Source organism: Vigna unguiculata, chromosome 3 (assembly GCF_037176805.1).
Source record: "Vigna unguiculata cultivar grain cowpea cultivar isolate G323 ecotype 2 chromosome 3, ASM3717680v1, whole genome shotgun sequence".
Lineage (NCBI taxonomy): Eukaryota > Viridiplantae > Streptophyta > Magnoliopsida > Fabales > Fabaceae > Vigna > Vigna unguiculata.
In genome coordinates, this window is record NC_140794.1 from 16001556 (window position 1) to 16145734 (window position 144179).

General features: G+C 31.4%; 12 protein-coding genes, 1 long non-coding RNA gene, 3 other non-coding genes and 2 pseudogenes across 21 annotated transcripts in view; 5 read left to right on the forward strand and 13 right to left on the reverse strand.

The window, feature by feature from the left end:
* The first annotated feature begins 1863 nt into the window (after window positions 1-1863).
* FIO1 (methyltransferase) lies at window positions 1864-10335 on the forward strand. 4 transcript variants are annotated; one of them, XM_028063209.2, is made up of 8 exons: window positions 1864-6312; window positions 6385-6590; window positions 7243-7654; window positions 7761-7965; window positions 9199-9306; window positions 9387-9533; window positions 9606-9695; window positions 10096-10335. In XM_028063209.2, the coding sequence occupies exons 1-7, from the start codon at window positions 6077-6079 to the stop codon at window positions 9657-9659; spliced, it is 1368 nt and encodes a 455-aa protein (XP_027919010.2). In that variant the 5' UTR covers window positions 1864-6076; the 3' UTR covers window positions 9660-9695; window positions 10096-10335. The 4 variants fall into 4 exon arrangements, with proteins under 4 accessions (XP_027919010.2, XP_027919012.2, XP_085527325.1 ...); XM_085671199.1 differs by having other exon boundaries at window positions 1865-6312; window positions 9626-9695; XM_028063208.2 differs by having other exon boundaries at window positions 1865-6306; window positions 9626-9695.
* A 495-nt stretch (window positions 10336-10830) lies between these two features.
* Window positions 10831-11782, reverse strand: LOC146887521 (secreted RxLR effector protein 161 pseudogene; annotated as a pseudogene).
* Window positions 11783-13492: 1710 nt separating this feature from the next.
* Window positions 13493-15151, reverse strand: LOC114194148 (uncharacterized). 2 transcript variants are annotated; one of them, XM_028084229.2, is made up of 2 exons: window positions 14074-15151; window positions 13493-13816 (listed from the first exon to the last, which is right to left on the reverse strand). In XM_028084229.2, the coding sequence occupies exons 1-2, from the start codon at window positions 15035-15037 to the stop codon at window positions 13779-13781; spliced, it is 1002 nt and encodes a 333-aa protein (XP_027940030.2). In that variant the 5' UTR covers window positions 15038-15151; the 3' UTR covers window positions 13493-13778. The 2 variants fall into 2 exon arrangements, with proteins under 2 accessions (XP_027940030.2, XP_027940029.2); XM_028084228.2 differs by having other exon boundaries at window positions 14053-15150.
* Window positions 15152-16964: 1813 nt separating this feature from the next.
* On the forward strand, window positions 16965-22665 carry LOC114176217 (RNA-binding (RRM/RBD/RNP motifs) family protein). The gene is made up of 4 exons (XM_028061174.2): window positions 16965-17173; window positions 21711-21779; window positions 21894-22000; window positions 22270-22665. The coding sequence occupies exons 1-4, from the start codon at window positions 17038-17040 to the stop codon at window positions 22405-22407; spliced, it is 450 nt and encodes a 149-aa protein (XP_027916975.1). The 5' UTR covers window positions 16965-17037; the 3' UTR covers window positions 22408-22665.
* Window positions 22666-25263: 2598 nt separating this feature from the next.
* On the forward strand, window positions 25264-29943 carry LOC114179825 (polygalacturonase At1g48100-like). Its single transcript, XM_028066291.2, has 7 exons — window positions 25264-25415; window positions 27490-27994; window positions 28236-28403; window positions 28533-28577; window positions 28660-28867; window positions 28957-29038; window positions 29147-29943. The coding sequence occupies exons 1-7, from the start codon at window positions 25408-25410 to the stop codon at window positions 29649-29651; spliced, it is 1521 nt and encodes a 506-aa protein (XP_027922092.1). The 5' UTR covers window positions 25264-25407; the 3' UTR covers window positions 29652-29943.
* Window positions 29944-37981: 8038 nt separating this feature from the next.
* PER1 (1-cysteine peroxiredoxin 1) lies at window positions 37982-39249 on the reverse strand. Its single transcript, XM_028062721.2, has 4 exons — window positions 38990-39249; window positions 38738-38886; window positions 38502-38645; window positions 37982-38430 (listed from the first exon to the last, which is right to left on the reverse strand). The coding sequence occupies exons 1-4, from the start codon at window positions 39105-39107 to the stop codon at window positions 38185-38187; spliced, it is 657 nt and encodes a 218-aa protein (XP_027918522.1). The 5' UTR covers window positions 39108-39249; the 3' UTR covers window positions 37982-38184.
* A 7570-nt stretch (window positions 39250-46819) lies between these two features.
* On the reverse strand, window positions 46820-46892 carry TRNAE-CUC (transfer RNA glutamic acid (anticodon CUC)). The gene has a single exon. It is a non-coding gene; the product is annotated as a tRNA-Glu (tRNA).
* An 824-nt stretch (window positions 46893-47716) lies between these two features.
* Window positions 47717-48335, reverse strand: LOC146887522 (putative E3 ubiquitin-protein ligase ATL44 pseudogene; annotated as a pseudogene).
* A 10975-nt stretch (window positions 48336-59310) lies between these two features.
* LOC114178709 (uncharacterized) lies at window positions 59311-60488 on the reverse strand. Its single transcript, XR_003603366.2, has 2 exons — window positions 60260-60488; window positions 59311-59566 (listed from the first exon to the last, which is right to left on the reverse strand). It is a non-coding gene; the product is annotated as an uncharacterized LOC114178709 (long non-coding RNA).
* LYM2 (lysm domain GPI-anchored protein 2 precursor) lies at window positions 59860-63254 on the forward strand. The gene is made up of 4 exons (XM_028064763.2): window positions 59860-60972; window positions 62370-62490; window positions 62584-62774; window positions 62913-63254. Exons 1-4 carry the CDS (start codon window positions 60312-60314, stop codon window positions 63047-63049), a joined length of 1110 nt encoding a protein of 369 aa, XP_027920564.1. The 5' UTR covers window positions 59860-60311; the 3' UTR covers window positions 63050-63254.
* Window positions 63255-71961: 8707 nt separating this feature from the next.
* On the reverse strand, window positions 71962-74787 carry LOC114177424 (Pectin lyase-like superfamily protein). The gene is made up of 3 exons (XM_028062756.2): window positions 74480-74787; window positions 74139-74363; window positions 71962-73133 (listed from the first exon to the last, which is right to left on the reverse strand). Exons 1-3 carry the CDS (start codon window positions 74660-74662, stop codon window positions 72132-72134), a joined length of 1410 nt encoding a protein of 469 aa, XP_027918557.1. The 5' UTR covers window positions 74663-74787; the 3' UTR covers window positions 71962-72131.
* Window positions 74788-79425: 4638 nt separating this feature from the next.
* LOC114177281 (cellulose synthase A catalytic subunit 4 [UDP-forming]-like) lies at window positions 79426-84794 on the reverse strand. Its single transcript, XM_028062559.2, has 12 exons — window positions 84705-84794; window positions 84379-84577; window positions 84138-84232; window positions 83712-83778; window positions 83457-83604; window positions 82584-83196; window positions 82271-82408; window positions 82009-82134; window positions 81705-81917; window positions 81090-81608; window positions 80663-81013; window positions 79426-80293 (listed from the first exon to the last, which is right to left on the reverse strand). Exons 1-12 carry the CDS (start codon window positions 84765-84767, stop codon window positions 79712-79714), a joined length of 3114 nt encoding a protein of 1037 aa, XP_027918360.2. The 5' UTR covers window positions 84768-84794; the 3' UTR covers window positions 79426-79711.
* Window positions 84795-88844: 4050 nt separating this feature from the next.
* Window positions 88845-93479, forward strand: LOC114174958 (UDP-D-xylose:L-fucose alpha-1,3-D-xylosyltransferase MGP4-like). Its single transcript, XM_028059693.2, has 4 exons — window positions 88845-89494; window positions 90698-90859; window positions 91807-92022; window positions 92937-93479. The coding sequence occupies exons 1-4, from the start codon at window positions 89009-89011 to the stop codon at window positions 93144-93146; spliced, it is 1074 nt and encodes a 357-aa protein (XP_027915494.1). The 5' UTR covers window positions 88845-89008; the 3' UTR covers window positions 93147-93479.
* A 156-nt stretch (window positions 93480-93635) lies between these two features.
* Window positions 93636-93707, reverse strand: TRNAG-UCC (transfer RNA glycine (anticodon UCC)). Its single transcript has one exon. It is a non-coding gene; the product is annotated as a tRNA-Gly (tRNA).
* A 10838-nt stretch (window positions 93708-104545) lies between these two features.
* On the reverse strand, window positions 104546-109160 carry LOC114175369 (uncharacterized). Its single transcript, XM_085670228.1, has 8 exons — window positions 108684-109160; window positions 108240-108412; window positions 106615-106708; window positions 106230-106341; window positions 106037-106125; window positions 105213-105298; window positions 105068-105132; window positions 104546-104849 (listed from the first exon to the last, which is right to left on the reverse strand). The coding sequence occupies exons 1-8, from the start codon at window positions 109017-109019 to the stop codon at window positions 104740-104742; spliced, it is 1065 nt and encodes a 354-aa protein (XP_085526354.1). The 5' UTR covers window positions 109020-109160; the 3' UTR covers window positions 104546-104739.
* Window positions 109161-113753: 4593 nt separating this feature from the next.
* TRNAG-UCC (transfer RNA glycine (anticodon UCC)) lies at window positions 113754-113825 on the reverse strand. Its single transcript has one exon. It is a non-coding gene; the product is annotated as a tRNA-Gly (tRNA).
* Window positions 113826-117441: 3616 nt separating this feature from the next.
* On the reverse strand, window positions 117442-119525 carry UFO (F-box family protein). Its single transcript, XM_028066324.2, has one exon. The coding sequence runs from the start codon at window positions 119006-119008 to the stop codon at window positions 117683-117685; it is 1326 nt and encodes a 441-aa protein (XP_027922125.1). The 5' UTR covers window positions 119009-119525; the 3' UTR covers window positions 117442-117682.
* Window positions 119526-136665: 17140 nt separating this feature from the next.
* Window positions 136666-144179, reverse strand: part of LOC114178849 (uncharacterized) — a 9807-nt gene continuing 2293 nt past the window's right edge. The window contains exons 2-5 of one of the 2 annotated variants that reach the window (XM_028064971.2): window positions 139540-139603; window positions 137711-137769; window positions 137204-137384; window positions 136666-137062 (exon numbers count right to left, since the gene is read on the reverse strand). In XM_028064971.2, the coding sequence (XP_027920772.1) occupies window positions 136991-137062; window positions 137204-137374 (243 nt within the window). In that variant the 5' untranslated portion in view covers window positions 137375-137384; window positions 137711-137769; window positions 139540-139603 and the 3' untranslated portion in view covers window positions 136666-136990. The remainder of the gene's footprint in view (window positions 137063-137203; window positions 137385-137710; window positions 137770-139539; window positions 139604-144179) is intronic. The other variant, XM_028064970.2, reaches the window with a different exon arrangement.

The following is a 144179-nucleotide window of genomic DNA, read 5'->3' on the forward strand; positions in this document are numbered from 1 at the left end:
GTAAATTGAAATACACAAACAAATAAACTTGGTTGACAATGTCACGTGATAGTATCTTACGTAATGACACTGTGAGTGTCATGTGTCATACCAAGAATTTGATACGTGACAAAAAAATATAAAAATTGAAAAAAAAATAAAAAAAATAAAAAAACCAGAAATTAACGGAATAATTTTTTTTTCTGAAAGAACCTAATTAAAATCATTCCTATCAATTAATATTAGGCTTAAATATATATTTGGTCCCTATTTTTGTTGATTTTATTCAATTTGGTCCCTATTTTCGTTTTATGTTCAATTAGATCCTCATTTTTGTCAAATTGTGGTCAATTTGGTTCTTTTCACTAACGGTGTTTAAATAGTTAACGTTTTTGAACAGTACATGCCACATGTCAGCTCCTGGTTTTTTTTATTTGTTTTTAAATTTTTTTAATTTCAAAAAAATGGTCCACGTGTCAAGTCACAGTTGTGCCACGTGTCAATGCTAGTGCCACGTGTCAGTTTGTGGTAGTATTATTTTTTCTGTTCAATTTAGTCCTTATATTCGTTATTTTTGTTCAATTTAGTCCCAATTTTTGTTAAAATAAATCAATTTTGTCCCTTTCAAATTGACACTAAATTTAATATCTTTGATACAAATTATATTAATATCTTTTCTAAAATTTACCTTTGAATTTATTATTTTTTAAATTCAATTATAAATTATTAAATTTAATTATAAATTGAATAAATTCTTATATTTAATTGCTAAATAGAATATAATTATTTAAAATATTATAAGAATATAATTATTAATTTTTTTTCTAATATTTATATTCTAAAATATTTTTAAAATTGATATATAAAAATATTTTATAAAAATAAACTAATATTTGTAAAATTAACATTTACATATAAAATATTTTAGATTTTAATATCTAAAATGCAATAAAAATATTAAATATTTATATTTAAATGTGAATTTTACAAATGTTAATATATATTTTTGAAATTTTAATAATTATATTTTAATAATATTTAAATAATTATATTCTATTTAACAATTAAATCTAAGAATTATATTCGATTAATAATTAAATATTATAATTTATAATTAAATTTAAAAAATAACTAATGTTAATTTTAAAAATTAAATGGTTTCATTTTAACAAAATTTGGGAGTAAATTAAACAAAAATAACGAATATAGGGACTGAATTGAACAAAAATAACGAATATTGAAACTAAATTGAACAAAAATAAATAATACAACTACAAACTAACACGTGACACTAGCATTGACACGTGACACAATATTGACTTGACACGTAGATACTTGTTTTGAAATTAAAAAAATAAAATTAAAAAATTAAAAAAATTAAAAAAAAAGTTAAAAAACAATCCGGAGCTGACACGTGACATGTACTGTTCAAAAACATTAACTATTTAAACACCGTTAGTGAAAATGACCAAATTGACCATAATTTGACGAAAATGAAAAACTAATTGAATATAAAACAAAAATAGAGACCAAATTGAATAAAATCAACAAAAATAGGAACCAAAATAATTTTAAGCCTTAATACTATTATAAAAACAGTACTAAACTTACATCCGAATTAAAATAATATCATACTATTAATTAAACCTAGACTCGTATCAAATACAACAATGATCCTCACCGGCACATAAATCATTAGGGATGACAAAAGGGACCGGACCCAACGGACTGACCTGCAAGCCCAACAAAAAAGACATGGACCGGAACAAAATATTCAACCCGCCAACCCAAAATAATCCGGCCCGTTAAACCCGCTAACCCGCCGGCCAAAACGGGCCGGCCCGTATTACTTCTTAAAACAAAGACCACGTGCACAATTTTTTTAATATTCCTCTCTCACACACTACGCCCAGACTCACACACTCTGCGACTGCGAGACTGCAACTCTTCTTCTCCGCTCTCTTCACTGCGCCACACACATACTCGCTTCTCCTCCACCCACGTCGCCGCTGGCCACCACGTCTCCGCTGGCCACCACGTCTCCGCTGGCCATACCCGCTTCTCCTCCACCGTGACATCCACCACGTCGCTGGCAGCAGCGAGAAATCAGCGCAGTGCACGGAGAACGCAGAGCCACCATTGGACTGCGATTGGCGAACGATTCCGACCGCCACGACCACCGCAAAGACAGGTTTGTTCGTAATTTGCATTCTAGTTCCCTTTTTCCCGATTTGTAACCTAAATTCCTGATTTTCGTAACCCTAAATTTCTGATTTTGTGATTTCCGACCACCACGACCCATTCTGTGAATCGTAATTGCTGTAGCTGCTGCCGTTAATCGCTGTTCATCCTTAAATTTTTTCCCAATTTCAATTTCGTAGCTTTGGAGGATATGCTATCCTCGGCCATTGCACTTTTTTCTCTCCCTCTTATCCAAGAATATTTTTTCTATTTCTATTGTATTAATACCGAGTAATGTAAATGAAATTTTTGGTTGTTCCATTGCTAGACATTCAGGGGTTTAAAGCAACAATCATATTGATGATGTCCGTTGAACTTGGAAGGAGGGCATTTAGAAAGATAGGGAACCTAATCTGATAGAAGGGAAAGCTTTTATTCTTGTAGAATGTAATGTATAGATCTTGCATATAGTCCATGTACATAGCTTTTTATGACCCATTATATGTGCTCTTCGTATAAAATAAAACTCTGCTGCTAGTCTTCTGAACCTGCTTGAACTGAATCAGTTATGTTATTATATATTGCAGGGTTATTTGTGTTGCGATAATTTTCTTGTTTAATAGATAATTGTTGTTGTATTCTTCATTGAAGGAGAATTTCTTTTGGTAATATAACATTGGGACAACTAAATTTGAAATGAAAAAAATTAAAATCTGATTTTGGGCCATAAATTAAACATTTGAGAAAAAGCTGGCGGGCCAGCCTAAATAGTCATTGGCCACTAATGCCGACTAGGTTCAGCTCCAATTCTCCCCTCTTTCTCTGTTTTGCTTAAAATCTGTGTTTAATTTTGATTGACATTTAGTTTTGGTTGGAAGTGATTAGTTGTATACTGTTGAATTTGATGTTTCCGGATTATGAATCTGTGTGTATTTTTTTTGTGGAGTGTTGGGTCATCTGATGATGCGATTCAGTCTTTGAATTCATTCGTAAGTTGGTGATTTAGGTTGCTGGTTCATGATGACGGAAAAATGTGTTTAAATGGAGTGATGTGGCTTAATTTGGATAGGCTATGAAGGTTTTTTCTGTTGGATGTTTTTTTCAGAGGAGTGGCAATGCATATGTTTCTGTTGAAATAATTATTAAATTTATGTTAGAGTAATTATTAAGTCTAAAATAGGGAGTGGTGTGTTGGGAACTACTTCCAACTGTATTTATAAGTCTAGGGCACTCTATGAGTTGTACCTAGGTATTTAGGATAGTCTTTTGATCTTTCATCTTCCATTGTATCAGTTTTTATCATTATAAATAGAAGGTTATGAGAGGGATCTAATAAGACCCTCCAATTGTGTATTATCCTTTTATTTTCACATGGTATCAGAGCGACGATTTGGGCCCATGACTGCTTTGTGATTGTAGGCACATTTGGATGTTTGTTTCTTCTAATATTGAGGTTGCATTTGATTGAACCAGTTTAATGGTTATGTTTGTTCTCTTTACTCTTCCGTTGGGGCCTTGATGGAGTTGAATGTATGAAGTGAGTTTTCGGATGGTTATTGGTTATGTTTCTAATGCAATTCTTGTGTGATCTTTTTTAAGGCAATTCCATCAACCCTATTTTTGTTCTGTGGCTTCGTATGATTCAGGTTTATACTTGATTGAATAAGGAAACTGTTTTCTTTTCCAAGTCACTTGCAATTATAATTGATGATATGATTATTTGAATATGTTCTGTTCTTATAATTTTGGTCTCAAGAAGTTTGCCCAAAGTTTGATTTGGTTATGTGCAAGTGAATGGCAGGTGCAGGAGGATTTAACAATGAGCCATGGTTTATATTGGCAATTGAATTATATGACATATTGTCGGATTCATGTTCATTTTTATTCTGTGTTCACTTTGATTTGAGAAAAGAAAACTGAATGAAAAAGGGGATATGGATTGATACATAGGGTGATTATATTTGTTGTTTAATATGTTACAGGGGCTATATTTAGATGCAAGCAATTAGCTGTGGAGTTCCTGTTTTAATTATTGATTGCATAGAGTAATAATTGGAATGTGCAGGAAATGGGTTTTAGCGTTAAATATTAATTATGCTTTGGTTATTTTATTTAAAGTTCGCCTATGAAAACTTACTAGCATTCTAAATCTAGCATTTCTTTTCATTTTTAAATTCATACTTATACATTTTAAAAGGTTGGATACTTGTATGATCGTCCGAATTGTTTGGTATCCAATCTTGGTATTCAAATATTTTTAAAAGATAAGTTTTTGGGATGTTTATATGACCATTTGTCATCTAACACTTCCATAATAAAAGTCTAAGTATTTGTACGGTCATCCACATCATCATTTGATATCCCCAATGAATGTTTTGGATATTTGTATGGTCGTTTACATCGTTTGGTATCCAATTTTGTTATCCAAATATATTTTAAAGATAAGTTTTTGGGATGTTTGTATGGCTGTCTGTCATCTAACATCCTCATAATAAAAGTCTGAGTACTTGTATGCTCGTCTGCATCGTCCTCGTACTCGGTACCTTTTCTTCTATTCAAAATTCTAAAAAATACAAAATTTTCAAAATTAAAAAAATCAATACTCATTCATTAAAGCCCGGTTCACATTGGCCCTCTCTTTTGTTCAAGCCCAGCTCCCGCCGGCACATTTTCACAAAAAGCTTTTTAAAAGAAACTACATAACCCTGACTCTATTATGAATAGAGATACGTAAGAGTGAAAAATTATCCTTGTCGGGCCCACAAAATTAAGAACTATTTTTGTTTCTTTTCTATATTATTTTCTTACTATTTTTGAGGAAAATTAAACATCTTGAAAACCACATCATCTTTGTATATTTAATTAGAGGTACTGCTTTCGAGTGGGCGATGTAAGGTGCTAATACCTTCCCTACATCGTAACCAACTCCCGGACTACAAATCCGGTTTTTGCAAACCACATGTTTTATTTTACGGTTTTTAATAGTTTTCTAGAATAAATTATGGTGGCAACTCCCAATTTTTTAAATGTATTTCTTTTGATTGGAGTTAGCCATTTCCAGTCGCGATTGAGGTTGCGACATGTACCATTGCATTTCCTTTGGTATGTGACAAAAAGCTAATTAAAATAACCTAACCACATTCAGTGGCGTCTTTTATTTACAAATATGTAGAGAGTACTGATTAATTTTGTGTGCACTGTACACTACTTAACACACTACTTAACGTGTGGTCTTTAGTGGATGAACAAAATGTGAATAGTGAAGGTTATAACCTATGTATAAATTAATTTGAAATTAACAAGTTAAAATAATGTTAGATCAGTAGAAAGATAAACGAATTCTGGCAGTTTGCTAGGTTCCAATGAAGAAGGAGTTCTATAGACAAAGAGAAACTTGGTTCACACATAGCACAGACAAGAATAGTTTTGAAAGAAAGAGTGAAAAACTAAAATAATTTAGTTTTAAGTGGTCATTCCCATCCTAGCCCTGTCCCAACCCACTTCACATAGGACTTTGGGGGTTAGGGCTTTGATAAAGTCCCCAACTGAGGGGGTCAAAAAAATAGGGCTTATTTTTAGAGGGGGACAGGGCACCAGCCCATGGGTTAGGGGCTAAAATGACAGCTCTAATGTTCAGGAATTTAACTTTTTCCCATAACCATAGAGTCAAATTCGCAGATGGGAAATTGAAGTTTATCTGATATTTGTTAAAATTAACAGACGATTTTTAAAATCTTGCACACCACACCACTGATGGAGAAAAATGTGCACATGGCCCTTGACTTTACACAAAGACGTTAGGAATGCACTCTCATTTCCAATCCACAACCTTGAACTGCAAACATATGAACTTTGTTTGAGTGGGAAAACAAACAAAAAATTACGTTTGAATGTTGAAAGGGTTTGATTAAGAGACATGGGTGGGAACAAGAAAAGGAAGAGAAACAAAGAGCAACAAGGAAGCAATGACATTGTATATTCAGAAAGCCAACCGGACTTTGCTCTTTTGGCAACTCTCTACCCTTCTTTCCAGTCATTCGTCCAACCCTCACCTCCTCACATGCGCCTCACCATCGATTGGACCGACTTCAACGCCACACGTGAACTCACACGGGTCTTGCTCCATCATCGTCACAGTTTGACTTGGTTTGTGTGTGTGTCTCTCTCTCTCTCTCACTGTTGACACATTTATTGACATTGTTGCTGATGGAATCTATTTGGTAGGTGGATTCCTGATGGGCAACTCTGCCCCACTGTGCCCAACCGCAGCAATTACATTCACTGGCTTCAACATCTTCTTTCATCAGACGTCATTCCTGGCACCATTTCAAGTGATGCCATGGTCAGGGGATTTGACATAGGAACTGGAGCTAGTTGCATTTACCCTCTTCTTGGTGCTTCTCTCCATGGATGGAGTTTTGTAGGATCAGGTATATTCTTTTGTCAACAAAATTATGTTTGATGTAGCTCTTTAATTGATTTTGATGTTATTTTCCAATGAAAATTTAAATCTTTGTCTCGCAATGTGCCCAGTGACGGATTGTAATGATTACTAGAAGTTTGAATTTTGATTAGAAAATATCATCAAAAGCACTCTAGGAACACCAATTTGGTGTGACATGGTTAGTAGATAACAAATCTGTCTCTTAGGCACGGGGGCCAGGGATTCAATCTCTAGTCTATTTGTGTGAAAAGATATCTATTGGAATAGGTCAATCTCTAGAATGAATTTTAGTACACGAAGGATTAATTCTTGACCTTCTATTGTTGATACCCTGTTATGGAAAGACATTGCCAAAACATGTAAGCAACACCAACATGGTGTGACAATGACAATGCCCCTTGAGAATGCGGTTGGAGGTTTAATCCTCAAGCTTGTATAAAACATTAGGAGAGGTTAGTGTAATAAATGGATTTTAGTATCTCGAGGGATTAGTCCTCACCTCTTGTCTTGGGATACTTGGGTTCACAAAAATAAAATAAGAAACCTTGTCCAAGTTTTATTCATTGTTTTTGGAAGTCTAGTTTCTGTATCTGTTATCAAAATTGGTATTTAAATTCACTTACAATGATTGACTGCAGATGTGACTGATGTTGCAATTGAGTGGGCAGAAAAAAATGTTAGTAGCAATGCACATATTTCTCATCTGATTGAAATCAGAGAGGTTCAAGACAATGGAAATGCTCCCTGTGTGGAAGTTGAAGAGTCGGAGAACAATGGCGAGATAATTTTGTGCAAGAAAACTGATATGGAGGTAGCTCCTCTGCCTCTTGATTATCATGGACCTCCCATACTTGTTGATGTGGTCAAGGATGATGAGAAGTTTGATTTCTGTATGTGCAATCCACCATTTTTTGAAAGTTTGGAGGAAGCTGGACTCAATCCCAAAACTTCTTGTGGTGGGACTTCTCATGAAATGGTTTGTCCTGGTGGTGAGAGGGCCTTCATTACTCGTATCATTGAAGATAGTACACAATTGAAGCAACATTTTCGGTAATTACTATTTGTTTATCAAAATAATTCCTGTTTTTTCATATTTGTCCAATTACATCCTCATGCTTGTAATAAATTTGGACTCCTTCATTTTAATTGTTCACAGGTGGTTCACTTCAATGGTCGGTAAAAAATCAAATCTTAAGTACCTTGTATCAAAACTTTGGGGGTTTGGTGTTTCCATAGTGAAGACAACTGAATTTGTTCAAGGCAGGACATACCGGTGGGGGCTTGCTTGGTCTTTCTTGCCGCCTGTGCAGAAGTCATCAATTTCTTTATCCACGAAGAACAAGACATCCTTCACGCTTGAGGTATAGTATACTACCAGTATCTATAATTCAGTTTGTAATAATGCCATTGTTTTATCTTGATACAATCTCACACATGCATGTACATAGATAACACAACACTATATGGTGTGGTTAAAAACCAAAACTTTAGGAATCACCATTTGAAACGTGAATTTCTGTGTTAATTTTTGAACTGTGAATCATAATTCACGGTGAATAGTAAGATTTATAAGGCAATGAAAAATCACTCCAAATATCACAGACAGGGAGTGTTCATTGTAAACTGTTTGAACTAGAAATAGATAAAACAACTTAACTAGAAGTCTCATTAAAAAATTTATTAGTTATTATGAGTTTGTGAACCCTTTATTTTAGAATAGTGGAAGTGAAGCAATTAAATAGCTATATGGTGCTTTGAATGTGTGAATGACAAATAAAGTTGTGCAATAATAAAATAGGATTAGTTCAAAAAATCAAGCTTTATATGCATTTAAATGTTTTCGTGAGAATTGATGAAAGAGAAGTAGAAAATAACGTATCATTGAATCATGCAATTCGTATTGATAATATGAAGTTGCACAGATCCATTTATCTATTGTAAAATAGAGTCATTTAAGTTTCGTTGTAGGGTATGTATTGGAAGGTGGCAATTGTATAAGATTGTAAGATTGTAAGATTTAACAGCAATATGTCTGCTTACTAGAAGGCTCGGAATCTATATCATCAACTTGTGAAGGGTGTGTGTGCATATTCTGAGATTATACGTATGGTGTCTAACTTGAGGAGACTTCCTTCTAGATGGAAGTACTGCCAGTTAAATTCAAACTTCAGAAGATGGTCAACTATTGGGACAGGAAAGCAATTGTTCTTGCTCATTATGGTTAGGTTTGGTGATTTGTGACACCTTGTAATGGGAACACTTCCCTTCAGTGAACAAATGTGATGGTTATCCTTTATCCTTCCATTCTTTTAAGCATACAAGAAATATGTTATTTGATGCGTACCTCTAGTTGGTTGAGAATTCAGTTGTTGCTAGTGCATTCATCCTTTGCATACAAGGTTGTCAGGTAGGAACCCCAATATCTGTGTTGCCAGTAGGGGTGAAAGTTTGTTTTGATTTCCGGTATGAAAGAGATCTTCAACGAAATACATGTCAAATTAGCTTGAGATAGTGATTAATTACACCTATAACATTTTCACGTATCTGGTCACTTTTGTTTTCCTCGAATGTGATGAAAGAGATTTATTTTTCAGGGTCTTCAACGCCAACATGGTGCCATTAATGTGTTGGAAAGTGTTAAGTCTCACGTCTCTTCACATGGCCTATCCTGTTCAATGAACACTTCTTCTTTCACAGTGGATGTAAGATCAGTCACTCTTAAGACTCAGATTCTGATTTAATTTCCTTACGATAGCTATTAATAACGATCTCATTATGATAGGTTGCAATATCAAAAGATGATTGTGATTCAATATTGAGGAATGAATTAAAATTTGTCAATGATTCCACTGATTGTCAACCTAGAAGAAAGACATCTAATGAATCGAGTTTAAATTTTTCTCCCGAGAGATTATGCTTCCGCATATCAGTATGCTTGCTATCTTTTCTTACTAGACTTTCAAAATTGACTTTGGTTAGCAGAATTTACATTGATCTTAAGTTATGTATATTATCCTACAGGTTTTTCAGCAAATCCCTGGGACACTGTTGGTGAAAGGTTCATTACAAGACAAGGATAGCCCGTTATCAGGTTTTTCTCTAACAACCTGCTTTTTCCAATTTCAATTTTTCTAAATGTCTTTTCCACTAGTTTAGTGCAGCACTTTTGTCTAGGAACTACAAATAGCTTTGGTGGAATAACTTATTTTTCTTGGCTTCAGATACTTTTTGGCTTAGTGAAATGATTGACATTATTAATAGGGGTTTGATGTGAATCATAAAATAAATACGATCAGTCTGATAATTTGTTGACCACATTACTGAAAATTTTTGTGTTTTTTACTGTCATTGGCTTCTTACATGTCACAAGTTTGTACCTTAGACATTGGTTCCTACATTTGATATGTTGCTAATTCATATGGTTAAGATCAAGAAACAACACCTGTGCTATCTAGTAATAACTGTCTAGTTTTTGGTTGTTCTCTATGCAGGAGCATTCTCTGTGATTTTCCAAAAATTAGAGGAAGCTTTGCGGAGTAAATTTTGTACTAAATCACTGTAGGTTTTTTATTATTTGATGTAGTTTGGCAAAGTGAATGTATATGATATGGGATGTTGAGATGTTCTTGAATGCTACTTTGCGTACTAATGATTTATACAAACTAAATTGGTGATGGTTTTGTTTTGTTCACCAAACCAACAGTTGAAAATTGTTAACTATTTTGTCACAACTTCTACTCTAAATGGAATTGATAATAGTGATAAAGGAATCAAAAGACTTGTGTAATGACTATCATAATAAGCAATGCTTTTGTAGAATCGACATAAGGATTATTCGATAGCACAGTAACACCAGATTGTTGTGTGAACATATGTTCTGGGAAATCTCAAGTTTTCCTCTTTAAGTTCGTTTTAAATTCATAAATGGTCCTAAAGGAAAGAAAAAAGTTTAACAATTCTGAATTTCAGTTGTTTTATAGAAAACGTCTTCTCTTTAACTTGATTTGTATTAGATTTTATTTTCCTCAATGTTTTAAACACAAAAGCTCCCAATTCTTATTTTATATGCAATTTTTTTCTAGGCTGATAGATTCGAAACGAGATTATAACTTGACAGTTCAATAAATTTGATGGTTTTGTAAGAGTCGAGTAAGATTTATCTTGAAGAGATTTCAGATAAATGAAACAGTGAAAAACTACACTGTTACTGTTTTACTACTGTTTATATATGAAGATAGTAAGCAGAATACAAAGAGTCAAGGCCCAGTCCTAACCCTAACCCTAAAGAAAGGATCCCATACATGATAAATAAAATATTACATCTCAACACTCCCCCTCAAGCTGGAGCATATAGATCATATGCTCCAAGCTTGGAACATATAAATTGAATTCTAGGCCCTCTTAAAGATTTAGTCAGAATGTCTGCAAGTTGTTCATTAGAGCCGACAAACTCTGTAACAAGATCCTTGGATAGTAATTTCTCTCTAACAAAATGACAATCAATTTCTATATGCTTTGTTCTCTCATGAAACACCGGATTGGAGGCAATGTGAAGGGCTGCTTGGTTGTCACAATATAACTTCATCTGCTCATTTTCACAAAATTTCAACTCTTGAAGGAGTTGTTTAATCCATACTAGTTCACATGTAGCTAGAGCCATAGATCGATATTCCGCCTCTGCACTAGATCGAGCAACAACACTTTGTTTCTTACTTTTCCAAGATACAAGGTTCCCTCCAAGGAATACACAATACCCTGTGGTAGATCTTCTATCAATTGGACAACCAGCCCAATCTGCATCACAATACGCTTCAACTTGAGTACTTCCCTTGTTCTCATACAACAATCCTTGTCCTGGGTTACCTTTTACATATCTGAGAATGCGAATCACAGCATTCCAATGATCAATGTGGGGATTTTGCATAAATTGACTAACAACTCCCACTGGATAAGAAAGATCAGGTCTTGTTATAGTAAGGTAGATGAGTTTTCCAACCAACCTTCTATATCTCTCTGGATCTGAGAAAAGTTCACCTTGATCTCTTGTTAATTTTTGATTTGAGTCCATAGGGCTATCAATGGGCTTGCAATTTGTCAGACCTGTTTCTTCCAAAATATCAAGAGCATATTTTCTCTGTGCAATGATGACACCTTCTTTTGATTGCACCACTTCAATACCAAGAAAATATTTAAGACGACCCAAATCTTTGGTCTGAAAGTGGGTAAACAAATGGTTCTTCAATTGAGCAATTCTAGTGATATCATTTCCTGTGATAACAATATCATCAACATAAACCATAAGATAAACACATTTGTCAGGAGAAGTATAACCATAAAATACTGAATGATCCGCTTCACAACGTTTCAATCCAAAATTCTGCACAACACGACTAAATTTACCAAACCAAGCTCGAGGAGATTGCTTCAAGCCATAGAGAGAACGATGCAACTTACAAACTAACCCAGACTCCCCCTGAGCAACAAACCCAGGAGGTTGCTCCATGTATATCTCCTCTTCCAGATCACCATGAAGAAAGGCATTTTTAATGTCCAACTGATACAGAGACCATTGGCGAATGGCAGCCATAGCAAGGAAAAGACGAACAGAACTTATTTTAGCCACAGGAGAAAAAGTATCACAATAGTCAAGACCGTAAACCTGAGTATACCCCTTAGCGACGAGACGGGCTTTGAGTCGGTCTACAGCGCCAGTCGGACCAACCTTAATAGCATAGACCCATCTACAGCCCACAGACTTCTTACCAGGAGGAAGAGAGACAAGTTCCCAAGTCCCACTGTGTTCAAGTGCTTGCATTTCATCAATCATGGCTTGTCTCCATCCAGGATGACCAAGTGCCTCATCAACATTCTTAGGAACCTTAATGGTAGACAAGGAGGAAACAAAAGAGAAATATGGAGGAGACAAACGATGATAACTCAAAAAGTTATAAATAGGATGTGGATTACGAGTAGAGCGAGTACCTTTCCGAAGGGCAATAGGCCAAGTGTGATCGGAGTCAAGAGAAGATGAAGAGGATGAAGGATCCATGATTCGAGAATCTGGTGGAGAAGGATTTGAGTCACAGGGGTCTTCAGGCAAGGAAGGAGTCACTGGAGTGCGACGCTGATATGTGAGAAGAGGTGGTTGAACAATGTCATTGGCATTTTGAGGTTGAGTTTCAGGAAGAACCAAGGGATCACAGGATGGTAAAGGAAGGACTTGTTGAATAGATGAACTCTCCTCCATGGAGGACAAGAAAAAAGGTGTGTCCTCAAAGAATGTAACATCAGCAGACATATAATACCTTTTGGTTGAGGGAGAATAACATTTATACCCTTTCTGAAGGCGAGAATATCCCAAAAAGACACACTTAATAGCCTTTGCATAAAGTTTATCAAGACCTGGAGAGACATTATGAACAAAACAAGTACATCCAAACACACGTGGAGAAACACGATACAAAGGATCATTTGGAAAAATTATCGAGTGAGGAATTTTATTTTCAATAGAAGAAGAAGGCATCCTATTGATTAGAAAACAAGCAGTGAGGACTGCATCTCCCCAATGATGAATAGGAACATTGGTATTCAACATGAGAGAGCGTGCAGTTTCGATAAGGTGTCTATTCTTTCTTTCGGCTATGCCATTTTGTTGTGGAGTATGAGGACATGTTGACTGATGTAAAATTCCTTGGGAAGATAAAAATGAGGAAAACGCAGCAGAAAAATATTCCTTAGCATTATCACTTCTGAGAATTTTAATTGTCTTCTCAAATTGGTTCTTAATTTCATTAAAGAAGGACACAAATATGGATAAAAGTTTCGATCTTTCTTTCATTAGATAAACCCAAGTACATCGAGAGAATTCATCAATGAACGTTACAAAATAGTTAAAACCAAAAGAAGTGACACGACTTGGTCCCCAAACATCAGAATGAACAGTAGAAAAAGCAAAATTACATCGTGTCTCAGACTTTTTAGGGAAGGAAGATCTAACATGCTTTCCTAACTGACACGATTCACAATCTAAGGTTGAATGTGTTTGAGACTCGGAACCATCATCTTCAACTTAGACAAATTTGGGTGACCTAAACGATCATGCAAAAGTTTTGGGGATGAAGTTGCAAAACAAGATACTGAGGAGCTTGGTTTTAGGAAATAAAGTCCCCGTGACTCATGTCCTTCTCCAATCAGACGACCCGTACCATGTTCCTATATAGCAAAGGAATTAGCAGTAAAGGTTACAGAACAATTTAAGGAACGAGTCAATTGACTCAAAGAGATTAAATTATAAGGACAATGAGGAATGTACAAAACAGAGTTTAAATTTAGTGAAGGTGATAAAGAAACTTTGCCAATTCCTTGAGATGCCACTTTGGATCCACTTGCAACAGTAATAAAATGAGGACTTTTGGGAGAGGAAATGGAGGAAAATGAGGAAATGTTACCAGAGACATGATCTGAGGCACCTGAGTCAAGAATCCATGGACTAAGACCTTCCACAGATTGAGAGATGCATGCAGTTGACATTGAAGAGGATGGGTCAGGATTGTTGGATTTCTCAGATTTGTACCTCAAGAATTCTTGGTACTCTTCATCAGAAATTCTAGATTCTGAATGATCAGACTTGGACACATGAGCAGCTTTATCGGGAAAACCATGTAAGGAATAACACTTGTCTTGGGTATGGCCCATTCTATTACAATATGAGCATTGAGGACGCCCACTTCGACCACCACGTCCTCCACGGTTGCTCCGACCTCCTCCTCTTCCTCGTGGTGCTACCATTGCTGATGTTTCAAAAACATCAGTTGAACTTTCATCTTTGACCAATGTAGGTACACGAAGAAGTCTAGTAACTAAGTTGTCCATCGAAGGGATTTGATCACCGGCTAAAACTTGATCACGCACATGATCAAAAGTCGAGTGTAGGCTCCTCAGAATTAAGACCATGTAAAACTTATCAAGTTTTTTGTTGATATCTTCTAATGAATCAGCCACAAAAAAACTCTTCAATTCTTCTACTGCAGCCCTAGCCTTTCCGATATGAGAAACCATATCATGATTGATTTGTTTGAGTGAGGCTACTCTTTGAGTTGCATCAAAGAGGCGTTGAATGTCGTTAGCAAAAATATCTTGTGCCCTTTTCCAAAAAGAGAAGCATGTCTTGTAAGGTCTCAAAATGTCTAAGACCCCTTGCTCAACTGATTGCCATAAAACAGCACACAACTGAAAATCCAATTTCTGCCACTTAGCTTTCTCTTCCTCTGAAATATTAGAGACCTCTTTTTCAAGATGATCATGATAACCTTGACCAAGAAACCACAACTCCACCGAAGCTGACCAAGAGGAGTAATTTTTCCAGTTCAGTTTCGCAGAGGTAATAATAGGAGTAGCTGATAGAGAGGGAGACATTCCACCCGTAGAAGCCATTAAAAAAAAAACTTAACTTTTGAGAAGAAACCCTAGGTTCAAGATATGGTCACCGAAACAGAGAACCAAGAGCAGATATAAGACCAGGAGGCTCCGGCGAGACGAACGACGGTGGCGTGGCGCGATTCCAGCGCCGGGAAGGCGGCGCGTGGTGTACACGCGCTTGAAGGTCGTTGGAGAGAAGCGGAGCGTGGCGGCGCGTGCGGAGGTTTCTGGGGACGTGACTTGCGGGGATGGGTTGCGCTCCTCGAGGCGCACCTAACCCTGACTTCGCCGGAGTAAACACGCCGGCGGCGACGGCGACGACGGCGGACGGCGCGGCGGACGGCGGCGGACAGTGGCGGAAGACAGCGGACGATGATAGTCACTGTGACAAACAGTGAAGATGAACCAGACTCATGTTCTGGCTCTTGATACCATCTTGAAGAGATTTCAGATAAATGAAACAGTGAAAAACTACATTGTTACTGTTTTACTACTGTTTATATAAGAAGATAGTAAGCAGAATACAAAGAGTCAAGGCCCAGTCCTAACCCTAACCCTAAAGAAAGGATCCCATACATGATAAATAAAATATTACATCTCAACAATTTATTTTGTTCTCAGCTTAGATAGTAGTTAGGAACAAAACTTTAGAATATTGGTGGATCTTGTACTTGGGAAAATACATTCAATTGTCCAAGCATTTGCTTTTTCTCACAAGTACCTGATACGGGTTCATCTAGATAACACTCTTTGATCCTTAACACATGTATCTAAGTAGTTGCTATTCAATTTTTGTTGTTGCCTACTATCTTTGATAGCTTATTCATGAGATATTTAAATTTTAATTGTTTTGTGAGATACTTTTGATAAGAGAGATTCAATTCTAACTCAAAATTTTATGGTTCTCAATTTGTGAATCTTATTCCTTATATGTTGTTCACAGGAAATGATTTAACAATTGTGAATCATGAGTCAATCATATAAAACATTATATAATTATCTACAATATAAAACCTTTCAGATAAAAAGTTTGGTAATCTTATGTCATTCAACAATTGTTTTCATGAAATTAGTTACACTTTATATATGCCATTTCATTTTTATTTCTAAACATATTTAATTATAAAGTTCACTTATAATTAACATTGAAATAATATGTTATAAAGATAAATTAAAAATAAAACTAAAAAAATCTTATATTAATCGAATTAGAGTTTAATTATAATGTTTAATTGTTTTCTGGTGTCATATAAGTATAAATGACGGTATAAATTATTTGTTAGTTGTTTTTGAAATTACAGTTTGTAAATAAATATCATAGCACACGAAAAACCTAAATTTCCATCAATTTTTATAATTACATTTTTTTAATGCTTTAAATGGTAGACATGCAATAAACACATTCGACAAGAATAAATTGATATGATAAAAACGGATAAAAAAAAGAAACTAAGAGTGTTTAATTGAAAATATGACTGAAGAACTAAAATAAAAAAAAGATTAAACAATAAAATTAGTATTTTTTTTAAATTATTTATTTTATCTTCTCTTTTATCAAAGTCATTATATTTTTTTTTTCTTTTTTGGTCTTGTTAACAAAATATTATAATATCATTTTAAATTTAGAACTGATATTATTAAAATAGTAAAAATTAAATCTAAGACAATTCCACAATATCATATATTTGTTCTTTCTTATATATTATATTTATAAGAGAAATCCATGAATTATTATTTATAATGTTATATTTATTAAAGAACAATTCAATACATAATTACTTAAAACAATAGAAATAAAATAAAACCAAGTAACCGGAGGTAAAAAAGAAACAAGGAACATGTAATATACTCTAAAAGTAAAATATATTTAAAACTAAGTGATAAAAGATTAATAGTTGAAATTGTGATGAAAATATAAGGAAATTTAAAATTATAAAATCAAAAGTTGTTTAGTTTAGAACAACCACATTCGCTGTGTTCATAAAAAAAATCTTTGGCCGTGTTTGGTTTCGGTGATGGAGATGAGTATGTTGGCTCCTTCCTTCTCTGGCTTCGCTAAACCCTCTGCATCTGTAAAACCTTCTCGTCTTACGCTCAGGGCATCTTCTCTGCGCCATGACTACCCTCTTGCCAGCAAAATTGTTGTTAAAAGTAATATTCGTTCTCACCCTCTTACCCTTCAATTCCATTTAGTTGAAGCATGTAGTTGTGTGTTTGATTCATGCATGCCCATCTCATTTCCAATTGTTCTCGTGTTGTTTGAGCCTTATGGATACATACTCAATTTAGAATTATCTCCTTTTATACGCCACCCAATTTGGTGATGTAGGTAGCGCGAAGGAGAAAATATAATGGCATTTTTTTATTTTTTGGTCTTGCAAGCCTTGTCAGATATCATCCTTTAGGATGCTTGTTTTGTTTATGGTGTAGCACTCAGGTTAGATGTCATTGTCAACTGTTATCTACCATTACCAGCTCTAGGTGGTTTATGTTACAAAAAGGTGCAGCTTAATGTCAGTTCCTTGGTGGGGATATATATGGTTAAGGGTATGAGAAAAATTAAGTGCTGAGTAAAACACCATTTTGGGTTCTGAAGATTTCGGTTGGTTGGTTAGTCCAAAGAGATGAAAATTATCCTTTTCATTCATGGAAGATGATTTTTACAAGGCTTTTAATATAGCCTTGATACATTTGTGGTTATATGGTAACTTTGGAACATTATTGAGGCAAATAGATGGAACAGGCTATGCAATTGTTTGATGAATGCTTGTATTTGTTGAATAAAGTTAAATGAGAGTTAATGTTGTTGAATAAACTTAAATGAAAGTTAATCTGTTAGCAATTTTAGAATGGAAAGGTCAGGAGGTAGTGGTTACTTTTTGTGTCTTGATTTGAAATAATTAACCGAATTTAAAGCTTGGAGATGGAAATCCATTCCAATGTATAAGTTCACAATTTTATTTTTTCATTAATGAATGAATGAAAAGTGAATCAGGGTATTCACACAAAAGAAAGACGTGTTGTCTTCAAATTGGCATTAGAGCTTGAGAGTGTGGCTCTTTACATGTTGTACCCAATTGTTGGTGCTAAAAATTAAAAAGTGTGAGATATTTTGGAGAAAGTGTACAAGGGAGATGACTGAGTGAAACAAGTCTGATTTCAAACAATTTGGTGCTAGTTGGAGAGTATGAGGTTGAAGGAGACAAAAGGATTTTCCCAGTTCATCACTCAAGTTGAAACCCTAGTGAACCGATTTAGCTGAAATGGAGAGATGTTGCTCGCTAGCTATGTTATGGAGAAGATCTTGAGGTTGCTGAGAATGTCGTATGTGCAATAGAATAGTAGAAGAGCTTGTCAATTCTCTTGAAGCACATGAGCAACAAAAGAAGAAGAAGGTAGTTGCTTGAATAAACACTCCAAAAGAAAGCAACAGTGAAAGTGGATAAAACGTTATATACTCAGAACACTCAAGGTAGAGGAAGAGGTCGTGGAGGTAGAGGAAACAATCATGGTGGTAGAGGTCATGGTCGAGAAGGGTATTATGGGGAGAAAGAGCATTCAAATAAAAATTGGTGTGGAAGAGGAGGTTGGTCGCAAAGCCATTCAAAGGTGGTAAATATGGCCACTATTCAAAGGAGTGTAACTCAGACAAATGTTACGGCTGTGGTCAGTTTGAAATTATGCTAAAGATTGCCTATCCGAGAATAGGAGGGAAGAGACGACCAACTTACTGACAAAGCTTGGAATTGGAAAGCCAAATTCCAGTCTACAAGTTCTCAGTTGTATTTTTTGATTAATGAATGAAAAGTGAATCAGAATATTCACAAAAGAAAGACTTGTTATCATTATTTGTTTTCTGGTTGTTATGAGGTGTATATAGTTTTGCAATTAGTCTCTAGTGAATGATGCATTATAATACGAACTAAATTGGAACAATGAGGAGTATCAAATCAAGTTTCCAAGATAACGTTGCAAATGAAGCTCCCGTGCGTGCATCGTGGAATTGAAGTTTGAGCATGATCATATGAATCTATGATGTCTATGAATAAAGTCTGAATTGGATCATGTGAATGTTGAGTCTGGTTCGTGTTTGCTTCACTAAAATTGTTGTATTCCTGTTATTTTCCTCTTAACCACTGTGATGGAAAGCAATAATTACTCTGTGAATACGGAATGAAATGAAAGTAGCCATAGCAAAGCAGTGCTATAATTTTAGTAGCACTGAATATCCCTATATTGTTCTTAAGTCTGTTATTGTTATTGTGTATGCTTTATCAAAATAGGAAAAATACATTATTGTCTTGTAGGAAAGGAGTATAGTGCTGGTTTCTAGACATCTTGGTGCTTCTTCTCACTATTTAATTTTGGGATGATCAGGGATTTTAAGGATTTTCTTATAATTGTTTTTCAGGATTATGGTGTGGCATATTTTGATGGTGCAAACTGTTATATGTTTAAATGTATATTTATGGTTTCTTCATAGTCTCTTCATGAGAATCCGTGATTGATCTTTGGATATGCCAAGGGAGTTCATATGTACACATTAGAGGTGAGTGATATTTTCAGGGTGACATGCCCTGTTCAGAATAACCGAATTCCCTAATCAAGAGTGGAATGACTCCAAAAGAGAAAAATCTGATATCAAATAATTATTTTCTGAGATTCTCATTGCGTTCCCTCAATGACACTGAAGGTTGTTATCTTAAAAGTGGATAACCATTCACCTGCCACTTTAAGATTTTTTGCATGATAAAAATGAATTAGTCTAAAATACAATTTTGGTCTCCCTAATTCAAATAGAAACATTTAGTCACCTAATTTTTCAAACTTAGTGATTTTAGTCCAATTGTCCAAATTAAGACACTTGATGGTTAAGATATTAATGTTGACTTTCATGTGATACTCTAACTAACATCATACTCAGATTATTTGTTTATTTGAAGGTGATTAGGATTATCTTGAAATGAACTTTCATTCATTTGCATAATTTATTTGATTTTTTTGTGACAGTAAATTAAACAGAATGATCAAAGAATACCAGTTATAGTGTGCCACCACGTCTGAGTTATTGTCAATATCTTAGATATCAGGCTTTTATCACGCAATGTTCTTTGTCCTACTTGGTTTCAGACATTCAGTATGAGCCTTTTGGGCCTTGTGCTCCATTATGGCAACTGGGGTTACTGTCAATGTTTGGGTTATATGAAAGGGGCTAAGGCCAGGGTACTGGAGATTTTTTTCAGCTCTGACTATATTTTCTTTCTGCCTTTTTCTACATTTTACTCTTCCTCTTCCCTTAATGGAGGTTTCCTCCTCAAGTACCATTTTTTATAGTTAAGTGCTTAATGTGCTTTATGCTGAAAATTTATTTTCTAGAAAGTTTTATTTGAACATCTTTGGGATAGACAAATGACAGTACAGTGACCCATAAGAATGATACCAGGGACCTCAATAGATTGAAAAAGACTACATCAGATATTAAAGGGGACACATCAGGATTTTGTTGCCACTGTCTTATTATATATCTTTATATTCCATTCTGTTAACACATCGAGCATATAACCAATGATTGGCTCAGTGTATTGCTCTAATAAGGTTAAATATGTTTTTGGTCCTCCAACTTTCAGTGAAAATTGGAATTAGTCCCTTTTTAAAACTTTAATCCAATTTAGTCGTCTAACTTTATAAATGTTTAGATTTAGTCCTTTCAACCAAATTTTGTTAAATTTATTTGACGTTTCAAATGATTTTCTATATAGTAGTTGAGTTGTTAACACCGTTTGACATATTTTCGCTTCAATGTTAACTAATAAACTATTATGAAACGCTTTTGAAACATCAAATAAACTTAACAAAATTTGGTTAGAAGAACTAAATCCACACATATCTAAAGTTGGGGGACTAAATTGGACTAAAGTTTCAAAGATGGACAAATTTCAATTTTAACTGAAAGTTAAGGGATCAAAAACATATTTAACCCTTATAAAGTTTATGAATGAAAAAGGAGGGGTATGATGAATTGTTGGCTATAGTTAGTGTAGAGGTAGTACCTTATCAACATGCTTTTCTAAACTCTATCTATATAGACTCTCTATCTATAGTTGTGACTGTTTCTTTGTTTAGGAGGATTCTTGATCTTTCGTCCTTGTTACAGTGACAATAAAAATGTTCTTTTACAATAATAACAAATCACTGTTGCCAGTTATCAACTTGATAAATAGAAGTACAAAGGTGTCTGTTACACAATCATCTGGTTGACAACACTGCTCTTTATTGTTAATTTGATATCTAGCAAGTTAATGTATCTGCATGTGCAGACTAATGTCTAATCTAATTAGACAATATTTGACTTAGCTTTAGCTAGTATATTATCATTTCAGTAACTTATGAGAAACATTTTAGCTTCAAAACACTTAGCATCTATCACATCTATCTGTCTGTCTTAGTTCTCATCTACAGTATCTTCTACTGATATAGTTCTGATGTATTGTTGTTTGGTGGAGATTTGATTTACTTTGCGCAGTTCTGAAATTTCATCAGTGATCAATCTGCATGCTTGTGTGCCCTTTTCTTATTTTTCACTTATGTTGTTTCCATGCCATGGTGGCAGATTTATATTAATTTCAGATATTGCATCGTATAGTTTACTTTTTTACATCAATTTCTACTTGTTTTCATATGGAAGCAGATTTACCATATTCTACTGGTGAGACTACTTTGCAAAAGGAATTTTCTGATTTTGGCAAGATAGCTGAAGGTAAATGTACAAGTTTTCTCATTATTCACAATGGTATGAGTCTTGGGATGGTTTACATCATGATTTTTAGTACTCTAACTCACACCTCTTGGGTCATGCATTTTATGTTTGCAGTTAAAATGGTTAAAGATATGAAAACAAAAAGATCTAAGGGTATTGCTTTCATTCAATATACATGCCAAGATGATGCCATGCTTGCACTAGAAACCATGGATCAGAAGGTTCAAATTTTCATCACATGCCTCACCTTCTTCTGCCAATGATTTTTTAACCCAAATACTACACTGGGAATTAAAATTTACCCAGATAACATATTGTCACAGATAGCATTTTTTTTTTTCAGATCAGAATTCGGTTTTCTGAAAAAAAAAATGTTATCTGTGTAAATATTTGGCATACATGCTAACTAGGTAATTTTTTAGTCCATATTTGCTATTTTAGATGATAAAATCCATTGACAATGGATGTGTTTATTGTCCATTTTGTACAGGATTTTTATGGTAGAAGAATCTATGTGGAAATTGCTAGATTGGGTTGGGATTATTTTGGTGCAACCCCAAGGGCCTCAGGACCCCCAAAGAAGTGGGATTTGCCACAGCAAGAAGAAGTGGTAGATTGTTGGTACTGATCAAAATTCATAATTGAGTGAAGCTGTAGAACAGAAAATGATGAAGCAACAAATATCAAGTTATACAAATATGGCTATACAAGTTAGAGTTTGATGGAACATTATGTTTTTGTAATAATACTGATGCAATACTGTAGTTGATGTAATCTTTCATGGCACTCTTGATTTTGGCACAATAAAATGTACTCCATCCTGAAAATTAACTTCATCTGTCTGTAGGGCTCCAACAGTTATAAAGATTCAGGTGAGTTTCATTCATGAGTTTGAGGTGCTATTCTACATAATACATTTGATGTTGTATGTTTTCATTTGTACAGAACCTTAAATTATATTTGCTTCTTAATTATACAAAATTATAATGTTCGATGAACTTAAATATAAGCACATTTTAATATATCAAAAATAAAGGATCGAGTGTGAACGAAGAAAAAAGCAAAACTCAGTTACATGATAAGGGGATTATGGTTGATTAAAAAAGCTGAATTTTTTATATGCTTAACTTTCTTTATAAAATTTATGATATTTTTTTATGATGAACCCATCCTTCAATAATGTTAAGATATAAGTCTTATTTGACTCAGCAGTAGTTGCATCAAATCAAATCTCTCACGAATCAACAATTTTTTTAATGAAGTCTTGTAAGAAAACTTTATTTAGTATTTTCTGTTAATTTTGTTTAGATTAATAACAAATGAAACCGATGAATACTCTACAATAACAATATAATATAAAAAAAATTGTAATTAATTTTTCTGCACCCGTCAATTATGTTTTTTTGAATTAAATTTTTATTTAAAATTAAAATTTCCTGTTCTATTTACAGGTTAACTTTTTTTATTTATTTAAGTATTCCCTGTTTCTATACCTTTTTATTAATACGATGATATGATTGTTATTTTCATTTTTTTCATCTTTGACTTGTTATTATTTTTTTTTTCAAACTCGTCGATCAACTCGTTTTAAAAAATGAAAGATGAATTAAAAAAATTAAAAAGGAAATAACCAAAATTTCTCAAAAGATAAAAAGGTAAAAATTAGGTGAAGTGAAATTTGAGAAAGAAATTAGAGTAAGATCGAGAAGTGTTAGATTCCAATATAGATTTTCTGTTGGGTTTTTTTTTATTGTGTTTTTAAAATATATTGATTGATACTGATTTTTGGGTTTTAAAATAATTATAATATACTAATAATAATGGTTTTTTAATGAAAAACACCAAAAAGAATCTTAATAGAAAATTTAGATTTAGTAAGATGGAGGGTGTGAAAGGTGGAACAGGTAGCAACTTTCCTTAAACACGTGTGAGCCAAATCCGGTTGAATGCCTATGTTTGATTGGAAGTATGATTAAGACAAATGCAGAAAATTATTAAAAGAAGTTAAAATAATGGGTTATGAAGAAGGTGACGAAACCTTACATGTGTTTTATTCCTCGCAATTCGATTCATACATTTTCTGTCTTCGTCACTGTCTCACTCCGATGGAAAACAAATCTATTTAAAACCCATTTTCAGCTTCCACTGAGTCCGTGACACACACACACACCAACACGTGAAAAGGGTGAAAGCCATTTTCAGCTTCATTAGCCATTCCCATTCACCTAATTAATTAAATAAAACATAAAATATATAATAATTAAGTTTTAATTGTTTTCAACCTTTCTAGTTCTCCAGTGCATAATTTCTCCATTTAACAATAATCACTACATATTTTAAATTTTCTCTTTTTTGTAAAATCATATATTTCTTGGAACTACTTTATTTTATTTTGATACAATACTTAGATGAGATATGTATTCTATATAAAAGGAATAATGCATCTAGTATTATTTTTATATAAAAGTAATACAAGAAAATGAACCACTAGTGTCAAATAAACTTTCACTATAAATATAAAGAATTACCTATCTAAAACATCTTTAAGTAAACCACTATCTATAATACTTCAATGGTTTTGCAACACTCTGTTTATCTAAAACATCTTAGTCTTGCTTATCTCACTAACTTTGTTTTGTTTTTGGTGGCATCTCTCAATCAATAATTTCACCTTCAATACGTTAAATGATCAATACAACACACATTACAAACCTACCGGAACAAGATTCTTGGCTACACAGTATAAGACTTTTCAACAAGTATAAAATACACACAAGAATGAAATTACATTTTTATAAGTTCAAACAGTTTATTTATAAACTAATTCATAGAAACTCTTTCATATGATTTCTTCAAAATTTTATTTTTAATATGCATAGATTAATTTTAATTTATTAAGTTAATTTTTTTTTTTAAATTTGGTTGAAAATATTTGTTCAAATATACTTTCTGTGATGAGATATAAATAGACAGATACATATAAAATGAAGATTTATATTTGTCATTCTTATTTTTATAATTTCCTTATTACCCACTTCATTTATTTTATCACACTTTTTTTCTTATTCTTCGAAAACAAGACAGGAACTAATATTTTAGTATAGAGTTCAACTTGTCTATATCTTCTTCTTCTTAAGTTCAGTTTTTTATTCCTTTTCTTTGTATATAACATTGTGTTGCAGCTTCCATTCATGAGTCTTATTGTGCATATCTGTCATGAAGCAAGCACATAACCTACGAGTATGTGCATGCCACGTGTCTAATCTAGAGCCACAAACTGGCAACTAAAAGAAAAAGTGTTCACCTTTATGTTACAGAATCTCTTTGATCACAAACTTTTGTTCCGTTAAGCTCACAATTTGTGTTTATATTTGATTTTGGAATCTCCCTTTTCTCTTTATCTCACCCGTGAGACTGCACACGTGACAGGTTATGACAAAGTTGTAAGCAATGCATGCATGCTAAACAATTCCACTATCTGTCAAAATCTTACCCTCTATAAAACCCTCTTCACACTCAACTTTAACTTGGCTAACTCATTCTTTTTGCACCACAATTTCTTTACATGCACCATCATGCTTAGAGAAAAACTTCCTGAACCAAGAAAATTCAGAGGAAACAAACACTCATGTTCAGGTGAAGTCACAAAGTCCGTTGCTCTTTCACTGTTTGTTAATATGTTTTCTTGAGTGGTCATGTTGATAGATAGAACCATGTATATAATTGAGTGATCATGGTTTCTAAAAGGGTTATGGAATCTTTTTGCAGTAAAAAAGATTACATACCACAAATGAGACTAATGTATAGTTGCAATTTTTAACCTTTAATTAAACCTTGGATATTATTAGGACTGTGTAGTTACATGCCACTACTTTGTATCATTCTTTTCTTTTACTCTTTTTCTCTTTTTCTTTTGGTGACATTTAATCAAACATGAGTTGTGCCACCCGTGAATGGGTTAAGTTAAATCGATGGTCACCCACCTATTATATGCTGCCTACAATTTCTTGGCCACAAGGAGCTAAACAACAACAAAGAGTCACGGGATGGATTGCTTTTACATCAATACCATATTCACCCAATTTGATGCTTATTTTAAATTCTTTTCTGTGCCAAACTATTAATGAATTATCCTTCTCTCATACCCTTCTACGTCTTCTCTTGTGACTGCAAGTTGGTCATGCCAGAACACAACAACCAAATATTATTTAGTATAACAATGTGAACCAGGGTTTCATAGGATAATTAATTCAATGTGACGTGTGTGATGCTTCAATTGCCTTAACATTTCGAAAATTCCCCTCAAGATAGGTCATGTGTCATGTCTTAATTGTAAGAGTCGGGTTTTATAAGGTTTAAAACACAGTTATTATTAATGTTATCAATCAAATAGGTGCACTATAGTTGAAGAGAAGAAGTATAATTGAAATTAGAATGGAGGATTTGTGCGACACCATGAAAGTTTTGTTGTATTATTTCTTCATGATGTTGTTTTGTTTTCTTGAACTGCTTACAATCTGATAGTGTGTGCTTAATTGACAGATCTGGTTTTATTAACTTTTAGCCAGAATAAACGTGCTGTCTTATAGGGTTTTCAGAATCAGAAGCTATGCAATGCAAGCACTGATTTGGCCTCTTCTCAGGGAAAACACACAGAAAAACATGTTACATATGACAGGACATGTAGATTGAAGACAACTGTGTTTAGAATGGTTTTGCATATTTTCTTGGAAAATACACACACATGGCTTGTTTATTCTTTTCAACTAAAAAATTCACCGTCTTTCAAAGGTCAAATTAATATACTTGTTGTCTCTCTATTACAAAAGGAACTATTTTCTTTTAGTTTCTCCTGTTAATTCTGTAATCATCATACATAAGAATCATAACTTATATATATATATATATATACATGACACAAATAAACCAAGAAAATATATGTTAAGAATTCAAAACGAATTCTTCTATTAGAGATGGCTTAAAGTAAAAAAAAATTACTTCACAATAGCCGAACAACTGAAAATTGTTCAATATTGAGAAAGAAAACATAAAATTCACATAGAGAATAATGTAAGTGAAAAGGACGTAGCATGGGGGACCACAAAAAAGATGAACTTTTTCCTCCACAAAAGATTCATAACGGATTGGTAAAAGAAGGAAAATGGCAAATCTTTGGAAATAATATTTAATTATCTTAATTATATACATAAAAAAGTATCCTCATTTCTAGCTCCCAAAACCACTTTTAAGCCTAAGATGAAGGTTAAATATAGAGATAAAATTCAATTTCAATTGATGAAGAACATGAAAAAGAAACATGTAAAATGTTTTCCCTAACTTTATCAAACAAATAAACTTTTTGAATGTAAATATATGGCAGTAAAGCTTTAATGTGGCAGTTGAATTCAATTTTTGTGAATAGAGTTAAAAAGAATTCTTACCTCTAAAAGTACCTTTTGAAGTTTCCTTGACACTCTGGCACTTTCAACCAACATGAACTCTACACGTTGCATCCTTATGGTTTGAGCATTCTTTGTGTTCCATATCATACAAGTTCTCCAATATAAATAAGAGTGCTCTTTGCTAAACTTATTTGCTAAGCTTCCTTTGGATATGCATCAACCTTTTTCCATTCTTGCTTCTATTTCATTCTCATCCATTTATTTCAAGAACTACAGATTCTGAGTTTGAAGTTTTGGTCTATTTACAGAAACAACTTAGCAGCATTTTGTGGTCCTTCCCACATTGCCACATACATTCATAGACTAGAACCTCTCATGGATCTCACAATTCATGTGTTTTTTACTCTATGGATCATTGTGACACTTTTGAACCATAATTTTGGAAATGTGGAGGGAAGATACCACCATCACAGCAAGCAGAGGAGAGTTTCTTCTGTTCCTACTGCTCCTTCTGATTCTTCCACTGAGCCAGAGAATCCAAACCCTTCAGTTCCACCCCCTGCTGATTCTCCCACTGTTCCTTCTGACCCTTATCCAAATGATAACCAAACCTCCTCTTCTGACTGTGTCTTTGATGTGAGATCCTTTGGTGCTGTTGGAGATGCTTGTGCGGATGACACACCTGCATTCAGAGCAGCATGGAAAGCAGCATGTGCTGTGGATTCTGGGATTCTTCTTGCTCCAGAAAACTACATCTTTAAGATCACTTCCACTATTTTCTCAGGTCCATGCAAGCCAGGATTGGTATTCCAAGTAAGAATGCTTGTTAAATGCTCACATCACATAGTATTTTTGTTTCATGCGTGAAACATGAGAGAAGCTAATATTAGCCCTTCAATTCAACCTTGTACACAAGGTTAAGATCGGTTTAACTTTGACTATGTATGATTGAATGGTGAATATTAAGTTCTCTCAGTTGTGGCGTGGTCCCTTGTATAATAGGTATGGATAATAAAAGTATTTCAATTTGCTAATAAGTTACACAAATAACCAGGTGGATGGAACACTGATGGCACCAGATGGACCGAATTCATGGCCAGAAAAGGATAGCAGAAACCAATGGCTTGTATTTTACCGACTTGACCAAATGACTCTTAATGGCACAGGAACAATAGAAGGAAATGGAGACAAATGGTGGGATCTCCCTTGCAAACCTCACAGGGTAACCATCTTGTGCTTTCACTAACACAATCGTTGTGTTCATCATTCTTCCCTCAATTTGTGTTGGTGTGGTTATTTAAAGTTGAATGGAAATATATACTAAATGCTGCTTAAAAAATGGCACTTTCAGGGTCCCAATGGAAAAACTTTGTCAGGACCATGTGGTAGTCCTGCTGTAAGTAAACTGGACCAAGCTGATGCATTTACTAACTGTTAAGGTATCTACAAATTTGGACTTACCCCTGTTTTGTTTGTAGATGATACGGTTCTTCATGAGCTCCAATTTGAAGGTGAATGGGCTTAAAATCCAAAACAGTCCTCAGTTTCACATGAAGTTTGATGGTTGCCAAGGAGTGCTGATTGATAAGCTCTCCATTTCTTCACCAAAACTGAGCCCCAACACCGATGGAATCCATGTTGAAAATACCAAAGATGTTGGGATTTATAACTCCATGATAAGCAATGGTAGTGACTATATTGCAATGTTCATTCACCCTGTTCAACATTTCACTGTTTCTTACTTACGCCATACATAAATCACATGGTTTCAACAGGTGACGATTGCATTTCAGTTGGACCCGGTTCCTCAAACGTGGACATAGCAGGTTTAACTTGTGGTCCTAGCCACGGGATTAGGTAGGTACAATGCAGAATCATGAATAAACACAAGCACCAATTGATAAAACATTAGAAATGAGCAATTTTGAAACAAAACTGCATGAATTTGGAATTTTGTTTGTGCAGCATTGGAAGCCTTGGAGTGCACAACTCTCAGGCATGTGTGTCAAACCTGACAGTCCGTGACAGCATCATAAGAGAATCAGACAACGGACTAAGAATCAAGACATGGCAAGGGGGAATGGGATCGGTGTCAGGTCTGAGATTTGATAATATTCAAATGGAGAACGTTGGGAACTGCATCATCATAGATCAATACTACTGTTTGTCAAAGGAATGCCTAAACCAGAGTTCTGCTGTGCACGTGAATGATGTGTCCTACACCAACATAAAGGGCACCTATGATGTTAGAACAGCTCCTATTCACTTTGCTTGCAGTGACAGTGTTGCTTGCACAAACATCACTCTCTCTGAGGTTGAGCTTTTGCCATTCGAAGGAGCATTGCTTGATGACCCCTTTTGCTGGAACGCTTATGGGACACAAGAGACCTTGACTATACCTCCAATCAATTGCTTAAGGGAAGGTGACCCTGAGACAGTGGGCGATCTTTCTGAATATCAATGCACTTGAACCAAACATGTGTTACTTCTATAATATACATATAAGGTGGCTTATTATAGATAGAAGATATTAATTACATGAAATATACCATACATATAGAGAGTGTAGGGATCCATTATTATTATGTTGATGATGCTTCTGTATGATAATCTTTTAGGATTCGTCCCTATCTGGGTGCATTATTCCCATTTTGTGCGATGAGATGCAGAAATTCGTCCCTTTTGGGGCCTACACTGTGTAATAGCTTCATTCGATATTTATATATTACTACAACTTCCACTGTGCCATCAACACAGGTAAACGGCAGAGTAGTCTTTTTGGTTCTAAAAATATTTTGATGATTTTATTGGTCTTTTATGCTGAAACTTTTTACCTAGTGTGTGAGCAAAAGAATAACCTAGTATGAAATATTTATAATATAACATCATTTTTTTTCGGTAGAGACCAAAATTTTAACAATAATTTAAAAGAAATTAGTTAGAAAATAAGTTAGAATTCCCTGAGAACACAGTTTAGAGTTCAATTTCCCGATAACCAAATTCTAACATGAAAAAAAGAAACTATACTATTATGTAAATATTGACACAACTAAATTTTAGATTCAAATATGCTATTTGGATGAAAAAAATCATTATACAGATAATAAATATTTAAAATTGATTAAAAAATCATTAAATAATTCAATTTACTACATTATAAATTTATAACAGAAGAATAAGATATTAATTAGTTTTTAAGAAAAAAAAAGTGGAAGATAATTGAATGCGTAAATTTGAATTTCAGCAGGTTTTTTTTCTTAAAGTAAAATAGTTTTCCTTGATGAATCACATTATATAATAAAGATAAGTTAAAAGAAAAATCACTTTTTATTTAAAAATTGATAAATTAATCCGTTAAAATCTTTTTTTAGTTTGTTAATTTGATATTTTATTAATGTATTGAAAATAAAATTAGTGAATTAACGAAACAGAGTATTTTTAAGAACAGATATTTAAGCAAGTGAGTGATTGCAATTTACACTAGATATCGCGTTAATTTGTGTTAAAATGTGGAAAAATAAATGCTTTTTAACAATTTTAATTTTGCAAGAGACTTTCATTTAATCTTGAAAATAAAAATTAAGTGGAACATTTTCATAATGAGAAATTATAGAAACTATTGTTTTATATATTAAATAATATTGTCGAATGAGTATTTACTCTTCTTTTAAAGGTGCATATGCATATAACTACTGATGTTATTATTTCTACTTTCAAGAAAGCATAAATAACTTTTTTTGTCTTTCAGTGATTTAAATAATCTTATTTAAAACATTTTATACTTTCAAGAAAGCATTTATAATTTTTTTCCATTATCGATGATCTACAGTACTAGTAATTACTCATGTTATTCTAAAGTTTTCTACTTTAAAGAGCGTATTTATTACCTTTTTCTCTGCCATCAATTATACTGTACAGTATTAGCCAAACTACTTATACTTTCAAGACAACTTGAGGATACTGTATAGCATTGCCAATCATTTGCCAAACAATTTTCTACTTTCAAGAGAACATTTATAACATTTTGTAAAATGATTTCTCGTTTTTTTTAAGATTACTTGTTATAAATTCATGAATGTAATTTTTTTGTAATTATAATAAAATATTTATCTAATTTCCTACTTTATTCAATTTTCTCTCCCTCTAATTAAGCATGATAAGATGTGTGAATTCATCTCGTCTTTTGCTTTCGGAGAGGATTGGATAGTCCGTCATAAAAAAACCGGCTAAAACTTTTAATATGCCTTGTTAAGGGAAGAGCTAAACCACCAACCTTTTCTTTTAATTTTTAATTTTTTAATTTTTATATATATATATATATATATATATATATATATATATATATAAATTCAAATTATATAATAAATTATTTTCAAGTATTAATTAATTAATTAGTGTTCCTAATAGATTAAAATGATTATAATTATTATATTAAATTATTTAATTATAATTAATAAGTGGAATTTAATTTATTATTATTAATGATTTAAGTTATAATATCATTATATTTTTATATTCTTCTAATAATGAAATAAAAAATAATTTTTTAAATTACCTTTTATTTTAATTTTTATTTAAGAAAATACTGACCAACCAGTTTTCTTAACCAATTTGGCAACTGAGAGGAACCAAACTAAGGTAAGTTGAATGGGATGACAAAATGGTTGGACTGTTTTGGTTTGGTTCGTCTTTAGTTCGTCAAAAACGGGTTAGGACGGACTGACTCGCCACTAACAAATGAGTTAGATACTGTAATCTGTTTCGTTTTATGGCGAGTTGGTCCGCCACCTTCTTTTTTAATTTATTTTAATTTTCTTTTAAATTTTCAAAATTTTTTGTTTATAATTTCTTTTATATATAAATTTGTTTATATAATATAAAAAAGTTATTAATTTTTAGTTATTTTTAATTTTAAACATAAAAGAAAAGGTTAGCGGTCAGGGTAGGCTGGTCCGCCTTTGACTTGTCAAACTAACGTGCTAGATAGGCTAAACTACAACGGATTGATGGATTGGAAACTCCAACCCGATTCGCCCTTTTTTTGACGAACTGACGAACTGACTGGCCGACCCAGCAAACCTAGTCCACATTAACATGTCTACTTCTTCCTGCACCTCCAATCTCGAATGAGTTATCTTGTACCTCCAAAATATTTTAAAATCTCCAATTTGTGCCTCAGTTAAAATAAAAACTTGTTTCTCTTTCCTATTTAAAGCACCAGAACTGATCCCTACCCCTAATGTTTTAACTGCATTGCCTTTGCCTATGCTGGTATATTTGAATACCAACCATACGAAAATAACACCCAAAATTCCTCTCGATCATACCATACAAATTTTTTTCCCCTGCGGCATCCTAGCTTCACAAAGCCCATGTATAAGATTAGTATATGGAACAACATTCCTCCCCTGCGGCATAATCAGAAACACTTCATTCGGCGGAGGAGATTCAGCACAAACCTGGCGTCGTCTGCGGAGGCTCAACACTTGATCATAGAGTTGTGGACATTCTCGGCGGCACGAAGGGTTTCGTGTCAAACAAGGATAAGGAGGAGGGACTCAAAGGTGTGGAGGATGTGGATGAAGGAGTGTTTGTGGACTTCACTGGCACCTCACTCATGTGCTTATCCTCCTCGCTAACAGAAAGGTTTAAATGAACTCAGTTCATTTAAATTTGGGTTCATGGAAGTTGTGTCGTGGTTTGATGTAATGTTGCATTTGTGTAGGTTGCTGATGTTGGAGAAACAGTGTCGTTTTTCGTGGAACTTCAAACCTTAGGTGACAGGACAATGAAGAAGCTGGCGTTTGATCATGTTGTTCATAGTATAAGGTGCATGAACCAAAAGCATAAGAATGAAGCCAAGAACTGAGCTCTTCAAAATATCTTGTTTGCATTGGTTTAGGTTTTTTGTGGATCTTTTTCTCGTCATTTGATTTTATTTATTTTTTCTATAAGTAGTTTAAGACAAAATAAACTAATCTAAACACAACACAAGTCTTGTAACTGGTTAGTGAATTTTGTTTTGTAATAGAAAGAGGAGGAAGAGTCAGCCAAGAGGGCACTTGTGACCCTATCAAGTTAGGGAATCAAGGGAAGGGTCTTTTCGCCATTCATTGGGGGCGAGATAGAATGAGGAAGATTTGAGAGGGTCGAAGTACGTTTTATTTTCCTTAGCTCTAGCAATAAAAAAATATGTAAATTATTTAAAAATTAGAAGACATAAAAAGTATAATAAGAACAAAAAATTATAAATATATTCTTAAAATTCTAAAAAATAAAAACGTATAAAATGAACCATTTTTTTCTTTTAAAATTGAGAAAGATAGAAAACAATAAAAGTAATGACAGATCTTGACTAATAATGTTAGGGGTGCCAAAATAATATACTAAAAATTCATAGTTTTGAAGTTGTATTTTTATATGGATCTTATTTTAAATAAACTCTTCTAATTTCATCTATTCTACTTATCATATATGCTCATATTTGAGGACATTTTACTATTCTTATATTTTAAGACAATTTACTTACGTGTAATTCTTTAACCCTTTAAGAAAGGACCCCTCTAATTGAATAATTGGATTATGTGTATCATGCTTTGAAACATGTAAAGAAGTTGAATTTTTCCCAATGCTATCTATGCTTTTAAAAAGGTCAAAGTTAAATATTCTTCGTATGATATACTAAATGTGCTATATACGTTCAAGACCATCTTGGTATCTGACTCGAGATAATCTTGACTTATATTACCAATATGATCTTATGTTACTGTTTACCTGGTATTATCCAAGATTATGATTATATCGTTGAGGTCCCCTCAATCAGCACCATATAATGTTGGTCAAGACATTGTGAAAAGAGTCTATCAACTAAGGCTAATAACTAAAACATGTTATCATGACATTAGGCAAATTAATCAAAGTAATCATCTCTGTAGGCTAGGCCCATTCAGGTAAAAGTCAATAAACATAATATAAGTTCGCAAGGTAAATTGATTACATGTTCATTATTACAATATTTATTACCATCTAACGCACACCCTTGACTTGAGTGTCATAGTATCTTTCGCCTGCACACTTCCTTTTGGCTTAGAACAATGCTTGTGTTATATAATAAGATGATAAAAAATAAAACAAAAAACAACCAGACAAAGATATGGATTAAAAGAGATGATGTAAATGAGGAAATGATAGAAATAGTTTGGGTTGATGTGTGCATAGCACTGTAGAGAGAAAACACCCTCACTGCACATGGCAAGACATAATATTTTGCATTCTTCTCCCAAAATACAACAACCCGTTAGATTGATCGAGTGCAACGAAGAATTTTTGAACCTTATGAACACTACTATTTTAAAAGATAGTATAGAGAAGGAGAAAAGAAAACATGACACTTTTGTATGAGCTTTAATGTTTGTTGTGTGTTTATTCTCATGCAAATAAAGGGTATTTATAAGTAGAAGAGGGAGATATAAGAGTTAATTGTCATGAATCTGATTTAAAAAAATAATTTGTAATCAAAGAAATAAATGTAAAAAAATAAAACTGTTATACATAAATAGTTTTTAACTCTAAGATAAATATTGGATTAAAAAATTAGTCATAGTAGGATTTTATTTTAATTAATTATTTTCTTAAATTATACTAATATTTCTAATCAGTGGTTGCACGTTACGACCTTATGCATATATGTTGTTTCATGAGTGTCACTTAAAGACTTATTCATGTCTCACAATGGTGGCCCCACCATCACACTCACTAGGTAAACCCTCAAAAGAAATTTGTGACTCACCCCTATACAAAAATTGTAATTGAGTTTATTAATAGGCATTTTACAAAATAAGCATAGTAATACAGATAGATACCTCAACCTTATTAAAAAACAAGTTTAAAACTAAAAATAATTTATCATAATCTAATCAAAAATTGAGAGACATAACTACTACAAAAAATTATGATAATCAAGTCCACTTAAAAATTGTCTATAAAAAATCACATAATACATTACTTACTCTTCTATATTCAATATACAAAAATGTCATGAGATAAAAATTAGTGCTAAATATTAAACAAGTATTTCACTATTAAGTGAGACAAAAGAAAGTTACCCTTTTTTTTGTTTAAAAATGGAAGAAAAGATATAAAAAAATAAGGGCAAAAATAGTGAGTTTCTGTTAAACTTTTTTTTCTTTGGTACCAAAAGAAATTAGGTAAAGGTGAGAGATGAGTACAACATATGAAAAACTCAAAAAATAATGAGAAGAGAAAATGAAAATTATCTTAATAAATTTTTCTTTATTATATTTGATTTTATGTTTTATTATTTATTAACATTATATATTGTACTTTATAAAAGGAATAAAAAAAACCTAATGTAATTTTTATTAATTTTTCAATACACTAGTACCTAATTTAAAAGATACATATAATTTAAAAAATTCAAAAATATACATAATTTTAAAATTTTTAAACACATAATTTAAAAAATTGAAAAAGTTAAAAAAATATTGAAAAAGTTTTGGGGGGTTGTGGCCCTCGCCTGCTCCTTAAGAGCTCTGCCACTGCTAGTGTTATTGAATTTCGGCCATGGCGGAAATCGGTATCGGGTTTTCTGACCTGCCGTCATAACAAGGCGGGGGCGAATCGGGTTTTTCATGGCGGTCGCTTTTGGCATGATGAATGACGGTGATGTAGCGGTTGTAGCGAAAAAATCGGATCGAAAAATAAAAAACCCAGATCTTGTATAGAAGAGAAGAAGAGAAGAAACTCGCAAAATGGTGGTGGTTTGCAGCGGCAGCGGCATGGTGAGAAAATGATGATAAGAAACCCTAATTATCTTTGCCTTTTAGTCTTCAGCGGGCCCAGCCCAATAAATTTTGTATTTAAACAAACCTACGTGTATTTCTAACCATTATCATTCTTTTACTCTGGTTTTTTCTTTTACTTAATTTACTTCTGTTACTGCAGTAAAATTTTCTTTACCCCATAAAGTTTTCTTTCCTTTTCTTTAGAAATAAAAAGCACTCCTTCCTTCACCACGAGACTACTAGACTACTACAATTTCACTGCTACTCACTACTGCTGCCACCGCCAGTCCCCACCTCCGGTCTTCACCATCGTCGTCAGCCACCGTCGGTTGTTTTGAAGTAATTTTTTTAATTTTTTTTCTACTTATCTATGGTTCCGCCATAACCCGTTTGGTTCCGTTATAACTTTATAAAGGTTTTTGGGGGTCACCATTATTTTCCATTATCCGATATTGATAACACTAGAAACTGCTACTTGTTGGATAAATATCCACTCCATATCTGTGCAGATATCCGCATATTTTGTTAATATCCACGGGTATTCGCGGGTTTTTACAAAAAATTTAAAATGTGCAACAACATATATTTTAACCATAAATTCAAATAAAATATAATACATAATTCATAAATTTAAAACAAAGTTCAAATAATCCATTTAAATATTATTGAATGACAATTTACAAATAAATGAAGATTTTTTAGAACTAATTGATAAAAAGTAACTCATTCAAAATCGATGTGTTAATATTTTCATCATATTTTATTAATGTTTTAATTTAAATTAGAGTATAGCAGGTACTATGATACCCGTACCAGTCTCGTTTGCATACAGGTATAAAAAATACTTGTAACCATGATTACCCATAGGTCCATTTATAATATCAATTTCCTACCTTTTGTGTGTTTTATCAGCAGATACAGATATTTTTGACATCTGTAATCTTGAGTGAGGTGTTGGTTGAAATTATTACCTAAGGACAATATCAAAATATATCAATACACTACAAGAAAATCTCCTTTAACAATTAATTTTAGTGAGAAAAATTGTTATACATTATAGTGACAAATTTAGATACTAATTTACAAAATAAAAATTTATTGATTACTAAAATAGTCTCTATGAATAAAAAATTATAATTGATCTCCAAATTAATTTCTAAAATTTAATTACAAGTCTTTGCTATAAAAAAATTAGTTTATAAATTGGTTAATATACATTAGCTACCAAATTTTAACTACTAAAGAAATTAGTTTCTAAATCAATCTCTAATTAATTGATGATAAATTTAGTGATTAATTATAATTTTTTATTTATAATAGTTATTTTAATAATTTATTTTATTTTATTTTATAAATTAGTATAGTTTTTTATTCATATTAATAACTATTTTAATAATTAATTTTATTTTATTTTATAAATTAGTATAGTTTTTTATTCATAATAATAATTATTTTAATAATTTATTTTATTTTATTTTATAAATTATAATTATTTTAATAATTTATTTTATTTTATTTTATAAATTAGTATATAAGTTGATCGATTAACAAGATTTTTAATTTAAAAAATATACAACTTTAATTGATTCAAGAAATGGTACAACATAATGAGTATTATCAAATTATCAAGATCTTTGATTTGTTTCTTCGAAACCAATTTGCATGTCATATTTTTTTAAGGATAATAATATTTTTATAACTAAATTTTGAAAACGTTTTTATTATAAATCTAATTGTAAAAGAAAATTGTCAATATTTTCCATTTTTTACTTCTTTTTTCTGATTAAGTTTATCCTAAGACATAAATATAAGTATTTGTTTGATTTAGTTTTAATTTCTTGGATTAGTATCTGGTAAAAGTGCGGGCACTTATGGATATAATGATTTGTTTCATTAATTTAATTTTAGTCTACCTTTCATTGCCCTGAATGATTAGTGGCAAGAAATTTATGCTTATGAACAATAGAAGTAGTTGAACAGTGTAGGGGCAAACTAGTTAAAATTAAAACAAAATAGTTAAAATTAAAAGAAACATGGTGGAGGTATGACATAGCTGCAGTGAACAAAAGATAACAAGCAGATAGCTACAGCACGAGATAATTGCTGTGGTGAAGAAAAGATACGACAAACAGACACTGAACCAAACAGAAAATACATGAAATGAAAACAAGGTTGTATCGTCCTCGCTGTTAGAGGAAATCAAACTTTGGTGAGACGCAAATATTCCTTGTTGGATGGGAGATCGACTGTGTCGAAGCCTTGAGGGAACATGTCTTTGGCTTGCTCGTTGGTGACACTAGGAGAAATCACAACAGACTCCCCTGGCTTCCAGTTCGCTGGTGTTGCAACCTTGAACTGAGAGGCCTTCTGCAAGGACTCTATCACCCTCAGCACCTCATCTATGTTCCTCCCAGTAGTAGCAGGATACAGAAAACTCAGCTTGATCTGCATTACCCCACCGATTAGTAAAAGAAATGCAAACTCATTAGTTTAATCTGTAGAAAATAGAATGGTACCTTCAGATCTGGACCCACAATATGAAGAGCCCTGGAGGGTAGGTTTCCGGTGGAGTCTTTCTCTTCAGGGTCAACCATGTTGAGTTCCTTGATGATTTCTCTCTTGGGATCAGAGATGATTGGATAATCCACCTTGCAACCTGACTGCATGCAAAAACAAGGGCAGTGTGTTAAATTTTCATCAACACATTAGAACTGAACTAGATCTGTGTGTGAAAAATGTGAAATAAACTCACAATGTAGGCTTCAATGTCTTTGATCCACTCATTGTGAGATTCAACATCATCACAGGATAAACCCAGTAATTTCACTCCTTTTTTATAAAACTCACTGGAATGCTGAGCCATTTTGGCAAGCTCAGTGGTACAAACCGGGGTAAAATCACCTAAAATGGTAAGGTAATAAGAACAGTAAATCAGCACAACCATGAACGGAGTGAGAAAAAGTAAAGTGATATAAAAAGAAGAATAATGTTTAGAAGGCAGAACCTGGGTGGGAAAAGAGGACGGTCCAACCATTCTTACAGAAGGCATGAAGCTCGATTTTGCCTTGAGTGGTTTGAACATGAAGGTCAGGAATGGTGTCTCCGATGGTAAGGCCTGGCATTGTAGATAAATTTGAGAGCTTTACCTTTACCTCACTTGTGATTTTGTTTGTGTGATGAATGAGAAAGAGTGAGATTATAAAGAGAGGAGAGCCGCTTGCATGCAGAGAACGTGGCACCTTCGACACTAACGAGGTGACGCTGTTTTGTTCACTTGTCATTTAAATGTGAAACTATTTTCCACGTACACCTCAGTATTACTGTTTTTTCCCGCCTTGCTTTTTTTCAATTAATTTTAATTAATTATTTCACCTTTTATTCTATTTTCTTTCCATCCAAACTATGGACCACTTTTATTCTTCTTGGGTCACGGGAAACTCTGTACAAAACTGTGCAAAGAAAAAATAAATAAATAAAGAAAAAACGTAAATCGTCATCAACCATTTAGTCTGTATATTAGATTTGACTATCCTAGGATAAAGGCATGTTTTGATTAATATAAGTTTAGTGCATTTGTTGATTTATATCTTTTTTTCTTTTCATATTACATTCTATTTAAAAGAAAATTTAATTTTTAATTCTTGGACATATTATTAAAATTCTTTTATGCTATTGGTACTTTTATATGCTCTAAGGATTAGTTCACTTCATCTATGCTAAACATGTCATGAATAACATTTAAAATAGGTTATGTGTTTTAATTTAACTATTAAATTAGAAATAATAAAATTTGGTTGTGTACCTGTTTGTATATATGATATTTAAAATAAACATTAAATATTTTATTTATAGATCACATTAATATGTCAGATTATTGATTAGAGTTATTAATATTAATATTTTATTTTATAAAATTAAATAATAATATTTTATAACTTTTAGTATGGGAATGTATTTAAACTATTTATATTTTTTTAATAAAATAAAATTTTTCACACAATAATAAAATTAATTCAAATAAAAAACTTAAATTTAGAATAATTTTAATAAATATTAAAAATTTAGCTATATTGTATTTACAAATAGTATTTTATAAACTATTTTAAAGCATAATAATTAAGGGAATGCAAAGTCAATCTTATTCTTCATCTAAACAAGAGAAATGTATGGTCATAATATAAATTTCCTTTCCATATGAATAATCTGATTTGACAACCAAAAGCCAATAAAGAAAATTTAAAATAAAATTACTGTTATATTGAAGAATGAACCTCATTATTATGAGTAAGCTCTACTTGACCTAAGTTCCTACATAAAGCACTTTGAAACCAACGGTCACATTGTTCCTCTACAAGTATAAAAGAAAAAAATAAATAATTCTTATAATAGTTATGGTCCATTATTTAAAAAGAAGAATGATATTTTAATTAATAAATTTTAACATTTAGGAAAAATGTTAAAATAGGAAAGTTTTCAATTTATTAAATTTATAATTTTCAAAACATTACTAAACAAACTTTACTATATAAGTGTTTCCGTTTTTTTTTTCCAATCTTAATTTTTTCTTTCTTTCTTTAACGGTTATCCAAAAGATATTATATATATATATATATATATATATATATATATATAAAAGCTGGAAAAATATAGTATTTCAAAATATAAAAATACATAAATACATAAGAGTTTCTAAAGAGTATATTAAACTACAACATCCTTTTCTTTCTTGATTGAACTAGTTGTTATCTCTTCATATGCTCACACCAATTAGATGATCATTACAAATAGGAGGAACACAAGACAATACAAAACAAGACACAAATAAAAGGGTGAGCTAATATACAAAAGGATTAATCATTTAAAAGAATACAATTATTAATCATACCAATCATAAAAGAATACTATCACAATCCATACACAGACTCAGATGAGTCAATTATCCAGATACATGCATTTATATTAGATTTTGGCAAGTTGTGCACTTGTGATGGCCTCTACTGCTCTGCAGAGTCATTGCCAATAGATTTCATCATACCACACACACACAAGGTTAGTCTGTTAACGTCTTTGACTAAAGTAAAACCCTTAGACTGAAACCTCCTGCTCCTCTCACCAAATACCACATCCTTCTCTACTTGAGAATTGAATGATTATTATAGAGCGTTAGGATAACTTCCAATTGAATCCATATTGTAACATCCTGACCAGATATTACTAATTTAAATAAAATAAAATAATATTAAATATGTCATTATTATTCAACGTTCTTTCCCAAAGCGCAGGAAAATTAAAATCTTAATCAAATGTCTCGAACGTGAAAATCATAAATTAAACTCCAGGTTTACATAGTTCAAAACTAATCAACTAAATATTTACAAAATAGTCAAATATAGTCTATAAAACATCCCAAGCTAGCCCTTCTCCGACTCTAAGTGTCACCAGTTCCACTTGAAACAACATCTGCTCTCGTGTAACGAATTACACGATCATTGTCAAACACACAAACAAAAGGATGAGCTCATGTAACAATATAAACGTATAATTTAATACATCGAAGTTCACCCTAAATTACTTTATTTCAGTCAATGCTTAACCAAGAAACCTTACTGCCCTAAGGTTTCCAACCCACAATTTCTTGACCATGGACCCTGGATATATATGCTTCCACAAACCTACTCACTCATGGTCTTGCCTATCTACAAACCTCTTCGCTCGTAGTCCAACTTTACAGACCTCCCCGCCCGTAGTCCAACATACGTGATCTAAAAGTTACGAACATCCTCGCTCGTAACAGCCCTCAAGTATGAGCGCAGAACATACGAACCTCCCCGTTTGTATCCTCGCACGAGAGCATCATAATATGAACCTCCCCGCTCATATTATCATGTGTTCACCACCAGCCATGAACCTACCCGCTCACGACACAGTCAAACATCTCCTAGTCCAAGTCCACATCTCAACACATTAAAACGAAATTAAGAAAAACACACTGCCCTATACAAGATACACACTCAAGCTGGTCTTAAGGATTCTAATGCTTCCACAAACCTACCCGTTCGTGGTCCAACTCTACGGACCTCTCCATCCGTAGTCCAACACTCGTGATCCATCTAACTATGAACCTCCCCGCTCACAGCATCTCTCAAGTGTATTATTGAAAACAAATTTATTATTGATGAGTTTCAATATAATAAAGAAGACATGGCTAAAGAACACACAATCCTCTTCAAGTCACTCACTCATGAACAAGTGTGTGTGTGTGTGTGTGTGTATGATGATATAATGAATGCAATACTGTCAAAACATGGAGGATTCTTCTTTTGTATGGTTATGGTGGTACAAGTAAAACTTTCATGTGGAAGACATTGTCAGCTGCAATAAGAAGCAAGGGAATGATTGTTTTAAATGTAGCTTCAAGTGGCATTGCTTCGTTTTCCTGGTGGTAAAACTGCACATTCAATTTTTTGCATCCCACTACTAATTAATGAGGAATCGACATGCAACATTGCTCAAGGTAGTCTACTTGCTAAGCTTTTAATGGCAACTAGTTTGATCATATGGGATGAAGCACCTATGATGAATAGAATGTGTTTCGAAGCATTTGATAGAACTTTGAGAGATATAATGAAAAATGTTGATGAGTGCAACAATTGCAAACCATTTGGTAATAAAGTGGTTGTCTTGGGAGGTGATTTTAGACAAATTCTACCTGTCATAAAGAAGGCATCCAGGTATGATATCATTAAATTTTTAATACACTATTTTGACTTATGGTAGTATTGTAAAGTATTAAAGCTATCAAAAAATATGATATTAAATACCACCCAAAATAGGCAAACAACAGAGGAGATAAAAGATTTTGCTGATTAGATCTTGAAAATTGGAGATGGAGAGATGGATTTAAATGAAAATGGTGGAAGCATGGTTGAAATTCCAGAACAATTGTTGATTCAAAATACAAAATCACCTTTTGGTTCAATTTGTACACCCTGATTTTCTTTTACATATGAGGAATCCTGGTTATTTTGATGATGGAGCCATATTGTGCCCAACAAATGATTGTGTAGAGGAAGTTAATGATTTCATGTTATCTGAATGGTGAGGAAATAACGTATCTAAATTCAGATACACCTTGCCAATCTGATCAAGATGAAGAAATGCAATCTGAATGGTTTACATCCGAATCTTTAAATGAAATCAAATGTTCAGGTATTCTGAATCACATATTGAAGTTGAAAACAGGAGTACCAATCATGCTTCTTAGAAATATTGATCATGCAAAAGGTCTATTGATGTGACCCCACCAAGCCCAATTGCACCTTCAAGCCCAAGCCCAAGCCCATTAAAAGGCCCAATAATAAGAAGTATGATGAAAAAGATTCAAATGGACTTCCCAATAGATGGACACAAATCTAATGGGCTTGTCACATTATTTTCATGGGCCAAAGAAATCATCAAGACTTGAAGAAGTGCATCAAAGCCCAGTAGAATAGATTTTAAATTGGGCCAATGTTTGGGTTTTGCTTTCAATAATGGTGTAAGACATAAAAATAGGTGTTACATGTACAATGGGCTCGGTCCACTAAGAGTCTCCCTTAGGCCGTGACTTCCTCATGGATCATGCATCCCATGGAGCCAAGTCCACACTCCACCCATGTGCCTCCTTCATCCAAGGGCTAAGAGAGTGTCTTCTTTTCCAAGTCTTCATCCAAATGCTAGGAAGATGCCTCATTCTCCAAGCCACCATCTAAGGATGATGATTAAAGCTTCTCCTTTAAGCTTGATCTAAGGGCCAAGAATTAGTCTAGCTTTTAGGCTCACATATAAAAGCCAAAAGTAAACCATTTGTACATTTTTACTCTTGAATTTTGCAATAGAAGCATAGTGTTAAGAGTACTCCACCCTATTGCATTTGAGAGTCTCCTTTGCTAGAGGATTGAATCATCTCCTCTAGCCACCTTCCCCTAGCTTTCTCTTAAGCTAAACCTTCAAACACCTTAGTCCGAAACAATGCTTAGCAAGAGCCTTAAACACTTGCTTCCACTCCCTTTCATGGATCACGTCTACTTCATGGAGCTTTCATCCATTTCGCACCAAGAGCTCCACCATCTATGCAATGGAACAAGATTGCAAGTCAATCATTTAGGAAAAAATGTCATCTCTACAACTATTATTACAGGGAAAAACGTTGGTGATAAAATTTTTATCCCAAGAATGGATTTAGTTCCCTTAGATTTAGGTTTGCCATTTAAATTCCAGAGAAGACAGTTTCATGTATCACTTTGCTTTGCAATGACCATCAATAAAAGTCAAGGTCAATCTCTTTCTAGAGTTGGACTTTATCTCCCATGTCCAGTTTTCACACATGGACGACTATATGTAGCTATTTCTAGAGTAAAAACTAAAAAAGGACTCAAAATACTTATTCTAGATGAAGATGGAAATATCACAAACACAACTAAAAATGTTGTGTACAAGGAAATTTTGAAACTCTTTAACAAAGACAAAACTATAGATATGTCATTATTTATTTCACACTATTCTTCTAATTTATTGAATTGTTCAATGGCAATGTTGTTGATTAACTGAATTTATAATAAATGCAAGTCAGGTTATAGCAATGTTGTTGATTTCCATCTTCAAATTACAAAATGACAATGATGAAATTCTTGAAATTCTAGAGTGACAATGATAACCACTACAACTCAACACTACAACTTCTCACCAAGTGCAATTTTTATGCCATGAAATTTGCCTACAAGTTGTATGTTTATATAAATATTGTCATCTTTTAAAGTTCACTGTATTTCAATCACTAACAAAAATATTATTTGCACAAATGTAGTTTCAAAACACCTTATTTGGTAACAATTCATTATAAAGTGCTCATTTGTATCAGTCGTTTTTTGGTTTTTGTAGATAAAAAGAAGCAAGATATTAGGTTTCATTGGACTGAACGAACTTGAAATTTATATTGAAAACTATGAATATATTTTTTACTGGAACTTCACAATCAACATGCATAATGAAATGTTTTCTTTAGTAGTGACAGGCAAAATAAATCAATCTGATCAATTATTGGAAAATGTTATATAGAGGAAACACAAACTGAGTTGGAGTTTAGTAAGTCTTCTGTTTATAACCGAATTATTCTTATATAATAAATTAATGTATATTTTGTTTATGTGTTGGACTTTTGAAGTCATGCAATTATTTGAAAACAGGTTCAGTCTTGATGATGAAACAACAACACGATCAAATCATTCTTCAACAACAACAATTCATTCTGCAGTAACAATAACAGATGAAGGTAATTCTCAAATTTAATTCAAAACTCAGACATGTAAATAAGTACATAATTTGGATCATTTGTAACGTGAAGCAAGACTTCTGTCAAAATGGAATTCTTAGAAGGAAGATGGTTCTACAAAAAAGGTTGCATGCAAGAAGTAATCAATATTAATGTAAGTTTGTAATATCTCATTGCACAAATGTAGTTTGAAAACAGGTTGAACAAAGAGATGTAATTTGGTAATTTGGTAACACTTCGTTATAAAATGCTCATTTGTATCAGTAATTTTTTTGGTTCTTGTAGATAAAGAAGGAGACAACAGAAGAAACACTTATGCAATTGTTTTTTTCTTTCTAAAATTAGAAATTAGAAGGAACACTTATGATGAAATAGAGCAACAATTATTCTAAAAGTACTAGATGTATGTTTTTTATTAGGTTCTTACTTGATTACATAACATGGATGACATTTTCTTCTTTGTATCATACAGTTGACAATTTATTAAAGACATCATATTTTCATCATATATATTATTGGATAGCATTTATTGTTCATTGTCATTACAAAAAAAAATTACATTTAAAATATATCGTCCATAAAAATTATAGTTAAATAACTTGTGCGTTGCACGGATAGAAAAACTAGTTTTCTCTACAAACATATTTATCATACATATGTGGGTGCAACCACAGCCAAATTATTTCATAAAGAAAACAGGCTAGATAAAAGTTAATAAAAAATTGACTAGTCCTTAATCTCCTCCATATTGAACTTAAATATACAAGATATCTTTATTTATTTATATATTGGTGATTATGTATATTTGTCACATACAATGCATATAGATGGTTAAATACAAAAAAAAAAAACTTATACTCATGATAAAATGTATCTAACTAATAATAGTCAAGCTTTATCACAAAGATTAATTGAACTGATTCACTTTGGTATATTATGAATTTTATTTTTACTCATTTATTTTTATAAAAAAGAAAAAAAGTGCAAAAATCGTATGTCACTTTATTAAGATTGGATGATATTTAACAACTTGTCAACTTATATATCATCGAATATTTATAGCTCAACTTTGTCTTCATAGTCTCTCTAGCTCGACTTCATGTCTTATGTATTTTTAACTTGACTCGTGCAATTAACCAAAAACTTTAAATGAAAAAATTAATTTCAAATATCGTCAAAGTAGATAAAAAAAACAACATTCATTCATGAAAATTCCAAATGAATTGCTCTAAAACATACAAATGAAAGAGATCTACGTTGTGACAAACAAAGTACTTCGGTGTTACAATTTACAAATATAATATAATAATAATAATAATAATTGAGATTTGATTGATCATTTATACCTATAGCTAACGATAACTATTATCATTCTAATGAAAATATCATATTTTAACCCTCTTCATAATACTATAAATGTAAAAAAAGGAAAAAAAATTTAACAAAAATAGAAAGCAGAACTTTTATGATGGAACATTCGTAGAAAGTAAATAATAACAAAAAGTTTTAAAAAGAGTAAAAGTTTTCCGTTGCCGGGACTTGAACCCGGGTCTCTCGGGTGAGAGCCGAGTATCCTAACCAACTAGACTACAACGGAACTGTTGGTTAGGCTAAGTCATGATAAATTTTGGTAACAACACTATCTCATAAAATTATTCTGCTATTTGCTCCATAATAGTTGAAGTTAAAACTATTTTTACCTGTCATTCAGATTTTTGTCTATATTTGCAGGAACTTGGTTTTTGATTTTGACCATGCTGTCGGGAAACTGAATTTGTTCATTATTGTGACTATGGTGGGCTCAATCTATTGAGACAAAGTATAAATCTTTCATAAGTGGGAACTTTTGGTCATTGCCTTTCATCTGATTCAAATGTAAAGTTGTTTTTCTGCTCATAAAGTCACCAAATCTCAATCCACACTAACTCACAGGATCAATGTGTCGGACCGAATATTCACTTATAGAGGAATATGTCATCATATACATCATATGTTTATTTACTATCAATTTAATTATAAAATGTAGTGTGAAAAAAAAAAGTATACATTTTCATCGTCAATTTCTGTTCAACTTAAAATAATTCTAATCGGAATGAGATATATTTCTTTTACCATGGTATATGTCGTAATTGAATTTATTTATTTGCGAGCAAATAATTTATTTATTTCCAACCTTAGCTATTTGTTTAGGTTCATAATCTAAAAATTTAAGTGATAGAGATCAAAATGGAAAGAAAATAAGAACCTAAGTAAAATCCAAAAAGTTTAAGAACTTATTTAGCCGGTCTTTAGTTTGAAGAAGTAAAATGATGAGAACAGAAAACAAATAGTTGGATATTAACTTAGCAATTTATTATTTTTGATATATATAGAATTTTTAGATTAAATAGTTTATTGAAATTAAAATACATCCTTTTAATGTTTAATTTTACTTTTCTTATATTTGTTTTCATAAGATCATTACTAATACAAGGACATCCCAAATAAAAAGTTGTATTTAATGGAGGATAACAAAATAAATGACTAAGTTATGATAATATGTAAGGAGTGAAGACGATGATGGTGATGATTTGGGTTGAGTAGGTGTCTGCAAGTAGGGCAAGAAGAGTGAGAGAGGAGCCACTTGTCAATGCAAAGAACATGGAAAAAGTGGTTGCAGTTTGGGAGGAACCTGATAGGGTCTCCATCACAGAACTCAGCCAAGCAAATGACACAGGTGGAAGGTGAAGAAGGAGAGTGTGTGAAGGTTGAGGTTGGCAAAGCCAGCATTTGCTTCCTCTTGAGACCAGAATTGAAGGTGCGAGAAGGCATCCATTGCAGCATGGTGTTGAGGCCAAGAGCACACACAATGGCTGCCACAAGGAGCATCAAAGGAGGAAGCTGTGGGAGACTCGGACTGAGTTTCGGCCATGCTGCTCATCAACTCATCACCAAATTTCACTGTAATAAAGAAAGTGAGAAACATGGAGTGATCCACACATAGGCATAAATAAAATGACCTAATTGCTACGTCTTTTTGTAAGTGGATTTATATCTAATTTAACTTCTTATAATTATTTGTTTGTTGGTCTTTAAGTAGTTATCATAAGAATCCCACCGGGAGTGATATGAAGAAGAAGAAGAGAGTAGTTACGAAATATTATAAAAGAAAATAGTTGTTTTTAAAGTTGTCACGGAAATTTAATAGGTTTCTTTAATATATCGAGAAATATTATAAAAAGTATTGTTATTTCTAAGTTGTCACCGAAATTTAATAGGTTTTTTTAAATATATCAAAACTAGTATATAGTTATTTGTCATTTGAAGGTTTATAATTTTTGTGATGTATTTTTTTCATAAAAAGTGATTTTGCTTGATGATGTTATTTTTCTATGGTGTGATTTTCAACATAGTTATATATTATAATTTTTATCTTTATTTTTAGTCGATATAAAATTTCTAACTTAATTTTGAAAAATAAGTTATTATCGATATAAAATTTCTAACTTAATTTTGAAAAATAAGTTATTATTAATAAATTATGAATCATTCTTACAAAAGAATTATAATATTATCTCTTATACTGTGTTTGGATTGATGTGTGAATTTAGAAGAGTTGATTTTTAGATGAAGATGAAGTTATTTGTATTAAAGGAAAGATAGTATAATTTGAGTGGATATGAGTGAAAAGTTCGTAAAAATTTGTGTAATGTGATTGGTAAAATTTAATAAATTTTTATTTTTAATAAATTAAATTATATAATTTCTATTTTACCCTTCAATGTAAATAAAAAATGACATTAAAATAAAATTGAAATTATTATTTAAAATTAAAAATATAATTTATTAATATTATCATTAATAACTTGAAATATTCTTTTTCATTTTGTATAATTAATATATATATATATATATATATATATATATATATATATATATATATATATATATATATATATATATATATAACCAAATCGATTCGTTTATATTTTTAATTGAATCGAGTGTAATTGTGATTGATTTTGTGAAGAGAGTGAATCGATTCGTTAAATTTTCATAATTTAATTTAACTATATTCTTCATTTTCTACTTGTATTTTAATTTTCAGAATTGATTTATAGTTTTTATGGTCATCATTTGAGGGTTAAATGAGTGTTTTTAAATTTGTATCGTAATTTTTTCTTCTTTTTTTCGCATTTTTTGTGGATAACCTTTTAAGAGTGGTTATCACAAATCAACACTTGCAAATCGTTACAAATTACGTGACACTCGCTCTTCTATCTACACTAACAATAATCTCCAAAATCCAAACACAGCATTAGTATTTTAAATTCTTTATTGAGGTTTTGATACTGTCATTTTGCTCGGTCTTCAAAAGACTCTAATACCAGCATAGTAGAAAAGATTTTAATATATATTAAAAATCAAAACGAATATCTATCGGTATATTTTAAAAACTTATATGAGAAACAACCCCACAAACTAAAAAAAATCTAAATTGTATTGTATTTATTACTAACCTTGAAAATATTAAATTTATGAATTTTATTTTTATATATTACTTGACTTTAACTTTATTATTTTTAGTGAATATCAAACTTAAAATCACACTTTAACTTTTACCCAATAGCTAAAAGAAAATGATTGCATAAGTTGATACGGTCTTGGAATATATGCACACACATAATATGCTTACTTGACAATCCACTCCTCTATTTCCTTTTCTATATGCCTTTTCAAAGGAATAAAAAAGCAACTCATCTTCATTTTCATTCTTTTTCGACCTTGTCAAATCATGGTAGTTTTCAGATACTTGTGCCACTCTTTAACTTAAAAGAAGTTTAAGCGATTTGTGTCCCTAAACTTCCTCCGAATACCACATGTTTCAACATTTTATATATATATATATATATATATATATATATATATCTTTCTTGGTTTATCTTTTGAATTTAAAACTTTTCCACTAAAAAAATAACTCCTCAAATTTTGAGAACCTTATAATCGACCTAGCTCAATTAAATTCAGTAAAAGCATATTAAAGTTATAATTTAGTTTTAAAGTCAAGTGTGATGTTAAAAACTTGAATTATAAAATTATAGATTCATAGAATAATTAGTTGAAAAGGAAGATTGATGAGGTTTGGGTGTGAGAATTATTGATGAAAGAAGTGTTGCGATGTGATGGCAGTGCGAATGATTGAATCCACTAACGCTAACAGTTATCTTTTTTTTTTTTTCTTTTTTTCTTTTTTTTTTTTTTTGCAGTAAATGCGCGGCGTGAGGTTGCCGCTACTCCTTCATCTCTCAAACGTGTCTTTTAGGAGAAAGATGGTTTTGCTTTTGGCTTATCGTTAGTATCATTTTTTGAAATCATATTAACAAAACAATTACAATATCACTTTCTTGCACTATTCATTAAAGTGATTTGGAATTAATGATTCGTGGGGGAACTTGAAGAAAACATTCACAATGACATCCCATTTAAATAGATTAAATCTACTAAACAAAGCATCGCACAATTATGATAATAAAAAACAATTCGAGAAACAGAACACGTACGAACCTACTATTACAGTTATCCATAGGAGTACTAAAAAGGAAACGTAGGCATACAACCATGCCAAAAACGAAACAAAGTCTAAACGTTAACTATCTTGCAGAAGGGTCGCTCCTAGAGCAAGAAGTCATAAAAGAGAGGGGCATTAAAGCCATAAAAACTACTAATAGGAGCTACAGATAACTGGTCCAAACTACACAGCACCGCTACCACCAGCAGATCCACCTCCTGAGCTCTTTCCATCTGCTCCCACCGTAAGGTGATCATTGCAAAAAGAAAACAATCAAGGCAAGAACATATACAACAAAGAAAGGGTAAGCTAGAGTAATTTAAAGTTAACATAGTATAGCAGATAAGTACTTAAACAGTTCAAGCATTTCAACACAGTGAGCACAGAAAATCATGTTATCGCAGACAAGCAAGACACTATGACTCAATTATCCGGATAAATATACTAAGATCGGATTCATCGGACGCTTGCACTTGTGGTGGCCTCTACTGCTCTGCAAGCCATTTCCAATGGGTTTCACCCTACCACATACAAGGTTAGCCTTTAAACGTCTAAGGCCATTATCCTGCCAGAGACTAGGGTCTCCCGCCACTCTCACTACTTGGGTCAGTTTGCTCTATTTGAGACTCACTGACCCTTTAGAGTTTCGGGATGCGATCCTTACTTGAATCCATATCTTAACATATACACTACACACCACCATGAGGCCTCCCCACGAGACTCATGGAATTACGCCTATCACACACCAAATTCATGTTTCATACCATATCCACCACCTTTATCTCAAAACATTTAATTCTCATTCAAGTTCTCAACCAACCAACCACAATCCATGTGTTGCTCATGCCAACATACAACTTTTAGTTCATAGAAATCAAACAACCATATATACTCACATGCTTTAGGTCTTGGAAAAGGAAATCAAATAAATCACACGAATCACTCCTCAAACCAGAGAGAAAACAAAGTTGAAGCAACCTGTTGTGGCAGCCTCCCTCAGGCTAGGAGTCATCGCCCAGACGAGAGAAGTTGTCTCGCTCAGGCAACGGGCTCTCGCCTAGGCGAGCCTACAACAGTGGGTCCTGGAAGTTTTCGCGATCTCTCGCTCAGGCGAGGCTGTCTCGCCTAAGCGAGCTGACCTGTCGCTCAAAACGCAACCCCTCGCCTGGGCGAGTGCTCGAGGCAGAACCCTGAGTGAGCTTCTGGCATTCTCGCTTAGGCGAAACAAGCTCGCCTAGGCGAGAATATCAGTTCTCTCCCACTGTTCCACGCATGCCAGGCAGAAACACAACACAACCAACATCCAATAGCACATGTAACTCAGTTTCATTCGATATAAACGTACTACTCAAGCATATAAACATATATCAACCCGAAAAGAAACACACAAAATAACTTTGACTGGTGAGTTAGGGAAAGGATGAAGTTAAAGCTCAACTTACCTGAGAATATTAAACCGAGAAGCTAGCTGGAAAAGAACTGAACCTATGTCCTAGTAGAGCTCTTGCTTCAGCCAAGAGTGTTTGAGGAAGAGGAGCAGCTCTGGAAAACAGAAGAATGAGGAATGAGTGAGTTGGAAGAGGTATTGGGGTCCTACAATAGAGCTGGCCTTGGACCTACGAAAAGGCCAAGTCCAAAGAATATAAACTGGAAAATGGGATTTACAATATCTTTGCAAATAAAGTACTTTTTTATGACAATAACAATTGTTTGTGCCAAAATAATACACACCCTTTCTTTTCTACTTTTTTCACAATAAAAATTCTGACAAAGTAATAGAGATAATTTCTTTTCTAGTTTTTTTTTTAGTTTGTTTGTTGAAAAAAATAGTTTTATTTATTATTACTATATGTGATAATTTCATTTTTAATTACAAAGAGTATTATTTAATATTATAATTTATGTACATATCAAACATAAATATTAGAAGTGCTCTCTCAACTCAAATAGAAACATATATGTGTACTACCATTATATATAGAATTATATGTTTTCTTATTGTAAAGTTGGACGAAGCATATAAATAAAAGTATTATGGTGTGCTAAAAATATTATATGACTAATAGTTGAAAATATTTAAGAGAAAGGCTAAATTAATTATTTAATATAACAATATTGATATATTTTATTTTTACTATATTAAAAAAAATTAGAATATTAATATAGCTAGATACATGTTTCATTTCTAATGTTTATCACGTGTGTTTATCACATGAAAAATTAACATTAATATATAATTAAAATAAAATAAATTATTTTTAATTTACAAAAACAAAGGCTCTTTCTAGACTTATTGTATATTAATATTAATTTTTTGTTAATAAACATGATCATTATTAAAAGACTAAAGATATATTCAATTATTACACTCATTAAAGAAGTTCAATTACAACTAATTTTTATAAGTATCCTAAAAATAAAATACCAATACTTATTAAGAAGAACTATTTACTCACACTCAATGATAGGCATTAAAATTGACAATTGCTTCCAGCACAATATCACTTTCTTCCTATACCCTATCATTTTATTTAAAGAAAATAATTTTTTTTAATTAAATTTTGACAATTTATTCTTATATCATAAGATAAACTTTTTTAATTGATTATTATTTTTTCATTTCTTTTATCTTTTAAAACCATTTAAAAAATGATATATTAGATTATAAAAGAAATTATGAAAATTTAGTAATTAAAATATTATTGTCTTTTATTTAATTATATTTTTTCAGAAGACAAAATGCTGACAAGAAAAAAATAGATTTTGAAAGAGAAAAAACAGTTTTCCAGAAAGAAGATTCCAAAACCGGAGAATGAATTTGGGAAGTCAGTTTCGAAAAAAAAATAGAAAAAGAAATTCTAAATAAAAATTCCAAAAATAAAAGTCCCGAATAAATATTTCTGAAAAGAGAATTCCAAATCTGAAAACAAAATTCCAAAATATCTTTTCTATTTTTGGAAATAACTTTCAAATAAGGGCAAAAATGAAAATTACATAAATTGATGAAGTACAGAAAGAAAATGATAGGGCGCAGGAAGCAACCCCTTAATAATTTAACTTGATTTCGGCTTTCTGAAACTGCATTGCACAGCCCATGTGGTAGGGACAGTTTCTCCCTGCACCTCAATATGTCTCTTGCACTCCGTATTAGAGAAACCTTTTATTTTTTTGTTCTTTTTATTATGTAATTCAAAAATTATAAATAATTTTTTGTATAATCTGGAAGTTTTCTAAATTATACAATCTAAAAGTCATTATTTATTTTTGAATTAAACAGTTCAGAAATTATTTTTTATTTTTGGATTACATTTTTTTCTTCAAAAAAAAACATCTTTCAAATCGTAGAATCTAAAAGTAAAAATGATTTTCAAATTACACAGTTTAAAAATTCTTATTTTTAGAAAATAATTTCAAATTATAAAACCTCGAAGTTTTGTTTTTAAAAGAAATACAACTTCTGGATTTCATAATAAGAAAGAAGGTACAGAAAGAAATTAATTTATGAAAGTGCAGGAAGAAGGTGGCTCAGGTTTTTGGGTCTTTCTTCCTACACTTTCAAACATTTCTTCTGCATCTTCAAAACTTTTTAAATTTCCAAAATATCCTTTGACCATTTAAAGAAACTCACGGATATCACATCCCCAAAAATATTTTTGAATGTCGATTTCCGGAAGTCAAAATATATGACTTCCAGAAATCAAAATATATCACAGGAAGTCGACTTTCGAAAATCAAAATATATCACCGAAATTTGACTTCCGAAAATCAAAATATATCACCGGAAATCGACTTCCGAAAATCAAAATATATCACTGGAAATCGACTTTCGAAAATCAAAAATCATTACCAAAAGTCAACTTCTGAAAATCAAAAAACATTACGGAAGTCGACTTCCATATATAAAAAAATTATATATTTTATTTTTTAAAACACATATTAAAAACTATAAAACATATAAATTTTAAAAAAAGTTACTATAAAATATAAAAAAATAAGTAATAAAAATACAAATAAAAAATTGAAAAATAAAATTAAAAAGTAATTTAAATTAAAATTATAAAACTTTAAATTTAAAAAAAAATATATAAATATATATATATATATATATATATATATATATATATATATATATATATATATATATATATATATATATATATATATATATATAAGCTGGAAGTGTCCGTGTGTATATATATATATATATATATATATATATATATATATATATATATATATATATATATATATATATATATATATATATATATATATATATATATATATATATATATATATATATATATATATATATAAACGGAAGTCAAAATTCGTTTATATATGTAATCCGGTATATATATGTATTTTTTTTCTTTTTTTAATTTTAATTTTAATTTTATTTACTTTATTGATATTATTTTAATTATATTTTTTATGTGTATATTATTTTATATTTTATTTGAATTTTTTAATTTTGTTTAAAATTTTTGTAAAATTATTTCAATTATATATTTTTCTATATTTTTAAATTTAAATTTATTTTTATGTAATTTATTAAAAATTTAATAAAAGAAAAAAAAATTAAAAAAACCATATTTAAAATAACATATATAAATAATGAAATTTAAAATTAAAAAAACGAATATATATATATATATATATATTTACATTTGTATATTTTTTTTTCCTTTTTTTTAATTTAAAGTTTTATTATTTTAAAATGAATTTAAATATTAAATAAAATTAAATGAAGCAGAATAAATTTTTTATTCTTTTGTTTTTTATTTTGAAGTTTAATTTTATTTTAATTTTATTTATTTTTATATTTATATTTATTTTTCAGTATATTAAATAAAAATAAAATTATACATATAGATATTAATATTTTTTTAAAAATATATATTAAAAAATATGAAAACATAAAAAATAAATAAAATAATAAACTGAAAAGATCATTAAAAGTTAAAAAATATAAATTTTAAAAAGAATTAAAAATATTCAAAATAAAATTTGTTTTTCACTTACGGAAGTCAACATCCGGAGAATGTTTTTTGACTTCCGGGAATACTTTTTGACTTCCAGAAGTCGACTTTGGTGATATATTTTGACTTCCAAAAATTGATTTCCGTGATATATTTTAACTTCCGAAAGTGGACATAATTTTGGGATTGTGGTTTCTGCGGATTTTCTTAAATGGTCAAAGGGTTTTTTGGAAATTTAAAGAAAGTTTGGAGGTGTAGAAGAAATTTTGGAGGTGCAGGAAGAAATACCCTAGGTTTTTTCTGTTTCCATTAACTTTTGGAGCCTTTCCTAACGCAAAGAAGAAGCCCCACACACACTCGAAATCATTAAGATCAATAAATACAATATAAGTTAGGAAGAGAGAGAAAAGAAGTAATGAGAATGTGTTGAACCATAACGGCAATGTTTTGTAGGAAAGTGAAAGAAAACGTAATTTCAAAAATGTTTTAGTTACAACACCATTTACAAAGGGGGTGGATAGTAATTTTGGGAGAAGGTACCACACAAATCCTATGTTTGATAGGATGGAAAGAAATTATTATTAATTGGGATGGCATGGGAATGAGAGGGGACGAGTTTCGTTACACATATCCATTCTCATAAAAAAAATGTGTCTTTATTTTCATACCCAAACTCAACGGGTATCATACTTTTGTCTCATGCTCTTCTCCATCGGGTAACGGGTATATTATCATACTCATTCGTATAAACCTTCTTCCATCCTATAATTCCTTGATTTTTTCTGGTAAATCCTTAAGATTGTTGATAAAAATGACAAGAACACAAAAAAATAAGTTTCTTGAGATGTGAATGATCACTGCCCTTAAGGATTTATCCGTTGTATAGGCGTAAATTTGCCAGGATACAATAGGAACGTCTTGGATATCTTTAAGGATTCAGAACTAGCAAGAACAATTATGTTAAAGAGTAAATATAAATCCAAGATTAAAGAAAATAATAGTGTAGTGAAGAAAAGATGAGATATGTAACTCCTATATACTCTGTGTTTCGAAGAGGGATTACCATTTTAGAGAAGGAACTTTTATGGTATTTATCAAGGAGTATGGGTCACAAACCACTTCTATCAATATCTAAAAAACTGCAACCAACCAACATATATTCACAAAACAAAATGAGGAGCAAATCTCGCCACTTTTGTGAATGAGGAATAACATATACCGTTAGCTTCTGACGTTGACCCCAACATAGTAAAGGAAAAGTGAAACTTCAGTAAATATATAGGAGAAAAGAGATTTTGCAATACTCTATATTTTTATAACATAAACAAGTCACTTGTTAGTTCTTATAGCACTAATATGATTTCAAGTCAATTATGTTCATTCCTATGGTGTGTGTGCTAGACATTGCATTATTGAGAGGTTAAATTTTGTAATTAAATTCTATGTAGGGTAAGAATTTTGTCTAAACAAAGTTTTTAATAATTTTCATATCCCTTACGAGTGGTGTATGATTTGCAATATACACTTGATGAAATCACCTATATAAGTATCGAGTGGGACACTTGCATGAGATATTGGCAAGACTCTAGAGCACTCATGAATATCGGGCATGCACATGGCCTAGTAAGCGCAACACAACAATAACAACAAGGATTGTGAGGGTGTATTTGGTTGATAAACTGCTAAAATACATTAAGTGTCTTTAGTTCATATAGCTTGTTATACAAACTACACTGTGTAGTTTCTTAATCTAGGACGAGTTCGTATAGCTTGTTATATTAACTCTGATGCATTACATCTTATATGAGACCCAAGATTTTTCTTTTTTCTTTCCTTATCTTTTAAAATATGTGAAGGATTGTTGTAAAATAAGCTACATTTATATATATTACAAAATGTATTTCCTTGTTGCAATAGAACACGCTTTGAATGCGCCTCCCTTTCTTTGCAATGCGATCATTTGCAACAATGTCTACTTCTTGCGAAATCACACATAAAGTAGAAGTTATTTCCACAAGTAAGGAGATACATTACATTGACAGTTCCAAAAGTCATTGGAGAACATTGGCATGTAAAGTTGGATTTTATAAACCCATCTACACCTATAAATAGACTATAAATAGACGTTCCTTTTATACATATCTCATTCTCATATTGTTTTTTATCTTTTTCTTCTTTTATTAATCTTGGATATATTTACTCTTTGATAGAGTTTATCTTATGACGTGAATTTAATTATTCATCAATACGTGTTAAGTTGGTTATTATTTTTCATTAAGTGGTTATGAATAAAAGTAACTATTGTAAAAATAGTTGTGAATTAGTTGTTGAAAAACTAATAGTTCTAAAACTAGTGATTGTGAAACAAGTTGTTATAAAGTTATTTATTGATTCTAATACTATTTAATTCCAAAAGGTATGCATATTTTTATATCTTCAATCTTTTTAATTTTATCACCATTCACTTATCAAATGGAATCACATTCTAACTTCGATGCACTTTGGGCTCAAATTGTTCAAGAAACACTTGAAGATAACATTGAAGAAGAAATCATGAAATACTTATGAAATACTTAGTCAAGGTTCAACAATAAGTAGTTTAGATGAAAAAAGAGAATCATAAATTGCAATTGTGGAGACGACCACACTCACTTGGTTAATGACTATTTCTCAAAACAAAAATAAAATTATATACACAAGTTTCTGTAAAGGTTCTCAATGCGAGAACAATTATTCCTTTGAATTGTGGATGCTCTTGGTAATCATGATCTATCCCCATTACAACCAATTTGTATGTTAGCATACAAATCACTTGTTGGCACTATTGGTAAGTATGTCCAAATTGGTGAATGTATTAATTCAACAGTTAGAAGCTTTTGTAAATGATTATTTAAAAACATATTCCACAATGAGTACTTGAAAGAGCAAAAGAATAACGAAATTAATCACCTAGTACAAATTGGTCAACATTTGCCAAAACCGTCGCAATATTACATGGAGAAAAAGAAAGTTAGTTACAAAATATTAAGGAGTTAAAGAAATGATGAAAGAACAGTTAGTGTGCTAAAAAATTGACTTGAAATTATATGTCACATAATTAACATATACACAAAGAACATCAAGACGTGTATTATATTGCATAGCTTGACTATTGAAACATACAAGTAGCTCTAATGTTAATTATAGTCATATTCACAATGGAAGTTCAAATATTGAAGTATCTCACGGTGCTCCTCGTGGCTTACATAGGAACATATTACATATTTTCGCCAACAACTTCATGTGAATTTATGAAAACATCTACGAGAACATTTTAGTGATCATAACAACGAATTTTAGTTTTGTATTGTTAGTATTTGTATTTTTAATTAATGGCACAAACTAATATTTGTATTTTCACTATCAAATATATATATATATATATATATATATATATATATATTAAAAACATAAAATATTCATATTTCTAATTTGATATTTTAAACTTTCATCAATAAAAATGTACTTAAAATTTAAAAAATGAGATATACCATTAAATTAAAAATGAACGTACTGGACACAACAGAACCCACCATAAAGTCTGGCACCAGAGATTCTGGTTTCATACTAACTTTCCTTGTTTCTTTGTGTTTCTGTCGTTTTCATTCTTTCATCTTAGGCGACTTCCTGACAAGGGAAACTGGAAACGCGCGTTTGCGTAGCAGATAACTCCACTCACGTCCCTTTCTGTTCAATATTTTTCTAGACAAGAGTTGAATAGTCCAAATCTCAATATACACAAATAAATAATTATGTCACCATTGCAAATCCATTTTAATTTCTAATTATATTTCTAAACTATCTTTGCAACAGGAAATACCATTTGTCCTTCGATTCTCATTTCCACACTGCAAAATTTGTCAAAAATTTAGACTCCACAACGAATTGAAAAATCACAAGGACTCTGAGTCAACCCCATGTGGCCACACAATGCTTGATTTTGACTTTTCTAAAGCTAACATGCCTTCATACTTAGTACAACTATTGTTTTCTTAAAGAATCAAATAAATGTTAAACGCTTCAATTAACTTTAACTTCACGCACGAACTGAATAGTAAGCGCTGAAGAACAAAAGTCATAGTAACAACACTGTGACGCAGTGTTGGGTGAGGAAGTGAGAAGTGCAGTTTCCAGGATCTATCCACAATTGTTCCCACTTAGGACAGAAGAAAATTCAACACCACAATTCAAATAATTTCTATTTTTCACAGCTACAATATCCCTAAAAGACTTCAAATTAATTGCCTCATCCTACCTATTTTATGCATTACCTCAATATTTTATTAGTTAGAAAAACTTTCTTCCCACACAGCACTTATGTTCAAACCACATCACACATATGAAACCAAGACCCAACCCAAATAGAAAGTCATAGACGCATAATTCAGCTCGTACCTTATCTTTATAAAGTTTGGAAAACCCTCTCCTTGAGCCACAGTAGAAGAAAATGGGGTTTGTTTGGATGGCGAGGGTTGTAGCGGTGCTTGCAATCGCGGCGGTGGCGAGCGTAGAGGCCCAACCGGAGGCGAAATTCGTGTGCAACAGCGCGAACAACTCCAGGTGTGGGGCCCTCATAGGGTACTCTCACACGAACGGCACCACCCTTGGCCACATCCAAACCCTGTTCAACGTGAAGAAACTTGTGGATATCCTAGGCGCCAACAACCTCCCGAGCAACACCACAAAGAGCCACGTGGTGGAGGCCAACGAGGTTGTGAAGGTGCCGTTCCCGTGCAGGTGCAGCAACAGGACGGGACTCTCGGACGGGGTTCCGCTTTATAAGATAAAAAAGGGGGACACGCTGTACGACATAGCGACGACGACGTTTGGGGGTTTGGTGAAGTATCCGCAGATCACGGCGGCGAATAAGTTACCGGACGAGAATAACATCACCACCGGGGACACGCTTTATATTCCGCTGCCGTGTAGCTGCGATGTGGTGGATGGGAGCAGAGTGGTGCACTTTGCGCACCTGGTAGTGCCACAGAGCACGGTGGAGGGAATTGCTGAGCAATTTGGCACCACTGAGCAGATCCTCCTCAATCTCAATGGCATTTCCGACCCCAAAACGCTTCAGGCCGGTCAGATTCTTGATGTTCCTCTTCGAGGTAACCTACCACTTTCATCGCTTTTCTCTTTCGATTCCATCATATGCAAACGCATTCCCAATCGCAATCTATGATAATTAGGGATACATCAATTGAAAATGAAAGATTTGTTGATCCAATCCAAATATACTCCGTTTCTACTCACTAACTATGATATGATTTTACTTTTTTATTTTTTAAAAGTTACTTAGTTTTTTTTTTCACTTTAAAATATATGATTTTAATTTCTTAAAATTATTATTTAAAAACTAAAAGCACTTTTAAAAAAAATTATTTTAGTTAGTAATATTTAAAAATATGCGATATTAAATTTGTTATTTAGGAACTGGAAGTATTTTTCAAGAATATCATTTTAATTATATGTATGATATTAATATCAAATTTAATCATTTTTAGAAAAACACATTTTTATAATATTTAATGAGAAGAAAACAAATTATTAATTTATCTAAAATGTGTAGAAAAATAGAAGACTGTAGTAAGGACAAAAAATAATTGTTTTTTGTCAAATTTAAGTTATTACTCGATTTTGTTTTCAACAATCAAAGCCAAGTCCATCGAACTCTTTCAACTAAAAACATAAGTTTAGTACCTGTATAGTTTTAAAATTAATCCCCTGAACTTAATTTTTATAAAACTACTTTTCAGTTCGTTTCTCTAAAATTAAAGGTATAAATTTATTTTAGTTTATAAAAGAGCTAAATATATTTAACTGTTATTTTCTTATATTTATATATTTTTTTCAAACATCTCTGTTACTTTTTTATGCAAACAACTTTTTGTTAGAAAACTATTATGCAGAGATCCACTTCCTAGGTTTCGATTTAAAGCGATAAAACAAATGAATTATTATGTAAATTAGACATACGAAAAGTAAAATTGTTTTTCTTTAGTATCTGGATGATGGTAATCTATTAGGATTGATCCAATCTATGTAAGTATAATTAAGTTGGATAATTTATTGGTGTACAGAATTTTAAATTCAAATCTCATTACACGTTATCTCTATTTTACACAAAGACAACATGTCTACGCTACCTCCTGGTCCCAGATTTATGTGTTGTCGTGTACCTTGTCCCTCTCATTCATCAAGTCAACAGAAGTCCCTAGTGTAATTTATTGAAAATAGTCTTTTTATTGAAAATATTGTTGTGAGATTTAGATTCATTAAACAATAAACTCCGTTAAAATATATTTTAATCCATTATTTTAATATTATATTAGAAATATAAATTTAAAATTTAACTTAATCTTGTAAAATTGATTTATAATATAGAATTTGTACTTATTTTATATATCATAAATTATGTTATATTAGTTGACCTGAGTCTTCCAACTTTATCCACTCATATCTGTGGAATAAATGTTTGGGTTATTGAATTTGGTGGTTGTGACAGCTTGTTCGTCGAGTGTGAAAAATGATTCCTTGGACTATCCATTGCTTGTTGCAAATTCTTCTTACGCCTATACTGCAAACGAATGCGTGAAATGCAGTTGTGACCCCAGCAACAACTACATGTGAGTAACCCCATTTAGTGTTCACATATTATGTTAATACTTTTATGTACCTTTGATTTGTGATGTGATTTGTTATGTTGGATTTGTATTTAGATTACAATGCGAACAATCCCACCTCAAACCTACCAACTGGTCCATTTGCCCTTCTGCGCAATGCTCAAGCAACGTCTTCATTGGCAACACCACTTCCTCTACAGATTCCTGCAACCGCACAGTCTGTGCCTATACTGGTTTTACATTCAACAATATCTCAGCAGAACTTGTAACGCAGAACACTTGTGCAGGTTAGACCCAATAATCACTTCGATTTCTTGTTTCTCTCAAAATCCTCAGACAAAATTGCTTCATATATGTATATGTAAATGTGACTTTACTGACACAGCTAATGACATGTTTGATTGTTTCTGATTGTGTTCAAATAGTGCCACCGGGTCCTTCAGGAGGATCTAGTGGTTCTGGTTCTGGTTCAGGAGCGCCCAGGAGCACTTTGCAAGGCTTGCTTTGGAGTAATCTTTTCGTTGTTGTTCACTTTGTTCTCCTTCTTGTCTATGTTTTGTAGTAAAACGAAACACCCTACACTCCTGTAGCCATTTTTTTTTATTTGATTAGTCCACTCTGTAATTTTTGTGAGTTATTTATGATCGATTGTTTCGTGTTGCGAGTGTTGCCACAACCCAACCTTTTTATGTTTTTTCTTTACCATGTTTGTAACTTAAATAACTTTGTTGGGAATAATAAGAGTGATATCTGAACTATTTTACTCATGTCTTTTGTTGTATGTCTTTTCTTGCATTCTTTATAACTTGAATTCACACTCATCCGATAATGTAATGTAATATCAGTAAGAATCCTAGAGTTCAAAAGTAAATTATGTGAGCGAAATCTTCCATAAATCTCCTCCATCAATCGCATGGTTTTGCGGCTCCTTAGTTCGAGATTTGCACTGTTATGTATCAGAAAATGGTCTAGCTGCAAACTTTTTGTGCAGTCTGGTTCTGTTTAAAAAGCAAATTACCATATTTTGTACAGACAAATTCCTGAAACTAAACTTGGACGGCGTTTGTTTCACTCATTGATTAATCATTTAGCCGAAAAGCTCAATTTTTTTCAAAGTAAAAAATAAATAAAAAAATCAGGGTCTACTAAAGGAAAAGCGAAATTGTGAACATATTAATTGGCATCCACGTCAGTCCATTATCACAGGTTGATTACATTGGATTGCACACTTTTGACTTCAGGTTTTTGATCGAAGCTAACCATGATGAAGTGGAGACTTGCCTAATAGTAGCATTAAGTTGCTGTTTTCGTTTTGTAATCATTTTCTTCCACCATTTATTCTGTTACCACACTGAAATTTGATGGTTAAGTTGTCTCAGTGAAATGTCTAATGGAAGGAGAGAAAGAAGCCGAATTAGCCTTGGTTGTTGTTTCTTCCACTATCTCCATTTCCAACAGCCACAATACAAGCCCCTTGCTCAAAGGCATTGCCTGTTGTTTTCACACCAGACAGAATTATGTTAAAATACTCATAAGAATAGTTTTGAAACAGTAACAGCATTTCCAATTTAGATGTATTAATATGGGTTTTATATTTTAGAAGATACTCCTGCAATTTTAATTCTTTAAGTGCAACACTCTTGTAACATATATTGATCGAGAGATTTCTTCCCACACACAACTAAATTATTCCAGTAAAAGACAAAACAAACATAACAATAAATAATATTAAAAAGTATAAGTTGCCACTTTAGTCTCATGCTAAACTCTTTTAATTAGGAATGAAGTATTGAACGAGATTTAAATATTCGTAAAAAAAAATTAATTACTCATATACTTTTTAAATTCTTACTTATTTTTTTAAAAAGTGTCAATTTGGTCTCCAAATTCTTTAATGTGTATCAATCAAGTTCTTTTTCTGATGTCGTCTAAATGGTGATGTCTTCTAAATTGTTATGTAAATTAAATAAGAAAAATTTAATTGGAGAAGGGGCTTTGTGTAATTGATAGGAGACAACGAGAAGAACAAATTTGAGAAAAACATAACGAGGAGGCGATTTGGGGTTTCACTGTCATTCCTAAGTGAAAATCAAGTCTGAAGTTGTCATTGATAACGACGTGGGTTAGATTGTGAACCAAAGGTGTGTATGTGTTGAATATTGGTCTGATACTGATTTTTGTGGCGATTTTAGGGTTTTACAAGTGTTTCAAGATTGTGATGAATTTTGTGTGTTGGGTCAGTGTATTTTATGTGTTTTAATTGCTCTCAACGCTACAAACTCCCCACAGTAGCAAATTGGTGTTCCACCGAAGCCCTTATACGAACCACCATGGGAGGAGACGTTGTGCTTTTATGTACCCCACGAAGAATATAAACAACTCTCATTACGAGACATTGTAGAATTCATCAACCACTACCTCTTCAGGGATCAACAAGAAACTACGAAGGAGAAGAAGAAGATAGCACAAGCCCATTCCTCTTATTAGGGCAAAAGTTTAATCTTCTCCCTTAAAAGGAGAACATGTACCCATAGTCATCTCCATCAAAAAAGAAATTATTCTTATCCACATACCCAAATCCAACGGGTATTAAACTTTTGTTTCATTCTCATCCACACCGAGTAATGGGTATATACTTGTACTCATACTCATATCCGCTCTCTTAATTTTCAATATTAAATAATTAATTTTTATAAAATAAAAAAATACAATAAAGGACATAATATTATCAAGTATTCAATATTAGGAGGAGGTTGTTTCTTCGATATCAAATATTTAGAAAGAAATTATAATTGTATACATTTCACGTTAGAATACCAAATAAAATTTTATGAGAATTAAAACATTTATTAAATTTGCAAACATTAATGAAACCTACTTGAAAAAATTTAAATTTTTTTTTAAATATAAAAGGAAAACAATTATTCAAATTAAAATATATTTTAAAAGTTTGTTTACTTCAATTTTTTAAATTCTAATGAATCTCTTATTTATACACTAATAAAAGTTATAATACATCATTTGATCAAAATCAAGCAAAGAACAAATATTAAACTATTGATAATAAAAATTTTAACATAAATCTTGTATCTTTTAAATATTAATACACGTTGGATGGTGATAAAAAGGAATTCATGGCAATTACATTAAATTTTTATATTATAGTAAATAAAATTTATTTATACAATTATAGTGACAAAATTACGGTATGATAATGAGTTAGAAAATAAAAATTAATTATGTAAAATATATAAAAAATGGTATTCTACATATAAACAAGAAATAAAAATATTAAAAAATTATCAAATATGTGTCTTAGAAACAATTTGAAAGACAATTGAATAAAATCACACCAAGGAAAATAAATGTATAATTAAGGGTATGATAAAATGAGAAATACTTTAGAGATCTAAGAAAATTTTTCAAATATCAATATAGTCAATGGTTGAGAAATAACGAAAATTATTTTATCGAAATAAAATAGTTCTTCTAATGAAACAAAAATTAATAATAATAAAGTAAAGAAGATAATTTTTTTTATATTACCTAGTAAATGAAAGGTTTATGCTATTGAACACTTAAATTGAGAGTGTTAAACATTCTAATGTGAAAGAAAAATATACAATAAATAAAAATATTAAAAAAGAATAGAAATATTCAAATGTGAGACAAAAAATATTTAATTGACACACATCATTCAAACGTAATTACATAAAGGTTATGATAAGATGAGAAATATATTAGAGATGTGAATGAATTTTATGACAAACCAAATAATTAGAAAAAATAAAAAATAGTAAGTGTGTAATTACATAAATTTACATAATTGACTATGAATATTTTAATAATTTAAACGGGGACGAGGATATGGGGGAGACATGTATTATGACTAGAGATGGCAAATAAACCCGTGCCCGTGGGTATAACCCGAACCCGTCCCCGTTTTGACGGGGAATCCCCGCTTTGACTGGGTATGGGTATGGGTATGGGTAATACCCGAAATTTTCAACTGGAGATGGGGATGGGGATGGGGATATATATATACCCGCCCAAATACCCGTCCCCGCTTAAATTACTAAACTATTTATAATTTATTAAATAATCTAAAAAATATATATAAATAAATAATATATTTACACATAAAATATAATATAATATAATATAATATAATATAATATAGTATATATACATATAAATAAAATATACTTTTATATATATATATATATATATATATATATATATATATATATATATATATATATATATATATATATATATTTACACATATACATGTAATATAATATAATATAATATAATATAATATAATATAATATACATATAATATATATACATAATAATATAATATAATATATATAATATATACGTATAAAACAAATTAATCATTTAACTAGTGAGATCTTTTATAAACAAATTTATAACATTACAAATTTATAAAAATTTAAAAGAAATATATATATATATATATAAAAGCATAAAATATCTACGCATATACATATAATATATATACATAATAATATAATATATATTATTATATTTATATTATTATATAATATAATATAATATATACTTAAAATAAATATATATCTATAAAAATATATATATATATATATATATATATATATATATATATATATATATATATAAACATAAGATATCCACACATATAATATATATACATAGTAATAATAATATAATATATAATATAATATAATATATATAAATAATTATATATATATATATAAACATAAGATATCCACACATATAATATATATATACATAGTAATATAATATATAATATAATATAATATAATATATATATATATATATATATATAACATATTTCTCATTCTCTTTGTTTTTTGTTATATAACATATTGGCAATTGCTTCAGTTTTAGATCCAAGGTACAAGATGGACATGTTAGAATATTATTTTTATAAATTGTATGGTAATGATTTTGATCTGAAACTTAGTAGGATTCGTCAAATGTGCTATGATTTGGTTTTGGAATATCAATCAAAAAAGAATGAAACTTCTTCTTATAGAGCTACATCATTGGAGTTGGGAAAGGATGTTGATAATGATGCGAATGAATTTTTAGAGTTTATGGCAAAAAAGAAAAAATCTAGAACTACAGTTATGAAAACAGAGTTGGATTATTACTTGGAAGAAGATAATTTGCCGATTACACAAGAATTTGATATCCTATCATGGTGGAAAACAAATGGGTTAAAGTTTCCAACCCTTCAAGCAATTGCAAGGGATGTTTTAGCTATTCCAATAACAACTGTAGCTTCTGAATCTGCTTTTAGTACTGGTGGTCAGATATTAACTTCTCACCGTAGTCGACTTCATCATATTACTATAGAGGCTTTGATGTGTACAAGAAGTTGGATATGGAACTCAAACCATCTAGGTAAGTTACTCAAATTTATTAATATTTTTTGTGAATTCTCATCTAATATTCTACATTTGGTGTTTGTAGGTGTTAAAAAATTAAAAGGAAAAGATGTTCTCATGAGTGAAAATGAATCTGATGAAGAAGGTACATTATATTCTAGTAATTAAAATTTTCAATTTCAATTATTATATCATATCTAATTTTTCATTTTTTTTCTATGTGTAGGTGGATCGAATGCAAATGAAACCACTGATCATTTGTAAAATTAATAAATATTTTGGTTATTATAAAATTTTAGTAATGTGTAATTTTTTAGCTTTTATATAATTATTTGAATTTTATTTAGTTGTTATTTGATACTTTAATTTGAGATTTATACTATTATAATATTTTTCTTAATATTTGACATCATGAAAATCAAAAAGAGTACGTTATTTTAATATTGAATATTTTGATAGTATCATGATTCCGTTGGTGTGATTTTTAAATTTTTTTTATAAAAAATATTTAATTGATATATGGAACAATAAAAAAATGGGTATGGGTATGGGTATAAGAAAATACCCGTTACCCGGTGGGGATGGGGATGGGTCAAAAGTTGTATACCCGTTGGGTTTGGGGATGGGGACGGGGATGAATTTTTATTATGGGGATGGGGATGGGATCATGATACCCGTACCCGCCCCGCCCCGTTGCCAGTCATAATTTATGACGGTATGGGGATGAGGACGGGGCGAATATGTACATCTTTATACCCATCCTCATACCCAATTGAAAAGTCGAGAATTTACCATACTCATACTCAGTTAATGCGGAGATTCTCCGTCAAAAGAAGGAGAGTTCAAACAATACACACAGGGACGAGTTTATTTGTCATCCCCAGTAAACACCGTACAATTATTTCTTTTACACCTATCCGTTATCAATTGACACATCACCACACTCTTAATGTCGTATCTGAGAATCTTACGGGATGGACTTGATTGATGCAAATTAACAAATTTGAGGACTAAATTGACACTCTTTTAAAAGTAGATACTGATCTGTCACACTACTCCTAAAGTGGGAACTATCCGAGTAATTAAACCTAAAAAAACAAAATACTTAAATAGAAATGGCAAATAAACCCGTCCCCGTTTTGACGAGGAATCCCCGCATTGACTGGGTATGGGTATGGGTATGGGGAATCTCCGACTTTTTCAATTGGGTATGGGGATGGGTATGCGGATGTACATATCCCCGCCATATTACCCGTCCCCGTTTAAATTATTAAAATATTCCTAATTAATTAAATAATCACATATATATATATATATTATTTTTTATTTATTCTAATTATTTGGGTTGTCATGAAACTCATTTGCATTTCAATTATATTTTTCATCTTATCATAATCTTTATGTAATTATGTTCAAAATATGTATGTTAATTAAATAAATTTATGTCTCACATTTGAATATTTCTATTATTTTTTAATATTTTTATTTAATGTATATTTTTCTTTCACATGAAAATGTTTAATACTCTCAATTTAAGTATTTAATAGCACAAACATTTCGTTTACTAGGTAATATAAAAAAAATCATTTACTTATTATTCTTATTATTACTTTTTGTTTCATTTAAATAACTTTTTTATTTCACTAAAACATTTTTTGTTATTTCTCAACTACTGAGTATATATGTTGATATTTGAAAAGTCTTCTTAGATTTGTAAGATATTTTTCAACTTATCATACCCTTAATTATACATTTGTTTTCTTTTGTGAGATTTCTTTCAATAGTCTCTCAAATTGTTTGTAAACATTTATTAATTTTTTAATATTTTTATTTTTTGTTTATTTTCATTATGTATAATACTATTTCGATATATTTTATTTAATTATTTTTTATTTTTTAACTCATTATCAATCATACTGTAATTTTTTCACTATAATTATATAAATAACTTTTATTTACTACAATATAAAAATTAAATGTAATTGTCATTAATATTTTTTTATCACCATCCAACATAATTGAAGTTCAAAAGATACAAGATCTATGTTAAAATTTTATTATTATGATTATTATTTGTTCTTTGTATCATTTTGATTAAGTAATGTATTATAACTTTTATTAGTGTATAAAAAAGAGATTCATTAGAATTTAAAATATTGAAGTAAACAAACATTTAAAATATATTTTAATTTGAATATTTGTTTCCTTTTATATTTTTTTTAAAAGTACTTTTAAATTTCATCAACTAGGTTTCATTAATGTTTGCAAATTTAATAAACGTGTTGGTTCTCATGAAATTTTATTTGGTATTATAATCTAAAATGTAAATAATTATAATTTATTTTAAACTTTTATTATGATTATTATTTGTTCTTTGTATCATTTTGATCAAATGATGTATTATAACTTTTATTAGTATATAAAAAAGATATTCATTAGAATTTAAAAGATTGAAGTAAACAAACATTTAAAATATATTTTAATTTGAGTATTTGTTTTTCACTTATACTTTTTAAAAAATATTTTTAAATATTATCAACTAGGTTTCATTAATGTTTGTAAATTTAATAAATGTGTTGGTTCTCATGAAACTTTATTTGGTATTATAATTTAAAATGTAAACAATTATAATTTATTTTAAACTTTTATTATGATTATTATTTGTTCTTTGTATCATTTTGATCAAATGATGTATTATAACTTTTATTAGTGTATGAAAAAGATATTTATTAGAATTTAAAAGATTGAAGTAAACAAACATTTAAAATATCAATTATGTTCTTTGTATCATTTTGATCAAATGATGTATTATAACTTTTATTAGTGTATAAAAAAAGATTTATTAGAATTTAAAAGATTGAAGTAAACAAACATTTAAAATATATTTTAATTTGAATATTTGTTTTTCTTTTATATTTTTTTAAAAAATATTTTTAAATTTTATCAATTATGTTTCATTAATATTTGCAAATTTAATAATTGTTTTAGCTCTCATGAAATTTTATTTGGTATTATTATATAAAATGTAAACAATTATAATTTATTTTAAAGTATTTGATATGGAAGAAACAATCATCATTCTAATATTGAATATTTGATAATATTATGTTTCCTTTATCATAAAATTTTTATTATTTTATAAAAATTAATTAAAATTAATATTGAAGTAGTAAGAAAATGGGCATGGGTATGGGTACGAGATTATACCCGTTACCCGGTGGGGATGAGGATGAGTCAAAAGTTTAATACCCGTTGGGTTTGGATATGGGGATGAGGATGAATTTTTTTTACAGAAATGGGTATAGGATAGCGAAATCCGTGCCCGCCCCGCCCCGTTGTCATCCCTATACTTAAATAATAATATGTTGTATGCAAAGTTATAATATATCTTATATGTAAAGTTTTTATTCGTTATCAACTTAAAAATGTAAATATAGAAAACTACGTGTACAATGAAAGAAAATAATGCATATAAACATTATATTTTTATTGTAATAAAATAATGTAATATAATAAAAATTATAAAATATAAAATATTAATATTAAAATAATAATAATAATAATAATATAAATAATTATAATAATAAAATAAATAATTATAATATAATAATAATAATAATAATAATAATAATTTAATTTTACCAAATTTTTTTTTAATTTATTAAAAATATCATATCATCCACTAACTTTTATAAACTTTATCCCAAATCTCTTCATTTCTCATCATCTTTCTCTTAATTTAAACAACTCCAACTTCACCTCTTTTTTCTTTTAAAGTCATTGAAATCCAGTCCTCCAAATCCATCTTCAAATTCAAATACACCCTTAAATTTACACGAGGAGTTTGTTGTGTAAACTTAAATGCAGGTAGTTGCATTGAATAACATTGGTAGAATAAAGTATCTTAGAAAAATGTAAAGGTCAAGAGTGTATCTAGTAATAATTGTGGCAAAGGTCAAGAGTGTATCTAGTAATAATTGTGGCATGCACTTGAGTTCATTAATTTTGGTTTAGACAATAGTTGTATTGAATACATGTAGTTGAGGACCATGTCTAAAGATATATAAATTGACCATGTATTACTCATTATAAGATACAACAATAAAAGAGTGTTTATTTCTCAGCCCATGAGTTATTGCCAAAACACTTAAATCACTAGAATTACAATAACGACTAACTAAAACCTTATTTATTAAATACAATGCAATCCTTCTGTCTTCTTTCTTATTGTTCAACTGTGAAGGAAACAGACCCTTTTGCTTCTTTCTCACTCTCCACAACAACAACGTTATCCGACACATTGGTCGCAGAAAGTGCTACAAATTTAGGCTCATCTTGAGCATAAAATGAAAACTGAAAATGACTGATTCTCTTAGGAAACACCAAAAGCGATGAAAAATCAGCCACCCACTTTGTGCCATTTCCAGCGACAGTTAACTTCCCAACCGTTGATCTCAAGCCCATGCCATTCACAAGGTTGCGATCAACCAGCACTTGATCAATGCTACTGAATTCCCCATCTAGACTTACAATAGGAACCTTCCTTTTGGGGTCACCATTGAACATGTTATTCACTATATTCAGACCCAAAACTTGACCTTTAACAGACTTCAATACAATATTAGCATCTCCTAGAAACAACCCATTTGTGACATGAACTTGAACTGGATCTTCCATCACTATTCCAGTGTAATCCATGTAACAGTTGTCAATTCTAGTGAGAGAATTACCAGGCAATTTCACTAATATCCCTATGCCACCAAAACCTGTTGCTTTGTTATAACAATGCACCCCAGTTACAATATTTGCTTGACCCCTTAGAACAACTCCAATGGCTGCTGAGAAAACCACAACATCTGTGATTGCATTATCGTTGCTAGCAAGATCAATGGCCACCCCTGAGAAGTTCTTCTCGTCTCTGTCTCCTCCCACGGTTGAGTGTTGTCCAAGAAAGCTATCTGTGATGAAGGTTTCGTGTCCTTTCTGGACAAGAATTCCTTCTGTGGTGAAGTGAAGGAAGAAGCAATTGTTGATTCGGATTCTAGCAGAATCAACGATGAATAATCCTCCTCCTCTGTAGCTTGAATCAAAGAGAATGTCCGCGAAAGTTATGTCTTCGTAGTAAATCCCACCATCGCCTTGTTCCTCAGACTTTGATGACCGTAACTCAACTAGATGTCGATCACCGGGGAATTTATCAGATGCTCTCAACGTTCCTTCTCTTACCTGATCAATAATACTCTTTGTGAATATTTTTCAGAAGCAAAGCTTTAAGATATATACAATATGAGGAAGTTGTTTTTTTAAGGTTGTCACAAAATTACACACTAAATTGTTGTTGCTCGCAACATGGGAAGCGCAAGATTCATCGTGGAAATAAGTATATATAGCTGCTTTGTAGGTTCTATCTCAGAACAAAATTAGAAAGTTGTTGCTTAGTAATAGAGAGATTGATTAATTTGAATGTGGTAAAAAATGGTAGTAGATAAAATCAAAGGCTTTTTTTCTTAAGTGTGTTCACTGATTCTCTGACTTCTTTTATTTCTGTTGTGGGCTAATCTTTGCAGATTTTGATGATATTCTTTTTCAGGAAATATCTTCTATATATTGGGAGTATCATAGGTAATCTTCTTTACATATGATAAGTAAACAGTAGCAATAGAATAGTTTTTTTTTTTTTTTTATAATTAAAGCTTTAAAAGGAACGTGGAAAAAATGGTTAAATAATATTAAACTAGTGCATAAACATCTTAGTTGTCATCAGGAAGCAGAGACAGATAATTTATGACGAGTTGGAAGCATAAACATGTGCTTTTTTTTCAATTATAGCCACATAAAATATTAATCAGATCATTAAACGTAAAGTATGCTTCTCATATATGTAAAAGAACACTTTTACTTTTAAATTTAATAGTAAAGCATCACATTTCAAAAGATTGATTAAAATAATAAAACGTTACTTTTAAAATTAACTAAATTATTAGTATATATTTAAACTAAAATGTCCTCGGGTTATGAGCTGGTTTTTCATGTGTGAGTTATTAGTTGTAAATACTATATTTAAAAATATAATTTGACCAAATGCTTCAACATTCCAAAAATACGAAAAGAAAAAAAAGTAATACCTTCCATGGAAAAAAAAACATCATCATCATTCCAATCAAACATACAAAGAAACAAACTACCTGAAGAACAAACAAAGGAGAAGAGAATAGATAGATAAATACTAACCACAATATTGGCACCACCTGAAGGGAACGTAATGGGTTTGCTGATTTTGTAGTTTCCACCTTCCAAATCAATGACAACCCCTCCGAGATCATTCACCCCTGCAACCATCTCAGAACCCTTCTGCAACCCAAAAGCATCTTCCACTGCTTTCAAAATGGCATCACCACTCTCTTCGTTCCCACTTGGATCCGCACCGTACTCACTCACGTACAGCACTCTCCCTCTCTGCACAAACAACACCAAACAATGTCTTGTCACAGAAGTTCCACGGTTAAAACGAGTTGAAACAAGAAAAAAAAAAAACACTTTTTTTTTTCTGCAATGCATTGCGTCGTAGTTACCCTCTTTGTTTCTGATGAAGCAGGTGGTGATGCCAAAGGAGTTGCAGCTAAATCTTGAATCTTTCGATCAAGTTTGGCCCTGAATTCTGACAGCTTTTTCTCCCGGCTGAAAGCGAAACATGTGGTGTCTGCTACTTGTAGCACCAGAAATAAGAAGACAAAACACACCGCTAAGAATCTCATTGATCTTGAAACGCTTAAACACACTGTTGAAATAAGCAAAAGGAATGAGCTTTTGTTCTGGTTATGGGTAGAGAAATGAGAGACTAGTTGGTGGGCACAGTGAATATTTTGTTAGTTTGATGTTTGAGTATTTATAATGAAATGTGTTGGGTCATTGAATTGGTGGGTTCAGGTCGGTCCTATAAATAGTATTTGATGTAAGGGAAATTATCTTTTTGACAAAAAACATTTTGACAAACTTAACAAATTTGCTAAAAATAGAATTAAAATAGATTAAATTTTTATTTTTTAATTAAAATAAAATAATAAAATAATATTTTTTTACCTAAATAGGAAACTTTGTTAAAACTTTGTTAAAAAAACATTGTCAACCTATAATAGCCTTAAAAGTGAATGTAGTTGTAAATGGGATCTCGGCAGCCAATAAATAAACTTCTTTTATTGTTAATCATGTTTTTGAACGAATAGACTCAACAAAAAAGAGTTCGCAGGAACATAGTTCAAGAAAAAAAAAAGTCTTAATTGCCATAACATTCCTAAATAATTAACTTGAGATGCTTATTATACTAAAATGTTTATATTAGATATTTAAGTTTAGACAAGATAATGAGAATGCTAAAACTTAGGCACCTCATGGTTGATATGTAATAAGTAAATAAAAAATGAAGGACTAAAATTGAAAGACAAAAAAGTTAAAAGGCTCTATTAAACCAAGTATCTTACACCCATTGTTGATAAGATGAAGTAAAACTAGATAAAGGTAAAATATTAAATATGATTGGGAGAATTCAATTAGACAACTATGTGATTGCTGGTTCTTAGGACAAAAGTCTTCGTTGTATTTATTGAATAATTAAATATAACAAAACTTAAAATTTAAAATATGAAGAAGTTTTGTCCCTTCAATCAAATCATAAATGCACTTGTTTTGTCTAGTGGCAAAGTGAGTTATATTTATATATATATATATATATATATATATATATATATATATATATATATATATATAATTTAAATATTAATATTTACAAATTAAATTTTAATTATATGTAATAATTATTTTAATTTATTTAATTAAAGATATTAATTAATTAAAGTTTTTTAAATTTTAAAAATATTAATATGATTAACTGATATATATATATATATATATATAAATATATATATATATATATATATAAATATATATATATATATATATATATATATAAATATATATATATATATATATATATATATATAAATATATATATATATATATATAATTTTAAAATTAAAAAAATTAAAAGAAGTTGACGAACCGGTTTAATTAAGATTTTCTTAACTAGAATACTTTTGTTTTTTGTGGGTCAACGGAAAAACATGGAAAAAATAGACTAAATTAGTCTCTTTTACCAATCTTGTACCATAAGTGAATTGTGACGATAAGATGACAAGTGCAATCAAAGATTTTAGGTTAAAATATTTTTTTCTCGATTTTCGTTAAGTTTTTTTAAATAAGTCCTAATTTTGATTTTGTATTTAAATAAATCTCAAATTTTGTCAATTTTGTTCAACTGGGTCCTTTTTTGCTAACACCGTTTAAATCATTAACGGCCATGAACAGTGACTGCCACATGTTACTTCGTGGTTTTTTTGAATTTTTTTTGAATTTTTTTGAATTTTTTTAATTTTTTTTAAATGTACACGTGTCGACCCAGGAGCGTGTCACATGTCACTTCGTGATTTTTTTGAATTTTTTATTTTATTTTTTTTGAATTTTTTTTAAATGTCCACGTGTCAACCCAGTGTGTCACATGTCAAAGTCAATATTCTATATTCAATTTGGTCCCTATATTTGTTATTTTTGTTCAATTAGGTCCCAATTTTTGTTAACATTAACCAATTTGGTCCCTATCGAAGATGTGACCAAATTTAATTTTTATATCAAAGTTATAATGATGTAAATTTTAATATATTATATAAAAATATTTAATAAAACATGTGAATTTTAATATAAAAATTAAATTTGGTTTTAATTTGGAGAGGGACCAAATTGGTTAATGTTAACAAAAATTTGGACGTAATTGAACAAAAATAACAAATATAAGGACCAAATTGAATTTAGAACATTGACTTTGACACGTGACATGCTACTGGGTTGACTCGTGGACATTTAAAAAAAATTCAAAAAAAATTCAAAAAAATTTAAAAAAATTTAAAAAAAAATTTAAAAAAAATTTAAAAAAAAAATCAAAAAAACCATGAAGTGACACGTGAAAGTCACTGTTCATGGCCATTAATGATTTAAACGGTGTTAGCAAAAAAGGACCCAATTGAACAAAATTGATGAAAATTTGGACCTATTTGAACACAACCAAAATTATAACTTATTTGAAAAAACTTGACGAAAATTGGGATCAAAAAGTATTTTAACCAAGATTTTAAAATGACATGAGCTTGAATACTCTTAAAACATATAAGTATGTAATGCATACAAACTGTTCATCATTTATCGTAAAGAGATCTTAACCAAGTTCAACATCATTCAAATTTCTATTTGGATTCAAATTAAGGCTATCAAGTTTCCATCCAAATTCAAGTTAAAACTAAAGTGTTCACCAATTTTATTTGACATGAATATATATTAAATTTGGTTCAGTCATTTGTTTAATATTGTGTGTATTTTATAACATTCCCTTGTTGTGTTAACATTTTACTATTTCTATTAATTAATTATTATATTTTGATTATGTATTAAATAGAATAAGTTTAATATTCTTTTTTATAAAAAAAATCTCATAATAAATGTGTTCTTAAAAAATAATTGAAACCTTATGAGGTGGTGTGAAAGGATGAAACCACCAATTCACGTACGGGTGAACAAATGATTCTTTGATGCTTAAATAATTAAGAACACAAATAAGAACAAAGGTGAATCTTGAAATATAGACGAAGATTAATATTTTAATAATGTTAACTAGTATGATATTGGTACTCAAATGGTTATTTTCAAATACTCATATTAATTATGATAATAATTTGTGACATGATATAGTATGGTAGATATTCATGGGGATTGTAATATATAATTTTGTGCAATCACAATTATGCTAGGTTTATTATGAAAATAACGTATTATGAAAATATTATCTTGGATTTTAATCATAATATGTTCACTCAGTTTAGGTACAAAACACATAAGCCTAAATGAAATATTATAAGGTATGGGACATAATTTAAAATATATGTTCTTTACAATTATTTAAATCCAAACATATCCAAAATGAAACTTCCATGAGTTGATCCACCGCTACATAAATTAAGACATACTATGCAATATAAATTTCTTAAAAACTCAAAAATATTTTTTCAAATTGTAAATTTCATTCCTCTCCATCTAAAATATAATATGCTCCCCACCTAATTTATTTACAGAATTATTATAGTCATCATCAACGACAAAAATAAGAATAAGTCCAAAATCAAACACAATAAATATAATTTTTATAAAAAATGTCCTTAAGAAAAATCTTCAAATTAGCAAGACTATTTACAAATTAATTAATTAATTAATTAATCAATTAGCAATACTTCTCAAATTAGAACTACACTGCATACAACAACAATAATTCACATTAGCAACAACATTAATTCACATTAATAACAACTAGTGTAAACACAGGCGCTATCGCGCCTGTGTGTACGCATTTTTTGAATTATATTAATAATTGATGATATTGTAATGTTATTAATTTAATAAACAAAATAACAAAATAAAAGTATATTTATAAAAAATAAAATAAAATGTACGGAGAAAATAAGAGAAAAATAACTGTTGATGAATAGTAAGAGAAAAAAAGAAAAAGGAGATAAGTAAATAATTTTATAAAAACTTGTAAAAGTAACCGTTAATTTTTAAAAATTTAATAAATAATTAAATTATAAAGGGTAAAGTTGGAATTATGAAATGTGGACACAAAAGAGGGAATCCCCTTTATATATAGTTATAGATAGTAATTCATATTAGCAATAAATTTACATTAACAGCAACAATTACCTAACAAAATTCACATTAAAATGTAAATACAATCCCTACGCATTTAAAAAAAAATATAAATTATTTAAATTTTAAAAATAATAATTAAAATAGTAAAATTAAAAAAATAAAAGATGTATATAATTATAGATATAACTATGAATAAAATAAATTTTAGTTACTGAAATAAAAAATATTATAAGTAATATTTTGTAAATAATAGTTACTAAAATTATTTAAATTTAAAAAATTAGTTACTAAAATGATAAAAGAAAATAATTCTTTTATAATGAGTAATTATTTAAATTTAAAAATGTAGTTGCTAAGTGAAAAATATTTTAGGTAATATTATGTAAATATTTTTTATTAAGAGTAATTATTTAAATTTAAAAAAAGTAATTATCAAAATAATAAAACCGAAAGTTTTTTGTTATGAATAATTATTTAAATTTAAAAATTAATAATTAAGAGATAAAATTAAAGAAATAGAAAAAAGGACGTCAAAGATATATATACTTTTATGTACAATAAAACTAAAAGACAACCAACAAAAAATTAAATATAAATAAATAATAAATAATGTTGTTTTCACAATACAAAACAAATACAATTAAATCAAATATATAAAGTTTCTTAAAATAACTATAATTAATTTATTAATCCAAAATACGATATAATTAATTTACTATATATAAAACAATTCTACAAGTAATAATTAAAGATATATTAATTAAACTTACCAGGTATTTCACTAATATTTTCTCTCCAAGTATTTTTCTTACAAAACTACACCATTTACATTTTATAATCTTACTCAATAATCATATATATATATATATATATATATATATATATATATATATATATATATATATATATATTTCATGCATATTTCTTACATTCTTATGTGTTCGCTGCTGTGAATCAAGTACTCTTAATCTACTACCTAAACATTGAGCATGGTGAATATGAGAAGTGGTGCCTTAAAAAATATCCATTGTAGTAGTACACGCAAGTGCAACTCCACTACCTTAGCATTCCACTCCACATTGTTTGAGAATAGGACCAGTTTGTTTTGGCAAGAAAGGATCAATCCTAACCCAAATCAAAGAGAAAATTGATGCCAGAAGAATTGACCAAAGGACAACAATAGTAGGAGTCCTGTTTTGCCTTCCCATGAGACCTTTGAGGAAAGGATAGAGATGGACAATAACCCAGAAGGCAAAGAATAACTTCCCAAACAAAGGACCCCATGAACCATACCCATTGTTAATGGCCTCAGAGACTCCAGCCACAATTCCCACCATGTTCATCATTATAAGAGTGGTTGGTGGGATCAGAAGTGTTGTCCACTTCAACAGGTAAAGCTCTCCAAATTCACTATCATCTGCTGCTTTCGCTGTCACTGTGAAATTGGTGTCCACTCCTCCAAGAACCTTGAGGAGACCTTGGAATACAGCAAAAAGATGAGCAGATACTCCTCCGATCACCCAAAATTGCTCATTGCGCCACCAGTCTTCAAGGCTCACACCACTCCACCTCAGCTCAAGCACACCGGTTAAAATGATGGAGATGAATAGACCCATGAACCATACACTAGCAAGGTTGCCCAACTGCATAGAGTCGGCATCAAAATAATGGAAACTCTTAGACAAATTATTGCACTATTTTAGATCATCAACAACAAAGCAAGTGCTATCACTTCTGTTTTTGGTTAAGAGGTGAACTTTAAGTCTAACTCAATTTTACAACATCGACTTGTATCAGATTTACATCCACATCCACTTTTATATGGTAAACTCGCTTGATTTCTGGTCAATAACAAAGATTGAATTTAAAATCTCTATTATATGCCTTGTTAAGTTTGATAACAATCCAGAACCATCATGTGATAATTTCTGAAGCACTAGGGATGAAAGTGATTACAACACTTGTTATCCTTGTAAAGTGATGAAAAAAGGGTGTAATAATTGTGTACTTACAGTTGGGATGATGAATTTTCCAGTGAGAAGACAAACTGCTGGAATTGTGCAGTATGCAAGTAGAGGGATGGAAGTGAATGGATAAACAATGGTATTAGTATAAGCCAACCTCTCCAGCCATTTCAGTTTTCCTCCATAGCCATACCACAATGGACAATGGCGACTAAGGAAAATTTCAACAGAACCAAGGGCCCATCTCAGAACTTGGTGTAACCTATCTGATAGATTTATTGGGGCAGATCCTTTGAAAGCTGCTCTTTTTGGCATGCAGTATACTGATTTCCACCCTCTACAATGCATCTTAAACCCTGTTAATATATCTTCTGTCACTGACCCATATATCCATCCAATCTGCATGGAAACACATCTGTGAAAAGGACTGGTACAACTCTGTGCATTAAAATCAGAATCAAATGAGATTGGTTACCTCTTTTCCCCATTCAGTCTTCTCTTCATAGCCACAACTTATAACATGAATAGCTTCCTTAATTCGTGATTGAGTATTGGTGCCTTCAGGAACTCCACCATTTTCCATCAAAGTCGACTCGATGAAAACTGGTGACTGCCCAAATCTCTTCTCAAACTTCTTTTGGGACATCAGGGATGATTTCTCTAGCTCATCATAGCCTTCAAGCCCTTCTTCAATCTCTTGAAGATCAAACATGGATTCAGACCCTTTCCTAACATAGTTCTTCCCCATCATTTTCTTCTTCTTGGTGTATAATCTACTAAATAGACCCCCTCCTCCTCCAGATTTCTTCTTTGACTTGGATTTCCTCGAACCACCACAACAACAACAACACCATGAAGGCCAGCAGTCACAAGTCATCTTTGGTCTTTTCTCTGACACTGGTGGATCATATCCATATAGTGCCTGCCTATTGAACACACATCCAGTTCCAACATAAACTGGACCCTGAATCCCGTCAAGGGCTTTCATATTTATCTAACATGTAACAAACATATAGAAAACACACATTAGAGGCCATTGCAATGCTGTTTGCTGATACTGAGTTACATGGTTTAGATGAACGCCACTTACATCAAAGAATACAATATTGCGATTAGCATATCGATCATGCCGATCGATACCATCGAATCTTTGTGGAAATTGGACATAACAGAGCTTCTTTCCTATCTGGGGGTCCATTAAAAAGCACATAGCCTCTCTTATAGCCTTGCTATTGTTGATGTAATGGTCACAATCCAGATTCAGCATGAAAGGTGCATTTGAAAGCACAGCTGAAACTCGAACCTTTAAAGTATAGACAACAAAGGAAGTGTCATATTATAGACATAGTTTCTACTGTTCTTGTCATACATGAAATTATTTTGGACGGACCTACCAAAGCATTCATAGCACCAGCTTTCTTGTGGTGGCTATAGCCTGGACGCTTTTCACGTGAAATATACACCAGCTGTGGCAGTTCCTTGCCTTCTACGTCCAGTGCACCACCACTTCCTAAATATACCTGCAAAGGTAAGTTCATGAACCACATCACCAATCATTAACTTTTCATGTTACCCTCTAAGAAAAGAAAAACGTTATAACACAATGAAGAATGCAAGACACAAGAACTAACTAGAGGATTTGAATCATAGTCAAACCTGAATCATTCCTGGATGATCACGAGTATTGTTCCCAGGCCAAGGGGTCCCATCCTGCATCACCCACCCATCCTCTGGTTTCTTCTGAGCTTTTGCCACTAAGGAGTTAATTTTTACTTTAAATTCTTCATATTCTCTCTGCAGTGGAGAAAAAAAAAAACAAAAGAACAGTTATAAAGGAAGCAAAAAAATGATAAATGATTACATGTTCCAAGAACAGTTATAGTTTCATTCTTTAACAGATCATAATAGTCTGATCGTGTAATAATTTCTTAGAAACACGCAACCTTTTTGTCCTATCTTTATGGCCTACCTTCATGGCTCTTCGTTCCTTCACAAATGTAGGATGCACCTTATCTTTCAAGTAATCAATCTTCTGAGAGAAATAGAACTCAGGTGCCCTTGGCTCTATGCTATACTTCTTGCAAAAAGGAACCCATCTTCGTGCAAACTCAGAAGTTTCTGAAAGTGCATCAAAAAGGAGCATAGATGCACCATCATCAGATACATAGCAGCAAACCTTGTCAACCGGGTAATCAACAGCCAGGATTGAAAGAACAGTGTTTGCTGTTATAATGGGAGGCTCTTTCAAAGGGTCCACAGTACTCACATAGACATCAACTGGGGCTAGAAGGTTTGGCTCCCCTTCACGCTCAAACCTCATGGACAAGCGATCCAAGTAAGTTTCACGAGTTATGGGGAACCATTTGGGGAACTGGTCAAGTATCCATGACAGTGCAAACCATACTTCACATATCACAGAGGCAAGCCACAGTGGATATGCATCATATGCTGGAGTTAAGACACGGAATCGGAGGAAGAAAACGAGGATAAAGAGCCTCATGATTATGACTATGCGATATGGATTGATTAGACTTGAAGATATTGGAACCTTACGCCACAACGGTTGCCTAGCTTCAGCCAAACTGCAAGGTGAAAAAATGAAGTCGCATGCATCATGTTTCAAGGTAATAATTGTTCTATAACGTACATTTGAAGCCATAACTTACACTTTGTATAGTATTGTAGATTCAAGAACTCATAAGAAACTAAATTTATCACACTGCATAATGTGAAACGTAAATATTTTTTATGTTTCTTGCAGAATTGAATTATATATAGTAAATTCTTGAATCTTTCACATAAGAATGAGATATTTTCAACTTATACTGAAAAGTGCACTTACAGGTAATCATCTTCTCCTTGGTCATCTTTGCCTTCCTCTTTGTTTAGAAGACCTCTCTTTTCTTGCCTGGTTTTCCATTGCTCTAATCTTTCTTCCCATTCTCCATTAATGAAAAATTCCTTCTCCCCTTCAAATTCCTTACCAGTCACTGCAGAACAGTAGATCATTCAGACAAGCATTCATAAACTGAAGATAACATTCAAGAAAGAAAAATCACCTACATTCAACATTATTAGCAATTTATTTTTGACTTACCACTTCCCCCTGAAGATAAAGCTTGAACTTTCGGATGCCACTGCTGTTCCTTGTAGTCTTTATTTTCCTATAGAAAACACAGACAAGCACACAGACTCTCTGGTTACTTCTACTATTCAATTAGAATAGCCAGAACAACACTCATACATATTAATAAATCCTAATTTGTGAAATTACATGAAAGGGGGAGGAACAATGCCTGCATTGCATGTATCCTTGGAAGTTTGATTAAAAATAAGAGCACAAAATTAAGCTTGTGATGTATTATTGTTTTTTTTCCAATAAACTGGTAGTGCTACTGTGTTAGTCTTGTGTTTTGTGTTATAAATTCAACATGATTTTCTATTTTGTAATTAAAAATCACGTGAGATATTTGAAAGATCATGCAAGAAGTAAGATTTTGCCATCATATTATTAAAAACTTACCAAATGATTGGCATCATGATTCTCATCTGGATCATCATGAAAATCATCTGCATCAGAATGCTCCTCATCATCATCACCAGCAACTCTAGGACAACCTGCAGCGAAGCCAATGCCGTATTATTGTCATATCAGTTAGACTACATTAGTTTTTCCAAAAAAAAAACATGAAGTTCTTACAATAACAACACCAAAATAAAGTAAAATTAAAAGTAAAAAACCAACGATCATAAATTAAGATAACCTTTGTGGCGCTTATAGCGGGTGTTGCACTGAGGGCAGCACTGGTTTCCTTCACTCCTCTCAAACTCATAGCAAGGTTGACAAACGGGAAAACTACACACGTGACAAGCCACAAACAGCTTCCCATTTTCCCCATGTCCAATCTGGTCACTACAAACTCGACAAACTTTTGATGCAGATTGACGAGTAGGAGGTCGATGCTGTGATATCATAACAAACATAGTAAACATCATGCGAAATTGAAACCAACAAGGAACAAAGTGACTTTCTAAGCTTCATAGTAACAAAGAAAACAAGTTATTTGCACCAAAGGGAGGAGTTCAATACCTGGCCTGAGTCACTGGGGAAGTGGGAATGAGAATGAGAAGCAGCCATGGAGTTCAATGCCATGGTGAATCTATTGGAGAAGTGGGTTTTATAAGAAACGGTGAAGGAGTTGATGTGAATAATAATAATAATATTAATATGGAAGAGTAGTGTATGTATCTACCAAACTGTGCGTTGGAGAGTGGTTGGTTTGAGTCTAAGAGACGTAAGGGAGCGATTGGTGAGAATGTTATCTTGGTGTTACTTGCTTGGACTCAAAGGAGGCTTCTTTTTTGTTCCGCTTCTAAATACATCAACATGAAACATATTGAAACATTGCTCATGCACATGCACAAACTACGCAGGTTATTATAATATCTTGTCCTCACGTTTGTTTGTTGACAACACCAAAAACAGAAAATGCACTTTGCAGTGGGTGGTGAAAAAGTGCAATGCCCACATGGAAGAACAGAGACAGCAAGTCTTCGAAAAGAATCAGTAACTTGTGACAAAGCCTAGTGTTCCATGATGTTATACATTATTGGTCTTTTTTTCTTTGCTTTGGTCCTACTTCAACTGTTCACATACTCATGTTTTAGTTAGAAATAAGCCAACACAAAGAAAACTCATTTTCTTTGTATATCTTGGAGGATGCAGATTTGTCTCTATTGTGTCTCATGGTGGACATACATAATACAAATTTCTATATTAAAGTGCACATAAAAACTTTTAATGTAATTGCACTTTAGGTATCTTGAATTTGAAACCTTTTTGATTACAAAAAAACTCACTACATATCTGATTCGGAAGATCCTTTATAGTTTGCCCTTTAAATTAAATGGATTTTGACCCTTAAAGAATTATAAATAATAGTGTATTTATAGCAATTTATAAAGGAGATATACACTTTGTGTACAACTTTTTTTAGTTTACCCTTTTATTAATGATATGTTTTCTTTTCAACTTTTCATTAAAATAAAGAGTAAAAGTGAACATATTCAAGTAACATAATTGTGTTGTTTACTCATGTTAATAAAAGTTTAACTAACTTACCGTACATTTTAGCAAATTCTATTTAACTTCCCCATTTGTTTTTCAAATATAGTTATTCACGATAATCTGAATATATTAATATATTTAATTTTAATTTTAAATCATGTTAAACATTATGAAATTTTATAATTATAATTAAAAAAGTTAAAATGAGTATTAATCCGTGAACCAATCCGACTCACTGTAAATTTGAGTCGGGTTGGATTGAAAAAAATTGAAAAAAATTCAGTTTCTTTCAACTTTGTACTACACTAGTGCTCTATTGACAAATATTTATAAAAAATTACTTCAACATATTTCATTATCTTTTACTATTATTTTTTTTTCTTATGAGACTTACATCTCATTCCTTAAGAGATTAATTTTAAAAGCAACCAAAATGAAGTTGTCAGTGGATACGAATGTATATTAAAGAACATTGATAACATGGTTATCTAAACTTGTCAATGTTAATTAAAACTTCTTGAGGACGATCAAAATCTTAATATAAAATGTCAATACTTAAGAGATTAATATTTTCATCTTATAAGAGTTTAATTTCTTCTTTTGTCTTAACATAAAGGAAATTATTTATTATTTTGCCTTAACATATTATTGATTATGTGAAATTATGTGAAAGGAAAAATGCAAGTATGTCCGATAATAAAGAAAAAGTAAATGAGAGTGTAACAATATTTTGTGTGTACATATGATAAAAAGCGATAGAAAGATAAAGAAACACATTATATATATATGGTTTTATTTACTTTTTTGTTTGATGTTTTTGTCCATGTTCAAAATTATTAAAGTAGTCCTTCGGTCCTCGATTTTTAAAAAATAGATACAATTTAGTCATTTTTGTTAAATTTATTGAAGTGAATCAATGAATTTTTTTTTATCAAAATTGACATTGTAATTATGTTATAATTACATCAATAAAGCAAATTTTCATTATTAACAACTTCAATTTTAATGAAATTTTTTGATTCATTTCAAAAAATTTAACAAAAAAAACCACATTACATCAATTTCTCAATAATCAAGATGAAATTAAAACTTAAAAATTTTGAAAGATCAATTTGACACTTTTAAACAAAAAGCGAGAGAGAAATTAAACCTATGTTTTTATAAACTTTTATTTTAACTTTAACAATTATGGAAACAAAATGTAGTGTTGATAAAGCAAATACAACACCGTCAATCTACATAAGTTCTCTTGGATCCTCGGAACCGGTATACGAATGAAAACAGCACAAGTTTAAATAAAGTAGGCTTAATTATCATTTTGGTCCCCTAATTTGTTGGGTTGGTTCATTTTGGTCCCCTTATTATTTTTTGGTTCAATTTGGTCCTTTAATTCTTTAAAAGGTTCAATTTGGTCTCTGTCGTTAAGTCAACTTTAACACCGTCTCCTTGACCTGTCACGTGTCATTTTGTAGAATTTTCAATTTTTTTAATTTTTTTTTAAAATTAAACTGCCACGTGTCACCTTATGGTTGTGACACGTGTCAATTTGAGATTTTTTATTTATTTAAAAGAATGTACTACCACGTAGCAGGTCACGATTGTGTCACGTGTCAAGCTAACATTCGTTGTTTTCAATTTAGTCCCTCTATTTACAATTTTGATTCAATTTAGTCCCCCAATTTTTTAAAATGATTTAATTTTGTCCTCTCTAATTTGATACCAAATTAGTAATTAAGCTTAATTACAACTTATATATACATATTAAAATAATTTTTATTATATTTATAGATTAAATTACTCCATCTAACTATTCAAATTATTATTATTTTTTACATGTATAGAAAATTTCAAGTGTAAAAAATTATAAGTGAAAAATGTAAGAAATGAAATAACATGAGTATTTAGGGAGTGATTTGATGTATAAATGGTAAAAAATCATTTTAACATGAATATATAAATTGTAATTAAGCTTAATTATTAATTTAGTCTCAAATTGGAGAAGACAAAATTGAATCATTTTAAAAAATTGGAGGACTAAATTGAATCAAAATTGTAAATAGAGAGACTAAATTGAAAACAACCAAGCTTGACACGTGGCACAATCGTGACTTGCCACGTGGCAGTACATTTTTTAAATGAAAAAATCTCAAATTAACACGTGTCACAACCATAAGGTGACACGTGACAGTTTAATTTTTAAAAAAAAAGCATTAAATTTTTTTATAAAAAAATTTAAAAAAAATTAAAAAAATTTTGAAAATTCCACAGAATGACACGTGGCATGTACAGAGACGGTGTTAAAGTTGACTTAACGGCAGGGACCAACTTGAACCTTTTAAGGAATTAGAGGACCAAATTGAACCAAAAAATAATAAGAGGATCAAAATGAACCAACCCAACAAATTAGGATACCAAAATGATAATTAAGCTAATAAAGTATTGCATCCTTAAACGTCCAATGGTTTATTTTATTTTATTTTATATGCGCTAAAAAAATTTCTTTCTAAAAGTTAATACAATTTTAGAACTTTTATTCTATTGAAGTACAAACACTTTGGTATTGTAACACTTACGATTATGTTGATTAGTTTAGTATTTAAAGAAAAACACTTTTTTATCTATCCTCTTATATTATAAAGACTTAAAGAAAAATATAACAATTTATCATCTTAAAATGTTAATTACTAAATTACCTTAAAGACTTATTTACTTTACACTTACTTCATTAATAATACTTATAATAATCATAATAGTATATTATTTTTATTTCCGATCTCTTGAAGAATTTTTTTTGTTTCCTTGTTGTGATTTATTTTCTTGCAACTCTGAAACTAAAAAGTAACATATTCATTGACAATAATACATAAAAACGAGCATTGGAATTTTGGTATGTAATCATGCATATTTTGGTGCCTCATATATCAAATTGTATGAATATACATATACAATTTTAGTATCTTCCAAACGTCACAAGTCAATATCACCTAAACTAATTTTAATTGTTGCAGATATTAAAATGGTATAATATTATTCATCTTATAGAAAAGTTAATTGACACAATTTAAATTTAAAAGATTAAAATCATATATGCTTAAAATGTTGTGATAGAATAAAAAAAAAAAAAGTAACGACAGGGGAAAAAAATAGGATTAAAGATGCAGAGTGAAGTTTGTGAGTGAGAACATTAACAACGAACCGACGCGATAGAAAGAAGAAAGAAAAACACTCGAATCAGCAGGGTTCTGATCCGATCTGAGTGAATCAGAAATCCATCGTTCTCATTCTGCAGAAATTCCCAATCTTTTGTGTTTCTGCATCAATCAGCAATGTCCTCCTTCCTCCACCAGAGAACATTGCAGAACCCTTTCTCCAACCGATTTCCCGTTTCAGCTTCATCTTCAGCCAATTCCAAGAGACCCTTTTCCTCCGTTCTGGGCCCCACCACCCTCCTTGCCCTGCTCGCTCTCGTCGTCGTAGTGGGTGTCTTCTGCCCCTGGGTGGGCATGCCTCGAGCTCTCTCCTTTAGTTTAACTTCAACCTCAGTTTCCAAATGGGACCACTACACACTGGAACAAGCTCTCTCCTTCGTGGCCAAAAATGGGTCCGTCATCGTCTGCATTGTGAGCCAACCCTACTTGCCCTTCCTCAACAACTGGTTGATTAGTATAGCCATGCAGGGTCGCCAGGATATGGTCCTTGTCATTGCCGAGGACTACGCCTCGCTCCACCGGGTCAATGATCTTTGGCCTGGCCACGCTGTTCTCATCCCTCCCGTGCTTGATGCTGAAGCTGCCCACAAGTTTGGCTCTCAGGTTTCTTTCTCACTGCATTTAACTGGATTCCTTTATAACAATAGGAAATGTTAGGAGTTTCACTCTGAATACAATAACTACATGATGTGTTGCTTAAGGTTTCAGACCTTTCCATCCAATGGACAATTCTTTTGGTTTGGAGTCTCCTACTACTCTTGTGCTTAAGTTTTAGCAACTGGAGCTTTCATTAGGGCGGGGTTGAATAAAAAATTACTTATAGGTTATATTAAGCTGCAAATCTAGAACTGGTAGGTGAGTCTATTGAAGAGAAAGGGTTCATGAGGCTGACTTAGGCTTAAAGTTTACTTTCATAAGACAGAATCAAAATCTGTTCTATTGAAATTTGTTAGTGTGTCATGTTATCTGCAATTGGGTCTTCTCTATTCTCACGATGAATATATCCAGTCCTCATGATCGACTTGTCCGGTCTTCCATGTGAGGGGTTGTCGGAGATCCCGCATCATTTAGAGATATTGACATGTCCTGTCTTCAATGTGAGGGGTTGTTGGAGATCCTGCATCATTTAGAGATATAATATATAAGTAGAGTGCCAACCTCATTGATTTCCGACACATTGGGTTAGAGATGATATGGTGAAAGTCACCATGAACATCTGATTTTAAAGGGTGAACCCTTCGGTATTAATAGGAAGTGTATGTTTGGGTATACATCCTAATTAAAAAAGTGTTTTTGCTTTGGAAATACTTGTTTATAAGTTGTTTGTATAATCAAAGAGTAAAGTAAGTGGATGTGTGGATCATAACTTAAAATTAGTTTATACGCAAGTTAAAATAAGTTTAGTGTTTCCAACTGAAAGAGCTCTATATAGTAATTTATACATAAGTTAATTTAAACTTAAGGGAGAAGCTTATTCATTTTTTCTCATTATATTTTTCTCTAAGTACTTATTAAGAAGTTTGTTTAAACAGGGTGTAAAGAGGGCTAAACTAGTTTCATATAAGTTGGAGGTTGTTTTCATAAGTTATCTTCAAGAGCTTATTCACATTGCCTGAAAATAGTTTATCAAAGTGTATCATTTACTTTTATAAGCTTTTCAAATAAGTTGTAAATAAGTTCTTCCAAGCACAACATCTAGGCAATGTGCTTAAACAATGATAAGAACTTGATTTTATTTACTATTTGTTTGTGGCGCTTAGTTTTTCAGATCTGTGCTTGTTTCTTTTTTTTTTTTTTGCTATCTAGGGTTTCTTCAACTTTACAGCCAGGAGGCCAAGACATCTGCTGAAGATTTTGGAGCTTGGATATAGTGTGATGTACAATGATGTTGATATGGTTTGGATGGCTGATCCATTTCCTTATCTTGTAGGGAACCATGATGTGTACTTTACTGATGATATGACTGCAGTGAGTGTTCTCTTATTAGTTCATTTCCTTCTGTCTTTAATTTCAATTATTTTATAGTAATAACAAAGAGTTGCATCATTGCTGGAAACTACATGTCTAGGTTAAAGCAAGCAATGTATATAAATTCATATTGGAAATCATTATTGTGGAAAAATGGTGCTGGGGTTTTTATAGTTTCACTATGTTTAATTTGATGACACATGATGCATGGCTTATCTTTTACAAGATTGTCAAATATTGGATTAATGCAATAAGTGAAGGTTGATCGAAGATTGACACACATAAGGATTAATACATGGTTTTGAAGTGATGGTTGATATTATTATTCTTACTAGATATTTCATCGGGAATACTTTTCAAAAACAAATTGGTTTTGCTTATTATTCATACATAGTTAGTAATTCCATATTGTACTGCCAAAATTTTTTAATTTTAACACAACTTGGGTTGATCATGCTATACTCTCCTTCACTTCATCGTCATTGCTTATGAATAGAGTATAGATAGAGTGATAATGTTTGTTATGATTGATAATTAGAATATAAACATTGTTATATGTTGTCTGTTTTTGGATTAAACCCGATTTTTAGTGAATGTATGAACCAATTTTGCAGAGAAAACATCACGATATCCATGATAGTACTTCAAATGAATATCAAGAAATTCAATGATATAGATATCCTCCTCGTCTGACCCATTGGGGATTTTCTTGTCTCTGAAAGACTAAAGAAGATGATCATAAATGTAATAAAATAATGTCAAAGGAGATTCCATTGTGATCCGTTTGGGTTTGTGCTGATGTATCCTTTGGTGCTTCCGCATGACTATAGTAAATTGTCTCATATTCTTTATCATTTTTCGTGTCTGAATGTGTTGCAATTTTAGTGTGAAAATCCATTTTGTTTTTGTATTATTGACTTTATCTTTTAATTTCTTTCTGAGATCAGATCAAACCATTGAACCATTCTCACGATTTACCACCACCAGGAAAAAAAGGCCGTCCTTACATTTGTAGCTGCATGATTTTCCTCCGTCCAACCAATGGAGCAAAGCTAGTTTTGAAAAAGTGGATTGAGGAACTTCAGATTCAACCGTGGTCTAAAACTGTGAAATCTAATGACCAGCCTGCTTTTAACTGGGCTTTGATGAAGATTGCTAAAGAGGTTTGTTGCATTTTCTTACTTCCTTCTAGTCTATGTAGCTTATGTAGACAGATTATACTGATATATGGTAGGAACTTGTTTTGATAGTCAATCAGGATTCAGGATCTTTTGTTTCTAATAATAAGTAAAGTGCATAGGCTTAAGGCCAATCACTAATAAGTAAAGTGTGTTTTTAAATTGTGCATGCTATTATAAACTTAAGTGGAAAGTCTATCCTTGTGACTTGACAGTTTAATTGGTGTCAACTATCTAGTCTGTACCTTATTGCTTATCCAAGTGCTACTTCTATTTTCTATTCATGACAATGGTTTGAAATTCCCTACATCTAAAACTTTAATAAGTATGGTCCAACGAGGCTTTGGTCTCCTTCCAATATTGTGGGGTTCGGTGGAGGCTTAGAAGTACGTAACCTTGTCCTCATAAAAATGCTGCCTTTTTTTTCATTTGTTGGATTATTTGTGGCATATTACTATAAAAATAATAAATAAATAAAGAAATGCATCAGTTGATTTTACCGTAATTTACTATAAAAATTCTGTTTTCCTTTTGGTTATTGATTGTTTTCTGTGGTTTATCAGGCATCATAGAGTAAATCATATCTTAAAAGTGACTTTGACTTTTAAGGCTTATGTTTCATTCTTTTATGATTGAAGTGCTAAACCTAACAGCACAAGGTGCAATGGCACCGGAAAAAGGGCATGGCTCTTTTTATCTGTCATTTTGATCTCCAAATGTTCTCCTTCAAAGGTTCTTTGTTCCAAAAGCTTGATCCCTAGTCTGATATATAACCATTTTAAATCATGGATTTATTTGCCACCTAGAAGGAGATGGTGGATTATTTTAGTTTTTAGAACATCTAAAATGCATATACATCATACACATTGTTCTTTTCATGATTGCTCTTTCCATTTCAGGTTGATTTGTACCTGCTGCCACAGGCAGCATTCCCCACCGGCGGATTATATTTCAAGAACAAGACATGGGTGAAGGAAACTAAAGGAATGCATGTTATCATTCACAATAACTATATCGTTGGGTTTGAGAAGAAAATAAAGCGGTTTCGTGACTATGGCTTGTGGTTGGTGGATGATCATGCACAGGAGTCCCCTCTAGGTGCATTATGATCCTTGGTAGATCACAAAACTTTCCTCAGCTTTGGTCCAAGCACTTAGATTAAGAAAAATCCCTGCTCTGCCAATTTGTTCATCCTGCTTGCTTAAGTGGGTGTTTACTCCAGATTACAACCATTGCTGTCAACATTCAACACTGACTAAATGATGGGTTGGGAGAAAAAAAGGAGCTTGTAAAAGGTAGAAGGAAGAGAAGGGTAGACTTTTATTTGTTTTTTGATAGTTGTACCTGATGTATAATGTTTACAAAGAATATTCTTCCACTGTAAGAGTTACTAATCTGGCATATATAATATAATATGAAAGGGAGATATATGATAGTCAAAATTCAGATCTTACTCAAGTAGATGGAGAGGTCGTAACACATTGTAAAATAACACAAATTTTATGAAATTTATTTTCAAACACAATCATTATATCCTACTCAAAATTGGGCTTTGAGAGAAAAAGAAACGGGGTTTTGAAAGAAAAAGACTTAACTAATGCGTTTGCCGGGAGTCGAACCCGGGTCTATTGCTTGGAAGGCAATTATCCTAACCGTTGGACTACAAACGCTTTCATGCAAATTGAGACTTCAAAATATTACATATAACTAAACCTCTTTTAACTATATTTCACATTTGTCTAATACGTGGATTTATGAAATTCTGATGTATATTCTATAAGTATACCATCAATTATGTAAATATTATAGTTTAAAGTAATGTGTATTTATAGGAATAAAGTATTATTAAAATACTAAATTAATGTATAGTGTTATAAAATAAAATTTAATCCAATTATTTGTTCATTTAAACACTAACAATAATGACAAATAACATGAAGCTAACCTATCAAATTACGATGTATCACAATAACCACTATTTATATAATTTTAGTTTTCGAATGAGTTTTTAATCAATTTAAAAAGCTGATTAGAAAAATGAAAATCAAATATCTTTTAGACCTTTTTTTTCTTTTCTTAAACCGAGCTGTTTGATTTAAATTTCAATTTGAAAATAAAGAAATGAGATGTGGCTTTAGAAAGTTGTTTTACAATTTCAATGTATTGTAATTAGAGTACATGTATACTTATTCTAACATCATAGTATATTTGGAATTTGCAGTTTTTAACTATGAAATTATTTAATTTATATATAAATAAAAAAGAAACTTTAATTTGTAAATATGAGTATAATTATAAAAAGAAGCAATTCAAATCAAAACTTTTTATTTTGTAATTTTTTCGTTATAAAAGGTTTGACATTTTTTTAAAATGGCTTACAGTTTTGTAGTAACAAAAATCACTACGGAACTTAAAAAAATAATTTGTTTTAGTTTGAGTTTTGTACATTGAACCAAATTAAACCAAGTTTGATTATTATGTTTAGTTCAAATGAGTTTTTAATTGAAAATCAAACTATAACAAGTCATATTCTATGATAAAATGAATCAATCACCAATCTTGTCGCAAACTAAGTTGGGAAAATTAACCTAATAAGGTAATGGCAAAATTATCTACTCATTAACCAATGTCTATCTCTTTAAACTGATTGAGTTTGTCAGAATAAAATATTGAGCTCAAAGAGGAACTTATGTAACGTCCCAAATAAATAGATAAAGCCCATTTAATTAAAACGTCACATACATAATATTCAGAGGGTACGAAGCTTTGGAATATGAAGTACTCCATACTCCAACATATCCACAAAACATAAAAGAGGCCCCACACGGCCTAAAACAAAAAAACACAAGTGAACTAATAGTACGAGTCTTGTACAGATAAGAAAACATAGCAAAACAAAACATTCTTCAGCGGTGGGCCCCATAATGGGCCTAATGCCCGTCCAGTCCATCAAGCGGTACCATCCCTATCATCATTACTTCTACCAACAGTTCCCCTATCTGCTCACATCAATAGGATTGATGATCATCACAGTAAGAAAAGAGCCACATACAAGACAATCCAAACAAGCAAACAGGGTAAGCTAGTGCAAGGAAACATTATATCACAAAAGTCAACATGCAAATCTCAGAGTCAACATAAATAACAAACCTAAACACATAGATTACCCAAATCACTTAAGACCCCAAGACTTGACTATCCGGATGCGCATATCAAGGCACCACCACGTGGCAGTGGAATTATGTCCTAGCAGTGAGGCGTCACCGCGAGGCCTTCGCAGAATTACACCCTTATAAGAGGCATCACCACGTGACCTACGTGGAATTACGTCCTGGCCTTGAGGCACCACCATGACCCCCTGTGGAATTACGTCCTTTCGTCGAGGCACCACCATGAAACTCCCCTTAAGAGGGTCCATGGAATTACGTCTAACAGATGAGGCGCCACAAGACCTCTTACTACAAGAGTCATGGAATTATACCCTACCCATACTTTGTACATGTTCCACCCACCAAATCAAGAATTTGCTCATCACATTAATATCATGTATAATCAACAAGCCATACAACTCATGCTTTTCAATTCATACCCAATAAAGCAACATACCATTCCCATCTCGAACTCACATATAAATCATGGCATCATCCTGTACCCTCCTAGTAAAGCATGTAGATCATACAAGCAAGTCACACACGGTGGATCATTCAACAATTGCACCCAAAACTGCCCGCAGCCTCGCTCAAAACTTATAGTGAAAATATTAGTTTAATTATTAACATTATTTTTTTTATTTGTATATTCATTTTTTATGAATATAGAAGAAAAAATATTATATTATGTGTGTTTTTATAACCAATTTTTAATTGTGACTTGATTATCATATATTTTTCTTTTAATATTTATGTTTCTAAATTCTAGATTAAATTATGATAAATTAATTCTTAGTCTTAAAATTTTATTTTTAAAAATAGGTATACTAGTGAAGAATAAAAAAAATAGATTCATTTTTTAAAAGTGATAAAAAGGAAGTTAATCGTAAAGGTGACAAATTCAACTTCTTTTCATATCCTGATATGATACAAATGATCGAAATTGTTCAATTAAAGGAGTTAACTCTTGAAGGTTTAAAGGATCACAGGTGAAGAGTTTCATATTAATTCTTTGGAATATGATCTAAGAAAGCATATTCAAATATGAAAATATCGAATGAGTCAAATTGATGTAATTAGAAAAACTTATTTAAAATAAGGGTCATATCAAACAAAACGTAAAAACTATCATTTTCAAGGAGAAACATCCAAGAAGATTTTAATCTAATTGGTTTAAAATGTTTTCTTCTTCGCTAGTATTCTTGACTTTAGATATGTGTGCTCTTTTATAGCTATCCTACTATTCTTATATTAAATTATGTATTCATTTTTATTGTATGAGTGATACTAATTAAATATATAAATTTTAAGTGTATTATTTTGACTCTAAAAAAATATTGGTCAAGATCTGTCATATCACAAATCTAATTCGCTACACTTTCAAGTTCTTACAACACTAGGAAAAAAAAAAGAACAAGATAACACTCAACAATTAAGATCTTAAATTTTGCACCATCTCCACATAAAACCTAATCACAAAAGCATCTTGATCAATAATCAAAGACAAAAAACAAAGTATAAAAACAAGGCCACCTAAAAAATTTAAGTTCACAACTATAAAAGAAGACTAATGAATGATCTTAAATGTTTTCTTCTTAATATAACGCCTTTTAATCTATTTACTAGTCTTTCATATACCTTTTTTTTCCAATTATTTAACTTAATATAATTTATAGTTATTGTTAAAAAAAATTTCAGATATATTTTAATAAGTATTATTGTATGTAATAAATTCATATATATTGTAAAACAAAGAAATGCTTAAAAGACAGGATAAATGTTGCATACTAGCATTTTTAAAGGATTTGCAGTTCATCATTGGCATTGAGTATTTTCAATAAGAAAATGAGCATCATTAATACAACTTGCATTTATTATCACTGTAGTTAAGGAACACCATTACCATTAAACAATTGAATAAATTAGGAGAAGAGTGTGAAATAAATAATGACATACCTATAGTTTTCTCTTTGTTAAAGAGTTTCAAAATGCACAACATTTTTAGTTGTGTTTGTGACATTTTCATCTTCATCTAGAATAAGTATTTTGAGTCATTTCTTTATTTTTACTCTAAAGATAGAAATATATAGTTGTCCATGTGTAGGGATGTCAACGGGGCGGGTAGGGTACGGGTAGTAGCTCCCTCGTACCCTATCTGCTGGATAAATATTTGCCTTGTACCCGTATCCATATCCGTCGGATATCCGTTATGCGGATACCCATCTATTTTTTTCATATCCACGGGTATCCGTAGGTATTTACAAAAATATTTTAAAAAATAAATATTTAACCATAATTAGTGTTTGGATCAACAAGTCTTATTTCTCCGATTAATTCTTGAAAAACAAACAAATAAAAAATCATTATCAATTTATATTGTAGTTTATTTTTGAATAAAATATTAAAGAAATTACTAACTTCATCAATGTCCACCTCTTCCAACATTGTATAAAGTTTCATGTTGTCCAATTTTAATCTAGAAGAGCCTTGAAACATAAGAAGTTCAGTAAAAATTTCTAACAATCACTTAATTAAAATATCTAAGTAAAAGTGTTAATTTCATTACTTTCCATGTTGGTCCATAACCGGTCTTAGAGACACATCAATGCCTCCCTAGTATCTGGAAGTAATTTACTCCTTTGTGGGGTAAGAATCGGACCACCATTATTGAATGAAGACTCATAATGTTTTTTACTAATATATATATATATATATATATATATATATATATATATATATATATATATATATATATATATAAGGGTATTTTTCTGAATTAAAGTTTAGCGGGTACGGGTATCCACGGGTACGGATACTATGATACCCGTACCTGCCCCGTTAACATGTGGGTATCAAAAATATTCGTACCCGCGGGTAGCGGGTATCCATTTTTAATATCCATTTCCTACCCGTTGTGGGTTTTATCCGCGGATACCCACGGGTACGGATTTTTTTGACATCCCTATCCATGTGTGAATACTAGACGTGGAAGATAAAGTCGAACTCTAGAAAGAGATTAACCTTGACTTTTGTTGATTGTCATTGTAAAGCAGAGTGATATTGCAAACTATCTTATCTGAAATTTAAATGGCTGACCTGAATCAAAAGGAACTAGATCCATTCTTGGGATAAAAATTTTGTCATCAATGTTTTTCCCTGTAATAACAGTGGCAGAGATGACATTTTTCCTTAAATGATTAGCTTGCAATCTTGTGTCATTGCAAAGACCTTTTGATTGATCAATATTTCTCAAAAGCATGATTGACACACCCGTTTTCAACTTCAATTGATGATTTGATATGTCTGAACATTTGATATCATTTAAGAATTCAGATGTAAATCATTCTGATTGAATTTCTTGTTGTTCATCTGATTGGTAAGGTGTATCTGAACTTAAATAAGTAATTTCCTCACCACTTAATAAAGCATGAATTCATTAACTTTCTCTACATAATCATTTTAATTTTGGATCGAAAAAAACGAAATCTTGTTCAAAATTTTGTGCTTGAAAGCCTTGCCTCTAGCTAATCTTCTCTAGCATTTCATTCATCTCAACAAAAACAAAGTTAAAATCAAAGCAAACTTTTAGCCCAATAAAAGCAAAAATAAAAATAAGATGAATTTGTTCATCGAGAAAGAGGAAAACAACAAAAAGTTGAGTAAAAATCGAAACTTTACATACCATTTTAATTCTGGATCAAAAAAGACGAAATCTTGTTGAAAGTTTTATGCTCGAGAGTCTTGCTTTTGGCCGATCTTCTTCAACATTTCATTCATCTAAAAGAAAATATTAGAGAGAAGAAGAAAAACTTATACATTTTTTGTGTTCTTGACCGTATTCATGAATCTCACAGTAAAACCTTCATCCAAAAGAAAAATACTACAAAGAAAAGTTGTTACACATGGTAGAAGAAGAAAAGATTGAAGAGAAGAAACAAAGTTATTACCTTTTTAGTGTTCTTCACAATATTGATGAATCTCACAGAAAATCTTGATCAAACAGAGAAATACTACAAAGAAGAAAATTTGTTACCCTTTTTGTGTTCTATGAATCTCAAGAAAAGATCAAGTAGAAGAAGAAATTGTGGGTTTATGTGGACGAAGAGTGATGGAGTAAGAGAGAAGGGCAGAGCTTGATGAGTAAAATTAGATGAGAGGAGACAGAGAGGAAGAGAGAGAGGTGAAAGGTATGAGAAAAATGAAATGTAGGTTTAGGAGAAAGGTGTTTTGATTTGAATAAGATACACGTTTCAGAGTCCAATTCCTTAGCAGATGCCACGTAGTGTTATTCCTTTTGTGGTATGAAAAATGTGAATGTATTTGTGTAGAATATAATATTATATTAGAAAGTTTTCGATTGTTAGGTTCTCAATTGTATATTAGATTAGATTCACGAAAAAAAAAATTCAAGAAATATTTTTCAAGTTAATCAAACAACTCATGCTATTTTAAAAGTGTTTGCGTACTTCTAAAAAAATTGGTTTAATATAGTGCAAATTTGAACGAGTTAGATTGGTTATAAAACTCTTGTCTTAATATATTAAAACACATTTTAATTCATTAAAACAAAACTATATGCAAAGTGATGCAGTTTGAATATGTTAAATCACTAAACTGAATCAATTTTAAGTTAATTTAATCCATTAAAATTTTGTTTTAACATATTAAAAAGGTGACAACTAATCTTCCAACACTATAAATATTGTTAAAGTAAATGAATTTTGAAAACATTTTTCCTGAAAGACACTCATTCACTCTTTATTCCAAATAAAATTTTCGAAAGATTTGATGGGATTTAGAAGAAAATTAATAAAGTGGAGGAAGAAACAACCATGATTTTATATCGAAAATCTTCACTAAAAATAAGGATATACCTTTCCTAACAATTCCCAAAAAGTCTTCAAATTATGAAATTTTAGCATGTCCTCCAAGTTTGAGTTCTTCCTTCAGCCATTTGAAGTTGAATACTTGGGCGCATTCACCATCAAACCAAGACTCTATTGATCCACCTCTTGGATATGGAGAGGATGGTGATTGAACTCATCATAACTCATTCATTGAAATCATTAGATAATTAAATAGTTATTTCTCTCCAAGTTTTGTGAGTTCTCTCTTCAAAGGTATGTAATGAGAGTGTAGAAGAAAAATGAGCTGGAGACCGTTAGAGGCAAGGAATATAACATACTATCAAAGAGAAAAATTGTTTGGCTGAATCATTACGTGACTAATTAGCAGGGGTTATAAAGGGGAAAATTGTTAGAGGAGAGGGGAAGGAAAATTGCTAAGATAATTCCTTTCTCTTGATTCACTTTCTTCTAATTCTCTACTGTGTTTGTTTGTGTATTGTGCTTACATGCATGGTTGAATGAAACAATTTTCCCTGCATCTATATTTGTGCTTTTTCATTTATAGAGTTGTGTATTAATATTGGATAACAAAAAATATCGACAACCCAAAAAACATTTATAAAGTTATAATGGAAGTCATAACGAAGTATGATGGAAATATTGCGGCAAAAAAAATATAATACCACCACATATAATTTTAATGAAAAAGTAATGAAAAATAACAACATATCAAAACATCACAAATTTAAAGTTCAAAACATAAAATAACAATAAATCATAAAATAAATATATTGAGTTCCTCTCTGATCACCAGATTCTTCTTTAATTCCAATATAATTGTATTCAATGTCATCATCTAATGGGACATATCCCTCCTCCTTTTTCCCTTCTAAGAGACTATTGTCAAAGTTAAGTAATCTTTTAAACTCAGAATCAGAGCTATCACGCAATTCGTTTTAACTTGACTTTGAATCTTTTCTTTACTCTTCTTGGTTTGTGTTGGAGTTGGAGTTGAACCTGAACCTTTCTTAGAAGCATGTGAAGATTCAATAACAATACCACCACTTGATGGTTGCTTTCTTTTATTAATTGTTTGTCTCATTATATAAACTACTGGTTCTCCAATACCTGAAGCTTCATAAACAGTTGCCTAATTAAAAGTGGGATCATCATCAAAAACCAAATCATTACTCCCCTCTTCATTATTGTTATCATCATCAACTTCTCTCATTAACCACTCATTACATTCATCAATGTCATTCTATTATTTCATCCCTAATATCGTATCTTTGAACAAGTTGTTGATTATACTTTATGTAAACCAAATCATGCAACCTTTTGGTCAAGCCTATTCCTTTTCTTTGAATGAATATTCATTATGAATAAGTAATATGTGAATTAATTTCTTTCTACACTTTACAAATAAGATAATAATAAATTAAGTCATGCCTTATTACTTGCTCAAAAATACTTCAATTTCGCTCACATCCTGATGAACTACATGTCAAACTTAAAATCTTGATTGCTAGCTTTTTTAAGTTGGGAGCTGCATGGCCATAATTCTTCCACCATTGAGCTACACAAGCAAAGAAAGTAACTTATAACGTAACCATTATATCTTAGCGCAATTTAAAAGGTGTTTAAGTGTCTCACTTGGGGCTGTGGTTTTCCTTGATTCTTTGAAAAAATCATAATCAAAAAGTCCATTTGCACTCTTATAAAGAGGTAACTCAGTTAAAATTTTTTGTTACACATCTTTACCTGGCACCAACCTCCTGATGCAATCATATAACCCATTTGTAACTTCCAAATCATATTCCATTTTTAGGTTGGAATAAAAAAACTCTAGGTTCAAAAGGTGACCAACAGTATGCAAGGGGCGATGAAGTTGACATGTCCATCTATTATCAATGATTATAAATACATCATTGTATTTACTTTCATCCTTGTTGAATGACTTCACTATTGTTTCCTTGACTTTCTCCATTGTTTCATATATATAACCCATAGTTGCTTTTCTTTCCCCATCCATTAGACAAGCACATGAACAAGAGGAACCATGGCTTTGAAAGTAAATAATACTTGATTTCAAAATGAAGGCATAAGAACAATTTTTGTAGCCTTCGTCCCCTTGGCTTCCATAGATAGCTTGTTATTGCTCCATTCATCAGAAGTGAACATCTTTCTCAAATTTACCTTCTCCTAATGCAACATTTGTAATGATAATAAGAGATAGCAAACCTTGTAACAACATGTCTTACTAATTCCCTCTTATTTGTAAATTATGTCAACAAACTCAAGGTACTATAATGGCTATAGATAAAGCCAACAAGACTAACTCCTCTTTGAATTGTCTTCTTTATCAAAGGAAGCTTTCCAATATCTTCAAACATCAAATCTATACAATGGGAAACACAAGGAGTCTAATAGAGATGAAGTTTTTTCTCTTCTAACAAATTACCAACCAACACATAATTGGTCCCATTATCTATTATAACTTGAACAACATTTTCTTTTCAATTTCCTCCACAAGGGAATCAAGCATCTGAAATAGTTTTTCTCTTGTCTTCACAAAGTTTGAACCGTCAATGGACTTGATAAACATTGTCCCTACAGGGGAGCTCACTAAAAAGTTAATCAAGCATTGTTGCTTTCGGTCAATCCATGCATTTGACATAATAGAACAACCATGTTTTCTCCACTGGAATTTATGATCTTGCAACAACTTCTCAATGTACTCAAGTCCCTTGTTGAGAAGTGGAACTCTGATTTCATATAACTAGAAGCGGGTAAATTGGGTCCATAAGCACCTATGACATCAATCATATCTTGAAAAATTTTCAACTTCACAAGGTTGAATGACAAGACTACTTAATACCAAAATCGAACAACATATTGATGAACTGAGACCTTTAAATTTTTGGCTGCATTATATCCACAATTGACAAAGGAGCTATCTATTCTTTCTTTATATAATTTCCAAAGTTCTTCTCTCACATTTTTTGGAGTCTTGGTATAAGCAACAACATTGTCCTTCTTTGCCATTAGATGCTCTTTTGCTTTAGTAACATCTCCTTTCATAACTCTCCCACAATAATTGCAAACAATTGTATTTAAATTTGATTCATCAATTGGATAACAATGTTTCGAACTAGGGTCACTTCTGTGAGATGTTCTTGAAGTATCTTAATCATTGGCCATTATTGTTACTAGAATAGGTATATTTTTTGCAAAATAATTCTAGTGAAAGTAGAGAAGTAGAAAAGAAAAAAAAATACACTTGGCAATGGCTGGCGACGGCAACGATGGCTGCAGTGGTGGTCGACGATGGTGGCTGACGACGGTGTGATAACAAGTGTAGTGACAACAGGTGCATTAACGTGAAGAGATGTGCTTTGTTGTTTTAGAATATAGAAAACTTAAGGTCAAATAAAAGTTTATTGTTGTGTGGTTGTTGCGATAACTTAGGTAAAAGAATGATTGGAGACCAATCTGCACATTGGTAATGTTTAAATAAATATTTTAGTGGGTCAGGCCCAATTTGTTATAGACTAGGAGAGAAATGGATTAAATTAGGGTTTGTGTTATCTTCTTTCTCCCATTTCTCCCACCACATGCATGTCGCCGCTCGATCTGCATATCTCTTCTCTTTTACTCAATATCTTCTTTTTTTTTCAAGTCAATTTTTTTGCCATAACCGCGATGCCACCACCACTCGCCATGGGCCACCATCAAAAACCCGATTCGCCTCTACCTTGTTGTGGCGACAAGTTGAGAAACCATTACCGATTTCTGCCATGTCGCCGTCATGACCGATATTCAACAACACCGGTCAATGTTCCATTCTTTTGAGTGTGTTACTGTTCCATTCTTTTTTTGGTATGGTGCTAGCTTACATTGGTGCTTTCATTCTCATTCATGACGGAGAATACAAGATTGAAGGAGCTCCAAGGGGGAGATAAAGGAATCAATGGTAGATGTCAAGCAATTAGCCAATGAAGTGGCTACTATAGATAGGGATTTGAAAAGCTTGATCGCAACTCTTCATGAGCGTCTGCAAGACGATTTTACTTGTTTTGAAACATTGGAAACTTCTATGGATTCAGTTTTGAAATCGATTCATCCTCTGGATATAGGTTCACACATTTCTTCTCCATCTTTGTCATTCCAAGTTTGAAACATCAAACTGAATTTCCCTATGTTTGATGGATCAGAGGTGTTACATTGGATTTTCAAGACGGAACAAGTTTTTGACTACTGTAAAACTCTCGATGATCAACATTTGCTCATTGCCTTTGTGCATATGGAAAAAGAGGTGGTTCCATGATTTCAAATGCAAATGGTTTCAAATGTAATATTCGAGGTATTTCCAGCATGGTTCCTCTAACAACATATGTCAAGTGCTAAGTTGAATGTCCCAGATAAGAAGGTCACATGTTCCTAACTAAGAATATCTCCTATAAAATATTACTACTAGCTTATCCATATGCCATCTACAAAGTTAGAAGACAATTCAATAACTGATCATCCTTTTTGTCAAGGTCAAATATGAAGAAATAGGAAAATGTACACACTGCAAAGTTCCTGCGATTAGTGTGCATGAACTATCAATCTATAGCAAGAATTCCCTAACTAAGCACCTTGTATATATATGGTGGTTTCCAAATTAATCAGAGTGAACAACAATAGATAAACTCAAGAGTTTGTCACAGACTGCTCTCTAGAAAACCAGCAAAGCTAGGGTACTTGGGCTTCCACCCAACCACTTGGCGTGTTTTTGTGTTGTTTAATCTTTTTCCTAGAGGATCATCTGTTCCTGCAAAGCCAAATATGACAGCAAAGGCTAAATTAACATCCAATAAAATAATATGACGGTATCAGTTCCACATATGTTTCACCATTATTAAGTAGACTTTTGGCTTAACTCAATCCTACAAAATCACTTGTAAGATGAGATTTGTACTCACTTATATATTTTAAATTGACTTTATCTCTAATTGACATGAGACTTCCAACAACTATCAAAGAACTCACCAGTAAATTTATCAAACTTTTTATTGAATTTTCCACTTTTATTAACCAGGTCCATCATTTGCTGCCTGCAAACCCATGATTAGTTTGAGATTGTTTTTTAAATATTCAGAGTGTAATTTGACAAGTTAAAGATAAAGCACCTAACCTAGACAAAGGATGATTATCACAACCCAGGAAAATCTGTCCACGGAATTTTTTCTTCAAGATTGCAACTGCAAGGGAAGCTGCATCCTGTTGTGGAAACATAAAAAAATGAGCACCGGTTTTAACTTTATCATAAAACACAACTAAATACATTAAAACAACGCAAAATGTAGAAGAAAACATAGAGCACGACCTCAAGGTTTCTTAGATAATTTTATAACTATAAACATATCTTCATATTTAATATTAGTTTTTACTTGAGCCTTGCATTTTATATTTGCTTCGAACCAAAGAGCTATTACTTATAAAACTTAGAACAAAAATGAGAGTCCATGAACCAAACTAGAAGCATTGTAGTAGCAGCATATATTGATTGACGCATGCTTTCAACAAGCTTATATTATAATGGCTGCTTATTAGATTAGAGGTTGGGGGAGCAAAAAGCTCTCTATGCTATATTCAGATACTTAATAAACACAAAAATAAAGAACGAAACTAATCGAAATATGCACTAAGCTTTTGTCTTAATTTCAGTTTGTCTCTCTGCATCATAGTTTATTTTTGTGCTTGCTCAGTTTCCCAGGTATGCAATCTGCCGATTTCATTTTCAGTTTTCTGCTTTAAATATATTTAAAGTTTAAACCACCAAATGGATATATTCTGTTTCCTATTGTGATATTCTTGAAGAAATCAGTAAACTAGGGCTGAGTGAGTTTTCTACTTGAAACTCATTAACTTCAATGGTTCAATGATATTAGATACAAGTTACAGAACCAAAAAGGAAAGTGAATACAGAAATAACCAGAGAGGAAATGGTATTCTGACCTCATAATGTATAAGATTCAGGATGTGATCAGGACGACTATCAACAGTACCCTTTTCCAAGTAATAATTGTGTGCACCTCTATCTTCTTTGTAAAATTGGTTAAGGTTGAAATAAACAAAGCATAGTGGCAAAGATTACTTAGATCAAAAACACATTCCTACAATCCAGATAATTTGAACATAACCAAGGATATATATAGTCCTGCCAATCTCAGAACACAGCCACCAAACTCCAGTACCACATTTTCAGCTTTTAGAAGGACATCAACCCTGGCGTTCCTCCCAATTGGCAGAACTGGTGAATCCTAAAATGAAGTATACTCCATCAGGATAAATCAACAAACATTCAAGACCGTAGAAAGCGAAAATCTGATAGTATCAGCTGGCAAATGTGAACAAGATACACAAGAAGAGAAGCACTGTAATTGCACAAGTGTAGCTAAAACAATTTGTGCATTACATTATTTGGAAAAAAGAAGCTTGTATCACCATGTACACTGTAATTATCTCCTTCAAATCAAATCATATCAAAACAGAGAAGCAACAAAAGAATATGACAGTTTGGATGTATAGCCCACCTCATCACATGATCCATTATCATTACAATCATATGGAGCACTGCTTGACGTAAACAAGAAAGAACCTTCCCCATTCCAGCTTAATGCAGCTAACCTGATTAGTTGACCATCCACATCAGTAAACAATTTCATAAGAAGACAACTACTGCGCTATCATTTTCTCTAACTAGAAAATCCAAGTTGATCTGACCAATCAACTCAATGTTACTACAGGCAATGATGTAAGCAATCAAACAGAATACTCAGATGCTAGAAATGAGATTGGATAACCTTGCCCATCCTATGAACAGGATGCATGTAAACATGCAACAAATCATTCAAGTTCTTTATCAAGAATGAGAATTCTGAGACTGAATGCAATTAATACTTGTGCCATCAAAGGGGAGGGGAAAGGAGGGAAACGTTTTTATTTTTTAATTAAGACAGCAATATAAGTTTTATATACCAAATATATTAGGACATTAAGCTAGTCTATCATTTTATTTCTTTCATTTATTTATTTTTATCAGATTAGAGAATATTTATGAGAAATGAAAATTTAACCCTTCCTTCCCTTTCACCCCAAAGTCCAAACCACCCACCCTTTGTAAATCTTGCTCCTTGGGTACAAACTTTAAACATTAAAACTTATTTGTTGATGGATATCAAAGCAAACCACTAAAACAATTACAGAGAAGTACTATTAGTCCTCTAAATAATAATTTCATATTCTATATTTGAAGAGCTTATTAGTCAGTGTTAGAGGGTACCTCAAATCTCCATTCTCATACCTTTGCAAATTCTTATAACTACCACAAACAAATCATGCACAAATTTTTGACATGATCTGACTCAACATGCTTATCAACCTTGCAACTGCCACCTCCATATGACATTATTTACTTGGTCTCAATCTCATATCCCTTTTCATACAAGAACAAGTCCCCAATAAAAGCATTCACAGCCCACAACAATTTACATGGCAACCAATCTCTCCTCACTCTATCATCATTAAGATAATAATTTTTTCCCCTTCCTATTAGTATTTAAAAAATATCTTGCACATAACTTTCACTATCTCAACACTATTTCTAACTAAAAGTTTGAATCTTCTTATAAGAATTTGAGCTGAAAGATAAATTAACAAAAAGAGGTAGATCACACAAACAAAAAAAAAGTACATCAAAAATATAGATTTTCCAGGAGTGCAATGCCATGATTATCAAGTTTCAAAGCAGAATTTGAGAGCATTCTCAGTGAAAAAGCTTTTATTACACGAAATGTATGTTGAGGAAAAGATGTCACCATGATATAAATGAAGTACAATGGAATATCAACCAGATTTGCATTGAAATACAGATTGGTGTGCTTAAACCTCATCCCTGATATTCAACCAATAAGAAAGCATCAAAACCATACATCATATATCAGCACAAAAACAACTTGTAGGAGTTTAAAAGACTAATTTCAAGGCATAAAAAACACTCCTCAAGAACTAAATCCATTATCCAGAACAAAGGTGAGCATTAGCACAAGTTGACCAACTAAAGGCCTGGAAATAACCAAACTAACTGACCAACACTTCAGGTATAATCAAGTCTTGTACAAACTCATTAGCATATTGCCATACCCTGAAGATTTCTCACCTAACATTACCAGCATAGTCTGGTGTGCGGGAAGGTGGTGCACAATAAATGACATTTGGAAATTTGTGAGTAGCTTCCGTCCATTTCAAAGACGGATAAATACCCATTTGTATCAACTCATTGTGATGATGAGTAGTAACTGTCTGACCATAAACTTGACAATCTGGAATTTCCTGCTTGCAAACACATAAATAGACACAAACATATAATAACAAGCTACTGAATATCGACTAATAATAAGAGTAGCAACGTAAAAACTTTTACATTGTCAACCAAATACAAATCACCTTAACTATGACTAGTAAAGTAATTATTAAAAAAATCATCAATTTTATCATACATCACAATGTATAATTCTGCTACAAGAAAATCCTGAATACAATGTCAAGAAACCATAACGTATAATGTAAGATAGTGAATTGGCCCAAGAAAATGAAAGAATACCTGATGCCATTTCTGAGCAACCAAACGACCGAGAACCCCAGGACCCACAACGAGTAAGTCATGTTCTCCAATTACCCGAGGAGAGGAAGAGAGTGATTCTTCCGTGGGAGAGAGTGCATCTTGTGAGACCTTCAAATGGGTTGTCTTGTACATCGAAAAAGATGTAAACTTTACTCTATTTCCTAAGTTTGAATAAGAAGATCGAAGATGGGGTTTGGGAGTGAGGAAACTGAGACCCCGAACGTTATCACAGAGGATAGAGAAATTCCCAGATAGCTTTTGAGGTTCGAAAAGAACATTAGTAGTTGGGAAACATGTAGTTCCCATCGTAATCATAAAGAAGCCTAGTCTGCAACTGGAAGAGGTTGTTGTGTTGGTCTCACTGTCGATGTTTTTGGGACTTTATGGATTGAAATGCCCACACAGCGTAACACATCGGCAAATTGTAGATAAGAGAGCTTCAATTCTATCAATAGCATTTGTTTTGGTACATTGTATTAAATTCTACTGAATTCTTTTTTATATTCTGTTTTCTTCATTTGGTTAGTACATTTATTTTAAGATGGTGGTAGTTTGACTATAATACTATTATTTGACAATAATATAAATTAATATTTTATTTAAATAATAATATTTTATTAAAAGAAATTGGTGTCAAATTGTAGTTATTTAGAAATGGTGATATAAAAGTAACTTTTTCCTTTATTTTATAAAGATTAACGTATATGGTTTTTATTTTATTTTTTAATTTCAGATATGTAAACCTTCTTTGAACATTTTTGCAGACTCTGGCTTTAATCTTTTTGTTTTTCTATGAATGGAACTTTTGCCATAAAATATTGAAATCACGTTGTATTTCTTAGAATGAAATTGAATTTATATAACTTAAATAGTAGAGCTATCCGCGAGTCAATCCGGCTCACCATGGGTTTGGGTCGGGTTAGATTAAATTTTTTTTACAAATTTTAATAGGAGTTGATTTTTGACCTGACTCATCTAGAACCTGGCTCATTCGGGTTGAACCCGTAGTGAGCCGGATTGGCTCACCAACCCACAGATAAAATGGTCACCTAAGTGTTTTTTGTTTTTTTTATTATGTTGAGCTTTACATTTGGGTCATGTTAGGTTATTTTTTTATCCAATACATAAATGATTTGTATTTTTTTTATTTTGGTTTGTATTTGGATTCTATTAAAGTTTATTTAGATTTTTAATTAGAATTATAATTTAGTTTTGACTGAAAAAAATAGAAAAAATTGTATTTTTTTTTAATTAAGTGAACCCGTGAGCCAACCCGTTTAACCCGTCAACCCGTGATGGGTCGGGCCGGGTTCAAATTTTTTTGGCTCGCTAAAAGGTGAACCGGGTTGGGTTAGGTCACTAAATCATCAACCTATAGTGGGTCGAGCCGGGTCGGGCCGGGTTATCCATTTTGATAGCTCTATTAAATAAGGTATTGTTTGCCAACTAATATATACTTAGCAGTGTTATAATTATTATCTATACATAACGTTTTAAGAATGTCTTTTATGTAGTTGTTTGATATTATTATTGAGCTTTTAATTTTGTTTATTTTGATTACATTTTACATAAATTGTTTTTAGTTTAAATTTCAAATTTATTATTATTTCTTTTTACTTGATTTGTGTTTTTTAGTTTTGAAGGGACATTTTGGATACTAGTTTGGAGAGGAGTTCACAATGCTTAAAACGGAGAACATAATCACACACCTCAAGAACAATACTCAAGCAAAACTTTTTGTTATTGTCCAAGGGAATTTTGAACAACATAAGCACTATAATAAACATGCTTTCAAGGTCCATTGGTTACACTAAAGTTATCACTAATTGTGTTTTAATTATATTTTGAACATGTTTTACACGCTTACTTCATAAAGTTGAGAAGTCTTGTTTTTATAGCAGAGAGCATTTGAAATTATTAATTCAAAGAGTTGGTGAATCCATCCCCAGTACACGTCAAATCGAAGTGTACTAAAAGTCAACATTTGTTGACACACTTATCCAATAAAGTTGAGAAGTCTTATCTCAATTGTAGATTGCATGTAAAATTATTGATTCAAAGACTAAGTCAGTCGATCTCTTGACATACGTCAAATTGAAGTTTGATGAAAGTTGACATTTGTTTGACACATTTACCCAATAAAGTTGAGAAGTCTTGTCTTTATGCCAGTGCATGTGAAATTATTGATTCCAAGACTAAGTCACCCATCTTCCAATGCACGTCACATTGAAGTCTGATGAAAGTTGACATTGTTTGGCATGCTTACCAAATAAAGCTGAGAAGTTTTGTCTTTGTGGCAAAGTACGTGTGAAATTATTAAGTCAAAGTCTTAGTCAGCATATCTCCCAATACACGTCAAATTGAAATATACTAGAAGCTAACATCTGTTTGGCATACTTATCAAATAAAGTTGAGAAGTCTTGTCTCTATAGCACAATGCATGTTAAATTGTTGTTTCAAAGAGTGAGTTAGCCTATCTCCCAATACACATAAGATTGAAATCTAATTAAAGCTGACAATGTTTGGCATGTTTACCCAATAAAGTCAAGAAGTAAAATGAGATAAAGGTGATTGTAAAGTCTAATCAAAATTTAACTGTGTGGAACAATTTCCAAAGAAGAGTTAGAAGGGTGGTCATGGATAATAGTGCATAACTGATTATTATATTATATTACCTTGTTCAAAAGTAGTAAATAAGGATGGTGGTGGTATGTTTAGGCACAATGGAGTTTGTTAGCTTAACAAGTTGAAATTGTGTTTGGTGAGGAAATGAATGCTTTTAATTTGTTTAATGTTGTTGTTTATTTTGAAGATGGAAGGTTTGCATTTTGTACTTCTATAAATGGAGTAACAATCAATCATATGTGACGAAACATAGCAGTCATTTTTTGGGACCATGGGATGATATGACTACAACTTTTGCAGCCTTAATCATGGTGTTTGAAATAGTTTAAAAATTTGACAAAACATTGTTTTCTAAAGTATTTTTTCCACTTAACACAATGTAATGACTTTTGAGGACAAAGGAAGTTAGTTAGGTATTATAAAAGTTAGTGAAAAACACCACCAACAATCTTTGTTAAGAGTAAAAATAATTATATGACTATGACTTTACAGCCTTAATCATGGTGTTTGGAACAATTTAAAAATTGATAAACATTGTTTTCTAAAGTTTTTTTTTTCACTTAACACAATGGAATGACTTTTGAAATTCAAAGGAAGTTAGTTAACTTTTATAAAAGTTAGTGAAAAACACCACTAACAACCTTTATTAAGAGTGAAAATAATGATATGACTATGACTTTTGCAGCCTTAATAGATGTGTTTGGAACAATTTAAAAATTTGAAAAAACATTGTTTTCTAAAGTATTTTTTTTCCACTTAACACAATGGAATGGTTTTTGAAGGCAAAGGAAGTTGGTTACGTTTTATAAAAGTTAGTGAAAAACACCACCAACAACTTTTATTAAAAGTGGAAATAATGACATAACTATGACTTTTGCAACTTTAATGGTGGTGTTTGGAATAATTTAAAATTTTGATAAACATTGTTTTCCTAAGTATATTTTTTTGACTTAACATAATGGAATAAGGGTGACAATGTAAGCTTGACCTGGCGGATTGGCTTGCAGGCGTGTTGAGATATTAAGCCAGTAGGCCCGTAAAAGCCCGACCCGCATAACCCGCAGTTTGCACCAATTGGCTGGCGACTCACATAAAAAAATTGGACTTGTGTATATTGGTTACTTTCCTTTTGTACTTCTACATGAATGTCCAAATTCTTGTATGAGTGGAAAAGACAAGTATTATATATTTTTGAATGTGCTAAAATTTGAAAAATACATCGTGTATGTTAAAGTACGAATATGAATATGATGAAAATGTTAAATTATCAATTTATCATTCAACTTTCCAAAGTCTTTACTTAATTTTGTGAACTTGTTAAAATTTCTCAATTAGTTGAACTATCAATTTATCATTCAACTTCCTAAAGTCTTTGCTTAATTTTGTAAACTGGTTAAAGTTTTCCAATTTGTTGAACATGAAAAGTTTTATCATAAGATTTTTCTTTTAAAAAAAGCGGACTGGCATGTGAACTAGAACTTATACGGACAGACCAAACTTTTTAGCTCGCATTTTCAACTATGAACAGTTCCATAGCTGTGACGACATATATTGCATTGTAGATTTATTTTTTTTTTCTTTTTTTTTGCGTGTAAGCTCCCCTTATTCTAAAAAAACAATATTTTTTTCTCTTTTCCATTTTTTTCCTATTGACCCCACGACACCATCTCAAAAAACCCTAATCACTACTTCAAACCGTACTTCATGTTTACTGTCCTTCTTCATTCCAAAGAAATCTTCCAAATTTAATTTTAGGACACAAAAATATTGCTGGAGAGTTGAACATAATACCTTGCATATGTCATATCCGATTACTATATCCAAATGAGTTATATAATTTATTTGGTCATTTTATTCATTCTAAAAATTATAATTTAAGCTTAACGAGTCATTTTCTTTATTTTACTAAAATAAATTTTTCTAGGATATTAAAGAGATCGTAATCATGTGTCACTTGTTGTAACATCCCAATATCTTCACCTTGAAGAACACCTATGAGGATGATAATGATGTTCATTGTTATAGATCTTTGCGAAGGTGAAAAAGTCTTTGATCACATCGTCATCATATGACCACTACAGCTATCATAAAATAACCCATAAATACAAAATTAATTTTAGATAAAAAAAATGTAAATCTTAAATGTTTCAATTCCATAATCTTATTTGTTCTAGAGAAAAAATTCATATTGTTTTACCAAGTCATCATCTTTTGACTATGTTAACGATGATCTAATAAAAAATAACATATTAACTCTTAAATAATAAATATTAGACTACATTAACTCAAAAAATAAAATAAAAATTGAATAATTATTACGAATACAATACTTCAAAAGATATTAAACTGAAGCTAAATAGCAATTGGTAATTTGAATTGGTATAAATAAAACTGAAAATGTAATTTAGTGCATAAAATGGAAATTGCGTTTGCCGGGAGTCGAACCCGGGTCTATTGCTTGGAAGGCAATTATCCTAACCGTTGGACTACAAACGCTTTCATGTGGGTTGAAACTTTATTATAATTGTCATAAAATATTGAAATGCATGTAGTGTTTCTTAGATAGGGTATTGTGTGCCGACTAATATATACATAATTATTGGCATATTATTATTGGACTTTAATTATATTTATTTTGATTAAGTTTTACATAAATTGTTTAGCATAAATTTCAATTTTATTATTATTTATTTTTACTTTTGGAGGCACATTTTATAAACTAGTTTGGAGAGAAGTTGACGAAACTTAAAAGGGAGAATATAATTACATATCATCAAGCATGTCTATAAAAAAAATACACTCGAACGTAATACTCAAGCAAAACTTTTTGTAATTATTCAAGGAAATTTTGAACAATTTATCACTAGTTATAATTTATGTTGCTAATTGTGTTTTAATTATATTTTAGGTGTTTAATTAACTCATGCTAACTTTCCAAAAGCGATTAATTTGAATACAGCCACTCATTTGATGATGGAATGGTTAGAGGTTGTCTTGGACCAATAGCTAATTAGTGCTAGTTGTGAGACCCGGAAAAAATATTTTGATTTGATAGAATAAATAAATGACGTGTTAGGTGTGTATTTAGGTTATTATGATTATGTTATGGTTAAAAGATGTGGTAACTCATTTTGTTAGAACATGTTAGTGGAGAAGACTTTGATTCAATCCTTATTTAGAGCACTTATTAGTTATTATTAACACTAAAAGAAATTTTGGATGTTGGGAAAGATTAAAAGCGAATTGGAAGTTGACTAGGATGTGTACGTGTATTGAAAAATTGAAGACAAATAAGAATAAAGAAAATAATGAGTGTGATTTCTTATAAAAATGTTAAAGACACTCATTAAAAGAGTTGAATTATAAACTCAAGTAAGGAGAGTTAACCTTTTTCTTATTATTTGATTATCTATAGAGCAATATTTGTAACTTAGATTATGGAATGCTAAAGTGTTTTTTTTATTGATGATTATAATATAATAGCTAAATTTTAATATATCATGGCTCTAATTAGTATGCTAAAAGAGTACAAGTGCAGAATTGAAACAAGGGTTGTGTTCCTTTTACGCAATGAAGTTTTTGGTTCATGGGATTACGTGGTTTGTGGTTGGAGTTTGAAATCAAATTCAAATTTATTTAATGGTGTAGTATAGTTAAAGTAAAAGTGTTGTGTGTAAGTGAAATCTCTTAAAAAAAAAAAAAACCAGCAATTTGAATTAGAGACGTAGGTGGGAATCATATAAGCATAAATGTAAGTTTCCTACTGCTATATCCATTTGACCTTCCCAAATTAGCCACAATACCAACACGCAATCGTGAACAGTAGATCACACCTTCATCTAAAACAAAGTTATCGTTTATACCAAGCCATCATAGTTCATTAGAGATTTGGGGTGTTGTGCAGAGATCTCAGACCAATGATACTGTACCTATTAAGGTAAATTCAAACGCATCAAATTTATCAATTTCAGAATTATCAGCTGCTACTAATTACAAGGGCTCAAATCCTGTTCCTGAAGATGTTTTTCGTAGCATTATTCTTGGTGAATACATATGGCCATTAAACACATGTAATAGTTTTGAGATTTCTCAAGTTTTATAGTTTGCAATTCAACGATTATGAAGACGGTCAAACCAAAATACATCTCCAACAGTTTTCTGCACATAATTCGATGTCTTATATGTACTGTGTATCAGTAATCCGCACACCCACTTTGTTCTTCTCTCTTTTTTCTCTTATCTGGTTTTCAACATATTTTTTTATTACATGAAAGAATATATAAAATGAGATTTTTGGAGTATTTCATTCCATATACAAACTTTATTTACAAAACTTTCCTAAGAGAACTCACCTTACTAGCATACTAAATATCATTAGAATTCACGAGCTATAAATCTATCCGTATCAAGTTTAATATGACCAAGCACAATCAAAGATAATCGATACAATAAAAATGACTTTACACAACACTAAACCGGATCATAGGTATAAAAATTATCTTCGTAAAAAGTGTGAGCTAATTCATAAAAATGTGGTCTAAAATACACTAAAAATTAAAGTTTTTATATTAGAAATATTTTATCCCTCCTTTTTTTGTTCAAAATACAAAACTTATTTCAAAGAGTTCACAGTGTTGAAAATGTGAAATTTTAAAAAATACGTATGTCAAAACCGTTGTCTTTTATGAAAATTTTAAGCAACGATTTTAAAATTGTTGTTGTACTGATAACTGTGTCCTATTACCTACGGCTGCGCTCACCTAAACTATATCTGAAAAAATGTTGTCTAAATTTTAATCCACAATTTTTGTGATTTAACTCACAATTTTGTGTTGTTGCATAATGTTTTTTGTTGTAGTGAATGAGTGAAGTGTTACAAACACACTAAATATCTCAAAATTCAAAATTCTAGTGATGTCTTTAGGACTGAAACAAATTAATTGCTATTAGAATCGATGTTTCCTTATGCTCAGCCACGATTGAGTCCGATATTGGTTCTCCCAACTCATATCTATGTTGACCATTTCTTAAACAGTTGTATTACTAATTCATCTTTCTTCCTAAGTCTAACTATTAGAGAACAAAAATCCTCTAAACTATAATATCTAGATGATTATTCAAAGATTTTATAAAACATTGAGTTCCTTGATTCCACAATTTTCTCTCATCCTATCTTTTTAAGTTACTTCTTTTATATATGAAGTGTAAGTTGTGTAATTTAAAAGAAAAACATACGCATTCATAATTTAGTATACACTAAAAAATTAGATAAAAATGACTTAATTTAATAATACTTGTAGTATTTCCTGTGTCAAAATTTGGAAGCACTCTTTCCATGCGATGAAGCTAAAGCTTAGAAAATAAAATGATGTAAACTTTTGTTACTTGCTAATTACATTGTAAAACTTTTGAATTTGTCAAAGGTTACTCATGGCTATATAAGAGTTGTTACTCCCTTTCAAAATTTTCAAATACTCAAATTAATTATTAAATTTATATGCGTTTATGATACTAATAGCAAAATTATGTTAATTTATTATCAAGTTTTTTAGGTAAATTCTTAAAATTCGTAATAAACTTGTATAATTCTTACAATTCAATTTAAAAAAAATGAGTAATTTAAATAATGATAAAATATAAATTAATAAAATAGATTATAAAAGGGAAATAATGTTGTGAAATCCTTATTTATATATAGTAACTGACTTGTCTTTTAGAACAATTATTTAAAACTTGTTTTACTTACTCCAAAGCTTTCAAATAATAAAATACAAAAAGTATACATACTATATAACATTCGTCTTGTAAATATTGCATCAATATCAGTGAAGAAACGTGAAATAATTTGTTAAAAAAGCAACAATTTTATCTCTTGAATGCAAAAAACTAGTTCCAATTTAGAAGTTCAGAGGTCACGAGATTGATTTAGCTGAATAGAAGACAGGAAGAAATGAATGGAAACAGGAAAAATCTAAGCGTTCATATCAGCATATATATGAGAATAAATCACTGATTAAACTTTCTCCATGAGACCTTATTCAATGAGTTCATTGGAGGGATTAGGAAAATAACATGTAATAGACATTATAGCTGCTGCATGTGGAAGCAGATAACATGAAAAAGAGGCCACATAAAATTGCATTCGCAACCTAGTTGATTAGATTCCAAACCACACCTCCGAAGTATTGTAACAGCTAAGTAATTAACCAGTGTAGGGACACGTTAAAACTGATTTTACAAACCAAATCACTAATACTGAAATAGTTTTTCATTGTCCTACATGCATTCCTTGATAATCATAGCATGATTAAATCATTGCATATATATGACAAACTTGAAAATGATTTTCTGATTTAAGCAGTAAAAGTCTGGAAGGGAAGAGCCAATTGATCAAGGAGGCCAGTGACAGGAGTGGCGAGTCTAGGTTCATACGCAAAACCATGCAATTCAAAGCCATCATGTGCAATGTAAGGACAAGGTGGAATCCACTGCCACCTCTTTCTGCATATATCAAACAGCAACGCTTTGTCTGTGCCACGAATCATGATCACAATAAACTCCCCATGCCCTACACATTCAAATCCGTTTCCAACTTCTAATTCAGCAAACTGAATATAAAGCTGCTGTGGCATTCTTTCTGACTCCACCCACATTGTCCCACAAGCCTGCAAACTCCACACCCTCAAACTCTTTGGCACGTTCAGCTTGCTCTTCTCAACAGCCGCAACAAGAAGCAGCTTCCCCTTGCACTCAACGAGATTTGGAGACCTGAGGAACCTCCTCATTGGGGCTTGTATTTTGAACCAATTGTTTGATGTGATATCATAAGCCAAAACGCTGAAAGGGCTGCAATTCATGCAGTAAAACTTCCCTTCAGCGTAAACCATTCGACCGGATTCAAGGCTGCAAAGCCTAGGCAGAGAAGAGGTGGTGCCCCACAAGGAGTAAAACCCTCCTCCATCGATGTGAAAGCTTTCAGATGTCAAGTTCTTCACTGCATAAGGAGATATCATGTCATCCCCGGCAACAGTGACATCTATGCAGGTGGGGCTGATGGTTAAGCCAATGGAAGGGAAGAGTCTAGGTCTCAACGTGGGAGGTAACTGAGTGAGAGAACCGACCAAAGGGTTGCACAGAAGCATGGTCTTGGGACCAGCCTCGTCAGAAACCCAACAAAGTAAACCAGCAGAAGAAGAGGCCGGAGAGAAGCCAGAAGGGACCAAAGCAAAGGAAATACGGTACCATGCCATGTCAGAGGGATCAAAGAGGTACCCTTCTTCACAGGAAGAGGCTGCACCATGTCCACAGCCACTACCGTTGTTGTTGTTGTTGTTCTTGTAGATGTAGCTCTTGCGGGTTTTGTGGTGCTTGAAGAATATGAACCAGTGGCGGTGTGGAGAGACTTGGAGGTATAATTCAAGGAAGGTGTTGGAGAAGAGAAGTGCATACCATCTCTTGCAAACACAACGTGCACGAAAGAAAGCTGGTGGAGGAAGGAAGGCTATTACACGGTCGAGAAGCCTCTGAGGGAGCTTGCTCCATATTCTGCTGTTCATCCATATAGTAGAAGTGCTGTAAGTGGCAGTGGTAAGATTGCTAGTAGTAGTACTACTTCCAGCACCACTGATGGGGAATGTGTACGAAAAAGGAGACGTCATTGAAGGGTGAAAACCTTCCATATATATAAATATATTCGGTTGGCTCGAGATGGATATGTATAAGATTATCTGTGTTTGCTTGGTTTAAACACAAAGTAAAAAAGTTGAGGAGTGCAGTTTATACTAGCTAGGCTTGCCTTTAATGTTAAAGGAAAGGTTATGCATGGTTTCTTGTTTTGCTGCGTAAATTTTGCTTGGAAAGATAGTGGGGGAAATGGGTGTGGAAACGTTTTTAGGGAAGAACCTAAGAGGGGAAAGCAGTGTAGGTTGGACAAGGGAAAACGAAAAAGGTGGCTTTTGGAAGGATAATTGTTGTTGATGTTGTTGTTGTCATGTTGTTTGCTGACTCCTCCTAGCTATAGCAATCACCTGGGATGGTTGTTTCTGTTCCTCATTTTCAGTGGGGTGTTGGAGAATGGAGAGAAGGGAAGACGGTTTTGGAAGTGAAGAAGTGTGATGCAACACAACCAGAAATGGAACAAAAGACGTGGGATTTAGAAGTTGGTGGTGGTTATGATGTGAAGAAAGAAATTATTGGGTGTTGTGTTGAGGCATCGGTGGTAAGTGGGACAAGTGTATATATAATAAGATGAAAACATGTTTGGGTTTGTTGAATTGTTGATTTGTTGAGAGCATAATTAATTAAGTGGTTGATGTATATCTGTGTGTGTTGTTGGCATCTTTTGGAGGATGAGAAAGAAAGAGAAAGAAAAGGCAAGTGATTCTGATGAATGCATCTATCATTTCAGTGTTGTTTTGTCAAGGCCGAGGTTGGAAGGACACAGTGGCAGAAAAGTGAGACAGATGCAATTGATGAAAGCGCAACACCCTGCGAGGACAAACACATGGGGGCATATAAAATAGTGTTCATGAGTATTGATTCAATATTCATCCAAATCCAAACCATTTTTTGTGTGTCGTGAATCTCTCAGAGTAGCGGCATTTCCTTTTTTTCTTTTTCTCGTTGCCCTTGTTCAAACGCAGGTTATTCCCACAAAGGGACAAAACAAGGCCATCAATGAGAAGTACAGTTGATATGTATGTAGATGACAAGTCTAGCATGGAAAAGGTGCATCAAATCTTACATAAAAAAAGAATCATTATATATTATATTGATTTTCACTAAGTAAGAAAAAAAAAATGATGATTAATGCATGAGAAGGTTGTATTTGTTGATGATGATGATGAGTATGAATAAAATCAGAATGATACAAAGTGTGGTGTCAGATGATACATGCATACGTCCAATCCCATCGAAGTGATAGGTTTCTTTACAGTTTAGACAGCAGAGGGAGGCGTGAACTACCAAAAGGAAAAGCTTTTGGTGGTGCTAAAGCTACTAGCTGTACTCATCATGCCATACACGAAGCTATGCTATATTAGTTCCTTCGTATTCATTCATTCATTCATTCACCTTATTCACTATTCCTTTCTTCTTTCTATGAGTCATAATATTCTCTTTCTCTCACCCAATTGGCTTTTGTTTGGTTTTGTTAAGGGAAGCAAATCTGAGTCAGAAAAGCCCCCACTTCCCCCCCTCTTCTGTCACGCTGTCTTGTTCGTGTCAATCTCTCCCATTCAACACTCCTTCAATTTTTGGAAAAGGTCTTCATCCTCTGCTTTCGATATCTTTCTGTTCCTTCAAGAAATCTCCATTTTCAGAAAAAGCCTAACCACACATTTTTAGTAAATTATGTTCACTCCCAAGCAATCCCTTTTCTTTTTTAATTTACAGACATACATATACAAATACAAAGTCAAACAAACAATATATATTGCAACCTAATATTTACATTAAAACCTCTCTCTAATGTTTTTCATTTTCCTCGTTAATGTTGTAGTTTTTGTTGTTGTTATTAGTAGTAATGTTGTAATGTGCCAAATCTCGTGCTGGGATTGTGTCACTACTGATGTGTAGCAGTTTTGACACTGACCAGAAGAACCGCTTGCTGGGCCGTGTCTGCTAACAATTTTTACTTACACAATCGACGTACACATCAACTTGACGCAGTGTAGTGGAAGATAAGAGAGTGCAAACAAAATTTATGTACAAAATATCCAAACATCATTTCTCAATACAAATTCTTCCGTCTTCTGCTACCAAATATTCTTCATATTTATTTTCACCGACTCTCATCCTAAAACTTTAGGAAAATTAATTTTTGATCAATTTTTTTCAACAAATTTTTTAAAAGTCCTCATAAATAAAATTAAAATAGATTAATTTTTTTAACCAGAATAAGTAATAAAATAGTTTTTTTTTTACCAAAAATTTGTTAAATTATCATTTTCTAAAACTTCTTTAATTAACATATGTGTTTTCCTTCTAGTTTTTTTAGTATAATATTATTATAAAAATTATTGAATAGTAATTAATTTTAATAAAAAAAAAGTAATTAATTACAATAACAAAAATATAAGATCCACTTTATTTTCTGTCCTAATTTTAAAGGTCTATCATAATCAATTGGGCTTAAGGCTGACCCATAGAGTGTCCAAAGCCCCTAAATCAGCCTAACACTCTCACTTTCTACCACTTTTAGAAAGAAAAAAAAAATCCCTTGCTCACTTTCTTGTTCCCTCAATAGTACTATGCTAGGGTTTTGAATTCCATTCGTCTTCAAGTTAGCTCAACCCATTTTTCTGCTCACGTAAGTCGTTTTCAACTCATACTCTGTCCCTTCAGATTATTCTTCATGGTTCCAACTAAGGTTTGTCTTGGTGAACTCGTTTTAAACCTGTTCCGCTATTTTTCCAGCTTTCGAACCTGCTCCTAAAGCTACTGTGCTCAACTGTTTGGGTGTCCAAGTCTTTGGCTAGCATTTTCCAGGTAAGGGAAGCTAGGGTTTCGTGTTTTAGATTTATTTTGCCTATTTTTGGTTTTGTTTTGCATTCTTGGTGTTTGTGTGGTGTTCATGATGGAATGGATATACATTGCTTGCTGTTTTGGATGAATCTCTGGCTTTGCAGGCGTGGAACAATGAGAGAGAACTGCTATTTTTGCCCAAGGGATTCTGTCTCGCCTAGGCGAGAGTAGTAGGAGCTCGCCCAGGGGTTTTTGCTCGAGCACTCGCTCAGGCAGAGAAATTGAATTTTTGAGTGACGAACCATCTCGCTCAAGCGAGATGGCCTCGCCTAAGTGAGCGTTCGCAAAACCTCCCAGGGCCTCTATTCACAGTCTCGCCTAAGCGAGAGCCTACAGCTTTGGCGAGACCACTCATCTTGCCTGAGTGAGGGCTCCTAGCTTGAGTGAGACCTGACACAGATCGTGTTGTTTTCTCACATAATTGTTGTTGATTGTATGATTGGCTGGTTTGCTCTATTTAAAGTATAAAGTATGTGAATATGCATGTAATATCTGATAGTATGGGTTGGAGTTGATGAGTTTGGTATGACCTTTGTATGAAACATGAATTGGATGGTTGGTTATAAATGTTGGCATGGAATTAGTATGCATGATAACTTTATGCGTGGATGGTGGGACATGATTTTGGGGGGCTTAGGACGTAATTTCATGAATCTTTAGGTGAGATCTCATGGTGGTGTCTCATTGGTTAGGACGTAATTTCACGATGGTTTCGTGGTGGTGCCTCATGGTCAGGACGTAATTCCATGATCCCTGTTAGTGGGAGTTCATGGTGGCACGTCATGGTTAAGACGTAATTCCACAAAGGTTCGTGGTGGTGCCTCATTATATAATTTAGTAAGGATTCAAGTAAAGATTGCATCCTGACACTATAAAAAGTCAATTAATCTCATGTAGAGCATACTGACTGAAGTGGTGAGAGTAGCAGGAGGCCCTAGTCTTTGGCAGGATAATGACGTTAGATGTTTGAAGGCTAACCTTGTGAGTGGTAGGGTGAAACCCATTGGCAATTGGCTCTACAGAGCAGTAAAGGCCACCACAAGTGCAAGCATCCAGTGAATCCGACTGATTATATGTATCCGGATAATCGTGTCTTGAGTCTTAGTGTCTTGTTTGTTGGTCATCACATGTTGGGTTGATGTATGTATCTTTGGCTATAAAATTGTATGCAATTGTATGATAACACGTTTTTCTACTCTACCTTACCCTTTTGTTTGTTTGTATGTTCTATGTGTGGTTTTTTCCTTTTGCGATGATCATCAATTTATTGATATGAGCATATGCGAAAAATCCTCGTGGTCATCAGGGTGATGGAAATTTCGCTGCATAGTTTGTCTTGGGTCGGCTCCCACCTTTCCGAGTTTCCTTTTAGGGTTGTAGTCCATGTATTATTTTGCTCTTTAAGCATTTATTTTGATTACTATCGAACTATTTCTCTGCCTTGTTAATGGCATCGTGGTGTGCCTTACTAATTCCCTCTAAGTATTTTTGGTTAACCGTAAGGAGTGACATTAATACTCTGCAACTTTGCTCTTTATATTATACTGTGAGATGTTTAATTTAATTACGTTATTATTTAAATGGGATATTACAAAAACTAATTTAGATATTAATTTATAAATTAAAAATTATTGACAACTAAAATAATTTTAAAATTTTTTAATTAATTAATCTCTAAATTGATAATTCTAATAATATTTATTATCGATTGAACTTTAAATTAGTAACTATTATCAAACACACATTAATTGGTCTCCCTATTTTGACTAATTATATGATATCCCTTTATCCACTCCATTCTATCATAAATTTTTTTAACAAATATTAGATTACTAATTAATATTCACACTTCGAGTTTATATTAAACTATTTTAACAAATAATTTTATTAGTATAGAAATATATACTGTTAATCTATGAAATATTCCTAACATGTAGGTTTCAGAATTGCATGTTGAATATTTAAAATCTTAAATTCGAGGAATGTAAATAGAACAAAAACTTGATGATTCAAATAATGATTATACTTTGAATAAATATTAATATTTAGTAAAATTGATTTTTTTACATCAATGTCACCTTTATAAGGAAAAAAAGATACGCTTTTTTGTCCATATAAGATCGTCTTTTAGAAATTATAAAAAAAAAATATTAAATTTAAAAAAATTGCAAAATATGGCAAGTTGTGCTTTTAAAAACATGGGTCTGTTTTTATTTATTTATTTATTTTTATTATGCAGAAGTCATGTTTTAAAATACAATTTACCTATATTCTTAACTTTTAAATAGTAAATATATAATAGGGTAGGAGGTCTACATTTTTAAATTTAAATTTTTGAATTAATATAAAAATATTTTTTCATATTCGATCTATCTATCAAAATGAAGAAACTTTTCCCACTTCCTTTTTCATACTTTTATCCATCTATCAAATTACGTTTTTACTCTGATTTTTGCACCTCTATTTATCTTCTTCTTTTATTTCTTTCTTGTGGGTGTTCTATTTCACTTTGATTCTAAATAAAGTATAAAACGAAATGGAATTAAGAAGCTTCCTATGATGGGGTAAAGTTCAATGGAAATGTAGAGATCCAACAAACCTAGTTTACAAACACGGAACAAGGGCTACATAGGAACCATTGAACTGACAAAAGTGTAAAGTGGTTCTCAAGTGTTTCCCCATTCATCACCCAATAACCCTACCTAGCTATGCATTATTGTGCCTCATTACCACTTGCATTTGCATGCCATGGCGTGGACCATTCCACTCGAACACTAACATAGCCATGTTAACTCGTCCCCACATTCATTTATGCTAATTTCAATGAACAAAAAATTAGGTTTTATTTTAAGTATTATAATGTTTGAAATAACATAATTAGGTGAAATTATTATAGGGTTAAATATAGTTTTTTTCCTTAAATTTAAGTGAAAATCGGAAGTAATTCATTTTTGAAATTTTGAACTAATTTAGTCTTTCAACTTTAGAAATGCATGAATTTAGTCCCTTTAACCACATTTTGTTAAGTTTATTTGACATTTCAAATATATTAGAAATGTGTGAATTTAGTTCGTTTAACTACATTTTGTTAAGTTTATTTGATATTTTAAATGTGTTTCATGATAACATTTTAGCTAACATTATAACATACATGTGTGAAACGGTGTAAAAACTCAAATGTTATCATGAAACACATTTGAAACATCAAATAAACTTAAACAAAATTGGTTAAAAGGATTAAATTCACACATTTCTAAAAATGAAGGACTAAATTAAGCCAAAGTTTCGAAGAGAGACTAATTCCAATTTTCACTAAAAGTTAAGACATACAAAAACATAATTAACCCATTATTATATATAAGGTATTGTTTATTTTCGAAATCGGAGTTATGTAACTTAAAAGTGTTCTAAAAATAGAGTATTGAAAAAAATGACTTGTTTTGTTCCCTCTTTAGAATTGAAATCTGCATTGTAGCCATTACCCTTCTTTTTCTTGTGATTCACTCTACAACGATTTTGCAAGGATCCTCTTTTTTCTGGTGATTTCTCCACGCATGGTATTACTCTCTTAGTAGAGTTCCACAGAAGTTGTTATAAGGAAGCTACTTCGTGACTACGATATCCTCTCAACCAATGTTATGAATTTTTTCCACAATCGTTGTTGGATCGTTCATTCCTTTTTGCTAGACAAAGAGATTTCTCCATAGATAAAGGAGCTTCATTCGCAAGGCATGGGCTTCTTCCATGAGTCATGGGGTTTCTCGCCCTATTCCCAAATAGAAACAAGATCCCTTGATTTGTTCATATATTTGTGCATTCAATGTTACCTTTTAATATTGTCAATTATTGTAATTAATGTAATTGTCAATCAATGATTATAAACATTACTTGTTTCCTTTTTTTTCCAATTTATAATTGATTATTTAAACCATTTCTATTACATTCCTATAGTGGTCAATTTATTTGATCAAACTACTCATAGTTGGATTAATTTGCAGACCCAATTGTTAACCTTGACCAACTGAATAACCTTACTAGCGTAAACCTTAATGCATCAATATATTTTTCTCATAAAACTAATTACAAAGTTGACAAGTCCAACTCAAACAACACTTGGAGATACTCTAATTTTAGAGGTTGGAGAAGAGGAAGAGGAAGAGGAAGAGGAAGAGGAAGAACATTTAAACCAAGTTGTCAAGTTTGCAACAAGGTTAGGTACACAATAGTAAATTGCTACTATATGGATACATACAATGTTAAACAAGGAGCACACAATGCCTTTCTTATAAAGCTCTATTCAAGATTATGATTGGTACTTTGATAGCGATGCAAGCAATAATGTGACACATCAAATTTAAAAAGTTCAAAACTTGATAGAACATCATTGTAAGAAGTCTTTAATAGTTGGAAGTGGTGAAAAAATAAAGATTTTTACCTTAGGTTCATCAAAACTAAAGCCACTTGATTTACATGATGTCTTATATGTGCCCAAAATTACCAAAAATCTATTAATTGTGTCAAAATTGATCAATGATAATAACATTCTTGTTAAATTTGATGCAAATTACTACTTGGTGAAGGACAAGTTGACAGAGAGAGCAATCCTAAAAGGGACACTTGAAGATGGCTTGTATAAACTCTGAAGAACAAAATGGGACACATTTGTTTATGTATTTGTCAAGGAAAATTGGCATAAGACTTGATTATCCAAATAACAAAGTCGTAGATAGTTTCTTGAAAAGTTGTAATGTGAAAGTGTCGCCTAGTGATATATCTCATAAACAGACTACCCTCTCTAGTCACTTAAAATGAAAGCCCTTACTTTTTACTTCTTCTAAAGTAACTTAACTGTAATCTCTAAACTCGTTTACGTGTGCTTGTTATCCTTATCTCAAGACTTACAATCAGTATAAACTACAATTTCACACAACCAAATGCGTGTTCTTATGCTATAACAACTCTCACAAAGGATACAAATGTTTAAATTCTCAAGGAAGAATATTTATTTCAAGACATGTCTTCAATGAGGAGGCTTTTCCTTTCCATGATGGTTTTCTCAATATAAAAGGTCCATTGAAAACACTAACTGAAAGTCCACTGGTTTCTTTGCCTATGTATACTGAGTGTACCATAATTTTTTTAAATGATAATAATCTTGATGAAGAATTAGGACCAATAAATAATCATACTGAAACAATTGTTGACACTGATGACATTGATACAACTCAAAGAATATCATATTACAAATGAGTCAACAAGAAATAGTCCAACTCTTGATGACATTGATCCCACTCAAACAATTGTTGAAACCTATTAAGACATTTTTGAACCAAACATAACCATCAACCATCATTGGGCCATAAGCAAGGCTAAAATTCACAAGCCAAAGAAATTGTATGTTGGTTTAATTGAAATTTGCACATATGAAAAGGAACTAGAAAATGTCAAAGAAGCATTCACAAGACCATAGTGGAAAGAAGCTATGGACAATGAATATAAAGTCCTCATGTCAAATCAAACCTGACTTTTAGTACCATATAAGTCCTATATAACAAAATTGACTCTAAATGGGTATTTAAGACCAAGTACAAAACAAATGAAATAATTGAAAGGAGAAAGGCAAGATTAGTTGCGAAAGAGTTCCAAAAAAAACTAGATTAGACTATGAAGAAACCTCCAATCCAGTTGTTAAGGTCAATACAATTCGAATAATATTCACAATTGCAATACATCTCAACTAGGAGTCAAACAATTGGACATAAACAATGTTTTTCTTAATGGCTACCTAAAATAATTGTGTTTATATGTCAACCAGGGGGTTTATAGATTCACCTAAACCTAATCATGTATGCAACTTATCTAAGGCAATTTATGAATTAAAACGTGCTTCAAAAGCCTAGTTTGACAACCTAAAAATGCCTTACTTAGTTGGGGTTTTGAGAACACGAAAAGTGATTCCTCGCTCTTCACTCTAAGAGGTACATATCATATTACCTCCTTGCTTATTTACGTGGGTGATATAATTGTCATTAGAAACAACACCAATTTTTTGGAGTCCTTCATCAAACAACTCAATATTGTATTTTCACTTAAGGATCTTGGTCATCTACACTACTTCTTAAGTATAGAAGTTTAAAAAGTCGCAACTAGTACAATAGTGACAAAGGTATTAGTGACATCTTAATTATTAGTTGGGTTAACATTTTGACATCAAGTTCGCAAGATTGTGTTCTTCATTTTGACTGTTTGGATCGTCAATCGGAGGTTTGTGGTTAAAAAAGCAATCTCACACTGTTGTATTATTTTAGGTTTCACTTTCTTTGTTTTTCATATTTTAGAGCATTATTGATTTGATTTATAGGCGGATTCTAGGCACTTATTTATGCTTTTGATTTGACTCTATTGTACCCACATTTGATATTAGTGGAACTTGATTTACTGGGTTATGCCAGTGAGTTTTTACTTCTCACATTGAGAGGGTTTTCCCACGTTAAAAATATCGGTGTTTTATTTCGTGATATTGTTGCCATTTTCTTTCGTTGTTGCTCCTCATAGATTCTTGCAAGTTTGGCAGAATTATTTATATTGCATACTTTGGTATTTTTGGTTATTGTTATTGTTTCCCCATCAATAATTTCTATAATCACAATAGAAAATTTTGCAATAAGTTTACAAGTTTATGGTTTTTAGAAAATCGTTATACTTGTTCTTATTATAAGATGTCAAAATTATGTAAGAGATAAAAAAGATATCTTCTGAATTGGACATTTCACCAATACATGTCACATGAGTGTCGTATGCATGTTTGTGTCCTATACATGTTGAACACAAACACACTATTTGTGAGCAAAACTAGCAACTAAACTTTAAAGAACAAATAACTCACAATAGAAGGAGAGAAGAGAAGATATTAGATTTAGTCAAGGTGTGATATAGAAGAGAAGGGAGACACTTATTTATAGGTGGGGAAAGAAAGAAATGTATAGGATGTAAGATAATGATGTAATCTGAAGGTAATAGTGTACATATATAGCAAATGCTAGCAATATAGGATCATATGTTATGGCTAGCATTAATACCCTACAAATAAATAAGCTAACAAGTAATATTTATAATCATTGATTGAAAATTACATTAATTACAATAATTGACAATATTAATAGGTAATATAGGATGCATAAATATTAATAAATCAAGGGGTCTTGTATCTAATTCCCCCTTCAAACTTATGGATGAGAGAGTCACCCCATGTTTGTTGAACTGTGTATAAGTTAATGCTTTAGTGAGACAGTTAGCAACTTGTTCAGCTGATGGAACATAAGCTACAAAATTTTTGTTTTGCAACCCCTGATTTGTGATATAATGCATATAAATCTCAATATGTTTTGATCGAGTATGCATAACTGGATTTGAAGCTGAAGCCTTAGCGTTTAAGTTATCACACCATCATGTTGGTTTTCTTAGCAAAGGTTTCAACTCATTAAGAAGCAAACAACTCCATGCTATTTCAACAGAAAATTTAGCCAAAACTATATTCTGACTTTGTATTAGATCTTAAAACTACCTTTGGCTTCTTTGAGGACCAAGAGACAAGTGTTTAACCAAGAAATACATTGACCAACCACGAATTTTCTATTATTCACACTTGTGGTCCAATCTTCACCCGAGAACCATGTTTAGTCCAAGTCAATAGGTGGTTTAATGTGTAAACAATGGTGAATGATACCTTGAAGATACCTAATTATTCTTTTGATACCTTGCAAGTCATCTATAGTGGGAGAGCTCATGAATTGGCTAAGCTTATTTACTAAGAATTTGATGTTAGGTCTTGTTTTTTTTAAGTATTGTAGTGCTCCAATAATCTGTCTGAACATGGTTAGGTCTTGTAATTTCTCCCCTTCAACTATAAATTGTTTGCTAGATTATAGATTTTAATCTATGATAATGAAAAACAAACCTTTGAAATCTACAACCATCATAGTATTTAAAGAAGTTTTCTAGAATGTATAAGTTGTATGGACCTACACATATCTCTTTTAATAATTGCTTAACTATTCATTTATCTCTTTCTTAGTCCACTTACAAACACAATTTCTATAGATATTTATTCAAGTTAATATTATAACCAATAAAAAATTTAAAAATAAGTACAAATTCAAAACAATAATACATATTTAGGAGTAGAAAGACTTATTTCAATCCGAAATAGAAACCAAAAGGAACACCCATTATTGATCCTAACTAAACAAAAATGAAATAGAAACTAGAGCGGACGAAATCTTACCAAAAAATAGCTTTATTAATTTTTTGTCTCCTACGGAACCTTCATCTCACAAATATTATAATACCAATTTTCAATTGGATATGTAATGCATTTAAAACAAAACAACCAACAACTAACCAGGACAACAATAATAAATAATTCCTTTTCGAACATAACTTATCAATTTTTTTACTATCAATACCATCATAAACCCAACTCATCAAATTTTTTAGTAACTACACCACCACAAATTATTTATAATTATTTTTATGTTGTTTAAATTATATATAATAATGTGCTATATCGTTAGTTAAAGTAATATACTACACCTACAAATTTATTTCAAATCCTTTTGTTAAATAATTCTTTTTTTATCATTCCAATATTTTACAAAATTACATAAAAGTTAACATTGTTAAAGTCATAAAAAAAGTTGTCTTCATAGCACGTATTATATTCGATGAATAATACATCAATTATCAAATCAATCATAACGCTTATTATTCAATAAATTCAGTTATTTAAATATGAGAAGAAATTTAAAATGTTTATCTTATTTCATTCTGTATAAGTTACAACTACAATCATATAAAATTTATTATGCTCATATACTGACAAAACATAATTATGTACATTGTCATAAAAAATAACATTGTCAATAATTGTTATAAGCATCAGGGGAAAATATACAACCATCAAAATAATACATCCCCGACAAAAAAAAAACCATTGTTCAAACCAATTTCAAAATACAAAACATTCTAAACATTGATAAAGTTGTTTTGTTCATTGTCAATGTGCAATCATATCAAATCTCCAACAACTAATTTATTCTACTTGCATAATCATTTTCAACTACACATCAGATAACATTCAGTTTTGCTTCTCCTAGTCCATCTAATTGTACAAAGCCAATATACTACATCACCATTAGACAACATATAGTGTTTATGTGTCTTTGCCAAAGCCTTAGCAACAGAACTTGAATCCAAGTACTGAAATAAAATATAACATTGTTAATTAACCAAACTCCACAAAAAATAACAATATATAGGTAATGCAAAATAATACTAAGATATATGAATGAGGATGTCTTAACAACATAAGCACTTAAACATTTCACCATTGATAGGTTACAATATTTAAGTTATGGTGGATATTGTTCGTAGGATTATTAACAATCTGAGAAGAATTACCCAACTCTACATTATAATTCATTTCCATTCCTTCCAACGAAAAGATACTAAATATGAATATATTTTGTGTAACATAATTTAAATGCAGGTGAACTCAATCCTCAAAATAATAGAACTAAATCATATTTTAGACACCACCAAACCAATAAATTATGTCATTCTTTGTTTTCTCGAAATCAAACATAATTTTTTTTGGAACGAGGATCAACCAATTGCAACTTATGACCGAATACCAACTTCTTCTCCCAATATATGTAACTCAAACACTAGATCCAATAGAATAATGGATTCTTCCCACAGATCAACACACTCTTAGAGTCAAAACAAAAATATTTATACATTATTCATAAAAAGGACAAATAACTATTGGAAATTAGTAGCATAACTTTACTCTAAACGATGAAAAGAACCTTGAGGAAACCAAGCATTCAAGGGGTAATGCCAAATTTGTTGGCATAGAATATTCAATTTCATCCCAAGTTAAAGTAAGTATCCTTATCTGGAAATGTCTGTCACCAAGAACAAAATAGCCACATAATACAGATTATCCAAATTATAAAATTTGGCAACTTCAAATGATGCTTGGAATATTTTCTTTCCAGTGAAGGATTCCTCAAACTCGATATTGAGGTCATTGCCCTTTGGATCTCGGAAGTAGTTCCTATCAATTTACAAATAATTTCCCCATTCAACAAAGAAACCTCCTTTAAAAACAATAAATTCATATAACAAACATAATAACACAATAATAAGAAAATTACCATGTCTTAATATTGAGGATAACAACTTTGAATGTTAATATCAATAGTCTGAAAACAAAATCACTAAACACCACGATTGAAAAAACCCAAACAAATACAACTAGTTGTTTCAAACACGCTTATTAATCCACCACGAGAAACATAACGATAAAAAACATAGTAATGTACAAATATCAACTAGGTTTTCAAAAAAACACTATGTAACTGATTATGTTCTATGGCTAATTAAATAAAGACTATAACATAGAAAAATTTCACCATAAATAGCAATGACCATTTGGATTTACGAAACCCAAAACCACAAATAATGACATGGCGATGACAATCAAACCACAAATCACACATACAAAAGTCATAAATAGATATCTTATAGTCAACCTTTGAAATGTTACCTTAACGGGACTTAAGATACATAGGGAGTTTTGGAAGACATTTTTGAAATTATATCTCTTACATGATGACATTTTCGGTCGCACCACTTTGCCACGCAAGATGAACTCCAATAGATCTTTGAACACTCCTTATAACTATGTAGAAAGATGTTAAATGCATTTGAAATTACAAATAACGAACATAAGAAATAACAAAACCCATTTCGAATTCATTTAAAACAAAATCTCTCCAATTTGGAATTTTGAATATCAAACATCAAAACTGAAGAAATTTTTTTTATTAATTGAAAATACATATATCTTCAATTAAGAAATGTAAAAGAACAAAAAATAGAAACTTATTCTTCTCGCCAAAATAATAGTCTTTTCATGTATCGTTATTGCAAAATAGGTATATTAGATCGATTATGGAGCACATATTAGATCGGTCTTCAACTGATCGTGAGCTTATGTAATATGTTGAAGACATATTAAATCGGCTCTAGCACAATCGATCTAATACCTTTAACTAAAAAGAAAAAAAATTGAGAAAGTTTTCTATGTAACCCTAACTCGGTTGCCTTAGTTGTTGACACAACAGACCAACATTGGTGAACGCAATGAAAAGGATATTAGCACCAGCGGTAAGCAGATTAACACCAGCAATTAGCAAAACAACACAAGCGACGACCGTAGCAACACCATCGGTAGGCAACCCAGAAACGACGACGACCAAAGCAATAACAACAATTTCAAAAACAACCAAACAGGTCGAGACATTGGAGTCTCAATAGTTGTGACCATGGTGACGACGATCACAACAACTGGGACAAGAAAATCACTACTAGTGGTGAGAGGAATAAAGCAATGACAACTTGGAGAAAATAAAAACATGAAGCCTCTAGCGGGAAGGAAGATGAAGATGAAGGAAGAAGAGAAAGGGTTGCATTGAAATAGAAAGTTTTGGGGCTTTGAAAATGAGAGAGAAAAGAGTTGTTTTGTGGGTGGAAAGAAGAGAAGGAACCTCGCGAGAATGAAAAAGGAAAAAGAAGGCTTATTAGATCAGTAGTTGTTTTAACTGATATTAGATTGTTTTCCTTTATAATTGATCTAATATGTACATATTATATTAGCTCCCATTATAACTGGTCTAATATAGTTAGTTCTCAATATTTACAAAATTATCATCGCGTTTCTGCATTACATTAGTTCCTCTACAATTGATTTAATAGCTTGTTCTAGCATATCTATTTTGCACTAGTGTATGCAACACATATAGACAACAATCTTAATTGAATATTAATATACATGACATTTAACTTATTGATAATGATGTACAACAATACTATATCATTTCTAAAACAAATTTATTAATATAAAGTTAAACTAATAATTACATATTATTTAATTTGGTTAAATATGTTTTTGGTCCTTTAACTTTCAGTGAAAATTGGAATTCGAATTTTGGACCAATTTAGTCCCCCATCTTTAGAAATATTTGGATTTAGTCCTTTTAACCAAATTTTGTTAAGTTTATTTCACATTTCAAACATATTTCATGATAGTATTTGAGTTGTTTATACCGTTTGATACATTTTCTCTTCAATGTTAACTCAAATACTAAATTGAAATGTCCTTGAAATGTCAAATAAACATAACAAATTTGGTTAAAATGACTAAATTCACACATTTCTAAAGTTTGATGATTATATTAGGTCAAAGTTTTGAAAAAGAACTAATTCAAATTTTCACTAAAAATTAAGGGACAAAAACATATTTAACCTTATTTAATTTATTTTGAATTTGAGTATGAAACGAACACTAAATTTATTTTCAAATTCAAATAAATAGACATGGGTTTTAATAGTGATTATATGATTTTTATTATTATTATTACTATATATAAATAATTAATATAGTAAGAATTTTAAATTATATTATTACTAATTATGAAAATAAGTTCAGAATTTAAATAAATTTATACATTATATATACATAATGAGATCAAAAATATTTTTCTCCTACAATTCATAACCATAATTGTATATAATTTTCTTCCAAGTACATATTTGATATCCATACACTTGATCATAAAATAAATAAATAAAAACATTGTTCAAACTGCTTTATAAACTTCAAAATGATAAAAAGTTGGACAATATCTTCAAATTTACATCCACTTCAAACCTGCATCACAGTAATGTGGTTTGTCCTCTTCATATTAACTCCAAATCTCATAACGTCATCAATTTTATATCCATTCTCAACACAAGTTTCTCCACTGCGACGTAAGATTGCACTTAGTTCTCCTTCTGAATGTCCATTTCATTTTACAAGCCCAACAAATTCCATCAACATTTACTAAGTAATATTCCTTCCTTCCACATACCAAAGCAGTACCAACAAATGAAGACTCGAAGTACCGATATTATGGAAAAAAAATTGTTTATCAAAACCCAATTCAATATATAGATTTCGACCTTCATATTATTAAAATATGGCTTACAACTTTGGATTGACTAACTTCATGCTCACGCACCGTCTTAACCATTGAAAAGTAAAAGTCCTCAAGATCATAATAAAATCCTTCCTTATCATCATCATCAATAAAATCAAATCACTCTAAACTCATTTTGGAGAAGTCGTGTGAATTTGACTTAAAGAATGCATATATTCAACTAACAAGCTCACATCAACCATTAAATCCATAATGATGGAAGTTTCATATTAACTAGAGATAAGACAATTTCATAGTATATAAATGCGGTGCAAACTTTACCTTACAAACCAAATTTATGCGATTGAGTTAAGCTTAAGATTCACTTTTTAAGATAGTATAAAAAATGATGACACATTTGCAAATGTGAAACATCTTCAAAATCTCCTTGGCATACTTTTTTTGAGGTACAAATATCACATCAAATGATCAGAGTATCTGCAACCGAAGAAAATAATTCATTTTATCAAAGTCTATCATTTTAATTCTTGCTCCATATACTTCTTGAACTAGTTTAGAGTGTCAAACATAATTCTTGCTTCATATTCATTTTGAACTAGTTTAGATTGTCAGCCATAATACCAACAACCTGAATGAATTTTACCTTGTGATTTTCACTTTTGAAATACAAAGTGACTTCTTTCTCTCTTCATGTTCTTGGCGTATGTTATAGATAATAGTTTGTAACATAATTCATTCTCACTTTACGAAGCTTGTATATCTTTTTCTCAATAGTCTAAACTCCATTTGGTCGGTTAACAAAAAATTGTTCCTCAAATAACCCATTTACTATACATCCAAATTTATGACTTATGATCAAACTTTTGTGTCTGAAATAAGGTCATAACACAACTTTGTCTCTATTCTCTCTGTTGTGTAGTTGTTTTATCAAGTTATTTTGGCAAAACCATTGCACTAATTTTCTTAAATAGAGTTAACCATCTTGCCTTCATGTGGATGAATGACACGAAACTTCTATTTTCCTATCAAGCAAAGACGCCAAAAATAATTAAAAATAAAGGTGTACAAATGATACTCGTTGATTTTTGCACTTCCGTTACTTTTTTATAATGGTTTTTTGTAGTCACTTGTTACAGCTATTTGTTATATGCCAAGTATGATATCTAATTTCACGAAAATGAAACAAATTGGACACCATATTTTGTGAAGGACACGATAATTACTTCCTATTGAATCACGACAAACCTTCATCTAAACAACCTGCTCTAAGTATCAGATTTTCCATGGTTTAGTCAAATTACAGATAGCCATTATATGATTTTCTAGTTGGTCTTTCATTAAAAGAATTCTTACATTCTCGAATCACAAGATCTTCCACCAACTCCAAACACGAGTTAAGCAGTAGAAGCTCCTGGGTTATCCGAACAGGTTCAAAATCAGAAGAGATAAGATCTTTTTCCACGTGCAGAACTTGATGAGCTTGAGCTGAATTCAAAAATTTTGAATAGAAGCTAGTTTTGTGGTTGATACATATCATCCTCTAAAGCTAATAATACTAACCCTAGCTAATATATTCCAATCTTCATAAATCCGTTTGAATAAAGCAGCAGGTAAGCATTAATGACCACACACCACCATTGAGCAACATAATCCACCATCATCATCAATTGGATTATTAGAGAATGTGCCGCCAATGCTCCAAAACTACTTATATTGATCAACAGCCATCAACACTCAACACTCCACCCAAAAACAATGCAACATAAACAACCTTCATGTTCATCAATTATAAAATAATTTTTTCACAGGCAGTGCCAATATCACATTGTGTGATTGTGTCAAATGATATGCAGAATATTATAGCTTTAATTGATACAGCAAATAAACTACACCGGTATTCTTCAACATTATTCCGCCATCTCTTTCACCTCAGTTGAATGGTTTAAAAAACCAAAAAGTAGAAATTTCATCATCAAGATACTTCAAGAGAGACTACAGTTGGTTAGCTTAGGTTGACAACCAAAGGAGTGCATAAAACACCCCAAGATCCTGAATGATAAAAACAATACATATATGAAAAATCTTGAATTACTTCCTTCCTCGGTTAAGCCTCTGCAGTTGATAATTGATACTTCCCCAAGACTTTCTGTTCTTTTTACTCTGAAAAAACAAAATTGAAGTGATTTTTTTAAGCACTACTTAATTTTAAAGTTAAAAGGTAAAAGCAACTAAAAATGTAAACCTGAAAAAGTTGGATGACAACAAAAGATGCTAGTTTTAATCAAACTATGTCTATGTTACCTGAGAATCCATACAGGCATTTAATAGCTCCTTCTGACGAGCACAGGCTTCCATGTCGCTCTGGTTTGCAGCCATACAATTGAGAAACATTGCCATTTCCTTCATGCAAGGCTTATGAAGTGAACCGAATCTCTTGGGGTTGATAAAAAGCGTACCAACTTTCCGACCCATTATCCTTCAACTTCACATACATCCAGGAAAATGTAAATTTCCTTTCAATTGATACAGATAAATCAACATGTAATAAAAACCCATAATTGAAAACTTTATGTTTATTAAAAAAATAAATCATACATGAACCCTTTTCAAGCAGAATGTATTATATCTAAGAAGAAATAATTGTGATAGTAATAAAAGGAAATTCTTGCGTCCTTCACCAAATAGAAGCCTTCATTTTAATATTATATTGAAGGTATTTCTCTTATGCAACTCAACTTATAGACAATACAAAAACAAAAACATCTTTGTGAAAATCCAATTTTAAATAGAAGCAAGTAAAGAGGTTACCGGACGGACAGAGAAGAGAGGAGGCGCCAATTGAAGAAGAATCTCCAATGAGATTCAGTCTGCAAAAACAGAAATTACGCCGGCGGTTGGTGAGTGTGAGAAAATCAGAGAAGTGAAAGCAAAAGCAATAGAAAATAAAGCGGACATGAAAAAGAAGGGATGGGACTGGGCCATTTTGACATTTTGGGTTCTTTTGAATCAGTTAATTTAGGGCTTGAAAATTTTTAAAAACTGATGTAGTTTCTAAATATGTATAAAATTCAATTAATTTTTAATATCAAAATAGTTTTTAATTTATTGTTAAATTTACTTTTCAAATTATATTTTAATAATAAAATAATCCTAAAATACATAACAGCAGGGAATTATAACAAAGACTTTTACATACTCGGAAACTAAAATAAATATTTCATTCTTTCAAAAATTAAATTGACTCCATCTTATAAATTTAGCCTAGTTTATTTATATTTCAAGCGAAATAAGCAATTTACGAGAAGGAGAACCTATCACAATTTATTATGTCAATTATAATAAATAATTAAAAAAGTCAAAAATATTTCAAAAACTCTATATTAACAACACATCCTCTAACAATCATAGTCGATAATGGTGGTGTGTGTATGCTGGTCATTAATGCTTACCTGCTGCTTTATTCAAACATGATTTAGGAAGATTGGAATATTTTAGCCCGGGTTAGTATTATTAGTTTTACAGAATGATATGCATGAACCACACAGAATGAGCTCCCTGATCAAAGTTTTTGAATTCAGCTCAACATGCACTTGATTTGCCATGACAAACAATGTTTTAATAATAACTTGATAAATTTAACCGTTTCTTTTATTTGACTTTTTTTTAAACATAACCATACTCTTTATACTAAAACTAGCGTAACACAGGCGCTAGGCGCCTGTGTGTATATATTTTTTAAATATACGTGATATTATATTAGTAGGTGATAATATGATAATGTTATTAAGTTAATATATATATATATATATATATATATATTAGAATTATATTTATTAAAAATAAAGTGAAATATATCAGAACAGATAAAAGAATAACCATTAATAAATAAAGAAGAAGCAACATCTGATTTTATAAAATTTTTGTAAAAATAACGGTCAATTTTAAAAAATTTAAAAAATTGTTATATTTAAAGGGTAAAATCGGTATTTTGAAAAGTGGACACAAAAAGGGAAATCCCTTTTATTAGTAGGTGATAATATGATAATGTTATTAAGTTAATATATATATATATATATATATATATATATATATATATATATATATATATATATTAGAATTATATTTATTAAAAATAAAGTGAAATATATCAGAACAGATAAAAGAATAACCATTAATAAATAAAGAAGAAGCAACATCTGATTTTATAAAATTTTTGTAAAAATAACGGTCAATTTTAAAAAATTTAAAAAATTGTTATATTTAAAGGGTAAAATCGGTATTTTGAAAAGTGGACACAAAAAGGGAAATCCCTTTTATATATTGTTATAGATATATTGTTATAGATAACTATTTATAATAACAAATTACCTACCAAATAAATAAAACTTATCTACAATAAAATTGTAAAAATTATATATATTTACTTTTATGAGAATATCTGATTTGGCCAGGGGCACATATTTTTTTAACAGAAGTATACATGGTGGTTTTTCTGAGAATATCGAATTTGACCTAGGGATATAAGGCATAATAATCCATTGACTAAATGAGAAATAAAGATACGGTTGATGTGCGGCAACAATGAAGACACGAAGAAAAACAAAAATGAGAAATGAAGATGAGAGTGGAGGAAGTACCAGAGTTTTGGGTGTGAAGAAGAATGCGTTCCAGAAGGTTGAGGATGATGCAGTAAGGGAACACCTTCAATGAAGTTGTAAAGATAACGTTTTTTAGCAATTCATTTATGGCAGCAGTGTTAGTAGTGTCACCTACCACTTGAAGTGACAAATGAAGCGACAGTCGCTGAGGCGCAGGAAGTGGAAACTTTTTATTTTAAATATATATTAAAAAGGAAAAAAATGACAATGAAGGGAAAGGGTCTAAGTCGATTTGGAGGTATGACAAGATATTTTAAGGCTTCAGCTTTGAAAATGCTAAGGTTAGGAACTGTGTGGTGTTAAACCCAAAAGTCAATTGGGTCTTAAATTTAAATGTTGATTGTATATTAAGTTTAAATGTTGATTGTGATGTAAGACTAATGTTGATAGGGTTTTTAAGTACATGGTCATTTAGATGGTCAAGGGGCACGAAACGTGTTAAGCAGTTGCTGAATATAATATGGGTTGTGTTGTAGTAATGATTTGTCATAGATACAAGGACATTTTTATCTAGCCTTAACTTTGAAAAAGCTAAGGCTAGTGGATTGTGTGGTGTTAGGCTCAATGTAGATTGGATTTTAAACCCAGATATCAATTGGGTCTTCAGGAATAAGGCCGTTTAAGACTAAGGATTATGGTCATGTCAATATGGAATGTTACATTTGCATACTGAATTGGAGGGGTTAGAGATTAGTTATTCAGGTGATCGTTTGAGACATAATGAAGGGCCTGAATTAAAAGAGGGATTTATGAATAATGAAAGAGAAAAAGGGAAACAGAAGGTCGGAAAATTAGACATAAATGTGGGTTCTGAGGGACAAAGAAAACAACACACTTGAACGTTCTAGCTAATCGGTTTTTACACTTTTTGGCTAGAACGGTAATAATTTTGTTATTTTTTATTATCAGAAAATAAACAAATACACATGTATTTCTCCTAGTCTTAGTAAAAATATCTAAAGAATATTTTTGCCATGACAATGTCAAACGAGGATTGTGCAACTCCGATGCCAAGAAAGCACTAAGTGGACCCAAGTCCTTGGTCTAAAATTGACTATGAAGGTGACAACTAAGTCAAAGAATGCCACAGAATAGATGCACATACAAAATGGAGAATAAAGTGGAAAAAACCAATTGATTAGCTTCAGAACGAGTCATACTAAACTCAAGCAAAACCAAGCTCAAATGGCTAAACCAAGTACAGGAGATTGCTTCAAGTAATTGGAGACTACAGACAAGACTTAAGTAATTGGAGACTATAAAATGAAGTGGTTGATCCATGTACACTTCATACAACTCACCATGAAGAAAGGCCCTTTTGATGTTGTTCAACGACGAAAAAACCAATGGTGGATCACAACCATGACAAGAAAAAGGGCAAATGATGGTGCTTTTGGCTACAGCAGAAAATGTGTTACCATAATCTTGGCAAAAGAAATTGAGTGTAACCATTAGCTACCGAACGAGATTTGCAATGATCAATTATATAACTAGATAAGACTTGAGTCACTGGAGACTATAAAATGAAGTGGTTGATCCATGTACACTTCTTGCAACTCGTCATGAAGAAAGGCCATTTTGATGTTCAACTGTGAAGAGACTAATGGTGGATGACAACATTGTATAACCAGACAAGACTTGAGTTACTGCAGACTATAAAATGAAGTGGTTGATCCATGTACACTTCTTACAACTCACCATGAAGAAAAGCCCTTTTGATGTTCAACTCTGAAGAGACGGATGACAACCATGAAAAGAAAAAAGGGCAAACAATGGTGATTTTGGCTACAGCCAAAAAAGTGTTACCATAATCTTGGCAAAAAAATTGAGTATAACCATTAGCTACCGAACAAGATTTGAAATGATCAATTGTATCATCAGGTTTGATCTTCATTGTACAGACTAAATGACACCCAACAGTAGTTTTGTTAAGAGGCAAGAAAACGTGCTCCCATGCTGGCACTCAAAGAAGTTAGCATCACCTGTTGCCAAATGTGGTCAACTATGGTTTCACTTGCAAACTTAGAAATAGATACAAAGTCCAAAGAAGATAAGAAAGAAAGTAGGAAGGAGTATGAGTAGTTTCCACCAAGTGGTGGTTTTTGCACTCAGCAACACCACTTTGTTGTGGTGTGTGGGCACATGATATTTGATGAAGAATCCCTTGCAAGTTCAAGAAAGATTGAAATTGGAAAAACAAATATTCTCTTACGTAATCAGTTATTAGAATTTTAATTTTGTAGTCTAAGTGGGTTTCAATTTCAGAAAGATTCTTCATTAGAAAAACCCAAGTACAACAAGAGAAATCATCTATAAAAGTGACAAGTAAAATTATCCTAATGTGAAATAAACACGACTAGGACAACAAATATCATAGGAAACTAAAAGCAAATGCTGATGCAACATGAGCACCACAATTAGTACGAAAATGCTTAGCAATTGATATGACTGACTAAAAATACTTAGTAGAAAAACTAGGAACAAGCAAATGTAATGGTTCATCACCATAGAGTTGTCTTATTTGTATTATTATCATCTATCAATCATGAATAACTAATTAATCAATGATATAAATCATAGCTAAATCTAGGCACACACAAAGTGTTGATTGATAGTTACTATATAAGACCATGATTACCTCACGCTTAATAAACGAAAAGAGCATACATAATCTAGGTTGAGAGAAAAAGACATCACCTGAGCTACATTGCTAAGTAAATTAGGAGGTAGATGGTAGCAAGTGTTTGAACCATGTCACAATCTAAATCACGATGGAAAATGGCTAACTCGAAACAAATATAATGTTTTTTCAAAAAAAAAAAGAGAGTCGTCATCATAGTTTATTTTGAAAAACTATGGAAAATCAATAAAATAAGACAAGTCTATATGAAAAACAGATTTTGAGTCCGGAAGTTAGATACATGGTAGGAAAGGTATTAGCACCTTACAGCACCCACCCGAAGGCAGTCCCTTTAATTAGATATACAAAAATGACGTGGTTTTCAAGACGCTTAATTTTCCCCAAAAACAAAAACAATAAGGAAATAATATAGAAAATAAACAATTTTTTTTATTTTAAAGGGTCCGACAAGGATAATTCTTCACTCCTACGTATCTTTATGCGTCATAGAGAATCAGGGTTACATAGTTATTTTTAAAACCTTTTGCGAAAATATGTTCGCGGAAGCTAGGCTTGAACGAAAGAGAGGGCCAATGTAAACTGGGCTTAAATGGATGAGTGTTTGATATTTTTTAATTTTTGAAAATTTTATATTTTTTAGGATTTTAATAAAATGAAAGGCATCGAGTACTAGGACGATGCGGATAATCACACAAGTACTCAAACTTTTATTATGGGGATGCTAGATAACAAACAGTCATACAAACATTCCAAAAACATATCGTTAAAAATTATTTGGATAAAATAATTGGATACCAGACCATGCGATCGACCATACAAGTATCAGAAAACATTTATCGAGAATGTAGATGACAGACGGTCACACAAACATTCCAAGAATGTATCGTTAAAAATATTTGGATAAAATAATTGGATAGCAGACGATGCGATCAACCATACAGGTATCAAAAAACATTTATCACGGAGGGATGTAGACGATAGACAATCACACAAACATCCCAAAAACTTATCTTTGAAAAATATTTGGATAACAAGATTGGATACCGGACGATGCAGACTGCAGACGATCATATAAGTATCCAACTTTATCGTAATCATCAAATCTTATCAAGATTGAAAATAATATATACTACATTTTAATCAAACAAAGTGCCAACACAAAAGAAATTCCGCAATAGTGCAATTCATTACTCTATACAAGCATCAATCTTAATATCAAACAATAACAATATAAAATTTGATCACCAAACCACACTCCTTGCATCAAATCAGTAAATGAATATCTTGTTATTACGCGACAAGTCTTAGAGTAATAAAATCTTGACTATACAACATTCAAAATAAAAACCCTCATATCAAAATTTATATTTACACTACACTATGATCAAAGCAAATAAATTTCCCAAATTTTGAGACCAACAATTGGTCCTGATCGGAATGTATTCTACTATCACGAAACACTCCCAAACAAATCAAAATAGGATATTATATATCCCAACAGAATACCACACATTAAGAATAAAGCACTCCCACATTATATGAATCAATAGTCTCTAAATTAAGCATTGCAATATCAACCCCAAAGGCCGTTCAAATACACAACCTTAAACAAATTAGAACCCAGATAATCAAACCTCGACAATTAACAATTAATTAATAATACTCAATCGTTCAAACCAATGACATAAACTCCTCCACAATTGGTTTCACATCGACGCTTTGCTACCATTTCACCAACAATGAAACCGAAAGGTCCAAACATCCATCAAGCAGAAAATAAAAGAAGTTTTCCAACTCCAACATTCCAAATCAGCGCATATATCCACATCCCTTTAATTCTCCACACAGTTTGCAAGAAATCAAATATCTTCCACCCCAAAACATAATCAAGTCAATCATTTAACACAGTCAATACCTATGCCATAGTAACAGACAATTCATAATAAGCAAATCGTAATAAACAATTCCATAAGCTGCT

Excerpts from the sequence above, each read along its gene's own strand:
- LOC114177424 (XM_028062756.2), bottom strand. The coding sequence starts at position 74,662 with ATGAGATTCTTAGCGGTGTGTTTTGTCTTCTTATTTCTGGTGCTACAA. Across the intron at positions 74,364-74,479 it reads CTTCATCAGAAACAAAGAGG|AGAGGGAGAGTGCTGTACGT; the intron begins GTAACTACGACG and ends TTGTTTGTGCAG. Across the intron at positions 73,134-74,138 it reads CAGGTGGTGCCAATATTGTG|GTAAGAGAAGGAACGTTGAG; the intron begins GTTAGTATTTAT and ends ATTATTGATCAG.
- LYM2 (XM_028064763.2), top strand. The coding sequence starts at position 60,312 with ATGGGGTTTGTTTGGATGGCGAGGGTTGTAGCGGTGCTTGCAATCGCG. Across the intron at positions 60,973-62,369 it reads TCTTGATGTTCCTCTTCGAG|CTTGTTCGTCGAGTGTGAAA; the intron begins GTAACCTACCAC and ends TGGTTGTGACAG. Across the intron at positions 62,491-62,583 it reads GACCCCAGCAACAACTACAT|ATTACAATGCGAACAATCCC; the intron begins GTGAGTAACCCC and ends ATTTGTATTTAG.
- LOC114176217 (XM_028061174.2), top strand. The coding sequence starts at position 17,038 with ATGGAGATGAGTATGTTGGCTCCTTCCTTCTCTGGCTTCGCTAAACCC. Across the intron at positions 17,174-21,710 it reads CAGCAAAATTGTTGTTAAAA|ATTTACCATATTCTACTGGT; the intron begins GTAATATTCGTT and ends ATATGGAAGCAG. Across the intron at positions 21,780-21,893 it reads TTTTGGCAAGATAGCTGAAG|TTAAAATGGTTAAAGATATG; the intron begins GTAAATGTACAA and ends TTATGTTTGCAG.
- FIO1 (XM_085671199.1), top strand. The coding sequence starts at position 6,077 with ATGGGTGGGAACAAGAAAAGGAAGAGAAACAAAGAGCAACAAGGAAGC. Across the intron at positions 6,591-7,242 it reads ATGGAGTTTTGTAGGATCAG|ATGTGACTGATGTTGCAATT; the intron begins GTATATTCTTTT and ends GATTGACTGCAG. Across the intron at positions 7,966-9,198 it reads AGACATCCTTCACGCTTGAG|GGTCTTCAACGCCAACATGG; the intron begins GTATAGTATACT and ends TTTATTTTTCAG.
- UFO (XM_028066324.2), bottom strand. The coding sequence starts at position 119,008 with ATGGAAGGTTTTCACCCTTCAATGACGTCTCCTTTTTCGTACACATTC.
- LOC114177281 (XM_028062559.2), bottom strand. The coding sequence starts at position 84,767 with ATGGCATTGAACTCCATGGCTGCTTCTCATTCTCATTCCCACTTCCCC. Across the intron at positions 81,014-81,089 it reads AGACTGAATGGGGAAAAGAG|ATTGGATGGATATATGGGTC; the intron begins GTAACCAATCTC and ends GTTTCCATGCAG. Across the intron at positions 80,294-80,662 it reads GAAAATTCATCATCCCAACT|TTGGGCAACCTTGCTAGTGT; the intron begins GTAAGTACACAA and ends GACTCTATGCAG.
- LOC114175369 (XM_085670228.1), bottom strand. The coding sequence starts at position 109,019 with ATGATTACGATGGGAACTACATGTTTCCCAACTACTAATGTTCTTTTC. Across the intron at positions 106,709-108,239 it reads GACTATGCTGGTAATGTTAG|GTTAGCTGCATTAAGCTGGA; the intron begins GTGAGAAATCTT and ends TCAACTAATCAG. Across the intron at positions 105,133-105,212 it reads GATAATCATCCTTTGTCTAG|GCAGCAAATGATGGACCTGG; the intron begins GTTAGGTGCTTT and ends ATGGGTTTGCAG.
- PER1 (XM_028062721.2), bottom strand. The coding sequence starts at position 39,107 with ATGCCAGGCCTTACCATCGGAGACACCATTCCTGACCTTCATGTTCAA. Across the intron at positions 38,646-38,737 it reads AAGACATTGAAGCCTACATT|TCAGGTTGCAAGGTGGATTA; the intron begins GTGAGTTTATTT and ends TTTTGCATGCAG. Across the intron at positions 38,431-38,501 it reads TTGTGGGTCCAGATCTGAAG|ATCAAGCTGAGTTTTCTGTA; the intron begins GTACCATTCTAT and ends GGGGTAATGCAG.
- LOC114174958 (XM_028059693.2), top strand. The coding sequence starts at position 89,009 with ATGTCCTCCTTCCTCCACCAGAGAACATTGCAGAACCCTTTCTCCAAC. Across the intron at positions 89,495-90,697 it reads CCCACAAGTTTGGCTCTCAG|GGTTTCTTCAACTTTACAGC; the intron begins GTTTCTTTCTCA and ends TTTGCTATCTAG. Across the intron at positions 92,023-92,936 it reads TGATGAAGATTGCTAAAGAG|GTTGATTTGTACCTGCTGCC; the intron begins GTTTGTTGCATT and ends TTTCCATTTCAG.
- LOC114179825 (XM_028066291.2), top strand. Across the intron at positions 28,404-28,532 it reads TCCCTTGCAAACCTCACAGG|GGTCCCAATGGAAAAACTTT; the intron begins GTAACCATCTTG and ends TGGCACTTTCAG. Across the intron at positions 29,039-29,146 it reads GGTCCTAGCCACGGGATTAG|CATTGGAAGCCTTGGAGTGC; the intron begins GTAGGTACAATG and ends TTGTTTGTGCAG.
- LOC114194148 (XM_028084228.2), bottom strand. The coding sequence starts at position 15,037 with ATGGCTTCTACGGGTGGAATGTCTCCCTCTCTATCAGCTACTCCTATT. Across the intron at positions 13,817-14,052 it reads TGCCTCAGATCATGTCTCTG|GAACATGGTACGGGTCGTCT; the intron begins GTAACATTTCCT and ends TTTGCTATATAG.